This window comes from Choloepus didactylus, chromosome 15 (assembly GCF_015220235.1).
Source record: "Choloepus didactylus isolate mChoDid1 chromosome 15, mChoDid1.pri, whole genome shotgun sequence".
NCBI classification, from domain to species: Eukaryota; Metazoa; Chordata; class Mammalia; order Pilosa; family Megalonychidae; genus Choloepus; species Choloepus didactylus.
The window spans coordinates 1,377,340-1,519,746 of NC_051321.1; the positions used below are offsets into that span (position 1 = coordinate 1,377,340).

General features: G+C 50.4%; 2 protein-coding genes and 1 pseudogene across 3 annotated transcripts; 2 read left to right on the forward strand and 1 right to left on the reverse strand.

Annotated features, from left to right (window-relative positions):
• Positions 1–5,698: 5,698 nt before the first annotated feature.
• BNIP3 (BCL2 interacting protein 3) lies at positions 5,699–18,742 on the forward strand. The gene is made up of 6 exons (XM_037804768.1): positions 5,699–5,920; positions 13,902–14,052; positions 14,587–14,671; positions 16,005–16,111; positions 16,188–16,337; positions 17,969–18,742. Exons 1-6 carry the CDS (start codon positions 5,875–5,877, stop codon positions 18,012–18,014), a joined length of 585 nt encoding a protein of 194 aa, XP_037660696.1. The 5' UTR covers positions 5,699–5,874; the 3' UTR covers positions 18,015–18,742.
• A 5,167-nt stretch (positions 18,743–23,909) lies between these two features.
• On the reverse strand, positions 23,910–73,851 carry PPP2R2D (protein phosphatase 2 regulatory subunit Bdelta). Of its 2 annotated transcripts, none has more exons than XM_037804141.1 (10): positions 73,389–73,851; positions 72,258–72,350; positions 46,015–46,112; positions 39,165–39,330; positions 38,672–38,784; positions 35,243–35,420; positions 31,031–31,195; positions 30,010–30,179; positions 29,843–29,934; positions 23,910–24,471 (listed from the first exon to the last, which is right to left on the reverse strand). In XM_037804141.1, exons 1-10 carry the CDS (start codon positions 73,834–73,836, stop codon positions 24,192–24,194), a joined length of 1,803 nt encoding a protein of 600 aa, XP_037660069.1. In that variant the 5' UTR covers positions 73,837–73,851; the 3' UTR covers positions 23,910–24,191. The 2 variants fall into 2 exon arrangements, with proteins under 2 accessions (XP_037660069.1, XP_037660070.1); XM_037804142.1 differs by lacking the exon at positions 73,389–73,851 and adding an exon at positions 72,434–72,723.
• Positions 47,999–65,837, forward strand: LOC119510128 (annotated as a pseudogene).
• Positions 73,852–142,407: the final 68,556 nt, after the last annotated feature.

Genomic DNA, 142,407 nt, shown 5'->3' on the forward strand with positions numbered 1-142,407 from the left:
TCTTGAACTTCTTAGCTGTGCTTAATGAGATTGCATAAAAGAATATTCTTGTCCATGGGAAAGGTATATGTGAATTATATTGTTTGTTCAAAGATATGTGCAGCTTGCTCTCATATGTTCAGAGGACAGAGCAACAGATGATGGATGATAGACAGGGAGGGAGGGAGAGAGGGAGGGAGGGAAAGAAAGAAACGGTGGTGTGACAGGATGTTAAAGGTGGTGGATCGGGGTATTGGGGGAGGGTGGTCGGGGTATGCTGGAGTTCTATGTATGGGGTTAGTACTGTTTTTGCAACTGTTCCTGTAAGATTGAATTTATTTCAAAATAAAATTTATTAAATTAAATAAAAAGAGTGGGTGGGGAAAAAATAAACAAATAAATAAATAAATGGAAAGGGGGGAAAAAAAGCTAAACATACACATCCCATAAAATCCAGCCATTCCATTCCTGGGTATTTATCTACGAGAAATAAAAGGACACGGCCAGTCAAAGGCTTGCTCACGAATGTTCGTAACAGCATTATTTGTAATAGGTTAACCTCAGAAACATCCTAAATGCCCACCAACCGGCGAGTGGATAAACAAATTGTGGTGTAGCCATACAGCAGAATGCTGTTCAGCAGTAAAAAGGAATAAAACTACTGATGCATGCTGCACTGAGGAAAATCAAGATAATTAGGTTGAGTGCAAGAAGCCAGATGAGGAAACTTTCGTAAGTGATAGATGTGGTCATTATCTTGATTGTAGTGACTGTTCCATGGGTGCACACGTATGTCAAAAGTTATCAGAATATACACTTCAAATATGTGCAGTTTATTGTACATTGATTATATCCCAATAAAGCAGTTTAAAAAAAAAACTGTGTTGAAGGATTCATGAAGCCTGACTCTGCCTCCGTTTTGAACCATCTGAGCTGCTGCATTTTCTGCTCCCTGCTCTCTGGTGACAGGTGTGGTCATTTTGTCTTCCAGCTTGCTAATAACTCCGATCCCCCAAGGACCCAACTCTGGTTCTGCTCTGTGCTGTGGGTTTATTTGCCACTATTTCTTCACTGTCATTTCAATTGGATTTTAAGAGGAAGGCAGAACTAAAAAATATGGTCCATCTGTCATCTTCTTTCTCACTTAGGTTTTCACATATACTGATTTTACCCCTTCATTTATCCTTACAAAAAATTTTTATTGTGAAAAATATCAAACATATATGAGTAGATGGGATAAAATGAACATCCATGTGCTTATCACCCAGCTTCAACAATTCATGGCAAATCTTGTTTTATATTTATACCTCAATCCTCTACTTGTCTCCTGTGCTATTATGAAGCAAACCCCAGACATGACATGGCTTTACATAAATATTTCCCATGTATCTCTAAAAGGTAGTAATTCTTAAAAACACAGCCACAATACCAGTAATTAACAACAACATTTAAAAGTTTTCAAATAACCACTTTGTGTTTAAATTTCTAATTCTCTCTCTCTCTCTCTCTTAAGGTTTAAGTCAGGAAACAAATCCATCTCCTTTTTTTCCTTGCAATTTATTTGCTGAAGAAAATGAGTCCTCTATCCCACAGGTTCCCACAATCTGTATTTTCCAACTGCAGCTCCACGGGGTCTTTTAACGTGCTCCTCTCTTCTCCGTGGCCCTGAGTTTGACAGTTGACTCTAGAGGCTGGATTAGATTCAGGCTTTTTAATTTTTTTTTAAATAAATAAGAGAAGTTGTAGTTTTACAGAAAAATCATGCAAAACCAGGTTCAATTTTTTTTTTTTGGAGGGGGGAAGGAAACAAAACTATTTCACAGGTTGTATTAGGTTCTTCTATAGGGAGAATAGAAGAGAATTTCTGGTTGTCTTTGTGTTATCAGCAGCTGTTTGTGATGGATGACTAGATTCATTCATTTACCAGGGACTGCACAATAGTTCTATTCTAATTCCCACATTTTCTCTTCATTTATTATTTGGACCCCTTCTGTAAAGAGAAACTTTCCTTCATCCAGAAACTGCTTCCTACTAAGTGAACTTTATTTCTAAATTGTCTGCAATTTATTTTGTTTCATTTTTCTTTTACAGAGTAGTTTAGGAGGGTTCCATAATTTGTGATTTGAATGATTTGGGGGTGGGGGGGCTTTCCTTTTGTAGTTAATGTCTGGAATTGTATTTAAAATGCAGCCTTATAATTTCTAGTTTTGAGAATTTCAACTTTTTATAAATGACCCAATACACAGTCCAATTATTAAAAAAAGATCCATAGGTGTGAAATAAAATGTGTATTTTCTGTGTGTTGCTATGGAAGTTCATATAAACACATGAAATCAAGTTTGTTAATGTGTTATTCAAATCTTGCACATCATTGCCATTTCCTATTGGTAGTTTTCTTTCCCTTTTTCCTCTCAAGGTACTTGGAAGCTAAAGGCCTACGTATCTCATCTTCTAGTGATCATCCTTACATTTTAAGAAAATAGTTATGCTTATACTTTTTTTATCAACATAGTTCTTTACATATCAGTAATAGACACCAATACATATAAGAAGTTATATCTATTATAGATACTGATATATACAAATAGTGTGCTGGCTTGGATATGTTATGTCCCCTAAAAGCCATGTTCTTTAATGCAGTCTTGTGGGAGCAGACAGTAATCTTTTGATTGTTTCCATGGAGATGTGACTTAATCAACTGTGGGCAAGACCTTTGATTTAATTATTTCCATGGAGATATGGACCCCACCCTTTCAGGGTGGGTCTTAGTTAGATCGCTGGAGTCCTATAAGAGCTCACAGACAGAAGGAGCCCAGAGCAGCTGAGAGAGATTTTTGGACAGACGCTTGCTGACGCTTTGAGATGCTTGGAGACATTTGGAGACGCTAGTCCAGAGTTTTCTCTGGAGAAGCTAAGAGAGATCCCGATGCTTAGATGCACAGGAGCTGAAGAAGCTAAGAGAGACCCAGAGACATTTTGGAGAAAGCCATTTTGAAACACAACGTGGGAGCAAAAGACCAGCAGAACCCAGCCACGTGCCTTCCCAGCTGAAAGAGGTGTTCCAGACACCATCAGCCATTCTTCAGTGAAGGGATCCTTTTGTTGATGCCTTAGTTTGGACACTTTTATGGCCTTAGGACTGTAAATTTGTACCCGAATAAATCCCCTTTATAAAAGCCAATCCATTTCTGGTATTTTGTGTAAGTGCAGCATTAGCAAACCGGAACAAATAAATACTAGTAGATAATAAGAGGTTACATCTATGGGAGTCATAGATATAAGAGGTTTATAGAAACTTTCCCTTCCTGAAGAAAACAAGACTTCTAAGGCTCACATTTGCAGTCTCCCACCCAACTGTCTAACTGAAATCCTCTCAAATTCCAGTACAAGAATATACATAATTTTAACTTATTCTATTTTCTTAAGAGAAATTTATTAATAACTGCCTTATGTTTCTGAGCCTCATTAGCAACAACTAATTTTAATCTGATGGGAAGGGGCAGAGAGGGGGACTCGTGGCCAGGAGGGCTCTCCTTTAGGGTACACCAGGAGCTTGACTTGTAAATGGAGGAAACCTTCTCCCCTTAAACTCCTCTGTACCTCAAGCCCTCCTGCTGGGTCCAGGATGAAGTTTCTTTTATTGGAGCCTCTGAAGTTGGGGGTGGTGGGAAGCTTTCCCCCTTCCCCTTGAAAGGCAAAGAAACCAGGAGATCAGATAACATTTCCTACCGTCTTCTCTTGGGGAATCCCAGGGCCCTGGGCCTTCCTCTCCCCGCCTGTCCCAGGGCACCTGGTCTCCCCCACCAGCCCCTCCTGGGTCACTCGGCGCCTCCCGGGCTGAGCTCCGCTGCAGCTGGGCCTCTGCTGGCGCCGCGGTCCCATCTGGCTCTCATGGTCCAGTTTTCTTTCTCGCAGCCGCAGCAGACGGCGCGTTACAACCCACCCCCGGAGCGCCTTCTGGGGTTCAGGCCTCCCTCGTCCGCCCCGCACTCGGCCCACACTCCTGCTCCTTCCAGGAGCACCGTCCCAGGCTGGCTCCCTCGGGTCCCCGCGCCGCCGCCCCTTCCCACAGCGTGCCAGGAGCCCACCTCACCTCCAGGGAGACCCAGCCCGGCAGGGCCGAAAGCGCCTCCGGGAGCAAGTCCAGAACCCTCCCGGCCCCGCCGCCGCCCAGAGCGCTCGGCCCATTCCCGGGGTCGCTGCAGTGAGGGGAAGTCCGAAAATTTCCTAAACAAACAACTGCCCCTTGGAGGTGCCGATGGGAAAGGGTGGCCCGAGCGAGGGGACAGGAGCCCACCGGGAGCGCACCAGGGGCGCCCAGGGGGCGGGGGGCGGCGGGGAGGCGCAGCCTGGGGCGGAAGGGGGGCCCTGGGTCTCGGGCTCGGACAGGGGGAGCCCCCCGGCGCCCCGCGCTCCTCGGGGAGGAGCCCCCAGGCGGCTTTCCTGGGGAGAGCGGCGCGGCGCGGCCTTCCGGGAGGCCACAGTTTGCATCTCCGAGCCCACCACGGGTCTCCTGCAGCCAGAGCCCCCCGGGTGTCCTGTTGCCGAGTGAGATCGAGAGCCGGGAGCCCAGGGGCGCAGCCCGCCCCCAGCCGCCGGCCCTGCTCCCGCCCCCCGGGCCTGTCTTTGCGTGCGCGCCGAGTCCCAGGCAGTAAACAGACAAGGGTTCACCCCTGGAAGGGTGGCGGCCGGCCCGCGGCACCCCGGGCCTGCGTCTCACCTGGGAGTCGGGGGCTGGGGGTTCACCCGGGGCCGCGCGGTCACAGGCGACCCTGAGAGGGCCGCAAGCCACGGGCGCAGTTATTTCAGTAGCGAAGCAGCTGCTCGCCCTCCCCATACCTCAGTTTCCCCCGGCCTCGGGACCCCCAGATCCCAGCCTCCAGACCCTCAGACCCCCAGACCCCCGGCCTCCAGAGCCCCAGATCCCGGCCTCCAGACCCCCAGACCCTCGGCCTCCGGACCCCCAGATCCCGGCCTCCAGACCCCCAGACCCCCGGCCTCCGGACCCCCAGATCCTGGCCTCCGGAACCCTAGATCCCGGCCTCCAGACCCCCAGACCCCCAGATCCCGGCCTCCAGACCCGCAGGCCCTTGGCCTCCGGAACCCCAGATCCCGGCCTCCAGACTCCCAGATCCTAGCCTGCGGACCCCCAGACCCTCGGCCTCCGGACCCCCAGATCCCGGCCTCCGGAACCCTAGATCCCGGCCTCCAGACCCCCAGACCCCCAGACCCTCGGCCCCCAGACTCCCAGATCCCAGCCTGCGGACCCCCAGATCCCGGCCTCCAGACCCCCAGACCCTCGGCCTCCGGACCCCCAGATCCCGGCCTCCAGACCCCCAGACCCCCGGCCTCCGGACCCCCAGATCCCGGCCTCCGGAACCCTAGATCCCGGCCTCCAGACCCCCAGACCCCCAGACCCTCGGCCCCCAGACTCCCAGATCCCAGCCTGCGGACCCCCAGACCCCCAGACCCCCAGACCCTCGGCCTCCGGACCCCCAGATCCCAGCCTCCGGACCCCCAGAACCCTGTCCTTGGCAGCACGCGCAGCAGAGCCCCCAGCACCCGGGGAAGCCTGATCAAGGCCCCGCCCCCGCCTGGCCCCGCCCCCGGCCCCGCCCGCTCGGCCCCGCCCACGGCCCTGCCCCGCGCCCGCACCGCACGCGCCGCACGCGCCCCGCGTCCCCGCGCACGCGCACAGGCCCCGCCTGCGGCCAATCGGCGGCGCCGTCGCGGCCCACAAGTGGCGGTCGCGGCTCGCAGCGGTCAGTTGGCGGCGGGGCCGGGCGCTGTGTGTCTGCTCCGGGTTCTCTCCGCGCCCCCGCCCCCGCTCCCGCTCCGAGGCGCCCCGCGGCCTGGCGCGCAGACCCTGAGCGGCCACAGCCTCCCTCCGGAGCAATGGCGCAGAGCGGGGCCCCCGGGCTGCAGGAGGAGAACCTGCAGGGTAAGGCCGGGCGGGGGCCGGGGGGCCGGGGGAGGTCAGGGGTCCGGGGGCGGCAGCAGGGCTCGGGTGGGCCGAGGGGGCTCGAAGGGGCCGGGGGCGGTCGGGGGACCCCTGGGGGGCCAGGGGAGGCCGGGGGGCCGGGGGAGATCAGGGGTCCGGGGGCGGCAGCAGGGCTCGGGTGGGCCGAGGGGGCTCGAAGGGGCCGGGGGCGGTCGGGGGACCCCTGGGAGGCCGGGGGGCCGGGGCGGCAGTGGGGCCGGGGGAGATCAGGGGTCCGGGGGCGGCAGCAGGGCTCGGGTAGGCCGAGGGGGCTCGAAGGGGCCGGGGGCGGTCGGGGGACCCCTGGGAGGCCGGGGGGCCGGGGCGGCAGTGGGGCCGGGGGAGATCAGGGGTCCGGGGGCGGCAGCAGGGCTCGGGTGGGCCGAGGGGGCTCGAAGGGGCCGGGGGCGGTCGGGGGACCCCTGGGAGGCCGGGGGGCCGGGGCGGCAGTGGGGCCGGGGGAGATCAGGGGTCCGGGGGCGGCAGCAGGGCTCGGGTGGGCCGAGGGGGGCCGGGGACGCAGTAGGGCCGGGGGAGGCCGGAGGCGGGAGGCAGCGGGGGCTGGGGCGCCGGGACGCCTGGGAGCGTCGCCCTCGGCGGGGGGCGCGCCGGGACTGGAGCGGCAGTGCTTCCCCCCCGGAGGAGGTCCTGGGCGCGGCCTGCTGTTTGCAAGAATTAAGTTATCCGCAGTTTAAGGGTTAAATTATTTGTACCTCTCCTTTAAGGATTCCATTAGGGGAACCCTGTAAACAAATGTTTTTGTTTTGGGGGTCTCTGAGCAGGGTAGAGATGATTGAAAATCAAGGGGTGCAGTTTCTTCGTGAGGAAATGCTGTCATGCGGTAGTGGACATTGCTAACTTCACATTTTATTGTCGCAATTTAAAAAAAAATCGCATGGGCATAGTTGCTGCTCCTAGGGGGTTGGGGTGGGCTTTGATTGGCTGTGGATCCTTGAAAGACCAATCCGGCCCACCTGTTCAGGAGGATGTGCTTTAGAAAGAGGTGCGTTTTGCCAACCTGTCGTTCCCAGTTACAAACGGTGTAAAAGTCTGTTTTAAAAAGACACCTTCCTTGGTGGAACCACTGCACCCGTGGGCCCTCCACGCTGCAGCCGGTGCAGTGGGCAGCGTGGGGGAGTTGCCCCTCTGACCTGGAAGGCCTGGGTGGCCGGAGTATCTTACCTGGGCGGACAGAACCCCCTCCCCGGTGCTCCTACTGCTTGCTGCCTGCAGAGCCCTTGGGGTGGAAGGTGAGCTGTGGGTGTGGATCTTGCCATTGGACACTGGGTACCACCAAACAAGCCTAAATTCTCCTGTTTAGGCAACTTAAATTCCACAGGAGAGTAAAATTTCCAGGTTTTTCACTTTCTTGTAGTTCAGGTCGATATTGATTTCAGCAAGCAAAAGCTAACGCTGCTGCAGTTAGAATTTTATGGGCTTGAATTTTTAAGCCATTAACATTTGTATCTTAGCGGCCTTTTTTTTTCTTAAAAGAGGAAGGAAGGGGGGTTACTAGTGTAATAGGGTGCAGTGCTGCTTTTTTCAGGAAATGAATTTTAAAAAATGCTAAAGGCATGTAATCAGCTTTTTTTTTTTTCTTTTTAATGTTCATGTTCCATTTCTACTGGAGGATCATTGTGAAACAAAGTTTAAAAGTTGACTTAAGGGTTAAAAAAAGGTAAGCAAAAGGACGCTTGTGACCCAGAGGCTGCAGGACTCCCGGCTCTGGAGCCTGGCCCTGTGCTTGTCTGCTTGGAGCTCAGGGTCACCCTCCCACCCGCAGAAAACCAGCCCCCCACGGCCCAGGAGGGAGGGACTGGGACAGGCCCAGGTGGCTCTCCTTGCCACAGTAAAGCCGGTGCACCGTTGACCTTTTCCTTTTGGCCCTATTGACACGTTGCCCGGGGCCCGGAGGTGGGTGAGGATCCTGGCAGCTGCTGACTTTTGTCCCCTCTGAAGCAAGAGTTCAAGCAGAGTGAGCGTGTGAATAAGCTCAGGGGAGGGCCCATCAGCCCTGGAGAGTGAACCTGTAGTCATCGCTGAGACTCGGCTGTATTAGAAAACTGCTCATTGTGAAACTTAGTCCTCAAAACAAGGCTAAAGGCAAGGTTTAATTAGCCCTGTGTATATTGTATTTGTATATTTAGAAACTACGACTGTGTATTTTAAAATCTTGTCATTCGGGTCTTTTTAAATTTAACATGGACTGATTCCCTGTTTACAATAGAAGACAGGAGGTTTTTCTCTGACTTTTGTCATCGAGTAAGATCCAAGGGATGTTTTATAAGCCTTTGGCCTTAAAATCACCCTTTTCCTAATGATCAAACGCCTTTATTTCAGCATTGCTTATTTTACTTACTGGTTCAGATATTAAGTCTCAAATTTAGTGTCTTTGGAACAGCATTAGGGGTCCTCTGCAGGGGCCCAGTTCCCAGTTAGCTCCTCCTTCCTTGATTCATAAACAAACTGCTGAGTCATTGGCAACGCAAGGCTGCCAGTTCAGGAGCTGAAAGGTTTTTGTTTTTCTGTTTTGCTTCTTCTATAAAAAGATGGTCACATGCAGGGTGGAAAGGCATGCTGCGGGTTCTCCGGCGTCCCCTGGACGTGTGGCCGGCCATCGCTCCCTGCCGGCCCCGCTGGAGCCACCGCGCGCCCCGGGAGTCAGGCTTGTCCACTCTGCTCCCTGCGGATTTGATTATCTCCTGTTACTGCTGAGTGGAACCTGAGGACGCCTCGGTAGCCGGAGCCCACGGGGGTGCAGCAAACTGACCAAACATTTTCCCGGAGGAGACGGCAGGAAGCAGAATTGATTCTATTGCTTTTTTACCCCATGTCCATTCCGGTTAAAGCTGTTGACCGGTGGGATACTTGTATTTGCCTTTGCTTTTCTCCTTAGCTATTTTGCTGCTCAGATTGGCCTCCGTGATACGGGGCCCTGGTAGCACTGGGGTGGGGCGATGCGGGGCGTCCTCCCCACAAGGACCCATTCTCCTCAGGGCAGAGCTCCTGCACGCGCCACTTCAGTGGAGAGCTTGACGGTGTACCCTGGAGAGGGCCCCGGCTCTGCATCTGCTCAGACGGTGCTGGTGTCGTAGGCTCCCCCAAGGGTGTCACTGGGTGAAGAGAAAAATATTTGTATTTTTTTTGAAGGGACATGGTCGCATCACACAGTTTGAGAACGAGAAGAGATTTTAGATGTCTAGATTCTAGCCTGGCCTCTGCATTTTATGGGGTGGTCAAAATGAAGCCCAAAGGCTAAGTGAAAAATAGATTCAGGAAGAAATTGATGAGTAATTAAGGCAGGCGACAACACCGAAGGGGAAGTTGGCTCTGGTGAGTGCCAGTGGGATGCCGGAGCCTGAAGGAGCGAGAGGCCCGCGACGGCCGAGACCCCAGCCCCGGCCCACTCCTGCCGGAAGCTGCCCAGTTGACTTTGCTCATAATCGTGTCAGTTGAGTCTGTTTTGTTCCTCTCCCAACTCAGTGGAGAAGCTCTTAATGTGAAAACCTTGGTTCCCTGAAAGCCTCCCAGAGAGAAAGCGCCAGGGACCTGGGTGGCACCAGCTCCCCCCAGGCCTAGCGGCCCCTCCTGCTCCGGGGGTCCCGTCTGCTGCAGGGGCATCTTGGTGCAGACCCGTACGGTTTATCCCCGTCTGGTAAAGCCCTTGCAGCCCTGGCTGCCCATCTCACCATGAAGCTCTTTCAAAATGGCCTTGCCCGGTCCCCCCGGCATTCTGAACCAGGGCTTTGGCAGTGGCGCTGGCCGGGCGGTTGAAAGCACCGCAGGGGCTCTCCCAGCCCGGGCTGCCCCCTCCTGCCCCCACCGCGGTGGCCTCGAGGGCTGGGGCTCTGGGCACTGCATCAGCCTGTCTGGGCAGCGGGCGGAGAGAGCCTCTTGCCCGGGATTTGGCCCCGCAGCGGCCGTGGTGGAGGTGGGAACTGCGTTGGGTGTTAGGTGAAGCTCGAGGTCAGGTGAGATTTTTATATAAAGCAAATGAGGGAATAAATGGGAACTAAGAAATGGGTTGAGAGCCCAAAAGTGTTGGAATATAGATGTATGTTTTGTCGTGGAAACATATATCTGACACATTCCTCATCTTGCTCATAAGTGTACAGCTCAGTGCTGTCCCTAACAGTGGCGGTGTGTGCCACCGCCCCACCATCCATCCCAGAACCCCCCGTCATCCCGCCCGTTAGGCATCACCCCCACTGGTCTTGCTCTTCCTGTGACTCACCTGACCGTCCCCCGAGGCTGTGCGGGAGTCAGGTCTCCCTTGTTCCCAGTGGATTTAGCTTCGTGGCCTTGTTAACCGTGTAAATTAGAAGTAGGCAAGGGGGAGAAAAGAGAAAACAAGGAGAGGGACATGAAAGGAAACCTGGCAAGAGCCTGGGAAGAGCAACATCGTTATCCGTTTTTTCTGGGGCTGAATTATATACCAGTTACTTGAAATAAATTATGCAGAAGTTTTCTAGAGTTTTTAAGCAACCTTCAGTCCCAATTTTCTTTCTTTAAAAGACGAATGATCTTAATAATTGCAAGATATTAGCAGACTGAGAGCACGCATTTTTTTCATTTTCCAGGAAGCGTACTTTCTGTACACAGAGGTGGCGGGTTAATAATAAAACTCTGGTCCCTGGTAAATCATTCTTCGGAATAGAGCTCTTGGCTGGAGACGGCCCAGCTCGGGCCTTTCCTCTCTCTCCGCGATGCCCAGGGCTCCATGAGGCTGGGCTGCCCCTCAGGCTCTCCCAGGAGGCCTGGACGACCCTTCAGTCAGTTAAACTGAGCCAGGCCCCGAGTGTGAGTAACGCCGAGTGAGCCCGGCAGGGCTCCCGCCACTGGGAGTCTCCGAGCGGGGAGGAGGCTTTGTGAGGTGCCTTCGGCGGTGGGAAGGTGGTGAGGGCGCGTGGACGTCGGGGGGCTGCAGGAATGGCTCGGTGTGGGAACCGCAGCAGGTGGGCCCGGGCAGCTCCAGGCTTCAGAACAGACACCGACCTTCTGTGCGTTTGTGATGTGCCTGTGCAGGTGAAGAAGTCCTGCACGACATGGTGGTTTTGTTAGCGGGTAGCCAGGAGGCTGTTGACATACACTGCAAATCCATGTTGCGTTCCTGCACCTTTGACTTGCTTTTTTTCTGATTGATAACGGCAGATGCCACAGCACGGGGCTTGCTGAGGCCAGGCCAGGCCCCTGGGGAAAAGCCTAGTGTTGGGAACCTGTGCCCACCTGCCTTCGCCTTCCAGCTGACATACAGAGCAAGTAGTCGGCTCCTTTCCCCCTAATTGCATGGTGCAGTACTGTGCCATGTTGGTTTAAGGACAGAATAGCAGCTCAGGATAATTATTATTGTACTTAATAAAATTACAGTAACTACAGAGTTAGTTGATTGTGTTTTTCTAGTACATGAATTCTCGGTCTTTTGCATTCTGCATTCTCCCTCTCTCTTGCCGTCCATCGTCCATACACCACCAGAGTGATCTTTAATCAGATTTGCTGTAGATAAGTAGACCCTGTGACCCAAAATAGAGAAAGTTCTGAGCTCCAAAACAGGCGTATGCACATATGCGTGCTTGATTTATGACAAAGGAGGCGTCCTGGAGCAGAGGGGAAAAGAGTGTTTTCAGTAAATGATGCTGGGGAACTGTATATCCATACAGAGAAACTCAACTTCTGTCTGCAATGACCAGGCAGGTTTTAGAGCTAAAGGTGAAAGTTAAAACAGGATAGCTTTTTGAAAACACAGTAGCGTGTCTTCATGATCTCATTTTAGCAAAAGCCCTTAAATAAAAAGGAACTGATTGATGGGCTTGAACTGAATTAAAATCAGAAGACATTAAGAGTGTGAAAAGGCAGGCTACAGAGTTAGTTACTTGCCACACATTTAATTGTATCTAAAACATAGTGCACAAATCAGTGAGAGAAAGATGACATCTTAGTAGAAGAAATGGTAAGAGATGTGAACAGCCAGTCCACAGAAGACGGTGTCCACGTTGCCGGTAAACATGAGAAGGTGCTTGGCCTCATCGAAATTGGAGAAATGCTAATGTTGAACGTGCAGATGTCACTCTGTGACCCGGTGATCCCCCACCCCCAGCTCCCCAGGTTTGTGTCCATTGGAAACCTGGGCATGTCTGGTAGCCACACCCTGCCCCCGGTATTCCTGTCAAATCCCCAGAACCTATGAATGTGGCCTGATTTGGAGGAAGGGTCTTTGCAGACGTCCAGGATCTGAGATGAGAGGACCCTGAATTATCCAGGGGTCCTAAATGCTGCCACCATGTCCTTATAAGGGGGAGGCCTCAGCCACATGCCGAGAGCAGATGGGGATGTGAGGATGAGGCAGAGGTTAGGGCCACATGGCCACAAGTCCAGGGCCCCTGCAGGCCCCAGGGGCTGGAAGAAGTGAGGAAGGATCCCCCCTAGAGTCCCACTAGAACCCTCAGAGGGGGAGGACCCTGCCCACACCTCGATTTCAGACGTGTGGCCTCCAGACTGAGGGAATGCATATCTGTTGTTTAAAGCCACTCGTCCGTTTGCCTCCATAGGAAACAAATACACACGTGCACAATGCAAGGCCTTGCCAGAATGTGTAGAAACATGATCTGTAGCAGCCCCAAGCAACCTCGGTACCTAACAGTAGATTCAGTAATGCATGGTGCAGTCATACAGTAAAGTTCTGTGCTGTGGTAGACATGAAAAAAAACAGTTATGTGCAGCACCGTGGGGGAATCCCACTAGCTCGGTGGCCCTCTCATCCTGGAGTGAAGTGTACACCCCTTGGACCAGGCGGTTGGGGCCCGGCCCCTCGTGCCCTGTGAGTGCTGAACTCCGGCTTCTGAGCCTTTCACTCTTTGTAGGGCGTGTGTCCTCCCTCTGGGGTACTGCCTGTCCTTTCTCTCCTTGCAAGATTGTTTGCATCTTCCTGCTGTCCTTCACCCTCTGCCCTCCGTGGGCCCAGCCTGCCTCTGCGGGTCATTCTGGAGTCCAGCCTTTAGCACGATTTGTGCAACACAGTTCCCGCCCCAGAATCCGGCTGAATAGGAGTGCACTTATCATCAGATTAACTCGAGTGGGGCTGTGTAAAGCCTCTCTCCTTAAAATAATGGCTTTATTGGCTGGGGTTGGCTTTGGTGTGCTTTATTTTGAAAATTCCTAATCTATAAATCAATCTATGGAATCTTCTGGAATATGTCATAACAGGTATCAGTTTTTAATACAAGTAATAAAGAATTCTGGTCTTACTTGCTGGAAAGACTTGGCTAAGTGGAATGCTTGAGGGACAGACTGCTCTGGTGAGTCAAGTTACCTGATTTCAGGTTAATCAAAAATTACCTCTGTTTTATTCAAAAATATATTAAATAAAGATAGAACAGCATCATAAATGTGCATTTTCTAGGGCTTCAGGGTTGGTATGTGATGCTGGCCCATGAAGTAATACAAATTTCCATTGTAATTATATTTTTAAGATTAGATTTCTTTTCAAATGGGAAGAATCAAATAACTGGATCTTAGACTAATTCACAATAAAATAATTTTACTAAAAAAAAGGAAAGAAAAAAACTGTTTAAGGCCTTTTTTTAACCCTCAAGCTTTTGCTAACATCAGCCTTTCCTAAGGGGAGGTGCAGGAAGACCCTCGGGTTAACAGGATTCCGAGCAGCTCGGGAGATTGATGGAGCATCTGCCTGCTATCAAGGGCAAGAGATGTGCAGATAAATTCTCTCCCTGGAGGGCCTAGCCCGGCACCCGGGACGGGGAGGGCAGGGCGGAGGGTGGCAGGGCCAGCGGCGGCGCAGGGTGTGTTGCGGTGCGTGTGGAGAGCTGGTTCTTGGTGTGTCCTGCCGTGAGGACCTCTTGGGACTGCACGGTGAGCCGGCTGTGTTAGAACCAGACTCCAGTGTGGGCAGAAATCCCAGCTGCGCCTTTGGTTTTGTGCCGCACAGGGTCTTGGGTGGAGCTGCACTTCAGCAGTAACGGGAGTGGGAGCGGCGGCCCAGCCTCGGTGTCTGTTTACAACGGTGACCTGGAGAAGATCCTGCTGGATGCCCAGCACGAATCTGGCCGGAGCAGCTCTAAGAGCTCGCACTGCGACAGGTAGGCTCTCGGGGCTGCTCTCCGCATGCCCAGCGGCCACAGGCCGGGAGCAGGGCAGGTTTCTTCTCGGCCTGGGACTCCTGCAGGTCGCCGTGCACACTCCCCTCCATTCGGAGGAACTGGCCTGGGGATTGGTCTGGAGGGGCCGTGGGGAGCTGGGAAGCAAACGGCAGAGCCAGGCCCCGGTCCCGGCCCGGTCAGCCAGCTCTGTTAGTCGGCCATCGGGAACCCCGAGGCGGGAACCTCGTTCCTGCACCTCGGCTGTGGTTCAGGTTTCTGGTCACGGGAGTGATGTGAACGCGGGGCAGCTACCGGCTGTGACGTGGGCAGTGGGCGGGAAGGCTGGCTGCTGGCAGCTGCACCCGTGCCTGCCCTGCTTCTGGGGCTGAAAAGCCCAGGACTGTGCGGACAGGAGGGGCCAAACCCTGGCTGGAGCCTTCTGTCCTCACTGAGCAGGGCTTCCCTGCGTCTAGTGACAGAAGGACACTAACATGCTCCTCTGTCGCTCTGTTTTCCCTTCTCATCGTTGCCAAGCCCACCTCGCCCACAGACACCCCAAGATGTTAACAGAGCTTCTGAAACAGACACCCAGAGCATTGGGGAGAAGAACAGCTCTCAGGTAAGCTGGAGGAGGCTGCCAGTTGTAGAGGGGGGGGACCTGTTTGTGCAGTAAGTGTTTCCAATGTAATTGGAGAAAAGCCCGGCTTTGTGGGGGGAGGGTGTCTCAATTTTTTTTGACTGTATGGGTGGGGACATGCTGAAAAGATGGATGCCCACTGAGCCGACCAGAGAAGCAAGTGGGGCTCCTTTGCCCCCAGCTGTCATGTGGGGACACAAGGGGCAGGGAGGGTGTGCAACCTGGGGCACGGGGCATCTGGCGATGAGGCAGCAAGGGCATTGCATGTGTGTGAGCCCTCGGGGGCCGCCGTCGTTGCTGCTTGCCAGGAGTCATGCTCTGAGCGTTCCTAGCACCCAGTGCCCGGTGGCTCAGCACTGGCTACTTCGGCTGTTTCTCTAACCTTCGCTCGGCCTCTTACCTGCCGGACACAAGTGCTGTGAAGGCAGTACCTGTGGTTATAGCCTTCACTCCGGGTCTTCACGCCACACCTGTGCTCAGGTGCACCCAGCTAACACACCTCGTGCAACTGAGAGGCCCAGGGACTGTCGTCGTGTGACAGGAGCAGTCGAGCCCCCTGGGGGACAGCCGTTCTTGGTGCCCTCTCAGCCAGGCCCTCCAGGGAGTGGGAAGTCCTTGCCGCCGCAGGTGCTCCGCGGGGACGTCGGGGCCTCACTTAGCCACACCCAGTGCTGCACACCCCGACGGCTGGCTGGCTGTGCTGCTGCGTTCCAGAATGTTTCCAACATTATAAACTCTTTTCTGATTTTAATAGTAATTATGTGCTCGGGTACAGAGTTTTGAAGGTGCGAAGGAGTGGAAAGAAACACCTATTGAACTTGCACTTTCTAAAGTCCCCTTTATTTCATGTGTTAGCTGTTACTCTGTTACATAATTAATTGTTCAGGGCAGCTGGGTCATAGGTATTTATAAATTTCTTTTCCCTCTGACGTAACATGAAAGCATTTTCCCTTGTCAGTGTGTCCGCTGTACGCTATCCGTTTCCTGAGCTGCTTTCCTGGCTGGGGCCATCTGATTTGTCCCCAGGTTAACCAGTCCTGAGTCGGCGTCTTTGCATGGTGATCGTTCCCTTGGTTCAAGTTGCTTCCTTGGGGTAGCGCCAAGTAGTCCTTAGTCCCGCCAGCATCTGACACTGAGCATCTTGGAGGGGCTTCCCTGGGAGCCGTGTGGGGGAGCCCCCACCGAAGCCCCCAGCCCCGCTCGGAGCCCCTGCACCCCGGAGGGCAGCCTGTGGGTGACGGCCTGGGGTGGAGGCAGGTGCACTTTGGTGGGGATGCAGATCATCTGCTTCTAATGAATGTTCACTTTACCTTAGTCTGAGGAAGATTATATTGAGAGAAGGAAAGAAGTCGAAAGCATCTTGAGGAAAAACTCCGATTGGATATGGGATTGGTCGAGTCGGCCAGAAAACATCCCCCCCAAGTGAGTCTGCTCTCAGTCTTCGGGGCTCTCCCGTGGTGCGGGCCCCCTCGCTAAGCGGGCGTTGTTCCTGCCCTAGGGAGTTCCTGTTCAAGCACCCACGGCGCACGGCCACTCTCAGCATGCGGAACACGAGCGTGATGAAGAAGGGGGGCATCTTCTCAGCAGAGTTCTTGAAGGTTTTCCTTCCGTCCCTGCTGCTCTCTCACCTGCTGGCCATAGGGTTGGGGTAAGTGACTCCCGGCATGCCATGCCTTGGGGTGATCCTGGGCCTCAGGAATTTCTTCTGAAAGTTTCCTGAAGTACATGTCGTGACAGCTTGGTGCATTTTCACACCACTGTACCCCTGTAATCACCGTTCAGATAAGAAATAGGAGAAGAATCTTCATGCCCAGAAGCCCCCCACTCATGGCCCCCATTCCTACCCGGCCCCCCCACCAGGTGCCCCTCTATTCCTGAGACCACAGCTTCCTTCGCCTCTTCCTTCTGCTTTCTGTGTTGGGTTGTGGGTCGGGACTCTTGTGTTTGGCTTCTTTCGTCCATACTGCGTGTAGCTGAAGATTCTTCTCATTTCTGAATGGTGTCTGCTGTGGAAATGCCATAAACTGTCCCTGTCTCCTCTGGCTGGACATTCTTTATGGACTTCTGTAGGTCGGGATTGCTTTGGTTTACTCTGAGCAGTGATGGGTCATACGGGGTGGGCAGTGCTCTGGATTTTCTCGGTGAGTAGCTGCAGAAAGCACAGGGAGACGCCAGGCAGCTGAGGCAGGAGAGCCAGGGCCGGGCCCCTCCTGCGCTCGTCCCCAGCTCCCGTCTGGGTGGGTGGTCCCCTCCCTCGTCCTGGGGGTGTGGGCAGTAGCTTGTGGCCACAGCTTACTGGACGGCCTGCAGTGCCAGCGTGGGCTTCTGATTTCAGGGCACCACAGGGCTGCAGTGGTCACACCGGGTGCAGGGGTGAAAGCTCACCCTGGTCACCCTTCTCCCAGGACCCACCGATGTGGCAGACACGAGCCAGTTTAGTTTAGGTTGAAACCAAGGAAGACTGTGGGTCTCCACAGATCATGCCTGGCCCTCTTCCTTTGGTGGGGTCCCCAACCTCGCTGCTGAACCCCAGGGGCTCCACAAAGGAAACGTGTCCAGAGTGGCCCTTGCCCACCCAGCTTCCACGCCCCTCGTTCTGTCACTGGGGGCTTCCTGCACACACCTTCACTGGCTTTACGGGGCTGGTGGTTTCCAGGGTGGGCCCCTCTCCCCAGGACAGGGTCCCGTCCCTGCACTTTCCCCCGCTCTGGCCTGCGTTTCAGGAGGCATCTCTGAGCCACCTGCTCTCCTGTCTCCTCCCTCCTGGAAGCCTGATGGCACTGCTCCCTGCCCTAGACACGGCTGGCCTGTGTGTGTGACACACCTGGTGCATCCTCCCCCACCAGCCCCCCTGCCTTGTCACACGTACGCTGGTCCATGCAGGGACGCCCACGTTCGGCAGCTGGCCCTGGAAGGTGGGTGGTGGTGATGTCACAGGGATGCCAGCCTCCCTGCCAGTGACTTTTTCCAGTAAAGGGAACGCAGAAGGCACTTGATGGGGCAGTAGCGTTCCACATCGGTGAGGCTCCTCCTTTGTGCGGTGTTGAGAGCGCTGGACTGGATGTTTTTTAAGTTGGATTAACATAGATTCCCCAATTAAGTTAATACGGATGAAGGCGGAAACTCTTGATTGTGGTTACTCACCACAGAATTTCTAAAAATAGGCATAACTTAGCCAGTCCCCTTCCGTAAGCTGCAGCCAGTTACCGGCTGCCTCAGCTGTGCGCGGGGACCTGTCACACCAGAGACCACATTAACTGCTGATTACTTTCTCCCAAGGATCTATATCGGAAGGCGCCTGACCACCTCCACCAGCACTTTTTGATGAAGAGTTGGAGTGTGACTTCATTCACGTCCTGGGGATTTGTATCTGAGCTTGTGACCATCTAACTGAAGACAGACCTTCACCCTTGGGTGGCTGCACGATTGGCGTTTGTTTGTTCTGTAAATGCTGCGTTCCTAACTTAGTGAAGTGAAAGGATAGACACTAAACCCATGCTAACCTGCGATCAGACCTCTGGGATTGAGTAAGCAGGGCAGACAGATTATACCGACTGTGATATTTGTGAGTCAGTTTCTTTGGAATTGACAAATATTTAAGTATAAACAACTTTAATACCCTGGTCACGATATGTGTAGTACTTTAACAAAAATCATCTGTATACTTAATTCAGTTAAGACATTTATATTTCAAAAGAATTAATGTTGATATTACATTAAGGGGATACTCCAAAATAAATTTCATGGCCTTATATCCTTCACTATTGTAGAAACATTGTGCTCAATTTAAACGGGTGCGGGTTGTCTCCTAAAACTACACTTACGTGCTCGTAGTTCTCTAAGTCAGGAACGAGAGCCCAGGCGCAGGCAAACCCTGGAGCAGGGTGACCCCAGCCCCGGCAGTCCAGCAGCTGCCTCGGGCCATCCCTTTTCTGTCGGAGGCCCCTTCTCACTGTTTTCCTCTTCATCAGTGTAGACTGCTGGATTTGACTTCTGTGTGTGTGCTCTTAAAAGAATGGGAGTAGAAAAAATAAATCTTTGCTAAAAGTCAAACTTCCTCATAGCATCTTTGGTTACAGCGCCTGCCCCACGGTCAGGGCACATTGTCTGTTGGGCACGTCGTCTGTTGGCCTCGGCACTGTGCCCCACTGCCCTTGTTTACACATTTCCTCCAGTTGTGCTAAAGTGAATCCTTGTTTAGATTTAAGTGAACACTTTGGAAGCAGACATGGCGAGCTCTTGCGTTGGAGACCCCTGGAGGGCAGTGCCAGCTTGCTCCTGGGCGCGATTTGGGCTCAGGAGAAAGACAAGGCACTTGAAGTCGCATTGGATCACACTGCCAGCAACAGCTTGTCTCAAATCAGAACCTAAGGGTTCGTTCCTGGGCTTTTCTGTCTGAATGGTGTCAGGATGATGGGGAGGAAGGTGAGGTGTGATTGGAATTAACATCCATGGGTCGCCGAACCCCCATCACCATGTGCATTGTCACTCAGGTGATGGGCGGCACTTGACAGCCAGTGATGTTTTTCACTTGCTGACAGCATTAGTTGAGCTCCTGGGGAAACTAGCAGCGAGCATTAAGCTCTGTCATTGCTAAAGTGCTTTTTGTGGGGCCAAGATGAATCAAATTCCAGAGGCTTCTTTCATCAGACTGGAATATCAAAGTAGATGTTCTTTTTTTTTTTTTTTTTTTTTAAAGGTGCTTGTATATATACAGACCAGTATCACTCATGAATATTCATTTTAAAATTCAAATTAATTTATAAAAGAAGATAACCTACTCCGCATTAATAAAATGAGATACAATGACCCAAGAAGGATTTCTTTCGGGAATGTAAGGTTAGTTGACTATCAGGAATCTGCTCATATTACACACCACACCACATTAATACACTAAGAAATAATAGAACCAAAGTAACTTTGGAAAACGGTATCTAGGTTGGATACTGAACCTGATCACAAATACTGCACTCGCTTGCAAGTTTTTCCTACAGGCATGAGTTGGCAGTTCTGAAACTGCTCCATGTGTACCAAGATGGAGTGAATGAGACATTGCAGGTCACGAAGGCCCGAGGGCCCGTCAGGGAAAGGAGCCACGGGCTAGGCCAGGAGGGAGGCCGGTGCGACCTGAGGTGGCGGGCTGGAAAGGGGTGTAGAGTGACAGGTGTGTGTGCACACGCACATGCATCCCCTAGCTCGTTCAGCGGGAGTAGTGGGCACACCCAGTGTCCACACCGTGGCTTCTAGAACCATTCTCCAAGAAAAGAAACCAAAGGTCCTCAGAGAAACAATTCTATGGCAGGACAAGCTGGGACATACGTGGTGACAGGAAGTAGGAAATGCTCGAAAAATGAAGACACATTGGGAGGCCCCAGGAGCCGACCTGAAGGACCTCCCCATGGCCACAACGGGGACAAACTGAGGAAAAGGACAGGAGAGGATTACATCCCATAGGATAAAGCAGGGATCCAAGCCTCTGATAGCTGTCAAGTGACTGTCCTGCTTCACATGTTCCCAAGGCAATGGACTCGATGCGGTTCTGCTCTCAGTACCAAGCCCCGGCCCGACCCCGCAGGTTCAGGGCCGCCTCCACATGGCTGCCCTTCAGACCCCAGCCAAGGTCAGGGGCCCAGGCCACATGCACTGCTGACCAACTGGCCACACTCGGGGGTTCCCAGCTCTCGAGTTCAAGACTGCCTCGCAGGCCTTGCTGAAAGCAGTACTACTCTTACAGTTAGCTTTATGACAGTGAGAACATAAAAATAAGCCAAAACAAGAGCAGGCAGGGTGAGGCTGGGGAGGGTCTCGCAGGGAAGCTCCACCCTCCTGACCCCGCGAGGTCTTGATCGACCATGGCCTTCCTTACCGAGGCGTGACCGATGGAACCCGTCCCTGTAACTGAACGGGGGCGGCTGGACCGGTCATCTCATTAGCATAACTACTTGGGCCACCACGAATAACCGAAGACTCCGAGGGTGAGGTGGCCTCTGGGGAACCAAGGACAAAGACCAGCCAAGTTCTCAGTGTACTACACGAGTGTATGTAAATAACCAGCTGAAGAATGGGAAAAGGGGCAGTGCTTTCTTACAGAATTCCGATGAATACATAGGGAAGTAATGATAGGAAAAGATCAGTTAGGGGAACACCACAGTAATGACTGCTGATCCATCAATGGACAATGAACGCTAAAGTGAGTGACAAAATATGATTAAAAAAAAAAACAGGCTATTTTCACATTCTCAAAATATTTCCCCTAGATACTAATCACCAGAAGAAAAGGTACTAACTGGACATTGTGTTGCTCCTGCTTGGCCTGTGCACTGAGGCAGCCACCAAGTCTCTTCCGCGCTGCTCTTGGCCAAAAATGCGTAATCACCTAAACACTAGAAATCCTCAGGTAAACCCAAACTGAGGGAAATTCTACGCAACTGTTGAGCACTCTTGCGAAGCGTCCAGGTCATGAAACGCAGAGGAGCTGTCACCATGGTCGAGTCGGACACGTGACGACTAGGTGCGGTGTGGGTCCCCAACTGGGTTCTGGACAGAGGGAAAAGGCACGAGTGCAACAGCAGGTGACAGTCGGAGGCTGTGCACGCGTGTTCACTCCCGGGCTCTGAGACCTTGCTGGGGATGTGGGATGCCAACACCAGGGCGCTGGGTGAAGCACTACAGGAAAACTCTGCACAAGGTCTGCAATCTTTCCAAGTCCGAAATTATTTCAAAATAAAATGTTAAGAAAAGTAAACTAAGCAGACCTTGTTACTCACGCGTCGCCTGGGGGCCTGTTAGAATGCAGATCCCAGGGCTTGGCCCACTGTGTGGGATTGGAACCTGCATCTCCATGTGCCCGAGGGTCACTCTGCCCAGGGGAGCCCACCGAGCTCTCCGTGCTGGCATGGAGATGGTAAGTCCCAGCGTTCACGGGGCGCAGGGTGCAGGAGTGGCCATGGTCTGCTACGTTCTGTGCCCAAGGGGAGGAAACAGAACAGGGCAATTTATCTGCACTGGTATAGAAAAAAATGGAAGCAATAAACCCAAGAACTAAGTCAAGGTAAACCTCATGTGGGAGGAGCAGAGGTAGGGGTGAGACTGCCATACACCTTGTGAAATGTTTGAAATCTGCAGCTATTACCAATTTGGAAAAAACACTTCTAATGAGACTCATGGAGTTATACTGCATTTAGATGTCAGGTTTTAGAGAACAAATTTTAGTTCTTAGGCTGCAGAGGACATAGGTTTAGGAAGACAAAATGTTCACATGGTGGTCTGAGACCCTTCTCAGGCCCCTTAAGCACAGCCTGACAACCCTCCCACCTAGAAGACCCCGTGGCCAAACACCCCCCTGGCTCAGGCTGGCGGCTTCTAGCCCAAGATGGGTTCCTGGTTTTGAAAACTATTGCTATTTATTTTTGCATAGGAAGAAGGCAACAATTTGTGAACATTTAAAAATAAGACTTTGAGTTTTGCCTTGAAATGGTATAAGATGGCTTATAGCAAGCTCAAGTTTTCTTTAAAAAATGCATTTCCTCATGTGAGTACAAGCTTATTCATACTTATTCATCTAAATCCAGGTGGTTGACCTAGCAAACATTAAAGCTTCATGTAAAATAAGCAGTAAGCAACAACAAAATATTCACAAACATACCTTTCAGAAATGGTTACTTTCCAACTTTAAATGCAAGAAAAACAAAAAAGTTTAGAAAAACAAGAAAAATGACATAGTTCATAAAAAGCTTGCATATAAAATGAGAATCTGCAAACATCAGGCTTTGTACGTTTTCATGAGAGGGTCACATGGAGTCAGAAGTGTAAAAGGGAAAACAAGATGGAGGGCTTCGAAATGCTTTTAGAAGCATGTAATGCTCAGCAGTGCATCTGCTTGTTTTATCAACAAGGGGATTGCCCCCAAGGGCACCCGGGGGAGGCCCACAGTGGCAGGGCCAGCTGCTCGGCGGGCCTGGGCCAGGCACACACCGAGGCCTGTGGCACTCACGCTCTCTCCAGGCCTCTCGGAGACAGAAAATCCTTTTTAGAGGGAAGGCTGTCCAAGTACACAGTGCAGCCCCAGTAAGACATTTAAAATTTATCAAACTTTTTGGTCAAAATATACAATCCCATTTTACTAGAACTTCTTTCTTAAGGACCAGGGTTGACTGAAGAACTCAGTCCCACATTTCAGAATCTGTAACTGTGTCATAGCCAATATGCAGTATAGGAATTAGTTTTAAATTAAAATAAATGTTCTTTAAAAATCTCAATTTCCTAATGTCATGTGAACTAAAGAGGCATTCTATGAGGATTAATTTAGGGTGATGACAGACATTCTGTCATCAAAACACACCTTGATGCCACCATGCCCAGGGCTCCTGTTTTAGATCCCACAGCAACAAGCAACTGCCACTTAGCGTTACACCTCTGTTTTTGTGCTGGGAAATTTTTTTTGATAGCAAACATTTTACTTTAAATATAAACCATAAACATAGCATAGTAATTAAAATTATTTAATTTTTCTGGCTTGAAATGCAGTATGAAATCAAGCATGCATATAATTTTTGCAATATTTAAAAAGTGCATTTCTTCCCCAAAGTACTTTTTAAAATGTTAAGAATGTATGTCTTCAATTGTAGTCAATTTGAGGTATACTTCAGGTATTTTATAGCAGCAATTTCATGACTACTCTTGTAATTTTTGTTCTCAGAGTGGGTCTCAGTTAAGGCTTTTTCCCACATTTGCCTGGTGGACCAGATGTACTGTTTCTACAAAAACAAAATGATGTTACGGCAGTTTTTGGATAGACACATTTAGCTTGAAGTACTGTGCACACTCCACCATTCTGCCAATTAAGGATAAAAGTGTCCCAAACTGTTGCAAAGAGTAATTCTGCAAAATTTATTATATGCAATTAAAGCAAAGAAGAAGATGCTACTGTGCTCAGCTCCAGAGCCCCGTTAAAGGCATGTTACCAGTGGCTGCCCCAGCAGTGGGGACTGCAGGCGTGGGTGAGAGTGAGGGTGAGTGAGCGTGTGCACGGCTGGCTCAGGCCTGTCCAGGCGTGGGAGGGAGCCGGGTGAGGGCGTGGAGAGCTGTGCCATCGACCTGTGAAGGCCAAAACATGACAACAGAAAAAGAAAGAAAAAAGTTGGAGAGAGAAATATGGTATTTGACAACTATTCTCGAACATTAATTTTTTGGTCTACAAACTGGAAAGGAAGGCTCAGACTTAAATAAATACATTTATTTTGAATAATGGCCTTTATTGAGCGGGTCCATCAATTCTGCTTCGAGTGGGCTGTTCCCGTGCACTGTGGCACTCAGGCCCCGCCTCCCTGAAGACAAGCCCCCCCCCGTGGGCACCAACCGAGGCAGCGTCTCCCGGGCCTAGCAGGGGAGGGACGTGCGTCACTGTTCGGAACTGAGAGGAGGACAACGATGCCTTTTCTCTGACGGAGAAACAGCCAGGCTGAATTATGCAAGGTAAGACGTGGTCCTCAAATCAGCCTCGTTAGTTGACTTTGTCCTGGAAAATATACAAGTTATTGGTGGCGGCCACAGCAATGATGTTCTCCAGGGGGTGCCAGGCTGTGTGAAGAATCTTCTTGCTGAAGTCCAGACTGTCAACACTAATCTCGTCTTTCTTTCTCTTACCACCTGTACATACTTTCCGAGGCTTTAAGATGGCTCGAGGTTTGCTGTTCTCTCTTGAAGCTTCCAATGTAATATCCCTCCGTGTATTTCTATCAAACATTCTAAAGAAGTTGTTGTAGGATCCAGTCATAATAGCGCTGTTTAAAAGAAAAGAGAGCAACATTTTCCTAAGTCACTAGGAATTCAACAAAAAAGGGACTCAAATCCTGCACCTCTTCCCCACAGGGCTGCACCCAGCACACCGGGCACGCAGAGTGAATGGCCCTTGCCTCTACAGTGCAAAATTTCAGAAATAATGAATGAAAATTAATAATAGAAAAGAAATGCAACTTTCTTACTGAACTTCATATATATAATCATATCAGTAAAAATACGTATTATAATATAAAAAAGGAAAAAATAATTGATTTATACGTTTAATTACATATTAATGTGTTTTTTGAAGAACATGAGAACTACATATCCATCTGTCTTGATTGTTTGCTTTCAAGCAAACTTGTCAGTGACTTAAGCCAACACTGAACTTCATATATTCTCGTTCAAAAGACTAATTATACAGTCACATCTGCAAATATATCTTTACGTATGGCCAATCTCTAAGAAGCATCAGGCATACAAATATGTAAAAGAAGTCTTAAACACAGTGACTACGATGGGCAGAAAATCAGTACGACCCATTTGCAAGAGACCCCAGAGACGTGACATTCCCACGTTTTTATCTTTGGATCACTTCTGACAGTGTTTGACCACCTCCACAGCTGAAAACCACCAATGAAACACACATCATGCCGTGGTACACTCCTGTTATATTTGGAAGAAACTTAAGTCTTTCTTTCTCTGCAAAACTCAGAGAACACGGCTGAGTGAGAGCCAGCACGCCGCGGCTGCCTCCCTGCTTCACAGTGCGTGCCAGTCTTCCCGAGGACAAAGGTGGCCTAGCGTGGCTGGCCCTTCTGCCCAATTCTGCCATCAACGTAGGACCAGCGTCTCTGGTCATTTTTTTTCCTGCTTCAATATCCACTTCCTGACATGCTTTTACCGCACAGGGAACAGCGTTCTTGACAATTTCCACGCGCATGGGCACCGCCTCAGGGATTCCCTGCACAGTGTGCAAGGCTGACTGGCTGTCTGCAAACACGTTAGTCTGATTAACCTCATCTAAAACTTCACACCAGTGAAAAAGATAAACTCAGAAAAGAACAACTGTGTACACCTAATACTCTTTATTTCCAACGCAGGAATATACAGCACCAGAGGGTGGAGACGTGACCGTGCCTGGGGGGACCAATGGCTCAGGACAAATGTCTGGGGCTGCGCCTGCGCGAGGGGGCCGACTGCCTGGGAGTTCTCCAGATTAATTTCCATGTACAATACAATGACTATTAAAGAAGACATAATTAAAACATGATCAAACGAAGCATATACGTTACTAAAACTTACTCAGAACACAGACCAACACAACATGTTTTCAGGAAGGAGGATTTTATCACTGACATTGATTAGAATTGCTGGTGCATGGCAATAATTAAACGCAGACAGATTTTAATCCAGTTTTATTATTATTTAAAAATTCCTGACACACACTGCCTGCACAGGAGGGGGACTGGACTGCGCTCCTCGGTGCACCCTGGCACCCGTCTCGCTGCTCCACACTTTGTGAAAACAGCTGCCCCAAGCCAGCCTCGGGCCGGGCTGCGCCCCACAGGGCAGGAACGCGTGAAAGGAAGAAGCACAGAGGGATGTGGACTCGCAAGCAAGGGGACCCGACAGCTGGAGCACGAGGCGGCGGTGCCCCACGGCAGCCTGACAGAGAGCACCCACAGCCTCCCTCCCCGCCACCCCTGCCCCCCACGGAAGCTCCCTGCGCAGGAAGGTGAAGCAGCATCTGCAAGAGTGAATGAGCGAAGTTACTTAGGAGTACACATCACTGGGAAAGCGCTTGGGTGTTCTGGGGGATGATGGGTAACTGAAAGGCATTTTCCAGCATCTCAGATGTACAAAAAGGAATAAGGAACACTACAATGAACATCCACGCCCCCACCACCGAGCCAAAGAAAAAAGTTGCCGCCAGCAGGTGAAACCTGCCCTGGGCCCTCTGGAGAGCCGCTTGCTGACGTGGGGGTGCAGTGCTCCTGTACAGTGTATCTTAAATAGTCACGCATTGTTACAAATAAGTGAAGTTGTCTTGCATGTTTCAAATGTCTTCCTTGTTATCACTGTGAGATTCATCCATGAGATGCCTGTAGTTCCAGTTCACTGATCTCTGTTGCTTTTTAGTGTTATCTATCATGAATGGCAACGATCATGTGTGCAGGCACCTGACGACGGCCGTCCGGAGTTTGTGAGCATGCTCGCTGGCCTGTCTGGGCAAGAGGCCTCTAGGGTGGCCCAGGCGGGGACACAGCCCAGAGCACCGTCGGCTTGCTGCTGCAGCCAGTCTCAAGAGAAGAGTGGTTGGTGGCCGAGGCCACCGTCCCTGTGTCCTCCCCTGCCCAACAACTCAGCGCCTTGAGGGTGTGCAATGAACCCTGCTGCTTCAATGTGCTGGTTACGAAGGAGAAGTATTTTTAAAATGTGTTCACTTACTTTTCAATTTCTGTCAATTCACCTTCATGGTTTTTGCTATTTTTTTAGTAGTTGTTTGGCACTTTCTTTTTGATTTGTGATTCTTTACATGTTTTGGATACTTATCCCTTTGTTAGTCATACCTGCTTTTGTGAGTTTTATTTTCGTCATTTTATTCTGCTATAAGAATGTTTAAAATGTTAACGTAGTTGAATTTCATACTGTTTTTTGTTGTTTGGGCTTTGTCACTGTTTTGTGCTTACGAAATTCTTCACTCCCCAGAGTTCAGGAAGAGGCACCCACAGTTTCTTCTGGTCTCTGAACCACCTGGGGCTTATTTCAATGTGTTCTTGCCCCACTTTGCACAGACAAGCAATGGAGCCCAGTCTACAGACTTACACAGATGCTGTGAATTTGGCTTTGCTCACGTCACCACTGCTTGTTTTGCTCTCCTGTCTACCTCATGTATCAGTCCCTCCTTCCAGGCTCAATGGTAAATTCTGCTTTTGATATGAAAATGCCTTCATCAGGCCCTCATTCTTGAATGATCACTTATCTCAGCCCACAATTCTAGGCCGGCAGCTGCTTTCCCTCGGCACACTGACAAGATCACGCACTGCCTTCTGCTCTCCACTACTGCTGCAGAGAAGTCGACTCACCGTCTAAATGTCCAATCCCCAAGGGTCACTTGTCCTTTCCCCCAGCCGCTTTTAGGATCTTCTCTTGGCTGCTGGTGTCCTGCAGCTGCATCATGACATGGTGTGCATGTCAAATCTTATCTTGCTGTGGCTTCCTGTGCTTTGTGTATTCAGGTATTCAGTGTTTCATCAGTTACAGAAATTTCCTGGCCATGATCACTACTTCTCCACAACTCTCTACCTCTGGATATTTCTGTCTACTCAGACGTATATTCTGTCTCATCCTTTCCTCCACATTTCTTGACCTTTCATTCTGCCATCTCCTTGGCTTTCGGGGCTGCATTCTGGGTAATCTCCTCTGCCCTTTCTTCCAGCTCAACCACATGAGATCTTTTCAGCCACGGTGCCTCTGCTGCTAGACCTGCACAGTCATCTCCCACCCCTGCATTTTCATTGCCAGAAGTTCGGTTTGATTCTTTTCCAATCTCCCAGGTCATTTTTAATGGTCTGTGGTTCCTTTGTGAAGTCTGTAAGTGTCTAAAGCGTTCTTACTTCACATTCGGTTATGTACGATTCTACCACCTGAAGCCCATCCTCAGAGGCTGCACTCTGCTGTCTGCTGCTGGTTGGGGGTGGCTGCTTCTACAGGTGCTGAATAGCTGTGAAGTGTGAGCTCATGTTTAACAGATCTTGGTCTGTGGGAATCCTGAGGGGTCTGGGTGTGCAGGGGGGTGCAGTCTACTGCAGGCCCCCAGCGCCCTGGAGTTCTCACTGGGGGTGCCGGGAATGCTTGGCACCCAGGCCATGGCTCAGGGCTGTGACTGCAGTGTGCCGCCTCGAGGAATGCGAGAATGCTGCCCTCTGGACAAGGAGCAGGCTTGTTGGGGCACGCTATAGGAGCAGTGGACTCCCCAAGCTTAGGCTGCCTCAGCTGCAATGTGAACCCCACTGCTCGTGCAGCACCTACCTAGACCCTCCATGTCACTCCTGTCAGACTCGGGGGGCATGGGAGACCGATGCCAACATGCAGCTCACAGAGCTGGCTGTGCCAGGAAGAACAAAGTCCTGTCTTCTCGACCTGAGGCTCTCATCTTCAGCCAACATGCATGACATACCAACACGACAGCGTGCTAGCTTGTTAAGAGGCCCTGGAAATGTGTCTGTTCCTCCAGATGCCCAGACCCTGAAAGCCTGGATGCAGTTCTTGTCTGAGGTTTTCCACACCGGGCAGCTGGTGCAAATACAAATTCCAAACCTCACAGGGGTAGATTGTGGTTACGAATCTCCAGGGATGTGCATCCACCCCAATCCAAGATCTCAGACAGACAGATTTCCCTCTTGATCCCTCTTGCCAATAGATGGATGTTTTCATAACCTGCGTGTCCCAGCTTCAACTGTGTCCCTCACATGGGAGCAAGGTGTTGACTCCCGTGTTGTGTGGTGGCTGTCAATGCTGAGGCAGAAGGACCCTGGTACCAGCGGGTACCTCCCAGGCTAGCTGGGGGCTTCCGGATTCATTTAACACTCGGGCTACAACTCCCGTTTCATTTCCAGCTCCAGTGAACTCCCCAGCCTCGGGAGGTGAAGAGCTGCTTGTTGTATCACATCCAGCGTTTCTGGTGCTATTCAGAAGGGCCTTTCAGAGTGCCCAGCTGCTAGCCTCCTGCCAGCAGCAGTCTTCTGTTTACTTAAGGTGGAACAAATATTCTATTTAAAGGTAATGCAGGATAATCTCTTTCCACCATCTGAAGTACAATTTTTTGTATATTATCAAAGATGTAACTGTCAGCAACACGATCTTTAAAGAACATACAAAAAATACACGATCACAGTATCAGGAACTATCACATGATGAACTAAATCAGCCTTTCAGATCTGTCATCTTCACTTTTGTCCTAGGAAGACAGACCGTGAGCTCTGCAGGGATGTTCCTCTACTCCTCTCCAAAAAGAAAGGCATGATGAACTGTGGCCAGGCTGAGTAAGTAAAAAACACCTCTACTCTCTTCCTTCTCACTTATCTTGGGCATAATGAAAAATAAGAACTGTTATTCATGAAATACTTTTAAAACAGCCCATGTGTACCTAGTACCATGCTGTCTAAATAGTGACATTACAAGCAAGGTGGAAAATTTACTCAGACATCCTATTTTCTCAGGCTTGATACTGTCAACAGAAGGGCAAACCAAAGGCCCGACAACCTTCTTAGTACTCTCTCCCTGCAGCCCTGGACTACACAGAACCTTCGGGCTCTACCAGCCCTCCCCGCACAGGGCCCTCCCCGCTCCTGACCACGCAGACCTTACCTGTCAGAGCCATTCCAGCAACACTCGAACTTGTCAAAGATGCAGTCGTTTTCATACAGAGAACAAAGCTTGCTTCGAAGATACTCGTGAACCTTAATGAAATCACATGGAGGTTAGAAAACATTCCTGTCGAGATGCCCCGTGGCTGTGGCCAACGCCACCCTCACCTGGTGTGTCTCCACCGGCCTGCTCTCCATGTTGAGGTCCCACACTTTCACTGACAGGTAGTCTCTGGTTATCATGTAGCGGCCACTGTGACTAAATTTTACATCAGATATGGAAGAAATTATTTCTGAGAAGAAGGACCTACTGCTGGGATCTTCAGGTTCTTCAAAAACTAGAAAGCAAAATAAAAATTTTTCAGTTTCTGTTCAAAAACTGGAGCCTAGATAATCTGAAAGTCCAAGTAGGATTTAGGACTTTCATGGAGACCCCAGAGGGACTCAGCCTAGAAGACGCACTGCTGAATGTTCAGCCACATTTTAGAGGGAACATCAGCGAATTCAGGAAATGTGTTCCTGATACTCTCTGATGTCCATGGCTAAGGGTTTTAGAGAAGACTCCCTAATGCCACAGCCATTAACAAGGGACAGGCACAGAAAGATATCCCAGCCAGCAGCCTTGGTCCGCAGCCCCACAGGGGTGCCTGGTGGGGACCATGTGGAAGGCTCCTCGGGATGCTGTGTGCACCCTGGCTGGGAACCACTGCCCCCCCAGGAGACCCCGCCCCCAGGGCCCCTAGGCCCCAGCAGATGCCAACCCGCCTGTCACTGGCCGCCACAAGGATATAGAGGGCATTTCGGGTGCTCTGGGGCCTTGAGGAAAGGGGCCTGGTCTCAGGGGGTCAACAGCTACAGAGTTGCTGGAGTGACAGGTCTACCCACCTGTCAAAAGCCAGTGGGAAAAAGGAATCATTAACACTTAATCGTCATAATCTGCTGTAACAAAACTGATGATTTTCAGAAGATTCCAACCACCTCCCTGGTAGTGAAGCCCTTCCTCCTCTGGGTCTGCCTTCTCAGCAGCGACCAGCCCAGCGCCCCACCTGACCCCAAACTGGAGCCCACGGTCCTCCTGCTCAGCCAACTTGAGGCAAGGAGATGCAGGCTTCCCTCCATCCTGGGCACTGCAGGGGCCGGGACACAGGAAGAAGCCTAGTGGCTGGGTCTGAGAAGCGCTGGCCCTTACACTTGGAGTGCCTGTCACACAGGGCGGAGGAGCGCATGTCACAGAGCCTGACGGTGCCCTTGCTGCTGCTGTAGACGAACACATTGCACTGGCGCGGGTGCAGCTCGGCTGCAGTGATCACCTCTGTCAGCTCCTCCATGTTGGCTGGCTTGATGTCCACGATATCTGGGGCATCGTCAAGGCAAAGAGCACCCTGTGCAGTCAGACGCCAGGCGGGAGGCGAGCCGCCAAGCTCAAGGGAGGGGACTGGTATCGGCACCCCCAGGAGACCACGGGCCAGCTGACATGATGCTGCCTGATCTTCCCGCCATGACTAATGCCCCACGGAAGACTTCAGTGACAGAGGTAATGCACACGTAACGGCATGTTAATGACAGACTTAAGAAAAGCAACACGTACCCATCTGTGCAAAAATCCGTACGTCAAATAATAAGTAATTACAAACACAAGAATGCTGTCAAATTCCAAAAGACTTTGTTCAATTACCTGACAGCAAGAGCTCGTTCTGAGTAATCAGAAAGTCACCACAGTAGGCCACCTGACAGAAAGTTCACTACTGATTCCAGATTCTTAACCCAGGAGAGAAGAACAAGCATAGAAATTAGTATAAACAGCAAGGGTGGAATTCTGCTTTGGGCCAAGATGGAATAGTGGGGACCAGATTTACCCTTCTAGCCGAAAAAACTAGCAGACAAACCATATGAAACCAGGGCTCAGGTCACTGGCCATCAGAGATGGCAGGGCCGAAGCTCTGGAGAGGTGGGACACACAGGTGAGCCCCCCCCCCCCACCTCACCTGCTGCCTGGTGGCCTCCAGAGCTGGGTGCCAGGAGAGCTGAGGCTGCCCAGACCCCACCTCAGGGTACCAGAGAAAAGCTTCAGAGAGAGAGAACGTGAGACCTCCCGGTGGACGCAGGTGAAGTCTGTCAACGCTCGCATGGGAGAAAACCATGAGGCTGGGGAAAGACCCTGGAGCAGATCCAGGAGAACCAGGCCCAGGGAGCACACGAACTGCCAAAATGGCCCAGCTGAGGATGGTGCACAGCTAATAAGGGGCTAGTAAGTAGCCCCAGGCATGTCCAGATGGCAGTGATCAGTTGCTGGCAGTCGGCGGAGTGAGGGGGGATGCCACATGCAGCCAGTGGCCGGCCCTGTGCAGGAATGGGTGCAAGGAGCACCACTGAGGCAGGCAGTGCCCACGACGGCACCACTGGGGGTGGCCCTGAGAGGGGCTGTGTCGCCCAGCCTACATTTCCCCTTACCACAGGCCCCCGCCACAGCCCGTCTGCCCTCCACCCCCCCTTGCCCACACCCACCATGGAAGGCAGCCTGCTCTAATCCCCGAGTCATTCCCAAATCTGGCAAATCCAGGGAGACTAAAATCAGATACTGGTCGCCTGTATTTCCTGTGTACCCTCCGCACGGAAGGCCTTTCAGCCTCTCCCTCTAGTGAGCACCGCAGGGCACCTGGAATGCCAACACACATACAGAAGTCACCTGGGAAACAGAAATAGGACCACGGGAAGATACTATTTCACACCCACCAGACTGTCAAACCTCCAGGAGCCTGATACTATCTAGTGCCAATAAGACTTTAAAACGGACCCCTTGTCCACAGATGGTGGTCACCTTGAAGGGGGAAAAATGAGTGGGCTGGAGTACCTACATGGCACAGGTCCTGCCAATGTTCTTTTTCTTAAACCAGATGAGGAGGACATGTTTGTTGGGTTTCTTTTATCTTATATATTGTAAATAACTCTCTTCTACTTTTAAAATACTTATTGTATTAAGAGAATATAAAAATAAGAGGGGTCTGCCTGTCTAGATCTGAAAAGGTGCCAAGGTACTAGAATTAAAAATGTGGTCGGTGATGTAGAATAGCAAATCCAGAAGATCCGTGTTTACAGTGGGACTTAGAATAAAACCAAGGTAGCCTTTCAAATCTAGGATGCATGGAAGGGATTGTCCAACATGTGGCACCGGACAAGTGGCTTCCATTGGGGGAAAAGCACAAGCAGGTCCCATGTCTCACATGCAAGTGGATCAAAGGTATTTGAAGATTTTAATAGTCACAAGTAAATATATGGAAGTGCATGTGTCTCATGATCTTGGTCACTGGGAAGGCCATGTGCAGCATGATCAAAAGGACAAAGTTAAAAATCAAAGGAAAGATAGACTATATTAAAAAAACAGCCCTTTATGTATTGGAGTTCACAAATCATTAAAAAAATGAGCTTCCTGACAGGAAAAAAAAAATGACAAAGGACAGAAAAAAGCAATTTACAAGAATGGACATTAAATTAAAAGATAGTCTAACTCAGCAATAATCAAAGAAATGAGAAGTTTTCTTACTCTGGTCTCGTGAAGAAAGTTTTTTTTTTTCCCTTAGAGTCGAGGCTGTGCTGAAAACTGGGTCCAGGACCGGGCCTGAATATGAGGTGCCCTCCCGCCAGAAAGAGCATGCTGACCTCAAAACACGGGTCCTGGCCTGAAATCCAACGGAGGGCCAAGCAGTCATGCTAACACGCGTGCATGGAGACGTGCAGCACTGCAGGCCCACGGTGATACACTGCAAAGAGCCCACGACTCCACATGGCAGGAAATACACCAAGGGGGCGTGTTTCATGCAGTCATCTAAATGCACAAGTATGACAGAACATTTCTGATAACAGATGGTGACTGTGATTAATGGCACTAAATCTTATATGTGAAAGTGGTTAAAATGCAAAAGGTTAGGTTATAAATATATATATAAAATATATATATAAGTTTTTAAAAGGAATAGACAAGTAAATCATTATTCCTGTGGATGTGGCATGGTATCTTTATAGATTAGGAAAAAAAGAGGCTCTTACTGAGTGCAGGCAGGGGGCTAAGAGAGTCACACCCACTTACCCCCCCTCCTTTTCATAACAGCCCCAGAGGCACATTCCAAGACCTCAATTTTACAGACAGGAAAAAGTTCTGGAGAGACCTGAAGCTGCAGGGCTGGGAGCTCAGCCTCTGGGTGAAGAAGAGGATGCTGTTTTGTGTTTTTAAAATAAATGTGCTTAGATACACTGTAAAAAGCTTTAGAAGGATAAGCACACTCTTTCTAATGGTTATCTCTGGAACGTGGATTAAAAGGGGAAGAAATTCCCTTCCTTGATAGTAGTTGCATTTTTTTCAAAATGGTTATGTATTATCAGAAAGAAGAATTAAGAAAAATAGAGGGGTTTAAGGACAATAAAGAAGAAAGCAGGGGCTGTGGGTATAAACTACTTAATTCAGGGTGTTTTCCAAAATCAGAAGAGACAGAGGGACAGAGATAGGCCGTGTGCTCACCAGCCCTGAGGCTTCCCGGGAATTCCCACAGGATCCCCACGACCTGCCCCCCCTCAGACCTCAACAGCTACGCAGAGAACATGACCAGTGTTTAATTTTCACAAATTAAACAAAAGTACAATAAAAATAGTAAAAATTAAGTGTGAAATGCTAGAATTTAAAGTCATATACACTTACCTTTGTAAGATTTTATGAGAGTAAAATCCTTATGGAATCTTAACAGAGAATGAATCAGTCTAACGTTATTTCCCTACTTTGCCCAATGAGAGGACATTCCAAAATCACGGAAATTTGACCACAGCCATTTGATACGTACATACTATAGGGCTCACTTATCTTCAATCTAAGATTAGCCAGCCATATTCAGATTTTCACCTTAAAAATAACAGTACCACTATCTTAAATATTACAAAAAGATGAATTTTTCTTTGACAATTCCTAAAACATCTCATCTTCTAACATAGTATTTTCACACCATCAGTCACTTCTCAGGCTGGGTAATTAAACACCATTCTAATCTAAACCAATATTGTCTGTTCTATTACCTATTAACAAACTAAGAAAAAAAAAAAAAAAGAGAACATACTAATATTGAGTTTCAAATATATGTCTTTAAAATTGCCTTTAATTCAACCAATTAGGCAACAGAGGGTTTGGACTCTAGGACAGTCACCATTATACAGAGAACTTTCCCCAGAGATATGGAGAAGTTTACATCTTTAGGAACAAACACTTTAAATTGCAGAGAACTTATATCATCTGCCATCATGGAGCAAACCGTATTTGAAAGATGAGAATCTGAATTACAGAAGGGTAAAGGCATGTGCGAATTAACTATCTGAACAAGAATCCTAAGAATAATGCTGATAACCATCCAATAAAGGATACTAAAGCTTCTATCTGTGATTTCTAAATGCCAGAGATTAATTCTCAGATCGTCTGCAGAAAGGTATGTTTCATGATCACTATTTACTGAAATGGAATTTATATGATATGTGTGAGCATTTGCAAAAATCCGACGAGGACTTGCTTCTACCATAAGGTCCATGGGCTTCAATATTGGGACCTAAAAATGGAAGGAAATAGGAATTCAAAACAAAGACCAAAGCAGCATAAAATCAGAGCACTTACAGTAGATATCAAAAAGGAACAAATCTATACTCACAATTAAATAACAGTTTTGTAGAGGCACTCCTCAAAAGAATCAACAGACAGGTTTGTTAATAGACTACCACATGAAATAACACCTACAAATGAAGCCGCCCCCCCTCCCCCACTGCCAAGGCTGACAGGCTTGTAGTGAAGAGAAGATGGGCTGGCACCCCAAGGTCCCCACACATGGCTCTGCTTCTCGTCTGTCCAGGCAGCGGGCCATGACAGACACCAGACAAGGACGTGGAGTTGCCCATCTCCCTCAGCTCCCTGACACTGGCGCCCTCCGGAGCAAGAGCTGTGCACGCCCAGGGGTCACACACTTTCTGGTTACCCTTTAACAGTGGTCTACTTCTCCCTGAAAATACTATGGGAGAGAGAGGAAGGGGGGAACTGGAGTGCAGATGACGTCCTGTTTCCTGACTGGGTGCCGGCTACACGGGTGCATCAGGTGGTGAAAGCTCTCTGCATTTTTTGTATGCATATTATGCTTCAATAAAAATAAACAAATAAATAAATAAAGGGAAAGGCCACCTCCCACACCATGATATGTGCTGCAGTCAGGGGGCCGGCTGGGCACGGGCCAGAGGGAGCTCAAGCCCACCCAGGCGAGAGCGTGTGGCCCTGAAAGGGTTATTTCTCTCAGGTTGACCAGTTAGGAAGAAATGGCCCAATATGAGAATAAAAGGCCTGCATTCCAGTCTAGCAAGAATAAAATATAGCTTTAAAAATAACACACAAACTTAGGTTTTTTTAATCAGAAACCAAAGGAGAAAGCCCAGGAAACCTCTGAACTGAATCTTCTCTAGCTGAAATTCTGTAAAAATGAACTTGGGAGAATGTATACGAAACTCTTCCCTCACTTAAACCATTTAAAGGCTGAGCACCGAGACTTGGATTAGCTTCAGCACACACAGGGTTAGATGCACACACTGTAACTCTTTAACAAGGCTCCAATTCATCAGAAAACATAAGCAATGTAATACGTATAACAGAGAGATTCCTTCTTTTAGTGAAATTCCTTTCCTGGCATTAAAATAATTTGAGAAGGATGAAATGATTAAAAAGCAGCAACATTTCTGACTCTCACCTAGTTAAGTCGACAAGTAGGAGTCTGTTCTGAACTGCTTGAGGTCGGAATGCAAATGTGGCCCCGGCAGCCACGCGGAGGCAGAACGCAGGCAGCTGGCTCTGAGTGCCCACCACACACTCTCATCACACAACGGTTCATGACGGAACTATATGTCTCCTAGGTTTCGCTCTGGCCACCAAATGGACTGCTTTCCTTTTAGGTAAACCTATCAAAGCAGGCTTGACCAAAACCTGAGATGGGGCCCAACAGGATGTAGCTTCCCAGACTAGACAGGTGAGCGAGTCTCATCAGGACCATGGGTGGCAATCCCGTCTCTACCGAAATCTGGACGAGAGCTGGGAGAGGGGTGTGAGAGCTTCAGTCTGCCCCACAGCGCACCCCGTGACTTGTCCATTGCATGACATGTCTGTATTAAAATTAGCGGCTTATGTGTTGATAACTGTAATTAGTGTGACTGTCACCAGAAGTGTTTAATCTCAAAACTTCACCACCCATCCATGGACACAAAAGCTGTAGCATGTATATTCCAGCTTTTGCATCAAAATACTTTGGTTCAAAGTGCAGTTCTATAAACTAGATTTGAGAAAATTACAGTGTTTCTGGGTGCAATAAGCCCACTGGAAAAACGGCCACCACACTGACTTGGGTGGTCCAGGGAGGGTCCTTTTCCACCCTGCACCTCTCCTCGGGGCCATGTGCCCACCACAACCCCCCGAGGGGAGGACTGTCAGCCAGGCTCTCAGCCCCATCTTGGGCACCTGCTGTCTGAGCATAGCCACCAGGCCCCACCCAGGAATGGCCACAAAATGCCATGAAAGCAGACCACTGCTCTCTGGGCCAAGCAAGCGCCCCCAGGTCACCAGCGAGGGCAGTGAGGGTGGCAAGCAGAGGTTCTAAGCAAGTGGCCTTTTTTGCAGCACCTCCATTTTGAAGGTGGAACGCACACTAACCAGCCCTCCCCCAGCAGGCCCTATGTTCTCTGACCTCACGAATCTCATTCACCCTTGCAAGCCATATTTCCTCGAAGCTGAGCATTGCCCAAGGGAAGCCTCTGGAACTGGCAGCACCCCCCTGGCTGCTACTCAGGATTCCTGGGTGTCTCTGGGCCAACTCGAGTTTGTCTGACCTCCTTCTACCATATTTCATCTATTTAAAACACTGTCAACTGTGTGCACCATGAAGCTAATTGTAAGACACTGAGATTTTAAAGTTATACCCAATTTCATAGACGTTAAAAATCTATGTTAAAATGCGAAAAAAATCTAGGTATTAGAACTGACTTAATACAGTCATTTCATTCTGAAGCTGGAGGTACCAAAAAGAAAGTGAAGAATTTAACAATTAAAAAAGAAGCAATGATGCTTATGGACAGACTGACAGGCAAAAAAGATAAAATTTCCAGGAATTTTGAAACCTGAGAATTCACCCTACTTGACTGAGAGAAATTCAAACAAAACACCATAAACCCAGAGCTTACCCTTCAATTCATGATCTGTGATCTTTCGTCTAGGGAAGGGTTTTCAACTCTGTGTGGCCTTCCACCCCACTAACACGCTATTTGTAACTTTAAAAGTGAAAGGTAGTTGATACGTTTGGAAACATTTCTGTCATGGAATTAAATCTCCGTTACTTCCTTGGTATTACTGAATTTTCTGAGGATACTGGGTGGCTTTTTGCTTTTATGAAAATGAGTGCCCTGTTTTTAACACATATATGTAAAAATGATGGTGATTATTACAGATGATTTTCACAAATCAAGACATCTCACACAAGATTTGTACTTCATATTTTCTTAACAGCTGATATGAGCATCATTTATTCTTGATCCATTTCTGAAAATGATGGGGCGTTTTATTTATTTACGTGCAGATAGCTGCTTTATTTTGTTGTTACTATCTCAAGAAGGTTCAATAATTACAACTAATAACTGAATTTATTACCATGTGAAAAGAACTACATCAAATTGACATTTTGGGTAGTACACAGTAACGTTTTTAATTTAGTGACAGCTTTATCTTGTTGTTATTTATTTTTTTGCTGTGGGAATATTTTAAAGAAAATGCAAAGCATACCCGTAGTGCTGTAATTCTGAAGGGATCTCGAAGTCGTCCGTCTTCATCTTTCAAGTTATAACCTTCTGCTCTTTTATCTCGTTCACTTATTTTCCATAATTTAATAGTTTTATCTGCAAATAAAAACCTCAGTATCCATTTTAAAAGAAAGACCCTAACATGTGCCATTATAATTTGATTACTATATTAGCAAACCTTGTGGTTCTATGTTGGTTTATAAGGTAGGGGTCTTTAAACATTGACATTTCAAATTATGGATGAACATTTTGGACAATAAGCGAAGACAGAGAAATGTACATAGAGTACATTTTTCCCCCATACTGTGAGTTTTCAACCCAAATATAATTTGCTTCCTGGTGGATAATTTATCCTCCCACCAAAGTTTAAAGCAGAAATAACTTGTAGAAAGGGTTAAAATAAAGAAGAATGCACACACACAGAAAATTAAAAATAAAATTCTAAATCAAATAGCTACTTTAAAAAAAGTTCTTACCATTTGTAGACAGTAGAAAATGAGCAGCATTCTGTTGAGGTAACCACCTAATTTTATTAATTTTTTCCTCAATTTCTAGACTTTTCAAATAGTCAAACTCTGGTTCATGACTTTGAAAGGTACTGTAAACATTATACTCTCCCCTGGAATGAGGACGGCTTTTATTCTGCAAGAAAACAGGATAGCTGTGTGACGAACAGACTTCAGTGCAGAAAGTCACACTGCTAACTATCTGAATATTAAATGGCCACACGCTTGTCTAAAAGTTAGAAAAATCCTGGGTCAAAAAAGAAAATATTACACAGATGAAACTCAGAATTAATTTAGCTGAAATAACAAATAAAAAGTATTTCCCCACTCTCCCCTTCCACTTCTGATATCCGCTCTAGAGCAGGTCAGCCAAATCCAGTGGCTGCTTGCACCCCGAGCTGTGCCGGGGTGCAGGCCTGCGCAGGGTTCCTGTGCCGTGGGTTACGCGAGGGGCCCCAGGCCAGCTGGGCTGGGGTTCCAGGGAGGGAGTGCAGGGTCCCTCACCTCAGTGCCCCGTGACAGAGGGACTGGGGACCACTCCTGAGCCCACCAGAGCTGGGAGAGGGGTGAGTGACAGGCACATGATGAAGACAACACAGCAATTAAAGTAAATGCATCAGAACTCCACAGAGCAACACAGACAAACCTTATAACGTTGGGTTGGAAGGAGGAGTGGCATAAAGATACCTATAGTAAAATATTTCATGTAAATTTCTAACACACAAAACTGTTTTATAAATTATAGTCAGAGCAGATGTACATGCTTGGGAAGATAAGACATAATCTTCAAAATCATGATCAAAATCATAATAGAGGGAGAATAAAATAAAATTGAGGAGGCAACGTAGAAGAATAAAATGGAGGAATACAAGCTTCATCTATATCTGTAGTACTTGATTTCTGTTTAAAAAGAAATAAAACCTGGGTGGTGGGTTCAAGGGTATATCTTTATTAATCCCTGAAATCTTCTATAGGTCTGAAATGAAATTTTACATGAAATACTAAATGTCACAATTAAAAACCAAAAATATCAGTATTTTGTTTAATTCTTGCTCTATAATGAAGACATAAAATCTTACGTAATTTTATACTTTGCTATGTGTGCCTAAGTATCAGGACAGATATTTTTATATTTCTGAATTAGGATAAAATATTATGAGAAAAACTCCCCCCCAAAACCACCCAAATCTCTTCACTTCATCGTGTCAGCCATGCTCCTTGGACGCAAGCACTGAAACCCAGGCCCTGTGTGAGGTGGTTAGTGGCATGCACACCACTCTCCCTCTGCAATAGCCCCCTCCTCACTATGAAAAGGCAAAGCACACCTACGGGTAGCTCCAACTAATGTGCAAATGAGAAAAAAGAAAAAAAACGTAATTACTTAAAAAGAAAAATCTGTAGAAATAGTTGTTTCCATGCCGGAAGCAGAGGCGACGTTCATCCATGAACAGATGTCCCGCCCGTTTCCTGTTTTCTCCAGAGAACCAGGACACAGGGGATGGGGGGTGGGTTGCTGCCTTGAACTCCCCTACCCCAACCCAAAATCCCAAATTGGCCCCCAGCCCCTCCAAGAACCCCTGCCCTCAGCCCTTCACCCAATACCCCAGAGCTGTCACACCAGCCTCAGGGGAGGGCTCCAGGCCTCTTTAGCAAGAGGGGATGACAGAAAAGCGCAGAAGAGGGGGCTCTGAAGGAGACTCCTGGGAAAGGCAGGACAGTGGGGAGCCAGGGACGGCCGAGGCCTCAAGCCTGAGCTCCAGGAACCAGGGAAGTCGAAGAGTGGAGAGCATGTGCTGGCCCAACAGTGACTTCGTTATTTCGACAGGCTGATTGCTGATGTAACTGGATGGAACATTAAAAAATGATCCTGCGAAGAGGATTGGAACCGCAGGCTAGGGCCCCAACACATGGGTCAGGGGCGGTCTGCAGAGCTGAGCCCGTGGCAGGGAAACTCTCCTGAGTCCCACACTTGGCTTCCCTGTAGACTGAATTTGGACAGAGGATTCTTGTGCAGCGGGAAGACCACACCACTCCCTGCCCTTCCCACCCCCCACTCTGCATGACTGGAACGCCGCCACAGCCCCTTCTCGACCAAGTTTGCTCTCGCACCTGCACCTTCAGTGCTCTGCGGGGCACTGCCCTGGCCCCCAGCGACCCTCCAGGCCTCACTGGCTGAGGCACCACCGCCCCCCACGTTCTGACACTCTGCCTCCTCCACGCAACTCCAGGCTGAGCCGTGGCGTTCAAGCGGCAGCAGCGACAGGAGTCCCTCACTGCCACCCTCTATGGTGCCGCCTCCATCTCCGTGCCAGCGACACTCCCTCTTATGTAGCTGGCAAGGACAGGAAACCTTGCTAATGATAGTTTAAAATCAATAATTTATCAATAATATTTTTAGAATATTGTACAACTATTGCATAATTTTATTATATCCACAAGGGATAAATTAAAGTTCACGGTGAGTACTACACATGGCATCCACTAAAAAAGTTGACCAAAATCTAAATTAAATAAACTCAAAACACAAAATGCCTGTCAGAAGTTACATATTAGATTTGAGAAGAAGGTGGAACCTGAAAGTCTTTCTTACATTATACAAAATATGAAGAAAAAATGGAAAACTAAGATAACCAGGGTTCAACAAGTTGCAGTTAACTAGGTATACCGGTTTGGATGTATCGTGTCCTCCCAAATGCCATGTTCTTTGATGCAATCTTGTGGGGGCAAATGTGTTAGTGTTGATTAGGTTGGAAACCTCTGAGTGAGTGTTTCCATAGAGATGTAACTTCAATCAACCGTGTGTGAGACCTTTGATTGGATAATTTCCATGGAGGTATTACCCGGCCTGTTCAGAGTGGGTCTGAATTAAATCACCGGAGCCATATAAAATGCTGACAAACACAAGGAACTCGGAGCAACTGAGAGTGACATTTTGAAGAGCAGCTGCAGCTAAGAGAGGACAAAATGCCCCAAGAGCAACTCTGGAGAACGCCATTTTGAAACGCAACCTGGGAGCAAGCAGACGCCAGCCATGTGCCTTCCCAGCTAACAGAGGTTTTCTGGATTCCAGTGGCCTTTCTCCAGTGAAGGTACCCTTTGTTGATGCCGTGCCTTGGACACTCTGTGGCCTTAAGACTGTAACTTTGTAACCAAATAAACCCCCTTTATAAAAGCCAATCCATTTCTGGTGTTTTGCAAAAGGGCAGCATTAGCAAACTGGAACACTGGGCTTATCAAATCTGAACAACTTTAGGGACCCCTCTGACACGGACAGGTCACTTCCTGTAACAACTTCACATCGAGGAAAGCATTTAACTGGACAGGTCCCCGGAGCTCTGGGACACCCAGTGTATTATCCAACAAGATGCCTGCCTCTCACAGAGGTCAGTCTCGTACCTGAAGCTAGATCTGGCAGGTTTAAGACAGGGCCTGCTGGTGTGTGTGCTCGGCTGAGGGGCTGAATCCTACCCAGGCGGGCCGATAAGGCAGCACTGGGGGGCCTCGGTCGGCTGGCCCCCCACCATCCCTGCTGTGCGTTCGTGGGGAACCTCGTGCTAAAGCCCTGGCTGGCGACCTGCTTCCCTGTCCGTCTGGAGTGCTGTCCTCTACTGCAAGTTGGCCCTGGACACGGTTTGTAAAAACTAAACATAAAGAAAGAGAGGAAATAAAAAAACAGACATGACCACACAAAGAAAAATTTCATTTTCTAACCTGTGAGGACAAGGGGTGGGAATCCTTCTTAAGGATATCATCAAAAGGCAAAGTTTTTGAAGAAGTAAAGTGAAGTCTTAAATTTAAGACATTTATGATGCTGCAATTTATTAAATAATCCTTCTGCTGAAAGCAATATTTATATTCCACCACCCATTTCTAATTCTCTTGAAAAATGTAAAAAAGTGGCATTTTGTTATACTCTGCACCTGGGATAAGAATGCAAAATTGTACACTTATCCAAGTATCTGTGAAGATTTTGAAAGATTAATGATACATAATTTTCACAAAATAATTTCCCATCATCCCAAATCAAATATGGTTTAAAAAGTTTTTAGTTTACATGGACATAATGAAAGTTGGAAGTTGCACCAGAGATATGCTGATGAGACCTGTCAGCGCCCTGTACATCTCTCAGCGTATAGCCAAGCAATGCCCCCCCCCGCCCCCCCCGCCCTGGGCTCTCCCTCCGGGTGACCCCTGGGAGACTCCCTGCCAGCAGTGGCCTACCTGCTGTGGCAGGAACCACCTGGCAGACAGGAGGGCGACAGGAGAGGGAAGGGCCCTCCAGCTTTTGCACTAAAGTTTTACCAAAAAAATTAGGGACTAGAGGATGAAAAACTAACTGCCCACTAATCTGAGGGAAAGACAAGTGACCCTATTTATGAACATGTTGGGGAAAAGGCAAGACAACACTTGGCAGAGCCACCAGCTGTGCTGCGTGGAACAAATGTCCAACAGATAAGTCCCCTGCTACCTGCATATCCCCTCATTAGGGACTCTGGGGAGGTGCACCGAAACAACAGGGCAGCTGGCAAGGCCTGGCACTGTTTCGTACTTTTTGCATAAGTGAAAAAGTACGTGTCCCCTGTCTCCAATGCCCCCCAGAAAGGAAATGACCTAATGAGCAGTGCTTATGAGTGAGGTCCATCGACAGGCTCCTAGCTCCTCAGAGGCCCCATGTGCCCAAACCTCCCTCCCATCACTGTCAGGTGCCACCCACCCCTCACTTAGGAGGGCCCGGGAACTTATACTCCCTCCACTCCCATCTTAAAGTATAGAAGCTGCTCCTCCAAAACGTGCTGTGCCATCACCCTGTTTGTGCAAAGGGGCTGCTTTGGGAGCTCAGCATCCCCTTGGCCACTGGTCAGCCAGTGTGAGGGACCTGGAGCCTCCAAAGCCCGACCATCAGGTGAGCTCTTGGGACAGTGACAAGAGGAGAAATGCAGACCCTCCCCCAGTTCTCCCTGGATAACACGCCCCAGTTGGATGGGGCTTCACGAGGAAGACAGGAAACCTTTCATGGACTGTATGCTACCACCTAAAAAGATGAAATGTGATGAATCATTTTAAAATTGCCTTTGTGACACTAAGCTTAGTAATTGAAGCTTTTTAACTATTAAGGTTTTAGACTGATTTTCACACATTCTTGACTAATCCCATAGACTGAATCACAAGTACAGAGGGAAAAGGACCATGGTGGGAAACGGCCTTCTAAAGCATGTACTTCATCCGACTCTGGACCCAAGAGGGTTGTCGCCCTGAGATCAAGCAAGAGGACAACCAGGATCTTTTCCTCTTGTCAGATTTTAAACTTTATCTCTGTACCACCAATGGCCAATACACCAAATGGAACACAGATGGCACGCAATGGTTCACTGACAATTTATGAAAACTTAGTTCCCATTATTTTTCTTTAAAATATTACTTCTTCAATAATATTCACTAGTCCTCAAAGTTGTAAGGTACAAAAATTCTTTATTAAAAAGAGTTCAGCTTGTAGAGTGATTCTCAGTCAGATTATTACCAGATGAAAACAAATCAATTCAGAATGCCACCCCCTGCATTCTTTTTTTTAATGCAATTTTATTGAAATATGCCCACACCTATAATCCATCCAAAGTATACAATCAATGGCTCACAGTATCATCATATAGTTGTCATTCACACAAACAATTTTCGAACATTTTCATTACTCCAAAATAAAGAAAAAATATATAAAAAATAAAAAGATAAAAAAGAACACCCAAACCATCCCCCATTCCTTATCCTGCCTATTATGTATATATTTTTGTCAATATTTTATTATTCATCTGCCATACACTGGATATAGGGAATGTCAGTCATCAGGTTTTCACTATTACATGGTCACACGATAAAAGCTGTATAGTTTTACAATTATCATCAAGAATCAAGTCTACTGGATTACCATTCAACAGATTCAGGTATTTCCTTCTAGCTATTCTGATACACTAAAAATTAAAAAGGAATATCTATACAATACATAGGAATAACTTCCAGATTGACCCCTCAACTCTGTTTGAGATTTCTCAGCCACTGAAGCTTTATTTTGTCTCATTTCTTTTCCCCCTTTTGGTCAAGATGGCATTCTTAAACCCAAGATGCCAGGGCCAGGTACATCCCTGGGAGTCCTGTTCCATGTTGCCAGGGAAATTTACACCCCTGGGAGTCATGTCCCATGGAGGGGGGAGGGTAGTGAGTTTATTTGTAGAGTTGGCTGAGAGAAAGAGGCCACATCTGAGCAACAAAAGAGGCTCTCTGGGGATGACTCTCAGGCATAATCATAAGCAGGCTTAGCTTCTCCTTTGCAGGAACAAGTTTCATAAGGGCAAGCCCCAAGACTGAGGGCTTGACTTATTAAATTGGGATTCCCTAATGCTTATGGGAATATCAGGAATTCCCCAGGTGAGGAAGTTTAATATTTCCACATTTTTCCTCAGTTCCTCAAGGAGACTTTGCAAATACTTTTTTATTTTCTGCCCGAAGTACTCTGGGGTACACTGCACCCCCATATTCTTCATTTGGTCCTAGCTGTGACCTGTGCCGTAGGCAGGGCAGATTCTAACCCTGCCCTGGAGATGAAGGCACCAGCCAGACTGTTGCTAAGTAAGCTGACAAGTCAGAACTGAAACATGGATGTCTTTGTTCATTCCTAAGTGATTCTGAAAGAGCATTCTATATGGTGAATGTTATAGAACTGAATCCAAATGAAATTAAACACCGAAAAAATAATTTTGCTCCTTTTCTTACAAGTAATACGAGAAGGGTTACATTACTTCATTTGGTCTGGGGGCTGTAAATCACTGACCTCTTGTTCCCGCTGAAAAATAACGACTCTGCCGCCCTTGTCCCCCGTTGCGAGAAGGTCTCCAGAGTAATTAAATTCCACGGTTGAAATGATGTCAGCTGCCAACAAATACAGAAGCAGTTTACTAGATCATGATTTGGGGAGGAGTCACAATGACTATGAAAAATCAGTAAAAAAAAAAGGACCAAAAAGAAAGATACCCATATACAAAACTTTCCCTCAATAAAGCAAAACTGTCATGGCAAACTTTCAATGACCAGCAGCCACCTCACGGTTCTGCTGTCCGGAACGTACCACCACATGTGGATTAGTGAGTTTTGCTTCATGTTGATGCAATGCCTGGGCTCTGGGAGCACCAGGATTTATCTGGACTGGGATGACTGGACATAAGGATACAGGACAGAACTTTAGAAAATTGACTTTTAAAAGAAAAAAAGAGAAAAAAATTGGTCCTAGAAGAATGTTGCCTAACTTTATAATGCAAGCCTAATGCTAACTTTGACAAATGATCTGATTCCGATGTCAATAGAAATGTTTTCAATGTCATATGCACTAACTTTTGCTGCCTTCTGTAGAAAACAACATCACAGGAGTTACAGTAGCTAGGATAGCTGGCTGAGCCCTGTGGAGGCACTGGGCCCTTGGAGCATGATTGACACTAAGACCGTGGTCCCTGGTCCCTAGAGAGAAGGGGCCCAGGAGAGCAACAAGCTGAGAGTGGGGGGCGCCTTGGGTGCGCCAGGTGACGTCTTTGGCTTACAGGGGATGGATCTGAGTTTGTGACAGACTATTTGAATTGAGAGAAATATCCCAGAAAGAAGATTTTATGTTAAAGAACAGGCTAAATGATGAACTCTAGAGGAAAACTGTGGACTCTGTAGGTTCACGCCATGCATCTGACTGAATGAGGACCCAGGCCTGGGCTGGAGCCCCCAAGGCGCCGGCTTCAGCCTGTTCTGTGACCGCGGACTGGACGCATCCCTCTAGCCAGTGGCCCTGATGTCCAGGGCACCTCTCAGCAACATGGCAGCTCAGCAAGGCACACAGTACATTCACATCAGACGCTTCTAAAAACAAAAACTGTTTAACAGCTCATCTGCTACCAAGGGATGGGCCCAAAAGCTGAAACTATTTGAAGATCTCTCCTAAAAGGCAGCCATGCAATTCTTAAAGGTCTGAGCAAACACTTTAATCAAATAATTGTCAACATATGGTTTTGTGCCAACACCTACAAAACAAGTTCCTGGTGCAATGGTGCTGTTCACTGACTTTTACCATACTGACTTCCATTGCCCAGATTTTTTTTCTTTTTTTTAATCTTCAGGAAGACCTGGGAAAAGGATTAGGCTGCTTCTTGTTAGAAAAGTCATTTAAAATCAAATTACCAAAATAACCTAATTTGTTTAAATGAAACTAAAATATTCTGTATTGGATTTAAAGGGACTAAATCTGTCATTTACAACCAGAGGGTGGTATCCTAGCTATCAGTGACTTCCTAGCTTACTTAAAACATGATGAAGCTTTTAAAAGAGAAAGCCCCACTGACTGCCTGTGCTGAGAAATTATTTTCATTTTGCTATGTAAATATGTATGAACCTAATATGAGAAATAAACTCTGAAGAGCTTCTAAGGGCTCTAAAACCAAACTAAACAAATTAAAACCAACAAAATTATAAAACCAATAAAGTTTAAATTACCAACATCAATTTAATCTGAGGGAAATTGTTTTTTAAAAACTAGACTAGAAGCCTAAGTATGCTACTGCCTTTGGGTACAGTTTGAGCTGTGTATTTCAAACCACCAAACTGCTGACTGAGTCTCCCTCACCTTCTCTGCGGGGTGGCCCAGGGGACATGCACAGCCAGCCTGCATCCCTGGGCCAGCTGGGTGGCAGGGTGCAGCTTGCTCCTGCAGTGCTGGAGCTCTTCTCACAGCCAGGACACGGCCGTGACAACAGCACGGTGTGCAGCGCCTGCACTGGCTGATGGTCATCGAGAAGGTGGAGAACACGCTTACTGAAACGTCGAGACCGTCGTCCGTTAAGAAGTCAAGACGCACCCCAGGAGCCCCTAAGAAGTCCTCAAGGGACTCTTGGTTAAATGTGGTATGTGGTCTGCATGTGTTTCTCTCCTTTCTTTCCCAAAACACTAAATGTCAGGAAATTAGGAAGGCCTTCGTCTACCAGGCAAGAGAAGAGGCCACGGATACCTTGGACGAGGCCGGTGGCAGGCGGAGGGACCTGAGCAGTTGCCGGGGTCTTGGTGGGCCCCTCTCTAGGTGCTGGACATGGAGCAGGTGAGATGCCTGGGATCTGGATCCAGTCTGTGCTGGATCCCCAAACCCCCCTCCCCAATCCTATGTGGTAGGAGCATACAGTTATTCCCATTTCTTATTCCTCAAATATTGGCAGCCAGGAGTTTATCATTCCCACCAGCTCCAGGATTCTTCTTCAAAATCCCAAAAAGCCCCAAAGAAAAAAAGATCTCAATATTCAAACATTCAGGGGCCCTCAGAGAAACGACCAACCCCAGTGACGTCTGCAGCTGAAAAGCCTGCCCTGTTCACAGAACTGCCCACCAGTGTCCAAGTGCCTCACTCGTAACCACAAACCAGCAGCTCGCAGTCAGACACACAGACTCCAGAACAAGGGAGCGGCGACGTGTGCGCAGGGAGTTAGCACCCAAGAGCTGTAGTTACAACAGCCAAGTGTGTTAAGGGGTTGCTGGGTGCCAGGTGCCACCATAAGCACCACCCTGCAGAAGCCTGGTTCAGCCCACATAGGCCCTACAAAACTGGAACTATTGCTGCCCCTATTTCACAGAGAGGAGACAGGGACGAAGCGAGGAAAGCCCAAAGCGGCCTTGGGTAGGAGGTGCTGAGAGGTGGAGGCAGGGGTGTGGCTGGGTGCTGCCTCCGGGGCATGCTTCTCTACTGTACCCGGGGGTCAAGAGAGGAGGAGCAGGACGCCACCACGCTACCTGAAATATAAAAGGTAATGACAGAGATAAACAACTCAAGACCTCTCCTATGGCCGCTGTTAAACAAACAGGAAACCACAGTTGCTGGGGAGGATGTGGAGAAACAGGAGCCCTCATTCACTGCTGGTGGGAAGGAAAATGTTGCAGCCACTGCAGAGGATGGTTTAGCGCGCAATTTGTCAGAAAGATAAGTATAGTGCTGCTTTACTATCTGGCAATTCCGCTGCTTGGTATATACTCAGAAGATCTGAAAGCAGAGACGCAAACAGACACTGCACCCCGACATTCATAGCAGCATTATTCACATTTGCCAAAAGATGGAAACGACCTGGTGTCCATCAACGGATGAGCAGATAAACAAACGTGGTATTATACACACGACAGAACATTATTCAACAGTAAGAAAGAATGATGTTCTGGTTCATGTGACAACATGGATGAACCTTGAGGACATTCTGCCGAGTGAAATAAATCAGACGCAGAAGGACAAATATTGTATGATCTCACCAATACGAACTAATTATAGCATGTAAACTAATAGACATACAACCTAGACTATATTACTAGGGGATAGAATGAGGCTATAGAAAGGAGAGGAGTTGCTTAACATGTGCAGGACGTTTAACTAGGTTGAATATAAACATTTGGAAATGGATAGCGGTGACAGTAGCTCGTTATTGTGACTATAATTAACAGTGCTGAATTGTGAGTGAATGTGGTGGGGAGGGGAAGTTTGTAGTGGAACGGAAAGAGTCATGTGTGCCACCAGAGGCAAGCTGGAGTTTAAATCATGGGAATGTATAACAGTGAATCCTGTGGTGGACAATGTCTGTGATTTAACTATACAAATACTAAAAAGTTCTTTCATGAACTAGAACAAACGTACAACACTATTTCAAGGAGCTAATAATAATAGAGGGGTATATGGGAGAAAATGTACCTATTTCAAACTATGGACTACAATTAACAGTGGTATCTTAACATTCGTTCATCAAAAGTAACAAATGTACCACACCAATACTAGGGGTCAACAATGGGGGGAGGTGAGGGGTATGGGAGGATTTGGGTTTTATATTTTTATCTTATTTTTTGGGGGGAATAATGAAAATGTTCTAAAATTGATCATGGTGAAGATGGCCCAACTATGTGATGATACTGGGAGCCACTGACTGCATACTTTGGATGGACTGTATGGTGTGTGAATTTATCTCAGTAAAATTGTATTCAAGAAAATGTATCATAAAAAAGACCCCTTCTAAAGGGTACACAAAAAGAAAGAGGTGTGAGGGCCCATCGTAACTGGGGAGGACTCACCCCCAAGGTGTGGACTTGCAAAGTTAAAGTGCTCAGGAAGAGAGGGGAACCTATGATGGCGGCTACGTGAGACAGGGCAAAAAAACACCTCCGTGAAAAATACTAGATAAAAACCAGAAAGTGACCCAGAACACCACTTCCAGAGTAGCACCAGCCAGACAAGCTCTGCTAAATCTACAGGGACCATGCATTTGGTGAAACCAGGAGACTGCATTCTGAAACAAGTGGATGAGCCGGCTGAAAGTCCCTTGGCCACGCTGCGGTTTAGGGAAACGGTGGGTTGGCGTTTGGAGATGGACTGGTTCTTCAAAAAAAAAAAAAAAGAAAAAAACCCCAGGAGCAGCTGCACGGCGGAAGTGGGCTGGGCTAATGCTTTGGTGTCTGGCGTGGAAGATACCCTTTCCCACACCCACTGCTGACTGTCTCAGGCCCAGGGGAGCAAAGGAGAGCCAAAGGGAGAAAGGACCACACAACTTGCAGCCATCTCCCTGGTGGGCGGGGGATGCTTTTGCCCAGGGCCGGACCCGCAGCCCAGAGCCGCGCAGGGAAGCCCAGTGTGATGGGGAGTCTTTCCCACAGCACCGCGTACACGCCACAGTGTCAGCCGCGGACAGTGGCCTTTAATATACCCACGGCTGATTGTCCCAGAGCTGGGAGGGCGGTGCTGTGAGGAAAGGTGAACGTTAACGCGTCCCATTCAACGATCTTTGAAGCGGGCTGGGAATGCCCCTGCACAGCCCAGTGACCCAGGGCTTCCCTAGAGGCCGGAGCACACTTGTGATGTGGAGCAGCCCTCCCTCAGCAAAGGTCCTGGAAGAGCACAGCTGGGAAGGGGGAACCACTTGGAGATCCCAGGGAACCTACGCCAATACTAAGGACTTGAGCGTCAGCGGCAGAGAGCAGCCTTAAATCTCCGGGAATACCTGGGAGGTTTGATTATTAAAGCTGCCCTTCCTCCCTAACCGCTCAGACACACGCCCTTCATTCAGGGCTGACAGCACCGACAACACACCCAAATTAAGTGCACCAATTGGACCCCACAAGAGTCAGATCCCCAGACACCAAAAAGACAAAGTTGGGGAGAACTGACTTGAGGGGAATAGGTGACTCACGGATGCCATCTGCTGGTTAGATAGATAAAGTGTACACCACCAAGCTGCAGTTCTGACACATTAGAGATCAAGTAAAGCAAATGCCAAGAGGCCAAAAACAACATAAAATCTTAAAGCATATTATAAAACCAGATGCTATGGAGAACCCAAACCCAAACACCCAAATCAAAAGATCAGAAGACACATAGTACATGGCGCAATTAATCAAAGAACTACAGACAGGCAATGAGAGCATGGCACAGGATATAAAGGACATGAAGAAGAGCATGGCACAGGATATAAAAGACATAAAGAAGACCCTAGAAGACCATAAAGAAGAAATTGCAAGAGTAAATAAAAAAAAGAAGACCTTATGGAAATGAAAGAAACTGTAGACCAAATTAAAAAGACCCTGGATACTCATAATACAAGACTAAAGGAAGCTGAACAACAACTCAGCCTCCTCGAGGACCAGAGAACAGAAAATGAAAGAACAAAACAAAGAATGGGGAAAAATATTGAAAAAATCAAAATGGATCTCAGGAATATGACAGATAAATAAAACATCCAAATTTAAGACTCACTGGTGTCCCAGAAGGGGAAGAGAAGGGTAAAGTTCTAGAAAGAGTATTCAAAGAAATTGTTGGGGAAAACTTCCCAAACCTTCTACACGATATAAATACACAAAGCATAAATGCCCAGCGAACTCCAAATAGAATAAATCCAAATAAACCCACTCCAAGACATATTCTGATCAGACTCTTAAATACTGAAGAGAAAGAGCAAGTTCTGAAAGCAACAAGAGAAAAGGAATTCACCACAAAGGAAACAACATAAGACTAAGTAGTGTGACTACTCAGCGGCCACCATGGAGGCGAGAAGGCAGTGGCATGACATATTTAAAATTCTGAGAGAGAAAAATTTCCAACCAAGAATACTTTATCCAGCAAAACTCTCCTTCAAATTTGAGAGAGAGCTTCAATTTTTTATAGACAAACAAATGCTGAGAGATTTTGCTAGTAAAAGACCTGCCCTACTTCAGATACTAAAGTGAGCCCTACCGACAGAGAAACAAAGAAAGGAGAGAGAGATAGAAAGAATTTTAACAGACATATATAGAATATTACATCCCAGGTCACTGGGACACACATTCTTCTCTAGTGATCACGGATCTTTCTCCAGAATGGACCGTATGCTGGGACACAAAAACAAGCCTCAATAAAAAAAAAAAAAAATGAATTTGTTCAAAGCACATTCTCTCACCACAATGGAATACAAATAGAAGTCAATAACCATCAGAGACTTGGAGAATTCACAAACACCTGGAGGATAAAAATGAAGGGGAGATGAAAACATTTCCAGACAATCAAAAGCTGAGGGTCTTCATCACCAGTAATCAGTCCTATAAGAAATGATAAAGGGAGTTGAGCAGGCTGAAAGGAAGGGACACTAAACAATTGACTGAAACTACATGAAGAAATAAAGATTTCCAGTAAAGATCACACGCTAAATATAAATACCAATACTACTGTATTTTTGATTTGTAACTCCACTATTTACTTCCTACAGGATCTAAAATACATAAACTGTAATGATAAATCAGTGGTTTTGGACTCAATGTAAAATATGTAATTTTTGACAAGAACTACATAAAGGTGGGGGAATGAGGGAGTATAGGAACATAGTTTATGTGTCCTATTGAAGTTAAGTTGGTATCAAAGAAAAACAAGATTGTTATAGATTTAAGATGTTAAATTTAAGCCCCACGGTAAACACAAAGAAAGTATCAGAGAATATGATCATAGAGATGAAAAGTAGAGTAGGGGTTCTGAGAGTGGGAGAAGGGGCAATGGGGAGTTAAGAAATGAGAGTAGGGTATCTGTTTGGGGTGAAGGGAAACTTCTAGAAATGGCTGGTGGGAAGGTGATAGCATTGCAACATTCTAAATGTGATTAATCCCACTAATGGAAGGCTAGGAAGGGGGTGGAATGGGAAGATTTAGACTATATATATGTTTCCACAATTGAATAAAAAAAAAAAGTCTAAATAGAAGACAAATAAATGCCAAGGATGATCCTGGATGGGATCTGAGGATGGAGGAGAGGAGGCTCAAAGGGACACAGATGGGACACACACACAAAAAAAGGAAATACAGAATGTAACCTTTGTATCAATGTTGAATTTCTTCAACTTCTTAGCTGTGCTTAATGAGATTGCATAAAAGAATGTTCTTGTCCATGGGAAAGGTATATGTGAATTATATTGTTTGTTCAAAGATATGTGCAGCTTGCTCTCATATGTTCAGAGGACAGAGCAACAGATGATGGATGATAGACAGGGAGGGAGGGAGACAGAAAAGCATCAGGCAGGATGCGAGAAAATGGCAGCATGTCAGTGAAGTTAAAAAGTCTGAGGGAAACATTTCAGCTTAGATTCTGTACCTAGCCAGATTTTCTGTAAGTTTGAGGAAGGGGTAAAAAGTTGTATTCAAACATGCAAAGAGCAAAGAAAAACAAACTTGCCTTCCACACATCCTTTCTCAGGAAACTAGTGGAAGACATACTCCAGCAAAACAAGAGACCACACCAAGAGAGAGGGGGGATCAGGGATTTGATATCCACCCAATGGTGACGTCCCAAAAAGAGCCACATGGCCTCAAGGGGTCAGCTCCTGAGTGAAGAAGAGCTGAGAGATGACTTGACGTGCTCAGGAGAAATTATTGCTAAGTATTTCTGACAGGGCTGAAGGGTTTGTTAAAAAAAATAAAAAATAAAAGCAAGAAAGAAAGCTAAGCATACGAAAAATTAGGCAATCATTATTATATCTAGGAAATATAAAAACTTGTATGAAAAAGAAATGTGTAACAGTTCAGCAATGAACAGTATTTAGGGTCAGCATGATACTGATGTATCATAATAGAATTCACACAACTTTTTTTTTTTTGGTAGGGGGAGTACATGTTTGGTTGCGGGAATATGAGTAAAAAAGCTAAATCATCAATGATCATAATGGAAAGTTCACACTTGTCCAAAGTCAGCAGTATAAGCATATTATTTATAAAGAGGGAAGTAAATTCCGGAACAGCTAAACAAGCTTTGTAATGTGAACAAGTCGTGGAACTAAGAGTGCCGAAAAGTTAAACAGGCAATGATGGCTGATAGAAGATTTTTAGTATTATTTTTCTTTTAAACTACATGCATGTGTCACTGGTTTAAAAAACAAAAAGAGAAAGGACTGAAGCTGAGCGGGGGAGAGGTGTGCATCACTGGCAGTTTGTACAGGTTACACAGTCCTTACTGGGGGCCTGGGAAGAGAAGGCCGCAGGTGCACACAGGTGCAGGCAGGTGTGCTCAGGCCCACAAAGGCCAGGCCGCGCACAGTTCATGGGTGGGCAGGCAGCAGAGTGCGGGACCACCAACAGATGGGGCTCTGGAGGCGTCGGGTTATTTCTAAGGCCACCTCAGAACGTTATCACAGCCCTTTTCCTAATTCAGCCAAAGTGACTTAAATTGCCCTCAGTGAGTGGTTCCGTGGGGGTCAGCCTGCCTCAGCCCCTTGTGGCCTCTAATCTGCCCCTAAGCCTGTCACAGGCCTGAAGGATGGTGGGTATGAGTGCCCTTCCAGTGGTTTCCACTTGCAGAACCTCTAAAGGCACAGATGTGCTTTTTGTGAAATAATGTAAAACACCAACATACTGCATTTGCACGTGAAGAAGGCACACTTTTACTACCAGAAAACATGGCTAGTAATATTTTTGAATTATAAAAATCATTAGAGATGTACCCTTTTAAAACAGTCAAACTTTGTATGGTCTGAGAGTTTTTCAGGTAAGGTTTGCTGAGCATCTATGTCCCATTTGCTGTCTGCTAACTGGAGACACGATGCCCCAGGCACCAAGATTTAGGCACATTTATGGGGAAAATGCGTATTAAAGTGATTTAGCAGCAGCACGTCCAGGAGTGGCCACCCAATGTGTCACTGACTTTCAATTTCCTGAATCCCAACAAGTGGGAGCAGCAGGCCTCTCCCAGGTTCGAGGGCCGATACAGGGAGGGGCAGGTGAGGCACCCCCAGGCACAGCCTGCCACCCTGCGACTCGAAGCTGGACTGAGGAGCTAAAAGCCAGCCTGGACAGTACACAGACAGTCATTTTTGTTTAAAAATGGGAAATCCCTATCCATTTTCCCATTCTCCTCTGACAGCCACAAATCTTAACCTGCTGATTGGACAACGTGCAACTGAATGGAAGCCGTGTGACCAGCCTTCCAGGGCCATGAAAGTATGGAGAGTGTGGGGCAGGGGTGCTCCTGCTCTGCAGGCTGCTCTGCGGCCTGCACACCTCTCAGCTTCACTGGATGCCACCATCTGCCATCCTGAACTCTGCCCTCCCTGCCACCCTAACTGTGGCCCCCATTCGCCTCACTTATCAAGATCTTGGCTTAAATGTCACTTGCCAGGAGCCTTCCTCCAGCAGCCTGCAACTTTCCCTAGTCCTGAGTCCTGACTTCTTCATGGCACTTATCATAGCTGTTCTGGTTTGCTAATGCTGCTGTTAAGCAAAATGTAAGAAATGGATTGGCTTTTATAAAGGGGGTTTATTTGGCTACACAGTTACAGTCTTAAGGCCATGAAGTATCCAAGGTAAGTCATCAACAATAGGGTATCTTCACCTGAAGGATGGCCATTGGCATCCGGAAAACCTGTTTGTTCGGAAGGCATGTGGCTGGTGTCCGCTTGCTCCTAGGGTGCGTTTCAAAAATGGTCTTCTCCAAAATGTTGCTCTAGGGGTGTTTTGTCCTCTCTTAGATGCAGCTCCTCTTCAAAATGTCACTCTCAGTTTCTCTGAGGTCCTTCTGTCTGTGAATTCCTTTATATGACTCCAGCGATCCGATTAATACCCACCCTGAATGGGCCGGGTAATACTTCCATGGAAACTATCCAATCAAACATTTCACTCACAGTTGACTGAGTCACATCTCCACGGAAACACTCGAGGGATTCCAATCTAATCAACATTAAAACATCTACCCCCACAAGACTGCATCAAAGAATATGGCTTTTTCTGGGGGACATAATATATACAAACCAGCACATTCCACCCCCTGGACCCCAGAAAAACATATTCTTTCCAAATACAAAACAGATTCATCCCATCACAATATCAAAAAATCTTAAATAATTTCAGTAACAATAGGTAAGTACAAGATCCCATCAAAATCAGCTACAGGCATGGTCTGTCCTAAAGCAAAATTCCCCTCTGGCTGTAGACCTGTGAATCTTAGAACAAGTTATCTGCTTCCAATATACAAAGGAGGGACAGTCATAGGATAAACATTCCCACTGCCATGAGGAGAAACTGAAAGGAAAACAGGGTTCACAGGACCAAAACAGTTCCTAAAACCTGCAGGGCAAACTCCATTAGATTTCAAAGTCTGAGAGTCATTTACCGAACAACGTTCTATCCTCGAGGCTTCAGAGAGCAGCAGTCCCACACTTTCCAAACGCTTACACAGTAGCCCCTTTCTCTCCAAATGCTGGGGTGAGTGCTCCAACATATCCACATGTTGGGGAGATCACCTTTTTCTCGGTCTCCCCCTCATCAAACATCGGGGTGCCACCCAGATTTTGTCTCTCTGGGGCAAAAGCTTTCCCCTCTCCGAACAGTGGGGTGGCAGCCAGACTCTCCCCAATCCCCAGGGAACGTGCTCCACCCTCTCTGGGGCCTGGGGTGGCAGCACTCTTCCTGAGCATCGAGGCAGAAGGCCTACCCTCCGCCTCCAGGGCGAACGCACCCTTTCCATGTGTGTGGGCCACTCCATTCTCCTGCCCGAGACCTCTTGACTCCAGACCTCAACCTCCATGGTTCCATCTTCGTAGAAATTTTTCCTTCAATTTTTTCCTTCATCATTTCTTCCAGTCCAGACTGGCAATGGCTCTGTCTATACAGATGTCACAAAAATCTTGTTGGCTTGGCATGAAGCACATGGGTTGAAACTGCCAGACAACAGGACTTTCCACAAATCCTTTCTGGATAACTCCATCTCCAATCTTGGTTTGTACTGAAATAGCGGTCAGGTTCTATGCTTGGTTAAATCCTCACGTGGGGCTGTAGCTTCTGGGGTCTCACTTTTTAGAAGCCCGGACTTTTCCAAACCAGTTTCTGATTTGTTTAAACTCAAGAGTTCAATTCTCAGTCTATCTCTGTTCTGTTGCATTTTACTACAAGCTGCAAGGAGAGGCCAGGCCACATTTTCGATATTTAATGTTAAAATCTCTTCAGCCAAGTATCCCAGCTCATTGTTTTCAAGTTCTGCCTTCCATCTAACACCAGGACTCAATTTTGCCAAATTCTCTGCCACTTAAAAATAAGGATAGCCTTTCTTCCAGTTTGCAATGACACTTTCAACATTTCTGCTCAAGGCCTCATCAGAGCTATCTTTAGAGCCCATATTTCTAACAAAAGTCTTTTCAAAGCAATTTAGGCCTTTTCTATCAAGCTCCACACAATTCTTCTAGAATCTTCCCCTTATCCATTTAAAAAGCCGTTCCAACATGTTTGGTCTTTGCAAACTCAGCAGCACCCCACTTCTCTGGGACCAAAATCTGTTCTGGTTTGCTAATGCTGTCATTAACCAAAATATCAGAAATGGATTGGCCTTTATAAAGGGGGTTTACACAGTTTATTTGGTTACACAGTTACATAAAGTGTCCAAGGTAAGGCATCAATAGAGTACCTTCCCTGGAGGAGGGCCAATGGTGTCTGGAAAACCTCTGTTAGCTCGGAAGGCACGTGGCTGGTGTCCGCTTGCTCCTAGGTTGTGTTTCAACATGGTCTTCTCCAAAATGTTGCTCTAAGGGCATTTAGTCTCTCTCAGCTGCAGCTCCTCCTCCAAATGTCACTCTCAGTTGCTCTGAGGTCCTTCTGTCTGTGAATTCCTTTATATGACTCCAGTGATCTAATTAACACCCACCCTGAATGGGCGGGGTAATACTTCCATGGAAATTATCCAATCAAACGTTTCACTCACAGTCGATTGAGTCACATTTCCATGGAAACACTCTAATCAACACTAAAACATCTGCCCACACAAGACTGCAGCAAAGAATATGGCTTTTTCTGGGGGACATAATATATACAAACCAGCACAACAGTTGATTTGAAAAGAAAAGCAAACACTGTTTCGCTCAAAGTTGTCCTTTCCTCCTCTAGAATGCACACTGCTTTCTTGGCCACTGGACTGGGCAGCCTGGACACCCTTGGTGACCTTAAAAAGAGTAGTGTCAACAGAATGGCCAGAGGGGGCAGGCCAGTAGGGGCAGTTTATCCACTGCCTGGGCTGCTTATGACCCACCAGCAGCCTCTCCTCCTCAGCTCCTCTCTCCTTTGCACAACTGCACAATAACAAAAGCCATGATTCCTCTGTGGTTTCAGCCTCAGTCTACGAGCAAGGGGGACAGGGACAAGGATTTCCATCAGCAACACGGAAAAGGTGTTGTACCTCTGAGAGACTGGTACCAGACGGGGAAGGACTGATCTCCAAATCTGGGAATCAATCTTTAAATCCCATCTATCCTACCAGCAAAAGGAGGCTGACAGTGCTCCTCTCCAGAGGGCACGTGCAGAACCTTAGGCTAAATGAATGCAGTAAGTGTATTTCAACACTCATGGGAGAGCACAGACTTCTAAGAGAGAGAAATCCTAACACAGCTGAGATTATCAAGCAAATGATAGATTTATCAATAAATAACAACATAAATTATCAAACATCGAGCAGGCAATAATTACCCCAAATTTGCAAATACTGACTTTGGAGAAAAATTAATCTACTTTTGACTATTAAGTTCATTCAATGCACATACATAACTCAATTTCCAAACAGCTTTCAGAATACTGTTTGAGAGTAAAAATTTTTAAAATACATTTAATGACAAAAAGCAACATAAACAACAAAAAAAAGGAGGTTAGAAACATATGGTTTCCTACTTCAGAAAGTCACCATCAACACCAGACTGTTACATTTTCTCTGTAGATCAAATGAGAAGCAGCAAAAACATTAACAAGCCATCAAAATAAAGAGACCCTACACTCAGGAAGCAAGTCCTAAAGGTGAGCCCAAGAGCCCAGAGGAAACCGACAGCACTCTGGTTTCTGTAACCCCCAGAGGTCGACTTCCCAGGGATCCCAAAGTGACAGCCCAGGACTACGACTATTCTACCTAGCGATACTTCTGACCCTGAACAGTATTTTAAAGAGCACAGAGAAAGTGCTAACCAGGTAATTTCAAAATTGAACTGCATTATTCCTTTTACTACTTGAATTGGGCTGTTCTTTAATGAACCTTAAATTAACTGAGAGTAGTTAAAATAAACTTGGTCATTCTCTATGTTTCTTATTAAGATCACTATTATATAACTAACTTAAACCAGGGTTTTATGTTTTAAGGCAGGGGAAATTAATTATTTTGCTTAGTACTACTAGAAGGAGTCTCTCTGATATTTCAGATGACTTTAACAACTGATAGCTGTTTATGGTCCCATGAACAATTCAGAAGACAAAGTCAAAATCCAGGAACTGCGACCTCTGACATTCGTCAGGGTCTGACAAGAAAGCTGGAACATGGCAGCACTGGGAGCAGGAAGCACAACCATGCTAATCTTTGCTTGATGAAAGACTTTTGAAAAGGCAATCTGTACCTCTATTTTGATAAAAATTCAAAAACACAGAGAGCTGTATACCCAACTCACAGTGGAAGGTGCTGCTGGTGAGGGAAGGAGGGGAGGGAAGGAGGGAACTGGGGAGGTAAAAAGGAGGACTTCAGCTTTAATTGTAACTTTTTACTTCTCAAACAAACTGAAGCAAATAAGACCAAATGTCAGCAGTTGTTGGGTGATGAGAACATGTGTATTATTCTTTGCATTTCTGATACATAAGAAACTGCCAAGAATAATAATGTTAGTATTGATATTGTTACTATGTACACATACATTTAACTATTTAAAAGGTAACCTATAGTTTATCACAATGTAAGGTAGCAAATGGTTGAGACTTAAAATTTAAGCCATTTATCCTATATGTAAAAAAGAACTATCAAGATAAATAACAAAACGATGACAGTTTTTTAGAATATGTTGGTACACAGGTTACTACAAACAGCAGAAAGCAAAGCCGAGCAGCAGCCCCAATACTCAGTAAAATCAGTTGCACACACAAATGCCCCAATGCACGTGGGTCACTGAACCCTCCCCATCCTTTCAATCATAATTATTAGCTGGGGTTCTGTTTTGCTTAGTTTTAAACTGAATTGCGGTACTAGAGCTTTTGTAATAGGGAAATAAGCATTTATGAATATGAATATCTTGTCACTCCAGATACCCAGAATAGAACAATAAAAATTAACAACAAAAAAGCTTAAGGTCTTTTCAAACATGACTAAGTGGCAGCCAACAAACTGTTCAAACTGAAGAAAAACAGAGCCCACAGAAGGCACGTGAGTCCTTACAAGGTTTATCATGTAAGTAGCAGCAAGGGAAGCTTTCCTCCACTGAGTAGTATAAAGCCAACCTTTTCTTAACAGGCCTTTTCCTTCTCATTACTACAAACACACTGCACCCTCCATGTGAACATTTACACAATACAGAGCAGTGGGGAAAGGACGGGGAAGTCCCTCTTCGGTGCAAACCCTGCAATGGCATGACCTGCCTGCTGTCTCAGCGTCCACAGCCACTCTCGCTTTCACCTGGGATCCCAGTTCTGCAAGTTGCTTTCTGTCACCTGATGTGGCCCAGACCACTTTCCAACAGGCATAGAACGCATCAGTCCTGTGAATGGCTGCAGAATAATCTACAATTTTGGTGTACCATGATGTATCTAATTGCTCTGTTACTTTGGGGCAATTAGGTTTCTCCAGATGTTCTACTGCTGCAATGCACAGTTCTGTAAATACATCTTTGAGAAATCCTGGCATACTCCTGTAGAATTCCTAGCAGTGGGATCATGGGGTCCCTACAGAGCTTGCTCAAAGTGTGACGGGTAACTGCCCAAAGGCCCTCCAGAGCGTGTAAGATGTTCTTTCCAGAAAGGAAAAAATAAAAAATGAAAAATAAAATTTCATTACTGCCTTACTTAAACTTTCTTTGCTTATTAATGCCATTTCTCTGATAATTTCTGTTAACTCTTTTAGTCACTCCTTTTTAAAAATGAATAATAAGCCTATGGCTATGGTTACAAATTAGGATCTATAATTGGGTTTTTACCCAAATTTTCCCCATTGTCCAGGAACTTGCTACCTTTAGGGCAGGCGTGATGACTCGCTGAGCGTCCAGAATCCGTTAAAACCACTCCTACATGCAAAGCACTGTGTCAGGTGTGTACAGGACAGGAAGGAGGTAAATGCACCCTAGTCTTCGCACAACTGCCTTCCTTACTTTAGCTCCCTTGAGATCTAGGTAAACTAGGCTCACAGTCCGTTCCCACTCTGAGTAACCTGGAGGTCTCACCAGGGTCTGTGGTTCTCCAGTATCTCCCATCCTCAGGCTGCCCCCGCTCCAAGCTCTGAACTCCTGCTCTGTTGAAGTTCAATTGAGGGATCCCCCTCCTTCCACACCATCACAAGACCTCAGCTTTTTTAAAAAAAATTTTCACACCAGGAACAATAGCAACAAAAAACCCACTTATTATAAAAGACAGATGCCTAATACACTTAATAGAATGCCAGAATGGAGAGTGTGGAAAGAGGCAAAAGAATTAAAATTCAAGTTAATAAAAAGAATACTGAGAGATTAATATTCATAAAACATACAGCCTGTGTAACAGATGCCCTGATCCCAGAGACGTCAGAATGAGCATCGGAACGTGAGCAGTGCAGCTGTTGATGCAGCATGCCTGCGCCCAGGGGTCTGGTGCAAATACAGCCGCACATGTGCACAGATAGGCAAGACTCTTCACTGAGAGCAAATACAGAAACCTCCCATGGGGGACTGGCTACACACATGAAGTAACCCAGAAAGCGAACAGCTATGCAGCCATTAACAAGGGTCCAGCAGAGCCACACGAGAAGGCAGTGCGACTAAAACTACTGAAGCGTGGGCTCTGGCCTCAGCACACAGGGATTGCAACTCTGACTTCAGCACCTGCTAGCTCTGCGGCCCTGGGCAAGTCACTTCATCTTTTGAGATTGTTTCCTCATTTGTAAAATGAAGGCAACAGTAGCACTTCTATCTCGAGGGGTTGTATGAGGGTCAAATGAATTAAAGCATATAAACAGCTAAAGCCTGGTTCACTAGAAGATCTCCAATTCCAAACTAGTAATGCAAAAAAGCAAGCTAGAAAACATTATTTGCAATTTTTGTAAAGAATAAAAAACCAAACCAAACAACCAAACAAACAAAAAAAAAACTACTGCTTATATACAAACTAAATTTGAAAATAAAAATACATAGGTAAATGCATAGAAAATGGTCTAAAAAGATATGAAAACCGTTAAGAGCAGTTATGTCTGGGGAGAAGGATCTGCAGATAGCAGTGGAATGACAGGGAACTTTCACGTGTACTCTTTCTTTATACATCTGCATAATTTGGTTTTCTTTAAATAAGGAACACTCTGCTTTTGTATTTTAAGACAAAAACAATAAAATCCAGTAAAGACAGGAGGGGGTTTAGTCTTGAAATCTATCCTGCTGTCTTCATTCCTTTGCTAACAGATAGCTTTAAAGCAGATCTCAAAAAGGGATCCAAGGATCCCTGGGGGTCCCCAAGAACTTTCCAGAGGGTCTCTGAGGTCAAAACCATTTTCATAATAATACAAGACATTATTTGCTATTGTCATTGTGTTGACATTTGCACAGAAGTACAAAAACAATGGAGGGGAAACTGCTGGCCCCTGGGCAGGAGTCAGGGTAGTGGCACCACACCGGACTAGTTGACATTGTATTCTTTCTGCCAGCACATGCAAGGAAAAAAAGGAAAAAAGAAAAAGAAAGCCAGTTTTACTTAAAAACACCCCTGAAGGACAGTAAAAATTTTTAAAATCTCAAAACTTTAATGTCAGTCTTTGTAGTCTGTGTGGCAGAGCGGGCAGTGTGAATAAAGTACTTCTGCTGCACCCCCAAAGACAATGATGGGCTCAAGGAAAAGCACGTGTGCGGCTCTTTGTGATGCAAACTAAACTAGCCATTTTTTTCCAAGAATGCCATTTTTCTTTCAAAGAACTACTGACCAACCATGGTTATTCAGTCTTTGGTACTCGGCACTAAATTGTGAAAATGAACAAAGTGAGTCTCTCACCTCACAGAAAACAACTGACAGTATCTGTTACCAACAATAAAATCCAAGCTTTCAAAGAAAATTATAATTTTGGAAAACTTGTATCTACCACTGTGAACTTGACAGCTTTCTACTTCAAGACTTTTTTGATGAGCTCAGCGATGGTATTAATGAAGGTAACTTTCTTTGACCTTGTATAATGAAATGTGTCAAAATTTAGAAGATCTGTATAACTGAGTGGACCAATATTTCCAAATGAGCAATGCGTGATATCACCCAATCACACAAAAAGATCCATTCAAAGAGCAAGAGAGAATTATGATTTTAACATAACACTATAAAAAGGTCATGGATATGATTTCCCAAGTGCAACTAAACTTGAAGAAACTACTGCTTCTCAAGTTTTGGTGTAGCATCAAAAAATAACATCCACAATTATACGAAAAGGCTATCAAATTACTCCTCCATTTTCTAACTACAGATCAGTGTGAGGCTGGATTTTTTCCATCTATTCAACAAAAACAATATATTGTGACAGAATGAATGCATAAGAGATACGAGAACCCAGCTGTCTTCTATAAAGCCAGATACCTAAAGGGTTTGCAAAAGTATAAAATAATGCCACTCTTCTCACTAAACATTTTTTGCTTTGGAAGTTTTTCTCATTAAAAATGCTATTATGTTAACCTGTAATAAGTTGTTATTATTTTAAAGTGAAATAACAAACATTTAAGTTGTTCTGATTTAATTTCAAATATTGTAAATATTTATAGATAGAACTCACACAAACAAAAGCTCTTTGGTGTCTTCAATAATAATTAAGAGTGTAAAAGGATCCTGTGACCAACAGGCTTGAGAATCAGTGGTTTAGAGCAGGGGTCGGCAAACTAATACTCAAAGGGGAAATCTGGCCCATTACCTGTTTTTGGTAAATAAAGTTTTATTGGCACAAAGCCACACCCACTCAATTCCATATTGCCCATGGCTGCTTTCCTGCTACATAGGAGGAATTGAATTCAAGAGTTGCCATGGAGACCATGTGGCCAGCAAAGTCTAAAATAGTTACTGTTCAGCTCTTTCCCAAAAAAACATCTGCCTACCACTGATGCAGAGAAAACCTGCCTTTCTAGCCTTTATTACTGCATCACTTCCTAAATGGCATTTCTGCCTCCATTCTCACCTCACACCTATCCATTGTCCAAAGGCCAGTGACCTTTCTAAAAACATAAAGCTGATGTCATTCCTGCTGGAAACTGAAGGCTTGGGATCACCTTCAGAACCCAACTCAGTCTCCTCAGCACAGCACCCAGGCCCTTCCCCACCATCGCCCAGCTCCTGCCACCTGGAGCCTCACCACGGACCACTCAGCTTGCTCCACAACCATGCCAAGGGCTCCCTCCGTTCTCCACTCCGAGCCCCTCTACCTGGAACACTCTTCTCCCCTTCCCTTCCCCCTCTGCATACGGCCGCTGAGAAGGCTTCCTAATTTCCTCCCCTGCACACCCCACCCAAGCCCCTGAACTACGCTTTCTTCCTATCACGTTTCCTTCCCAAGGCTCCATGGGACCAGCTGCACTGTCAGTTCCTATTTGCTTGTCTGTCTCTGTCCGAATGGAGGGCATCTCGAGGGCAGAAACTGTTTCTCCTTTTCCAACATACAGCACTAGCAGCCCTTCAGTACATTTTCATGAATTGACTAACTGAACTAAACTGAAAGCTAGCCTTCCCAAAACAAGAGAATCGCTGCCAGGGCCTTCCACCCAAGTCTCCCATCATCACCCCAACCCTTTAACAGCCACAGGCAGCTCCTGGTGCTGCTCGTGTGCTACTGTGGTGTGGACCTGGTCCTCTTTTGCAAACCCTTTAAGTATCTGGCTTAACAGAGAGACTCTGGCTCTCCACGGCCGACAAAAAAACCCAAGGAAGGCATTAAGACTGAGAACAATCATATGAACTTGAAGACAGGATGGTTCTGTGGTGCAGCTTAAGATAAGGAGGCATACATCACTCAATAAACTAATGGAAGCCTTTTATGAACGACAGGGTTTGTCAATGAGGCAGATCAGATTCCCATTTGACGGGCAGCCAACCAATGAAACAGACACACAGGCACAGGTGGAAACGGAGGCTGAAGATACAACTGACATGCTCAAGCAGCAGGCAGGAGGTGTCTATTAAAAAGGGAGCCTGCTACTCTACCCCAGACCTCTGCTCCTACAGACCAAGATAACGTTCTCAATTAGAAAAACCGCAATTTGGTTCCACCGCATCCTGACTACTACAATATAGTTTTCTCTATTCTTTCGTTTCACCCTTCCCCATTCCTATATTGTATCTAAAGTAACTGGTGTATGTGCACAAGCATATTGCCTTTATTTTTATTTTTATTTTTTAACTAAAAGGCCATCAAATTGAGATAGGATGGCGAACAATTCTGGTTCTGTGAAAATACCCCCTTTTCTCCATTAGTGGCTGCTCATTCAACTCTTATCTTTATATTCCTATAAGTTATTTTGCTCACACTGTTTAACAAAAACCAACAACATAAAAAACCCTTGCATACCTTGTTGGATTGAAGAATTTTAATGTTTTTCATTTATCATTGTAAAACCAAAGACAATTTTATAACTTTTTGGACATAGCTGTTACATGTAGGGCAATCTGTCTTTAAGTAGGGATAAATGACCCTAAAAGAAATGAATCCCTTTAAAATGAAGGGAAAAACAAAAACAAAAACAAGAACAGCCATAGGCAACAGTATCCCCACTTTACCCCACTTTACAAAGGAGGAAACAGGAGGCAAGTAACCTGTCAAGTTAATACAAAACTAACAAGAGGGGAGAAATGGGATTTGCACCAAAACTCATTTGGTTTCAAATCCCATATTGTAGCGTATTGCAGTGTTGTTCCACTCACCATGACTCTCCTTACCCTGATTAACATCACCTTGAAGAGACAAGCCTGATACATGACAGCACGGGGCAAAGGCAAGATACAGCCCACTGCCCAGTGGCACCGCATGGGAGTGAAAGCAGAGCCCAGCTGCTAGGAGAGAACCCCAAAGGGGAACGGTGGCAGGAACAGTGATTCATAAAACGTGGACTTTGAGATGGATTTTGAGGTATCAGCAGGGTATGGAGAATAGACAGGAAAACAAGAATATTATAGTTGGGAGAAATACTTGAACAGAGATCAAGGGATGGGAGCAATCACTGAACAATAATGGAAAAACCATGAGGCCAGGCTGTGGTGAATGGAGAGATGAGGGGGGAGGCCAGGAAACTACTAGAAACTGCTATTTTTGTGCTTAAATATAGCTAAAACTAAACCCATATTCCTTAAAATATCTAAGAATTAATTAACACTTGAACAGCACTTCACAGATTTTAAGAGCACCACACACTGTATATAACCCTAACAAAAATCTTATGCTGTAACAAGTTTTCCCGAGTTCTAGATAAGCAAGCTGAAGTTCAGAAACATCCAGGCATGAAATGAACCCAGGATTTTCCAGCAAACAACAGACTTTTTAAAATCAATGACTAAAAATAAAGTCCTGACTAAGAAAGATGAGAATGAAAATCAACATTATTTAATACAACCATAAATCTTGTAAATTTACATCTCATTTAGAACTCTAATTAGTTCCACTTCTTGAACATACATCCTGCTTTTAAAGACATTAAAACGTATATGGTGCTCAATACGTTTGTTCAGAGAGCTGATCTCAAGAAAGGTACAGAAAGTTGATTCCCTAATGACAGTCTCCCCGTGAAGCGTTCCTGTAAGTTAAACTGTAAAAGATTACAAGATTGTTTCATGGCTTTCCCAGATGATGTCTCTTAAAGGTCTTTTTCAATGGCACAGCTATAATATTAAGTAAAAATCAGACTGGGAATATCTCAAATAACCAGACCCTCACCCAACTGCGACTTAAAAAAAGAAGGAATGATGATAAATACTGAGTGTACAATTTTCTATACCCAGAAGAAATTAATCATAATATTCTATGATAATGACTATGATTGAAAGTTTTACATTCACATAAACTGTATTTCATTGATTTTAAGCACATTTTCCTTTGAAATCAGCTTACATTCAATGAAATACTGTAACATATACTATGCGGGTATTGATGCCCACATTTTTGTTACCTTTCCCAACTTAAAATGTGTCTTTCTTTCATAGTATCTACATAACCCCTCGAGAGGAGCCTTGACCTATGGATGACCAGGATATCCACATTATTTACACAACTCCCAGATTCAAGCTTGCAATAGTAGTTTTATTATTTCTTTAGAAAAAAAGAAAAGTCCAATTTAAAGCAATAATCAGATGAGAGATTAAAAAGCTGATTAAAACAAATCATTAAATAAAAAGTCAAGGCACTTAAAACTACAAATTTGGAGACAAGAGGAACCGGTGGTTATCATCCTATACAAAGTTATATAAAACCAGGCAAGGGAAGTTCAACAAGTCCTTCCTCAAGCCCCTCCCCACAGTCTCCAGAAAAGAATTAATACAAAGACAGCAAAATCCAAAGCTTCGCTGAAAGCAAGCAAATTGCTTTTGTGTCCAAAGTGACTTTGCAGGGGAAGTGGCCAGCAGGTGTTTTAGCTCTTCGGCCCCTCTGAAGGATATCTACTCTTCAAACACTCGGAGAACTGTTCTGAAAACCAGGCCATTCTTGAAGCGTTTACTCATCTATCATTTTAATAGGCATTTCCCTTACAGGCATCTCATTTTCATGTCTCCAAAAGCCTTTTCCATACAATTACTGGAGATCCCAACTCAGCACTAGCAAGACAGAGGACCCCAAGGCTGGGCAGCCACACCCCACAGTGGGGGCTTTATCCCAACTGGCTGCAGCCACTCCTTGAAGCAGTCACAGTGCTGCCTGCCTCCAAACCCTGGCTCTCTGTCCAGTGGCTAGGCAAGTTAATTACCCTGCCTCTGGGTTTCTGCATTTAAAACAGGGAGGAGCAACAGTGCCTCTCCCTCCTGGGGTCGTGTGAGGATGAAAGTGATGGGAAGGCACCTGGAGCAATCTTGGGACTTCAAATGCACTCAATACCTGCTAGCTGCCAGGACCTCCAGCTCATTCCATACAGGTTGGGGGGTGGGGTGGGTAAACACCACTCTTTCCAACCTAAGGAGCTTGAAGCCTTTTAAAGACCAGCAAGCAAAGGAGCATAAGAATGTGCGCTACCTGTAACAGTGGTCCATCCAGTGGTAGTTCTGCTCAAGGAAGAGCAGTGCTGAGTGAAGGTGAGGAGAGCTCACCAAGCAGAGACTGCATACCTATTTAACACCTTCCAAAATGTAGTCACTATCGAGAGCACAAGCAAACAGGTTCTCTTCTCAGTTACTTCTGGAAGCCTTCCTGGTTCTAATGTTTTGGCTCTTACTCATCTAGGCACAAAAGCTCACTTATCCCACCTTCCAGGCAGCCTGATGACTGATGACCAGAGCTGTAGGGGAGAAGAGGCCTGTCACCACTGTCACTCAACATGCTTGGTGACAGCAGGACAGTTACTGATCTCCTTTAAGCCCGGATCTCCTCTTAATTACAGAGAGATAGAGAAGGGAAATCAAGATCACACACACAGAATTACTGACCCTTAGCACTATGGCTGACCACAGCAAAACCCAAATCTTAAAAAACAAACAAACCAAAAAACACCACATTTTACACAGTCCAATACTTTCATCAGAAGTTATGATTAAAGACCCTAGAAACTATTAGTTTTAGAAATAAAAAGGAAACCAAAACCAAAGCCACTTCCATTTTTATTCATTCCACAACCTCTGAAGTCAGTCAAGAGTGCCTACTTTTAACTCCCACCCCCATCCTCTCTAGGAGCTGCCCTTATCAAAAGCAGAGGACCCAAGCCTCCATATCCTGAGGACCTTCTTCTTCTTATCGCCCATCGCAGGAGAATGGAGAAAGACACTCTACAGTCTAAGTTGTAAGATTAAGGTACAACTCTAGGGAGTAGAGCTTGAACCAGAACAAAACCTTCAAGAACAAACTGCTTCACAAACCACAAACTTAGATAAATTTTACCACACCTCCGAGTGTTCAGTGAAAGCATAAGTTACAATCTCTCCTGAATTACTTATCTCCTATTAATTTTCTCCAAAGTTTCCTTTGATTCAAGGTTGAGTTTGAGTCACAAATTCAGCAAATCATGTCACCCAGTTTCTTTATTCTTGTTGCCTAAGAATAGATAACTGCTATTGATTGCATTTTCCTTCTTTATCATCAACTTCTATGGTAATAATGCAATTCAAACTAGTAATATCACAACTATTTGTCAAATTGATACACTTATAAATGTTAACCTCAAGGAATTACTGAAATCAAACATACACGGATTAAAATAGAAAGCTTTGTACACATATACTAATAATAAAGTAGGCAATTACCACAAGCAATATGAGAAAAAAGGTGACAACTTGAAATATCACACTTTTAGATGAATTCAAAATTTTACTTTAAATAAAAGTTTAAAATTGCATAAAACTTTCGATCAGTTTAATTTAGAAAACAAAACATTTTTGCCATGATTTTTAAAGAGACAGATTGCCATTTTTGAAGTGTAAAGTCACATTTAAATTTAATTCATTCAGTTTGCTGATAAAAACTTCCAAAAGAGAAAGAAATGGGAACTTGAGCCAGGCATGAAGCCGCCCCACTCCTTATTCCCCAACAAACATGTTCTGTTTCACTCCTGATAGAAGTCACTACTTCATTTGAATAAGGCTGAACTCTCACCCACTTGGCACATGCAGAATGAAACAAATAAAAAGAACAATTACCTCCAATCAATATAAAAGAAACAGAATCTTTAATAAACTAGTTACGTTTTTATATAAAATCCCCTAGTTTCAACCTCAAATCATATACATCTTTACAAACTTCTCAGAGTGCAGTTTTACTTGCTTAATAACCAGGGCACTGTTGTCTCATGGGGCCAAGGATCTCCAGATGTCCTCAGGGCCATGTGTCAAAATAAATCCTGCCAGGTAGAGACACAGGGTGGAGGAGGAGCTAAAGGTTACCGGAATGGCCAGGTGGGGGAAAACTGACAAGGCATCTGACCAGTTTCTTGGGGTAGGGAAGATGTATTTGGAGCAAAGCATTAGCCAAAGTTAAGTCACTTTTAAGGGAAGGCTAAAGGTTCACAATGTTCAGCAAGATAGTTGAACGATAACAACAAAAATCACTCAGCTTCTAAACCTGAAATAAATTCTGAATCTCTAAAATTCACTTGTACATTCAATCATGCTTAAGTATATATACATATTTGTATCTTTTAGTTTACAAGGACATGGGGTTTTCTAGGAAGCCAAGTGAGGCAGGAGAGACTCTCCAAGTTCCACACCCACCACCCGAAAACTTTGAGCCTAAGCCCCTTTAATGCCATGGTTAAGGAAAACAGCAGCCAACCTAAGGTAATATCCTAAGGTTCAAGATTAAAATCTATAGTAGGAACACTCGGCAAATCGCAAGAATTTTAGAACCTTAGAAAGGACCTGAAGGCTCCAGCAGTTCAGCTCTCTTCTTAAAAGACTTAGAAACTGAGGTAAGCGCCTGGCCTAGGATCCCACCGGATTAGCAACAGAGCTTGGGCCCAGGACGGAGGCCCCCTGAGCCAGTCCCTCGCGCCGCCCCAGGCCCCACCGCTGCTCTGCACCTGCCCGCCAGCACGGCGACCCCGTTCCTGCTCTTCAGTTCCCGCGGCGATTGCCTCGGCATCACCGCACGCAGCAGGCAGCCACTGATCCTGGAGACCCGGCTTCTTGTCCAGCTCCACCCCTCCCTGGCTCGGTGACCTTGGTCACTTACATAAGCCCTCCGACCAGCTTCCCCCACTAGGGAAAAGGGATTAGCCTCCCCCCAGGCCGCCGAGAAGGACAGGACCGCGACCGCGCTCAGAAGCCATCGCGGGCAAACCGTGCGCCGCCCCGCGGCACCTTCACCCTAGGGCAGGCTCCCCCTCCGCGAGTGCACGTGGTCCTGGGAGGGCCCGAGGGGGACACTTCTCAGCCCGGGCAGCCGTCCCTTCCCACCCTCCCAACGGGAGCCCCGAGAGGACAGCGAGGGGCGCCCGGGGACCCTGCCCCGCGCCGGGGCCTCCCTCGGGTCTGTAAGTGCAGCCTGGCCGACCCGAGACGCGCAGGGACGCCGAGCAGACGGCGCGAAGGTGGAGCGGGACCCAGGTCGCGCTCGTGACACCGCCTGTCCGGCCACGAGGCGGGGCGGCTTCCGCAGCCGTCCGCGCGCGCAGAGCGCCAGCTCCGGGTCCCGGCGGGGGCAGGAGGGTCCCGGCGCGGTGAGGAGGAGCCCGGCGCGGTGAGGAGGGTCCCGGCGCGGTCAGGAGGATCCCGGCGCGGTCAGGAGGGGCCCGGGGCACGGGTCCCAGCGCGGTGAGGAGGGTCCCGGCGCGGTCAGGAGGGTCCCGGCGGGGTCAGGAGGGTCCCAGCGCGGTGAGGAGGGTGCCGGCGCGGTGAGGAGGGGCCCGGGGCGCGGGTCCCGGCGAGGGCAGGAGGGTCCCGGAGCGCTGAGGAGGGTCCCGGGGCGCGGGCGCCTACCTTCCGCTACGTCCTCGTCGATGGCCCCCTTGACCTGCGAGAAGCACCACTGGAAGTCGTTGCCGCCTGCGGGGCAGCCGCCGCCTCCGGCTCCTGCAAACACACAACCCGGCGCATCAGGCCGGCCGCGGCCCCCGCCCCGGGCTCGCCCCCCGGCCGCGGCGCGGGCCTCTCACCTGCCATGGCCGGCGGGCGGCGGGCGCGCGAGGCGGCGGCGGGGGCGGCGGGCGCGCCGACTGCAGCTGACGGGAGGAGGCGGCCGCCGCGCTGCTGCCGCCCTAGAATCTCAGCCCTTGCCGCCGCCTCCGCCGCCGCCGCGCCGCCGCCGGGGAATGATTTTTTTTTCCCTTTTCAAAATGGCGCCCAATGCCCGTCGCCCCGCTCGATGACGTCATCTCGCCTCCGCCTCCTCCGAGCGCGCCGCGGGCAGAGGGCGGGGCTGGCCGGGGAGGGCGCCCCCGGCGCGGGGGCGGGGCCGGAGCGGCCGCGGGGACTGTCGGGGGCGCGCCGCGCGCCGACCGCGCCTGCGCACAACCCGCTGAGCGCCGCAAACCGTACCCCGCCTCCTGACGTCGGGCTACTGCGCTGGTCAAGGGACTGCTCAGTGCCGCGGGCGAAGAGCCAGGGCTAGTGGGCGCGGGCCAGCGTCTCGCCCCTCGAGTTTGTTGGTGTCCGGGGTGACCTCATGCTTGGGACTCAGTGACCGGCGCTACCAGGAAGACCATAGGCAGGGCCGCCGCTGGCCGCCCGGCTCTCTCGGTGGAATCTAAGACGGCTCGAAGCTGTGCCGCCAAGGACTCGGCAGACTCGCCTCGGCGGCGCGACACCAACCCCTAGGTTTCCCCGCAGGGCGCGTCCGACTTACCGCGTCTCCGCCCGGGCCCCACCCTTGCCGGGCCTCGGCCAATGGAAGTGCGGTCCTTCCGCGAGCCCCGCCCAGTCCCGTTCTGCGCTTTCCGGGCCTCGGCCAATAGGAGCGCGGCCCTTCCGCGAGCCCCGGCCAGTCCCGTTCTGCCCTTTCCTGGCCTCGGCCAATAGGAGCGCGGCCCTTCCGCGAGCCCCGCCCAGGTGCAGGCAAAGTCCGGCCCACGCTGTTCTGACCCCCTTGGGCTGACCCCTCCCTGGGCTGACCTCTTCCGGGGCGATCCGCACTGTGCCGACCCCGCTGCCGGCGCCGCGAGTCCCTGCCGTGTGCGCGGGCGGAGGTGACTCTCCTGGGGCGGCGGCCCCTGCGCGGGCCTCGCGCTGTCCGCTCAGTCGGCGGCTCCGCGCTCGTGGAGCTCGCCGCCGCCAGCTGGGAGGAAACGGCGCTGAGAGCCCCCGTGGCCGGCCTGTCCTCCCTTTGCGGCCTTGTTTTCCTGTGACGCACGGAGCGCCCACTTCTCTCGGGGAGGCTGTGGGTCGCACTGCCTGCCGGCCCCTCGACCCCCGTGTCCCGAGCGGCGCGGCCGCGGGCAGAGCCGACCGGAACTCCCGCCCTCGGAGCCCGCGGGTGAAGGGGAGAGCAGGGTGTGGAAGCCAGGCCGCGCCGGGGAGAAGACGGCGGGAAGGGGTGTGCGCAGGGAAACGCGGCGTGCATCAGCGTGTGTGTCCCCGCCTGGGGCTGTCTAGGCGGGGAGAACAGTTCGCGGCCTCGCGCTCTGGAGGCCGGAGGTCCGGGAGCAGTGTGGCACGGCCCGGGGCCGCCTGGTGGAGAGCGACCTCACCCGGGCTTGAGCGCGTCTGCAGACACTGACTTCCAAGTGCGGGCGCGTGGCGGGTCCCGGGTGGGCGTGGGCTTGGGGAGACGCTGCTCGGCGCGCTGCAGGCTGAGTGTGGAGGCCTTGCCCGCAGCGGTTAACTCTCAGGTGTCCTTAAGTGTAATTGGTCTTAGCTATGGAAAAGATAAATCTTTGGAAAGGATGCTAAGATAATGAGCTTTAGTGTAGATTGTGTTTTTTGTTTTTAATTAGCTTCTGTTAATTTAAAATTTAAAAACAAGATGTAGCCCACAAAAACAGCAATTCCTGAAGCTGACCTTTGTCCTGTCTTGCTGATCAGCAAGAAGTTTCCAACTACTTTTATACACCGCAAGGGAACTTGGAATATCTCGGTGAGATACTCTGGGTTCTAATTGGGGTTTTCAGGAACCTGGGTGTGGAGGCCGTTTTCTTCTATTGTTGTTTGTAGGTATCAGCTGACTTGTGAAATGCCTGCTGTGTATCACCATCTAGCCCAGAGTTCCTCCAAGGGGACACCGCTCAGAAATAAAAAGGAGCCACTGCTGATCTGAACAGCAGAGGAGCGAGGCCCCAAAGAGTCGGTGCTGTGTGTGTCCATTCAGGTGAAGCTCTAAACTGGCAAAACTAAAGTGCTGGGGGATCATGGCTGCACGGCCGGCAGGGATAGGCCAGACAACAGCAAGAGAACTTCCTGGGGTGTTGGAAGGTTCTAGACCTTCATCTGAGCTGTGGTTACACGGGTGTCCGTACACACCTGGCGAAACTCATGAAACTATACCCTTAATATGGGTACATTTTATTGCATCTGCATTGTACCTCAATTGCGGGACACTGATTACGTGCTTCAACTTGGCGGGCCTGGGCTGGGGGACCTGATCAGCCCCTGGGGAGGGTGGTGGGCACGGGCGACAGCGCCCTCCACAGCCCCCCGGGCCTGGGAAAGTGAGGCCGGAGGCAGGCCCCATTTCCTCACCCAAAATACCACTGTTAGGGGAGGCTTGCCGGAGGGAACCGCCTTTTCCCCACCCCCTTATCTTGCCCGGACACTCCCCGTTGCCAGTGCAACTCCCATCACCACCAGTGCGCATACATTGTTGCCAGACACCGTTACCGGAGCAACTCTCGCCCCTTTTCAATCAACCTCCGCGCCCTCTCAGAACCAATCCAAGCCTTTAACCTTTACAGCTACCCCGCCCTCTAAACGCCCGATATAAGCTTGTACTCTCCCCTAATAAACTCTCTTGGTTTCTTCACCCTAAAAAGAAACGTGTCCCGCCTGTTCCTTTCTCGCCGCCCTCCATACTTTGCACGCCACCCCCGCCGGGGACCTGGCCAAGTCCCCCGCCTCGCCCTCGCCTCCGGGAAAGAGCCCCCGCCGCCGGTACCCTCCAAGCAATCCTGAGAGCCTAGGATTTAGCAACCGGCCGCCACCCCCCCCCCCGACGAATCAACTGCGACCGCACTCAATAAAATTGATTTTAAAAAATTCTAACTTACTGTTTATCTAATTTTTCACCAAGCCTGATAAATTTGAACAAAATCATAGAAGGGCATGTCCTATTAATTTTTTTTCCCCACATACTTTTATTTTTTTAAATTTCTTTTGCGGTCGCAGTTGATTCGTTGGGGGGGGGTGGCGGCCGGTTGTTAAATCTTAGGCTTTCAGGATTGCTTGGAGGGTACCGGCGGCGGGGGCTCTTTTCCGGAGGCGAGGGCGAGGCGGGGGATTTGGCCAGGTCCCCGGCGGGGTGGCGTGCAAAGTATGGAGGGCGGCGAGAAAGGAACAGGTGGGACACGTTTTTTTTTAGGGTGAGGAAACCAAGAGAGAGTTTATTAGGGGAGAGTACAAGCTTATATCGGGCGTTTAGAGGGCGGGGTAGCTGTAGAGGTTAAAGGCTTGGATTGGTTCTGAGAGGGCGCGGAGGTTGATTGAAAAGGGGCGAGAGTTGCTCCGGTAACGGTGTCTGGTAACAATGTATGCTCACTGGTGGTAATGGGCGTTGCACTGGCAACGGGGAGTGTTCGGGCAAGATAAGGGGGTGGGGAAAAGGCGGTTCCCTCCGGCAAGCCTCCCCTAACAGTGTTATTTTGGGTGAGGAAATGGGGCCTGCCTCCGGCCTCACTTTCCCAGGCCCGGGGGGCTGTGGAGGGCGCTGTCGCCCGTGCCCACCACCCTCCCCAGGGGCTGATCAGGTCCCCCAGCCCAGGCCCGCCAAGTTGAAGCACGTAATCAGTGTCTCGCATTTCTCCCTTCTTTTCTAATTAAAGGAAGAAGCTTACCGGAGAGGCCCGCTAAGGGATGAGGGAAGGGGGAGGCCGGGGAGGGGAAAAAGGGGTTGACGGTGGCTCAGCGAGGCTGGAGCTCGGCGTTGGTGTGGCGCCCGGGCGCTTGACAGGGGCCTTGCTGCTTGCGGGATGGACGAGGGTGGGGGGTTTAAAGTTGGAGGTTTAGAGAAGTTGGAGCTCGAGGTTGGTGCGATGTTCAGACGATTGAGAAGGGCCTCGCGGTCGGCGGGTTGACCGGTGGCGGTGAGGTCGCGGAGGGTTGGTTGTCATTTTGGAGTAGGGAGCGTCAGAGGTGGCGAGTTGCTGGTACTGGACTTGCACGAACGAGGAGAAAATAGTATCCGTTTGTTTCCTTACAAGCTGGACAATTCTGTGGATAATGCAGGGTCCTAAGGTGAGAGCTAGAATAATTATTAGTAGGGGGCCGAGGAGAGGGAGGAGGTAAGGGAGGAGGGGGGTAAAGATGTGGGACCAATAGCTGGTGGCTTCACGGTTTCTTTTGCGTTGTTCCAGTTCCTCTCGGACTTTTTTTAGGCTGTTCTCGGCGAGACCTGTGGAATTGGCATATACACAGCACTTTTTTTCTAGGGCGGTGCAAAGGCCGCCTTCTTTGAGGAGGAGAAGGTCGAGACCTCGGCGGTTTTGGAGCATTACCTCAGAGAGGGAATTGACAGAATTTTTAAGATGGGAAATAGCGTCTTGTAGGTGACGAATGTCCTCGTCAACAGCCGCCCGGAGGTGAGTTAGGGCGGAGCCTTGACTGGCTAGTGCAGCGATTCCGGTGCTAGCACTTGCAAGACCTAGGAGGGAGGCAATCGTGAGGACGGTGATGGGTTTTTGCTTTTGCAGAGTGGCAGGAACTGTAGTTCTTTTCAGGCGGCGGAAGAAGTCTTCCTCGCTGTGGTATAGGACCCTAGGGATAAGGACAATTAGGAGGCAAGTTTTATTAGTTGTATTGAGGGTTTGCACGTTAAGGCAGGGGGTAAGCCTTGTAGAGGAGCAGAGCCATTGGGAGGAGTTATGAGGAATGAGAAATTTTGCAGAGCTGCTGGGAGATGAGTAGTCGGCGCAAGCTGTGAGGTTGGGAGAGTTACTTGAGCGAGGGCGGATGCACTTTCCTGTAAAGGAGACTGAATGAAAGGTTAGGGGGACGGCAGAGGTATTCCAATTGCATTCCGAGGGGCTGTCCTTTGTGTTTTCTGAAAAGGAGAGGTTGGAGGCAACTGGCTCATACAGGGGGGAGGAAGTGGAGAGGCAAAGCCAACAAGAGGAGGTAAGATTGGGGTTGGAGGAATTTACTGAGGTGAAGGCTGCTTGGATAAGGCCGAGGAGGGGAGAAGAGTAGCGAGAGGAGTAGCGAGAGGGGGGTAGAGGAGGTCGGGGTGGTGGGGTTGGCGATGCGTTGTTTGCAGCTGAGGTACGGTTTTCGGGTGTGCTGCTTGTACTCGAGGTGCGGCTGGGGGGCTGTGGAAAAAGGGGGTTAATGACTTTATTGGGACTAATGGCAGGGGGGGTTTTTTTTGTAATCGCGCGCCTAGTGATAGCCACGCTGGCAGCGTGGGCAAGGAGTGGGAGGGGGGCGCTTATTGCGCTGCATGAAAGGCGGGCGGTTGACTTCTGCATTGGGGCACTTCCGGGCAAAATGACCGCTTTGCCCGCACTTAAAACAACCGGTGGTGGCGGCTAAGGCGGCAGTGACAGCGCCAGAGACAGCCTGGGCTAGGGACGCGGCAGCTGGGTCAAAGGCGCTGCAGGCGAGAACCCAGTTATTTAGACTTTTTTCCCGCAAGGGGAGAATGGCTTGCTTACAGGGGGGGTTAGCCCCTTCTAGAATGAGTTCCCGGGTGAGAGCTAGCTGGGCTTGGGGGTTGTTAACTTTTTTAGCGCAGGTTTCCTCGACCCTGGATACGAAGGTGGCGAAAGGTTCGTTTGGCTCCTGGAGGAGCTTGGTAAAGTTGTCAGGTCGATGGGCAGAGCAGTTGGCAAACGCGCATAAGGCGATGCCTCTGAGGATAGTCCAGAAGGTGGCAGGGACATTAATATAAGCAGACGCATTTATAAACGCTCCTGTGCTTAAATAGGCTTCGGGGTGATGATACACTCCAGTGGCTGCGTTTTGCTCACTTTGCTTAGCTGCTTCCGCCTGGAAGTGAGCACGCCAATCAACAAACTGGCCGGGGTTAAGAATGGAACGGGCAAGCGAGGCCCAGTCTTGGGGGATGCAAAAGTTTATGCCGAGATCCTGCAGTATTTGGGAAGCGTATGGGCTACCTAACCCGTCCTCCTTGACGGCCCTGCGAAGCTGCTTGATAGTATCAGAGTCAATGGGATACCAGTCATACGGTTTCTGTGGTGTGGGGGTAAGGTTAAGAGGAAAGCAGCGAAAAGCACGAGAGAAAGGAGGACGCGCTTGCAGAGGGCTTGGCGCGGGAGTGGGGGTAGGGGGAGCGTTGCCCCAAGGGTTGCCTTGAGGTGTAGAAGGCAGCCAGGGGTTGTTAGTCGGCAGGGTGGGAGGAGCGGCGGCAGCTGCCGGTAGCGGCTCCGAGGGGGAGCTCGCCGGAGGGGGAGGCGGAAGTGGGAGGCCCCAAGCGTCGCAAGACGGCGGCGCGGTGGGAGTGGCTAAGGCATAAGATGGTGGACTAGCTCCGCCCTGTGAAAGGGCGGGGTAAAGCGCTTGCGGTTTCCGGCTCAGCTTAGGGCTGACGTCATCGCCGGAGCACTTCCTCCCCTCGATGGAAGAAGAAGGAGGAGGAGGAAGTTCGCCATCTTGGCGAGGCTCAGTGTTATTTTGTTTTTTGGGAGTCACTTCGAGCGCGTTGTTAATCTGCTCGACTAAGGACTCTGTGTCCGAATCGTGGTCTACATTAGTATTGCTGTCTGAATCTGTTGACTGGGTTGATAGGGCCTCCTTGGATTTAATGGGGCCTCGATCAGGGGGGAGGGAGCCTTGAAGGCAGGAGTGGACGGTTATTAAGGTTCGGAGCAAGCCGGGAGGGAAGCGCTTGCTCTCATGTTCCATGGCGTTGGTGACCCGATCAATAAGGCGATCATAAGTAACAGGGTCCCAAAGATGGCAAGTGGTGAGCCATGGGTTAAAGGGCAGCAGGAGGTCCCAGTATACTTGCAGCTGCCGGACAGACACCTTACAGCGATGTGTGTCTAGGAGACCAGCCAGAGCACGAACTTGGGGTGCTTGGCGTGCAGATAGACGATTACCCATAGCGGAGTGAGAAAAGAAAAAGGGGGGTTGATTATTGAGTAAAGAAAATGAGGTAAACCGTGGTCGCGAGGCCGAAGGAGACGGCGAGAATAGAAGGCAGGAGCCTCTAGTAGCGAGAGCAGTTTGGGGGGGGCGGTCGCAAAGAGGCACACCGCGCGAAACAAAGAAACAAAGACACAAAGGACCACAGCAAAGTAATGGAGGGGAAGAGGGAAAGCTACTGGAGGAAGAGTGTTAGGAGGAATGGGGGGACATAGGAAGAGAAGACGAAAGGTAGTCGGGGGTAAGAGTTAGGTTAACGCGGGAAAGGAAGAGCGGCCCGGGCGCGGAGCGGCGTGGGAGAGGCGGCTCCGGACATGGAGCGGCAAGGGAGAGGCGGCTCCGCGGGGCGGCGAGGGAGAGGCGGCTCCGCGGGGCGGCGAGGGAGAGGCGGCCCTTACTTTGCAGGCGAGGAGAAGGGGAGCTGGAGAGGCGTCCGGGCGAGCGGGTGGTTTCACTGGACCGCTGCGTGGAGAGGACTTTTAATTTCAGGGGCCCCACATTGGGCGCCAGTTGCGGTCGCAGTTGATTCGTCGGGGGGGGGGTGGCGGCCGGTTGCTAAATCCTAGGCTCTCAGGATTTCTTGGAGGGTACCGGTGGCGGGGGCTCTTTCCCGGAGGCGAGGGCGAGGCGGGGGACTTGGCCAGGTCCCCGGCGGGGTGGCGTGCAAAGTATGGAGGGCAGCGAGAAAGGAACAGGTGGGACACGTTTCTTTTTAGGGTGAGGAAACCAAGAGAGAGTTTATTAGGGGAGAGTACAAGCTTATATCGGGCGTTTAGAGGGCGGGGTAGCTGTAGAGGTTAAAGGCTTGGATTGGTTCTGAGAGGGCGCAGAGGTTGATTGAAAAGGGGTGAGAGTTGCTCCGGTAACGGTGTCTGGCAACAATGTATGCGCACTGGTGGTAATGGGAGTTGCACTGGCAACGGGGAGTGTCCGGGCAAGATAAGGGGGTGGGGAAAAGGCGGTTCCCTCCGGCAAGCCTCCCCTAACAGTGTTATTTTGGGTGAGGAAATGGGGCCTGCCTCCGGCCTCACTTTCCCAGGCCCGGGGGGCTGCGGAGGGCGCTGTTGCCCGTGCCCACCACCCTCCCCAGGGGCTGATCAGGTCCCCCAGCCCAGGCCCGCCAAGTTGAAGCACGTAATCAGTGTCCCGCATCTTTGATTTGTTTAAATCTCTGCTGCTAAATAGCATTTAAAATACCCAATATGGATCATTTTTAAGGTAAGATTTAGTAGCAAGATCAGAGATCTATAGAAGCACTATATAGGTAGCTCATGCAGTCTTCCCATTTAAAATAAACCAGATTTAGAAACTTGTTCTAGCAAGGGGCATCCTGATCAGCACCTCCCGTGAGTTGGTGCACGTGGGAATTCTGTGGATAAAAAACTTGTAAACTCTGCTTCTACTTCAACATGCATATAGGCAGAAGACTGCCTTTGTCTAAACTCTTATCGAAGACAATAGTAATGTCTTGCTTTCCTACGCTATGTTCTTGCATGTAGTACATTACACTCCCAAGGCCAAGCTTATCTGTTGTCTCCTTGCCTGTTGATAACTTTGAGTCATAAAGGTCAAAACATCCTGCCTCCCTAAACAGCCTTGAGTGCCGGCACATCTCCCTACCCTGAAAATCTCAGTAAAAACCTAGATGAAAATTGCTAGGGAGGACACTCTCCTTTGAGTTGTTCTCACTCTCACCTTTCTTGATTTTTGTCTCAAGTAATTCATTGCGTTACTGTAAATACTGCTAAACACAAAACCACAGAAACATGCTGCAGCCCAGTGCCCCTGGGTTCCACGGGCCACTCATCCCCAGCCGGCATCCTCAAACCTCACATGTGGCTGGGCCAGCAATTGGGTGGCAGCTGCCCGCAAATTGTCCCTGACTGTTTACAACTCTCTGCTTCTCTACTGCTTGAGCTCAACAAGGCATCACACTTCATTCCATCTTTTTTCTTTACTGCTGCCAAAAAGGATCGGATCCTAGTATTTTTCTCCAGCTAATGAAGGAAGAAAGGAAAGGAGGGGAGAAGGGAGGGAAGAAGGAAGTGTTAAGTAACTTTAAAGGATCAAGTTAAGGCACCCCCTGGTATTAGTGTGGCTCAAACACTTCAACAGACACACCTATTATTCCCTGGCCCAGGGCCTTGGTTTAAAGGAATATGGGGGTAAACTAGTATGCTTTAAATTTATGTTTTTAATTGTGATTATCAGTCTATGTTTTTTTTTTATTGTACAGTGTTTCATGATTCTGTTCAAATTCTTTGTCACTCTTAAGACAGATGGTTGCTCTTCAGATAGCTAATCAAAAGGAAAAGGAGATAGAAATGGAACTATCTCTAGTGGACCGAGACTCAAAAATAATAGACACGTGACTTGGAGAGAGGGCTGTACCCGTAATCTACTCAACTGGGGAGTGTCACGACCCAAGAGGGCTTTTATAACCAAAGGGCTAAAGAAAGCACCAGACATGTTCTGAGACATTAGCTTTTATTATAGGGCTTACCTACAGGGTGGGGAAGTTGAGCCACGTTGCCCTGAAATCAGGAGCTTGTCTGAATGGATTCAGGAGCTGCACTTTGGGGGGCTGAATAAGCTGCTTATAAGGGCTCAATGTTCCAAAGGGTATGAGAGCATAAGGCTGGGAGCCAGGTCGTGCAATGTAGGGAGGGGTTGATTATAGAGATAACAATATCTCAGGGAGTCCCAGGGAGGAGGTAGTTTGGGGTATAGATTACAGTTAGCATCTGATATTACAAGAAGAATAAGTCAAACCTCAGCTGTTCTAGGTCAAGCAAACTGCTGTGTGCAGTTTTCAAGACACTTGAAAACAGTGAGTAACCCACACTGAGGGTCTTAAATGTAATCCAACAGCTGTCCAACAAACCTCACTGAAATCAAGAAAGGAAACAAATGTGAAAAATGCAAAGGAAAAGTGGGAAAAAAACGGCTGACCGAGCCCACTCCACTGCCCCACAAAAAAGAAATCAATGCCGGTAACTAGAGTGTTCTGTCATGTTTCCAATGAGATCACTGGGAAAATGACCGAAAGGGGACACTGCTAATTAAATAAAATGGCTGCCTGCTTTGGGCGTGGCCAGGAGGGGCCCTTTTCCGAGAAGGGATTTTCCAGAAGACTGAAACGGTTGACCAGTGGCTTTCTGAGCCACCTATAACAGATAAGCAACACCTGGTTATAAAAATAATTCTGGTCCAGTAGAGAGAGTGCATCAGAACGGACAAACGTACCCATGCTAATCAGTGTAGGTCTGCTCCCCCATGTTCCCTGGGAGCTCCACGTCAGCCAGTCAGAGCATTTCCTCCCTGCTTCCGCCTTCTGAGCTGCCCTCCTTCCACCCCCTGGGGAGCTCCCTTCTGCTTTCTGAAAGGGAGCTGCCTGATTCATGAACTGTTTAATAAAGGTGTGAGATCCTAAATTGCAGGAGAATTTTTCTTTTATCAGAAGGAAGGGAAGAGGAAGGGGGAAGGAGATGGAAGGAAGGAGAGAAGGGAAGAAGGAGAAGAAAGGAAAGGGAGGGAGGGGTCACTGGCGTGGCTCTGTCCCACTGGATTTTGGGGGCCGAGGACCCGCAGGATGCCTGCCCAGGACTCTGGCATCCCTCTCGGTTCTGGGGGTGCCTGGCTGCCACCCACCCCCATTCTTCGAACACCTTTTCCTTCTGCACTGAGTGCGGTGCGGAGCATCGGGTTCTGGGGACGCCTGTGTGGTCTGCAGAATAATGGCCCCCAAGCGCCCGTGCCCGAGTCCCCAGGAGCCTGTGGCTATGTTACCTTATGTGGCAAAGGGGGCTTTGTTAACGTTAACTCCACAGACCTCGAAATAGGGAGCTTATCCTGGGTGTTCTGGGTGGGCTCAGGGCAGTGGGAAGAGCCCTTAGACACTGTGCGCTTCCCCCAGCAGGGGTTAATGGGCCGCAGCGATGCTGCCGAAAGAGTCAGGGACACGGGAGGGGTCGAGAAGGGGTTCGGCCCACCCTGGGTGGCCTGGTCACACGGAGAAGGAAGGCAGGCCGCCTCGGAGCAAGGAAACCTCAGTCCACAGCCTGCAGGGAGGCACTGAGTTCTGCCACCTGCCGGCAAGAGCTTGGAGGCAGATGCATCCTGGAGCCTCCGGAGGGGACCCCAGCCCAGCCCAGGCAACCCCTTGATTTTGCCCTGTGGGGCTCTCAGCGGGGCACCAGCCACGCCACACTGCCCCCTACTTCTGGCCCACAGACCACACGATAACAGACGGGTGTTGTTTCACACCATAGAGCTTGGGGTCATTTGTTTCAGCAGCAAGAGGAAACAAATAGAGGTGTGTGTGCAGAAGTGGATGACAAGTGTGTGCCAGCTCATCCTGCTGGCATTGCCATCTCGAGGCAGGTGAGTAGAGCCTCTGTTGGGGGCCACGGTGCAGGTGGCAAGGAGGGCCCCCTCTGCTCCCTGGAGCCGCAGGTACTCCCTGTGCGTCAGGAGCAGCACAAGTGCTTTGCCTGCATGTCACCCACTGCTCAGAGACCCCAGCAGCAGGGGTGTCACCCCATTTTTCAGATGAGGAAACCGAGGCTGGGGGAGAGTGAGTGACCTGCCCAAGGCTTCACGACCATTGAGAATCACAGCCCAGGTCTAACCTCAAGGCGGAGACTCTGGACGTCGAGTCCAGACGTCTCTACAACATGGCCAAGTCGCAGGGAGAACGCAGCACGTGTGCTGCCCAAGCGCATCTGCCCGGCCAGGTCACCCTGGTTGCCGCCTCCCGGGCTCAGCGTGTGCAGGAGGAGCGGGGAGAGGCCCATCATCCTTCACTTGGCTCTCCAGAGTTTTCCTGGGATCCTGTGGATGCCCTCAGGGTGCATCCTGCTTGTTTGCTGAATCCCTCCTGCCCAAATTTGTTTCTCCATGTCCCCCACCCTCTCCCTGGCCCCTCGGAGCAGCCTCCCAACGGTGTCCACCAGTGCTTCTTCCCGCCGATTTCCAGGCCCACCCCGGCTGGAGGGAATCCTGCCTCCCCAAATTTTGGTGTTCCCTTCCTCTACTGAGAAAATCAGACCCGAAATGTCCAGTAGCATTGCTCTTGAAGCATCCATTCAAAGGCAAACACGGAGTGAGGTCTTCTCACCTGTAGCCAGGTGATGGTAAGGTTGCCACGTGGAAACTCCCGGCTCCTGTTTCTCCCCGGATGCTCTCCCACTGGGCGGGTCCTCCTTTTCCCCAAGGGGTAGCCCGCACGTTAGGACCAGACAGCTAACTACCCAAGTCTTGACCTTTGGGTTCGAAGCTAAAGTGACACAGCACAGGCGTAAGAGAAAAATGGGGAGGCTACTTGCTGAGGCACGTCTCCCCCATCTCCCCAGACCCAAGAGGACAGTGGCAGCCGGGGCAAGTCGGGGCCTCCAGCCCTCCCGGCTGCCCGCAGCCTGCCCACGGCCCCAAGAATGTCCGCAGCCCAATTCCCAGGACCGGTGAATGTCACCGTATGTGGGAAATAAAAGGGGCTTTGCAGGCAGGATTAAGTGAAGGATCTCGAGATGGGGAGATGATCTTAGCTCTCGGGGTGAGCCTGATGGAATCACAGGGGTCCTTGTAAGAGGGAGGCCAGTGATGAGAGAGGACAAAGAAGACGTGACAGTGGAAACAGTTTGGAGGGACACAGCCGGGAGCCAAGGGGCTCAGGCAGCCTCTGGAAGCTGCAAGAGGCAGGGAAGGGAGCTCCTGGAGCCTCCAGGGGAAAGAAACCTGCTGACAACTTGATTTTAGCCCAGTAAGACTAGTTCTGGACTTCAGAACCCCAGAACTGTGTTATTTGGAGCCACTATGTTTGTGGTAATTTGATACAGAGACAATAGGAATGAATATACACTCCCAGGTAAATTTGGGGATGCCAGAGGAGGGGCGCCAGGCACTTTTCCTTCTGTAGCCTCAGGTGGCAGTAGCCTCGGCTGAGGTCCTGGGCCCTCACCTCTGGGGGAGGCAGAGGCTAAGGGCTGCGGGGGTGCCAGACCCAGGGAGGGCCCGAGGCAGCTCCCAGAGTGTACCTGGCCCTGAGGGGGTGTGGGACAGCATGCTAGTGCTTCTCCGCATGGGTGTGGGTGTTAACTGTGTGTGTGTGCAGAGATCTGTGCATGTGTGCATTGTTTGTAGGTGTGTGCAGTAGATATACGTGTGTGTGCACATGCATTGTTTGTAGGTGCATGTGTGTGGAAGATGTGCATGTGTGGTTGTGTGCGTGTGCATGTGACTTGTAGGTGTGCGTGTGAGGTAGATGTGTCTGTGTGCATGTGCATTGTTCATTGGTGTGTGTGTGTGTAGCAGATGTGTGTGTCCATGTACATTGTAGGTGTTTGTGTGCAGTAGGTGTGCATGTGTTTGTGTGCATGTGCATTGTTTGTAGGTGTGCATGTGTGCAGTAGATGTGCGTGTGTGCATGTTCATTGCAGGGGTGTGTGTGTGTAGTAGGTGTGCATGTGCATTGTAGATGCGTGTGTATGCAGTAGATGTGTGTGCATGTATATTGTAGGTGCAGTTGTGTGGTAGGTGTGCATGTGTGAGTGTGTGCATGTGTGCGTGTGCATTGTTTGTAGATGTGCATGTGTACAGTAGATGTGCATGAGTGTGTGCATGTGCACTGTTTATAGGCACACATGTGTGTGATAGATGTGCATGTGTGTGTGCATGTGCATTGTAGGTGTGCATGTGTGGTAGATGTCTGCATGTGTGTGCATTGCAAGCATGTGCAGTAAGTGTGTGTGCGTGTGCATGTGCATTGTTTGTAGGTGCGTGTGTGCACAGTAGATGTGCATGTGTGTGTGTGTGCATGTACTTTGTAGGTGTGCGTCGGTGCAGTAGGTATGCATGTGTGTGTGTGTGCATTGTTTGTAGGTGCACCTGTGTGCAGTAGATATGTGTGAGTGTGTGTGTGTACATTTTCATAGGGTTGTGTGTGTGGTCAATGTTTGCATGTGTGTGCATCTGTGGTGTGCATGTGTGCGAGTGTAGTGTTCCAAGGGGTTCTGGTTGCCACAAGGGGTCCCACCAGTGGTGGGGAGGAGGGTCCCTGGCTGAGACTGGGAGGGAGGTCGCTGGTCTCAGAGAGGCTGGTGTGGATCAAAGACCCTTCTGCTCAGATCTCAGCGGGGTCACGAGGAACAGAGCAGATTGGACAGAGTGCAGGCTTGAAATCACCGCTAAATGGAGCTGTGAAGTTAACAGTATGCTTTCGGCACCTGCTGTTTCAGGATTGAGACACGCACACCATGGGGTTTGTGTCCATATGTACACACCACTTGGTTGGATGGGCAAGGCCACGTTAGCCTCTGCTCTCCAAGGTCTCCCCAAGTGTCTGGGGCCTGGTGGGGACCCCCAGAGCGAGACAGGGGCTCAAGGAGAGCTCGGGGGACCCAGGAAGGAGTTGGGGAGACCTGTACCACCCTGCCTCCACACACGCATTAGCCTCACTTTGGAGATTTATTTACTTCACTTCGAACAAGGGAGCAGGCAGGGGTCACTTCTGTTTGGCTGGTGCTTCCCAGAGATGGAGCCTGACCGAGGGGAAGATGCTTCTAGGTGTTGGAAACTCATCGTGTAACTTGAGGAATTGTGAAAATGCCAGTATAAATCCAGGGCAGATTTTCTTGAATTGATTTGTTAACCAGTACAATTCTCTAATTGCTTTAAAAAAAATGAATAGATTTTATTTTTTAGAGCATTTTTAGGTTTAAAGAAAAATTAAGCAGAAAGTACAGAGTTCCCCTGTGTCCCCCACCCAGTTTTTCCTATGATTAACATCTTGCATTTGAGAATTCTGAGATAGACCCCCAATCTATGGTTGACTGATCTTTGATAAGGCTCCCCGAACCACTGAGCTGGGGTATAACAGTCTCTTCAACAAATGGGGCTGGGAGAGCTGGATTTCCATATCCAAAAGAATGAAAGAGGACCCCTACCTCACACCCTACACAAAAATTAACTCAAAGTGGATCAAAGACCTCAATATAAGAGACAGTACCATAAAACTCCTAGAAGATAATGCAGGGAAACGTCTTCAAGACCTTGTATTAGGAGATCACTTCTTAGACCTTACACACAAAGCATAAGCAATGAAAGAAAACATAGATAAATGGGAACTCCTCAAAATAAAAACTTCTGTACCTCAAAGGAATTTGTCAAAAAAGTGAAGAGGCAGCCAACTCAATGGGAAAAAATATTTGGAAATCATGCATCTGACAAAAGACTGATATCTTGCAAATATAAAGAAATCCTACAACTCAACAACAATAGTAAAAATAGCCCAAGTATAAAATGGGCAAAAGATAATGAGAAGACATTTCTCTGAAGAGGAAATACAAATGGCTAAAAAACACATAAAAAAAAAATGTTCATCTTCACTGACTGTTAGGGAGATGCAAATAAAGACCATAATGAGATGTCATCTCACACTACTTAGAATGGCTGCCATTAAACAAACAGAAAACTGCAAATGCTGGAGAGGATGTGTGCGGTCGCAGTTAAATCGTCTGGGGGGATGGCGGCCGGTTGCTGAACCCTCGGTGCGGGGACTGAGCTTGTACCTCGGCTTGCCAGGCCTGGGCCAGGGGACCTGATCACCCCCTGGGGAGGGTAGTAGGTACGGGCGTGAGTGCCCTCTGCAGCCCCCCCGAGCCTGAGGAGCGAGGTCAAGGCAGCTCCCTTTTCCTCACCCAAAATGCCACTGGCAGGGGAGGCTTGCCGGAGGAAACCGCCTTTCTCCCAACTGCCCTTTCCCCACTTCCTTATCTTACCCACATACTCCCTTGTGCCAAGGCCACTTCTGCCACCGCCAGTGCGCATGCACCGTGGCCCAAAGAACCCCCGCCCGTTGCAACGGCTCCTGCGTCCTCTCAGAACCAATCCTAGCCCCTCTCCCTTCAATATTGCCATTTTAGGCTACTTCACCTCCTTTCCAGCCCTGCCCCTCTTACCAGCCTATATAACCTGTAATCACCCCTGAATAAATCTCTTTGGCGCATACCCCTACTGGATGAAGAGTGTTTCTGTCCTTATCGCCGCCCTCCTTGCACGCCTCTCGCCGAGGACTTTAGCCACGTCCTCCGCCTCGCCCTCGCCTCCGGGAAAGAGCCCCCGCCGCCGGTACCCTTTAAGCAGCCCCGAGAGCTGAGGGCTCGGCTACCGGCCGCCACTCCCCCTAGAAGCAGTAACCCCGACCGCAACTGGTGCCCCGTGTGAGGAACGTCTCCACACGACAGTTTGGCAGGTCACCCGCTCGCCCGGACGCCCCTCCAGCTTCCCATTTCCTCGCCTGCAAGGTAAGGGCCGCCTCTCCCTCGCCGCTTCCGGAGCCGTGGGAGGTTCCTTGCTCCGAAGCCGCTCCTCCCTTCCCCCACGCTCTCTTCATCCAGTAGGAACTCCTCCCTTCCCCCACGCTCTCTTCGTCCTCTTGTATGCGCACTTCTATGACCCCCGTTCCTCCTAACACTCTCCCACTTCCCCTCCATTACTTTGCTGTAGTTCTTTGTATCTTTATTTCCTCATTTGGTGCCGTGTGCCTCTTTGCAACCGCCCCCCCCTGACTGCTCTCGTTGCCAAAGGGCACTGCTTTCTGCTCTCGCCGTCTCCTTCGGCCTTGCAGCCACAGTTTATCTCATTCTCTCTGCTCAGTAAACTACTCCTCCTTCTCCTCCCCGCCAGCCGGCCGGCCCGGCTCGGGAACAACTCCCCCTCCTCTCCCCTCAGCTATGGGTAATCGTATATCTACATGTCAGGCACCTCAAGTTCGTGCTCTAGCGGGTCTCCTAGACACGCATCGCTGTAAAGTGTCTGTCCGGCAGCTGCAGATATACTGGGATCTCCTGCTGCCCTTTAACCCATGGCTCACCACTTGCCATCTTTGGGACCCTGTTACTTATGATCGCCTTATTGATCGAGTCACTAACGCCATGGAACATGAGAGCAAGTGTTTCCCTCCCGGCTTGCTCCCCACCTTGATAACCATCCGCTCCTGCCTTCAGGGCTCCCTCCCCCCTGATCGAGGCCCCGTTAAATCCAAGGAGGCCCTATCAACCCAGCCAACAGATTCAGATAGCGATACTAATTCAAATCATGACTCGGACACGGAGTCCTTAGTCGAGCAGATTAACAACGCGCTCGAGGTGACTCCCAAAAAGCAAAATAACACTGCGTCACGCCAAGATGGCGAACTTCCTCCTTCTTCTTCCATCGAGGGGAGGAAATGCTCCGGCGATGACATCAGCCCTAAGCTGGACCGGAAACCGCATGCGCTTTACCCCGCCCTTCCACAGGGCGGAGCTAGTCCACCATCTTATGCCTTGAACCCCGCCCTTTCACAGGGCGGGGCTGATCCACCATCTTGTGTCTTAGCCACGCCCACCGCGCCGCCATCTTGCGACGCTTGGGGCCTCCCACTCCCGCCTCTCCCTCCGGCGAGCTCCCCTTCGGAGCCGCTACCGGCAGCTGCCGCCGCTCCTCCCACCCTGCCGACTAACAACCCCTGGCTGCCTTCTGCACCTCAAGGCAACCCTTGGGGCAACGCTCCCCCTACCCCCACTCCCGCGCCAAGCCCTCTGCAAGCGTGTCCTCCTTTCTCTCGTGCTTTTCGCTGTTTTCCTCTTAACCTTGCCCCCACCCCACAGAGGTCGCGGAGGGTTGGCTGTCATCTTGGAGTGGGGGGCGTCAGAGGTGGCGAGTCGCTGATACTGGATTTGCACGAACGAGGAAAAAATGGCGTCTGTTTGTTTTCTTACAAGCTGGACAATTTTGCGTATGATGCAGGGTCCTAAGATGAGAGCTAGAATAATTATTAATAGGGGGCCAAGAAAAGGAAGGATGTATGGGAGGATGGGAGTGAAAAAACTGGACCAATAATTGGTGGCTTCACGATCTCTTTTACGCTTTTCCAGTCCTTCTTGGACCCTTTTCAGGCTGTCCTCGACGAGACCTGTGGAATTGGCATAAACACAGCACTCTTCTCCTAGGGTGGCGCAGAGGCCTCCTTCTTTGAGGAGGAGTAGGTCAAGACCTCGGCGGTTTTGGAGCACTACCTCAGAGAGGGAATTGACAGAATTTTTTAGATGGTAAATAGCGTTTTGTAAGTGACGAATGTCCTCGTCAACAGCCGCCCTGAGGTGAGTTAGGGCGGAGCCTTGACTGGCTAGTGCAGCAATTCCGGTGCCAGCGCCGGCAAGACCTAGGAGGGAGGCAATTGTGAGGACGGTGATGGGCTCTCGCTTTTGCAGAAGGGCAGGAGTTGCAGTTCTTTCCAGACGGAGGAAGAAGTCTTCTTCGCTGTGGTATAAGACCCTAGGGATAAGGACAATTAGGAGGCAAGTTTCTTTATATTCACTGATGATATTCGTGCTGAGACAGGGGGTAAGTCCTGTAGAGGAGCAGAGCCATTGGGAGGAGTTATGAGGAATGAGAAATTTTGCCGAGCTGCTGGGAGATGAGTAGCTGGCACAGGCAGTGAGGTCGGGAGAGTTACTGGAGCGAGGACGGACGCACTTTCCCGTATAGGAGACTGAATGAAAGGTTAGGGGGACGGCAGAGGTATTCCAAACGCATTCCGAGGGGCTGTCTTCTGTGCTTTCTGAAAAGGAGAGGTTGGAGGCAACGGGCTCGTACAGTGAGGAAGAGGTGGAGAGGCAGAGCCAGCAGGAGGAGGTAAAATTGGGGTTGGAGGAGTTCACTGAGGCAAAGGCGGCTTGGATGAGGCTGAGGAGGGGAGAGGAATAACGAGAAGGGGGCAGAGGAAGCTGGGGTGGTGGGGTTTGAGATGTAGTTGAAGTGCGTTTAGTTGGAACTAAGGTGCGGCTGGAGAGCTGTGGAAAAAGGGGGTTAATGACTTGGTTGGAACCTATGCTAGAGGGTGTTTTTAATGCAGTATTTTGGTATGGTTGGCTTATAGCCTCCTTTTTTATTAGAATAAGTGATCTTCGGTCGGCTCCTTTCTCATAGATTCTGAAGCCCCAAGTTTGACCGAGTAACCAGGAGGGATTAGTGGGGAGCTGCACTGTAAGATTAAGATGTGTGCAGGATCTTTCACTTTTTTGGCCGAGCCAGTTAACAGTAGGGAGTTTGCACCCTGTAGGGGCCCACTTTAAGGTAAGGTAATGATTAGGAACAGGAGGCTTCCAATTAGTGGTTAGTGTTTCACACCCCCAGTATGCACAGTAGTACTCGTTGGGGGAATTACAGTACGATTTTCTAGGATTTGAGGATGGGCACATGTAATATTGGGCCTGGGGATCACTTACCTTTTGAGTGCAGGTTTCTTCGACTCTGGAGACAAAGGTGGCGAAAGGCTTATTCGGCTCCTGGAAGAGCTTGGTGAATTTATTAGGCCGACAGGCAGAGCAGTTGGCAAATGCTCGTAAGGCGATTTCCCAAAGGATAGGCCAAAAGGTGGCAGGTACATTAATATAAGCAGACGCACTAGAAACACTCCAGTGCCCATATAGGCTTCGGGGGGATGATAGACTCCAATGGCTGCATCTTGCTCACTTTGCTTAGCTGCTTCTGCCTGGAAGTGAGCACGCCAGTCAACAAACTGACCGGGGTTAAAAATTGAACGGGCAAGCGAGGCCCAGTCTTGGGGGAGGCAATAGTTCATGGCGAGATCCTGTAGTATTTGGGAAGCATATGGGCTACCTAACCCGTCCTCCCTGACGGCCTTGCGAAGCTGCTTGATAGTATCTAAGTCAATGGGATACCAGTCATGCGGCCTCTGTGGGGTGGGGGCAAGGTTAAGAGGAAAGCAGCGAAAAGCACGAGAGAAAGGAGGACGCGCCTGCAGAGGGCTTGGCGCGGGAGTGGGGGTAGGGGGAGCGTTGCCCCAAGGGTTGCCTTGAGGTGTAGAAGGCAGCCAGGGGTTGTTAGTCGGCAGGGTGGGAGGAGCGGCGGCAGCTGCCGGTAGCGGCTCCGAGGGGGAGCTCGCCGGAGGGAGAGGTGGAAGTGGGAGGCCCCAAGCGTCGCAAGATGGCGGCGCGGTAGGCGTGGCTAAGACACAAGATGGTGGATCAGTCCCGCCCTGTGAAAGGGTGGGGTTCAAGGCATAAGATGGTGGACTAGCTCCGCCCTGTGAAAGGGCGGGGTAAAGCATAGGCGGTTTCCGGCCCAGCTTAGGGCTGATGTCATCACTGGAGCATTTCCTCCCCTCGATGGAAGAAGAAGGAGGAAGTTCGCCATCTTGGCGTGGCGCAGTGTTATTTTGCTTTTTGGGAGTCACCTCGAGCGCGTTGTTAATCTGCTCGACTAAGGACTCCGTGTCCGAGTCATGATTTGAATTAGTATCGCTATCTGAGTCTGTTGGCTGGGTTGATAGTGCCTCCTTGGATTTAACGGGGCCTCTATCAGGGGGGAGGGAGCCTTGAAGGCAGGAGCGGATGGTTATTAAGGTGGGGAGCAAGCCGGGAGGGAAACGCTTGCTCTCATGTTCCATGACGTTAGTGACTCGATCAATAAGGCGATCATAAATAACAGGGTCCCAAAGATGGCAAGTGGTGAGCCATGGGTTAAAGGGCAGCAGGAGATCCCAGTATATCTGCAGCTGCCGGACAGACACTTTACAGCGATGCGTGTCTAGGAGACCCGCTAGAGCACGAACTTGAGGTGCCTGACATGTAGATATACGATTACCCATAGCTGAGGGGAGAGGAGGGGGAGTTGTTCCCGAGCCGGGCCGGCCCGGCTGGCGGGGAGGAGGAGGAGGAGTTGTTTACCGAGCAGAGAGAATGAGATAAACTGTGGCTGCAAGGTTGAAGGAGACGGCGAGAGCAGAAAGCAGTGCCCTTTGGCAACGGAGCAGTGAGGGGGGGCAGTTGCAAAGAGGCACACGGCACCAAATGAGGAAATAAAGATACAAAGAACTACAGCAAAGTAATGGAGGGGAAGAGGGAAAGTGTTAGGAGGAACGGGGGTCATAGAAGTGCGCATACAAGAGGATGAAGAGAGCGTGGGGGAAGGGAGGAGTTCCTACTGGATGAAGAGAGCGTGGGGGAAGGGAGGAGCGGCTTCGGAGCAAGGAACCTCCCACGGCTCCAGAAGCGGCGAGGGAGAGGCGGCCCTTACCTTGCAGGCGAGGAAATGGGAAGCTGGAGAGGCGTCTGGGCGAGCGGGTGACCTGCCAAACTGTTGTGTGGAGACGTTCCTCACACGGGGCACCAGTTGCGGTCGGGGTTACTGCTTCTAGGGGGAGTGGCGGCCGGTAGCCGAGCCCTCAGCTCTCGGGGCTGCTTAAAGGGTACCGGCGGCGGGGGCTCTTTCCCGGAGGCGAGGGCGAGGCGGAGGACGTGGCCAGGGTCCTCGGCGAGAGGCGTGCAAGGTATGGAGGGCGGCGATAAGGACAAAAACACTCTTCATCCAGTAGGGGTATGCGCCAAAGAGATTTATTCAGGGGTGATTACAGGTTATATAGGCTGGTAAGAGGGGCAGGGCTGGAAAGGAGGTGAAGTAGCCTAAAATGGCAATATTGAAGGGAGAGGGGCTAGGATTGGTTCTGAGAGGATTCAGGAGCCGTTGCAGCGGGCGGGGGTTGTTCTGGCCACGGTGCATGCGCGCTGGCGGTGGCAGGAGTGGCCTTGGCACCAGGGAGTGAGTGGGTAAGATAAGGTAGTGGGGAAAGGGCAGTTGGGAGAAAGGCGGTTTCCTCCGGCAAGCCTCCCCTGCCAGTGGCATTTTGGGTGAGGAAAAGGGAGCTGCCTTGACCTCGCTCCTCAGGCTCGGGGGGGCTGCAGAGGGCACTCACGCCCGTACCTACTACCCTCCCCAGGGGGTGATCAGGTCCCCTGGCCCAGGCCTGGCAAGCCGAGGTACAAGCTCAGACACCCGCAGATATCTGCACACCAATGTTCATAGCAGCAATATTCACAATTGCCAAGAGATGGAAACAACCCAAATGTCCTTCAGCAGATAAGTGGATAAATAAAATGTGGTATATACACGATGGAATACTACGCGGCAGTAAGAAGGAACAAGGTCATGAAACATATGACAACATGGATGAAACTTGAAGACATAATGCTGAGTGAAATAAGCCAGACACAGAAAGAGAGATATTGTATGTTACCACTAATGTAACTTCTGTGAAAAATGTAAAATAAATAATTTATATTGTAGAATGTAGGGAGCTTAGCGATAGATAGCCACTAGTGAAGGGGGAATGATAATCTAATAAGAACAGATAAGCTATTGAGGGTAATCTCGATGTTATGAGAATGCTCAGGAGTGATCTGCAAACTTTCTTGGGTATGGTAGGAACGTGTTGGAAGCAATGTAGTTATTTTAGGTTGCGGTCGCAGCTAGGGGCGGGCACCCACGGAAACCTCTGCGCTCAGCGTTGCTTGAGGGGTACCGGCGGCAGCTCTTCCCGGAGGCGAAGGTGAGGCGGGGGACTTGGCCGAGTCCCCGGCGGAGGCGTGCAAGGTGTGGAGGGCGGCGAGAGAGAGACGCGAAACACTCTCCTTTAGAGGTGGTAGAACAAAAGCTTTTATTCAGGGGTGAGCACAAGTTATATAGGGTGGCATAGAGGGCGGGGTTGGTGTTAGGGGTGTGGGGTCCTTACATGGCAATGCTGAGGGGATAAAGGCTAGGATTGGTTCTGAGAGGGCGCGGAGGTCGTTTGAGAAGGGCGGGAGTTGCTCTGGCAACGGTGTATGCGCACTGGCGGTGGCGGGAGTTGCTCTGGCAACGGGGAGTGTGCGGGCAAGATAAGGGGGGCGGTTTTCTCCGGCAAGCTTCCTCTAACGGTTGTATTTTGGGTGAGGGAGGTGGGGCCTGTAGCCGGCTCCACTTTCTCAGGCCCGGGGGGCTGTGGAGGGTATTACTGCCCATGCCCACTACCCTCTCCAGGGGCTGGCCAGGTTCCCTGGGGGGGGGCTGTGGAGGGCGCTACTGCTCATGCTCATCGCCTCCCCCAGGGGCTGACCAGGTCCCCTGGCCCCGGCCCGCCAAGTCGGAACTCAGCACCAGCAACCCGCATTAGGTTATTTGTTTTTCTTATTCCTTTGTTTTGTCAGGGTTTGTTAATTTTCGTGGGGTATGGTAGGGACCTGTTGGAAACAATACAGTTATTCTAGGTTATTTGTTTTTCTTAATCCTTTGTTTTGTTTTGTTTGAATTGTTTTATTTAATTTTTTGATAAAGTAAAAAAAACTATTGCATTGAAAATTAGCTTCAATTAGTTATTTTAGGTTATCTGGTTTTTCTTATACCTTTATTTGATAATGGTTTGTTAATTTTCTTGGGGTATGGTAGGAACATGTTGGAAGCAATGTAGTTATTTTTGATTATTTGTTTTTCTCATTCCTTTGTTTGGATATGGTTTATTAATTTTCTTGGGGTATAGTAGGAACATGTTAGAAGTGAAGTAGTTATTTTAGGTTGTTTTTCTTAATCCTTTGTTTTGTTTGAAATGGTTTTTTTTTTTTTTTTTTTGGTTGTTTGTTTTAATTTTTTGATAAATAAAGTTTTAAAAAAATGAATAAGCTTTATTTTTTAGAGGACTTTTAGGTTTAAAGGAAAATTGAGCAAAAAGTACAGAGTTCCCCTATGTCCCCCAATCAGTTTTTTCCTACAATTAACATCTTGCATTAGATAGTACATTTGTTACAATTGATGAACCAACATTGATACATTATTAGTAACTGAAGCCCATACTTTACATTAGGGTTCACTCTTGGTGGTGTGCAGCAATGTGGGATTTGACAAATGCATCATGTCCTGTATCCACCATCACAGCATCATACAGAATAGTTTCTCTGCCCTACAAAGTGCCCCATGCTCCAACTACTTACCCCACCCCCACCGGCACCACTGCTCTTTTTACTGTTCCTGTAGTTTTGCCCTTTCTAGAATGTCACTGAGTTGGAATCACACAATGTTGTAGCCTCTTCAGATTGGCTTCTTCCCATAAGCAATATGCACTGAAGGTTCCTCCATGGCTTTCTGTTGCTTGATGGCTCATTTCTTTTCATTGCTGAACAATATTCCATTTTATGGATGTATCAGTTTATTTATACATTCACCTTTTGAAGGGCATCTTGGTTACTTCCCGTTTTTGGAAATTATGAATAAGGCTGCTACAAACTATCATGTGCAGGGTTTTTGTGTGTGGATACAAGTTTTCAAATCATTTGAGTAAATACCTAGGAGCACAATTGCTGGATCATATGGTAGGACTGTGTTTAGCTTGCTAAGAAACTGCCAAACTGTCTTCCAAAGTTGCTGCACCATTTTGCCTTCCCACCATGAGTGAGTGAGAGCTCCTGTGGCTCCACATCCTTGTCAGCATTTGGTGTTGTGAGGTTTTTAGATTTTAGCCATTCTCATGGTATTAATGGTATTTCACTGTTGTTTACATTTGTTATTGCCTAATGACATAAGATGCTGGGCATCTTTTCATGTGCCCATTTGCCAGCTGTGTAACTTCTTTGAGGAGGTATTTGCTAAAACTTTTTGTACATTTTAAAATTGGGTTGTTTGTTTCTTAATGTTGCATTTTAAGAGTTCTTCGTTTATTTTGGATACAAGTCTTTTGTCAGATATGTGTTTCGCACAAATTTTCTCCAGATTTGTGGTTTGTCTTTTCATTCTCTTAAAAGTGTCTTTTGCAGAGCAGAAGTTTTAAATTTTAATGAAATCCAACTTACCAATTTTTTCTTTCATGGATCCTGCTTTTGGTATTGTATCTAAAAATTCATCACCAAACCAAGGTCACCTAGATTTTCTCCTATGTATCTTCTAGAAGTTTCATAATTTTGCATTTTACATTTATGTCTGTGACCCATTTTGAGTTAATTTTTTTGCATCTGAATGTCCAGTTGTTCCAGCACTATTTGTTGAAAAGACTATCTTTTCTCCACTGAATTGCTTTTTGCTCCTTCGTCAATGATCAGTTGACTGTTTGTGTGGGTCCACTTCTGGTCTCTCTCTTCTGTTCCATTGATCTAGTTGCCCATTCTTTCACCAGTACCATACTGTCTTGATCACTGTAGCTTTACAGGAAGTCTTGGAGTTGGGTCTGTCAGTCCTCTGCTTTTGTTCCACTGTGTTGGCTCTTCTGGGCCTTTTACTTTTCCATGGAATGTCAGAATCAGTTTGTTACTATTCATAAAGTAACTTGCTACAATTTTGATTGAGTGCATTAAATCTACAGATCAAGTTGGAAAGAACTGACATCTTAACATCGAGTCTTCCTATCCATGAACATGGACTATCTCTCCAGTATTCAGCTCTTCCTTGAGTTCTTTTTTCAGAGTTTTGTAGCTTTCCTCATATAGATCTGTACATATTTTGTTAGATTCATTTCTAAGTACTTCATTTTTTGAATGCTAATGTAAATGGCATTGTGTTTCTAATTTCAAATTCCAACTATTCATTGCTGGTATATAGGAAAACAATCGACTTTTGTATATTAACCTTGTCTCTTGCAACTTTTCTATAATCACTTACTAGTTCCAGGAGATTTTTGGCTATGCCTTTGGATTTTCTACATAGATAATCATGTCACCTGTGAGCACAGACAGCTTTATTTCTCCCTTCCCAATCTTTGTGTATTTCCTCTTCTTGTCTTATTGCAGAAGCCATGACTGTCAGTTTGGTGTTGAATACGAGTGCTGAGGGGGATGTCCTGGCGTTGCCCCTGACTTAGCTGTAGGTGGTTTCTTTTCTTTTCTTTTCTTTCTTTTCTTTTCTTTTCTTTTCTTTTCTTTTATTTTCTTTCTTTCTTTTTTTTTTTTTTGGTAAATGTTCTTTATCAAGTTGAGGAAGTTCTCCTCTATTCCTAGTTGATAAGAGTTTTTATCATGAATGGGGTATTGGATATTGTCAAATGCTTTTTATTCATCTATTAATATGATCCTCTGATTTTTCTTCTTTAGCTTGCTGATGTGATGGATTGCATTAATTGAATCTTGAATGTTGAACCAGCTTTGCATATTTGGAATAAATCCATTTGGGCATGATATATTATTATTTTTATACATTGTTGGATTTGATTTGCTGATATTTTTTGAAAATTTTTACATCTATATTCATGAGAAATATTGGTCTGTAGTTTTCTTTTAGATACAGTTGATTGATGGTGCTGTTCAGTTCAACCAAATCCTTCCTAATTTTCTGCCTGTTGGTTCAGTCCAGTACTGCTAGAGGGTTGTTGAAGTCTCCATGATAGGGGGTTTGTCTATTTCTCCTTGCAGTTCTATCAGTTCTGGCCTCATGTATTAGACTCTGCATTGTTAGGTGCATACATTTTGGATTGTTATGCCTTCTTGGAGAATTGACCCCTTTATCATTATTCAATGCCCCTCTATATCCCTGGTGGTTTTCCTTGCTTGGAAATCTGCTTTGATGAAATCAGTACAGGTACTCCAGCTTTCTTTTAGAGTAGTATGTTTTTCTCCATCCCTTGTGTGTGTGTGTGCTTTTTAGAGAAGTTTTGGGTTTACAGAAAAATCATGCAGAAAATACAGAGTTCTCATAAACAACCCCTGCCATGCACAAAAGTTTTCCCTATTATTAGCACTTTGCATTAGTGTGGTGCCTTTGTTACAACTGATAAAACAATATTATTGTAGTTATATTATTAACTGTAGCCCATAGTTTACATTAGGTTTACTATTTGTATTGTATAGTCTTATGGCTTATTTAAAAATTTTTATTCTAGTAACATATATGCAACCTAAAATTTTCCATTTTATCCATATTCAGATATATAACACTGTGTTGATAATCACATGTTAATCACATCCACAGTGTTTGCTGCCATCACCACCATCCCTTACCAGAAGTTCCCATCACCCCAAATGGAATCTCTGGTCCAGTTAAGCACTAACTGTCCCTTCTCTCCCCCACTCCAGCCCCTGGTAACCTTATTCTATTTTCTGACTCTATGAATTTGCTTATTCTAATTATTTCATGTCAGTGAGATCATACAATAATTGTTCTTTTGTGTCTGGCTTGTTTCATTCAATATAATGCCTTCAAAGCTCATGTTGTAGCATGTGTGAGAACGTCATTTCTTTTTATGGCTGAATAATGTTCCATTGTCTGTATGCACTACATCTTGTTTACCCATTTATTGGTTGATTGTCCTCCCCCTTCTCCATATTTTGGCATCTGTGACTAATGCCACTATGGACACTGGTGTGCAAATATCTGTTCTAGTGGGATTGCTGGGTCCTATGGTAATTCTTTACTTCATTCCTTTACTGTTGGTCTATGTCTTTATATTTCAAGTGGGTTCCTTATAGACAACGTTTAGGTTTGTCTTGTTTTCTTATCTATTCTATAGTCTTTGTCTTTTAATAAGTATATTTAGACCATTCACATTTAAAGTGATTATTGATAGTTGGATTAATATCTAGTGTATTTGTAACTGCTTTCTAGTCATTGCCCTTTTTTCTTGGTTTCTCTCTGTGTGTGCGTGTGTGTGTTCCACTCTTTCTCTTCCTTCTTGGTTTTAATTGAATATTTTATACTGTTCCATTTTCTCTTCTCAGCATATCAATCATACTTATTTTTCAAAAGTTTTGGTAGTGGCCTTAGTCTGTAGCATACATTTACAATGACCCGAAATCCACTTTGAAATAACCCAGCACTGTCCACAGGCAGTGGAGCTGTGTAACTGCAGGTGATTCCCAGTTCCTCCTTCCCACCCCACACCTCTGCAGTCGTTCACTTCTTTGTCCATTAGCTGGGATCGCCCAGCACCTCGTGGCTGTAATCTTGAACCTGTTACCTGTTAGATCACTTAAGAGAAAGAAAAATACAAGCTTTTGTTTTATCTTCATTCGTTCCTTCTTCAACACTTGTCCTTTTGCAGGTCTACTGGCAACAGATTCCCTCAGTTTTTGAGGAAGTCTTTCTTTCTCTTTCACTTTTGATGGATAATTCCACTGGACACAGAATTCTAGTTGGTGTTTTTGTTCCTGTTGGTGCTTTAAATCTCTCCCTCCACTCCCCTCCTGCCTGCGTGGCTTGTGCAGCAGGGTGCGATGTAACCCTCATAATGTTCCCCTTCTGACTGCTTTTTTGCCTCTCGAGACTCTGCTGTGCTTCGCTCCCTGCAGTTTGCATCAATGAACAGCAGGTGCACTGAACATGCCACTGCAGACTCCGCTCCTGCCCACCGTTCCGATGTTGCCGCCCTGAGGATCACCTGGCCGTGGAGGGGAGGCGCCGTGGGAACAAGACTAGGGGGGCTGGACCCACGGGGGTCCCAGTGCTGCCGTGGCCGTCGGGGGTGGGGAAGGGTTCAACTTACTCTGTCCCCATTGCACAGATGAGGAAGGAAGTCAGGTGTTACTAAATGTTGGGGCGGACATTCACCTGAGGCCATTCTTCCCACATTCTCACCACCTGGAATGTGCCGCATTGTCCCGTCTGCCCAGCACCTGCTCCTGGTTATCGTTCCACGACTGAGTAACCCATGCCCTGGGGCTCTCACGCCTGGGTGGCCCCTGACAAAGCCCTTTCCGGCCCTGCAGGGCCGCACCTGGCGAACAATGGGGCCACCTCCCCCGCAGCGCAGCCTGTGCTCCCCCAACCCGGGGACACACGGCCCTTTCCCGGGGGGCACGTTTCCTGCATGTCCCCCCGAGCCCAGGGGGCCGGATGGGGCATTAGGATCGACCCACGTGCTTTATCAGCTAAGAAGCATCAGGAGCTCAGATCGAGGACCCAGAAACTAAGACAGGAACCCTGAGTCTATTGCATCTGCCCTGCGTCCTGACAAAGTTTTGTTCATGTCTCGTGCCCTGAAAACCGTGGCCTTCCTCTCCAGGCTGGAAGAATGGTGTGTGTGTCCTACAAGCCCCATGCGGGGAGAAAGTGAGCCCGCGGGTCGGGGGGCCCCTGTGCTCGGCAGGGGCTTCCTTGGCGCTAGCCGTCTTTCCCTGCGTCTTTCCCTGATCCCTTCGGGGACCTCCTCAGAGTGGCAACGAAGAAGCTTTTTGTTCCCATCTTGGATTTCAACCTTCCTTTACTTGTCTCGTCCCAGGGCCCTTGGGATGCTCACAGATTTGAAAGATACATTGTTGTTTTACTTTTTATAAGGTCATTCTAAAAGAAAAAGGAATACCTCTCAATGTTATATTATAGGTTTGTCTAAGATGGAAGTAATTTGCAGTCTTTATTGTTTCCCTTTGATCAGCTTTCTGTCACCCACTCGTTGACGAGACCCCGAGGCCATCAGGTTTCCCGGCAGCGAGAGCTGCTGGCTTCTCCCTCCTTTCTCCGGGGTCCTCACCGTCGGCAAGGACCGGGTGGTCTCCTGGCTGCCCCGTCCCTCCCTCCCGATCCTGTGTCCCGCCGGCCCCTCCCAGGCACTGCCCGCGTCCCCCTCTCCAGCTGAGGGCTCGGCCCTGGGTCCGAGCAGAGCGCAAGCCTCGGCCCACCTGGCAGGTGCCTGGGACCTGAAGGTGGGTCCCCGGGGCAGCAGCCATGATCTCTCTAGAACTTTCTGTGGACGCAAGCTTAGTTACATCGTCGGAGGTGATGTGCACCTTGTGAATTCTTTCGTGAGTTGTCGGTTGGGAGGAACGGAGGAAGGACGAGGCCGTGGTCGTGGAGTGGGAAGGTGCAGCTCACTGGCAGCGGGGCCGGATGCCTCTGCGGAGGGTGACTGCCCCCTCTGGACCTCTGGCCTCCCAAACTGTGGGACCGTAAATTGCTGAGGTGAAAGCCGACTGATGGGTGGTGTTTGTCGCAGGGGCCTGGTACCCTCAGACCCCCAGTGCAGGCCACCCGCCACCCTCTCTTCTCTGCATCTCATGCCTGCCCCCGCTGCTGTCCATCGGCTCCCCTCTGCTGACAGTGGACAGCTGGGCCTGGGGGGCCCTGTTCTTGGCTGCGCAGCTCCACCTGGTAACAAGGGTGGCAGGCTGGGGTGGGACGCCGGCCAGGCTCTGGGCTGGTCGCTGGAACTTGGCCATCTCATGTCCCCTGTGCTTTACGGAAGCTGGCTCTGCCACGTCCACCTGGAAGCTCTTAGACAACAACGCCAAGCAGGCTGAGCCGTGGCCTCCGTCCAGGGCACCCGCCTGGCCTCAGCAGGGCAGACACTCCCCAGCTGCCCACCTAGCTCTGAGGGACCTTTGACCCCTGCCAGGCTGCCTCGTGGGTGTTGAGTGCTGGGCTGGCCCAGAGGAGCATGGCTGTGGGGCCCGTGGGAAGCCCCAGGCCCTCCTGTGGATGGGGTCTGGGGGACCCTGGCTCGTCCGGGCACCTCTTGGGTTTCATATTCTTTGTCTGCAGATCAGCAGCTTGAGTGACCGTTTTGGGAAGTCCAGGCACAAGATTCAGGGATTGTCACATCTGTCAGGAGAGGCTGAGTTGCCAACTCCTTACCTCCGCACTTCTGCCTGTCAGTCACCAAGTGTACAAAGAAGGTGGCACACCTGGCAGGTGGTATTCCGGAAGGCCCCGCCCTGTGGGTGGAGGGGTTGCCTGAGCTGCGGGTGCCAATGGCACAGGGGGCCATGTAGGGTCCTGTCATGCCTCCAGACAATTAGCGGGGAGTAGAGGGGTCCTGCACCCCAGGAACAGAAACATGGGGAGGTGCCTGGCCACTGAACCCTGGGGGCGTGGACTGGGTGGAGGCTCCCGGGAGGACGTGCGCTTAGGCCCGGCGCGGGGCCAGCCTGCTGGGCATCTTGGCCAGCAAGCGAAGCAGGTGGAGCCAGGTGGACCACATGCCTTTTACAGAGGATCAGAGAAGTTAGGTGACTCGTGTCTGGTCACACAGCTCGGGAGTGCCACAGGCGGGGCTGGCACGGATTCTCTGAGCACAGGCTGCCGCCAGCTCTGCCCCCTACGCTGCCTCTTTCCTGGCCTCAGCCCTTACCTGAACCACTGGTCAGACTCACCTGGAGCTTAAGAAACTGATTCCGGAGCCCTATTCCCAGATACTCTGACTCAGGGCTTGGGGTGTGGCCATCTCTAGTTTTAAGCTTTCCAGGTGATTTTAACCCAGGCATGGAGGCCAGCATCTGGGGATTAGGGATGGAGTGTTCCAGCAGGGAAGGGGAGTGTGGGGGAGCAGCCTGCAAGGCACGCCGAGCTCCTCCCAGCCTCTGCTGCTGCGGATGTCAGGTTTTCGTTTGCCTTTTGGTGTCCCGGGAAAGATTCCTTGAACAGTTCTGTCTCTTGGCCAAGCTTATGGGCAGAGTGAATTTCCAGTCCCTCGGCACGGAAAGCAGAGCCCCAGGGGGGTCCCGGGAAGGTGGGGGCGGGTGCCCCGGCCCTGCAGGGCGGCTGGAACGGCCGAGACGCAGGGTGCCTTCCCCTGGGGCTGCCCTCTGTCCTCCTCGGGAGCTTCGGGTGACGGGGCAGCAGCCCGCGGGCCAGCACGGAGGAGGCGGCTCTTAGGGGAGCAGTGGGAGCTCCCAGGAGATCTGGGGCCTGGGGCTGCGGTGGGGCTGGGCCACCGGAGCTGGTCCGGACTGCGGCTCCGGGATCCCCAGACACAGGAAGCTCTTTGTTGGTTTGTTTTCTTTTAAAGACCCTTTTAAATGATAAAATAGAGCACAGATAAATGCACAAAACAAAGATGTATTTTACTGCATTTTAAAAAGGCAGACCCTCTTCCAGCCAGCACCTGGTGTCCAGCCTCCCCGAAGCCCCTCCACGGCCCCTGACCCGGAGTCAGCTGCTGCGTTGCTGGGCTCTGGTTTCTTTTAGTGGAAAATGCTGGTTCAAGTTCAAGGCCTGGGAGCCAAGGATGCTCCTTGCTTCTGCGTTGGCCGTGGTTTCTCGGCCTTTCTGATGGACAGAGACAGGACACACGTATACACATTTAAGATAAATTCCCAGCGCTGATGCTTCCAACTCAAACAAAGCTCAGCGGGGTTCTCGTGTGTGTTCCATCTCTATCCGTTTCTTCCACACCAAAATCTTGGTTCTCAGGGACCCAGGGGGTGGTGGCATTAGACGCCCCCATAATTGCACGCTCACTTCATCCCCTGTCACAAGCATACATGTCAGTACAGGCGCTGGCACTGTCAGAGTTGTTCCTGGTGAGGGACGCTCGTGTGCACGTGCTCTGCCTACTTCCCCCGACGTTCCAGGAGTTGTGCAGTTTCGACGTCGTCTGTTCTGAGAGCCATGTCCTACGCCCTCTCCTTTCAAACCCCAGGAGTCTAGTTCTAGGAGCACTGCCGCTCTGGCTGCTCACCTCGAGTCCTGAGGTTGAAGTCCTTCGCTCATCCGGGTGTCTGAGGCTTGTTCCCTGGTGGATTTCCCAGAGGGGCTCAGGCAGCGAGACTCCTTGAGCTCTGGCCTGGGAGCCCGCGGGTGCCTGTTCGACCTTCTGCACCTGGGCTGTGACCAGCGAGCTGCTCCCGCCTCGGTCCCCACGGCGACTGCGAGCCACCCATGAAGTAAATGCTGAGCTGAGCGCCGGGTTTATGACGGGGAGCAGAGGGGACGGCCCTGTCCACACGGGGCTCCCAGGCTAACGCAGAGACGGTGGTTCTCAGACCACCCCGAGTGTGCCGAGCATCAGGGGCCAGCCGAGGGAGGAGGGGCGCCCAGCACTCGTGGGGGTGGTGTCAGATGCCGAGGAGCCAACTTGGGGACCAGTGGGGACAAGGAAAGGTGGACATCCAAGCTGGGGGAGAGAGGATTTGGTGGACGATGATGAGGGGGCGGGTTGCAGAGGGAGTGGGGAGATGGGAAGGGACGGGAGAAAGCAGCTCTGAAGGCAGAGAAGGGCAGGCAGGGACCTGGGGGGGGCAGTGTTTCCAGTGGGGGGAGCAGCCTGGACAAATGGGAGAGGGGGCAGCCAGGTGGGCCCCAGGGAGTGGCTGGCCCCCAGCACTGGGCAGCAAGGAGGGAAGGGTGACACTCTGAGACCCCAGAACCTCCCTCACCTGGTGACCCCTGGGCTGAGCCCACCTCGGGGGGCCTGGTATTGGTGGAGGGCCTCCTGCAGTTAATGTTTCCTGGGGCTGCTGTAACAAAGGACTAGAAACGAGTCACCCAGGAGGCCGGGACACTTGCTCCTTGCCTGGGCACACTGTGCCCTTCCCACCACCTGCTGCAGGGTTGGGACGTTTGCTGGGGTAGGGTGTGGGCGTGGGTGGGGGGAGCCCACAGCCTGGGGGTCCATCTCCTCAGATGCAGCACGACGTGCCCAATGTGGCTGCTCGGCAGGGAGATGGACAGTGGCGACAGGCGCTTGCCCCGAGAGTTCTCTTCTCAGGACCCTCTCAAAGCTCCTTCCTCAGATGAGCTCCTGGCAGGCAGCGGGGGCACCAGAGGGGCCTGCAGGGCTCTTCTCTGGGGGAGGCAGGCACTGAAGAAGGGCTGTCTTCCCCCGAGGCCAGCCCATACCCCCAGGGCCCTATATGCATCTCTGGCCGCAGGAGCCTTTGGCACCACGAGGTCGCTGGCTTTGGCATCCAGTGGGGTCCTTGGAAACCACGATTAGCCACACACAAGGGAGGGCAGCCTGCCAGGTGCACAGCGAATCCTCCCGGTCCCAAGTGGTCCCCAGGCCCCACCCACCCGGCCTTGTCCCGCGACGTTCCCCCTGCCTAGAAAGTTCTGCCCCCTGGGACCCGGCTCTCCCAGAACCACTGCCTCTCCAGGTGGGCTGCGGTACCTGGGCCTGCCCCCCAGGATGTCTGCCCTGTCTGTGCCCACACCAGCTCATCAGATGGCATGCCCGCCCCCGGTCTCTCCTTGGCATCTGTTCTGGTTTGCTGAAGCTGCCGTTATGCAAAATACCAGAAATGGATTGGCTTTTATAAAGGGGATTTATTAGGTTACAGATTGACAGTTCTAAGGCCATAAAAGTGTGTCCAAACTAAGGCATCAGCAAGAGGATATGAAGAAAGGCCTATGGCGTCTGGAACACCTCTGTGAGCTGGGAGGCACGTGGCTGGTGTCTGCTGGCCCTTTTCTGGGTTCTGGTTTCAAAATGCCTTTCTCCAAAATGTCTCGGCACTGTTCTCTTAGCTTCTCTCTCTCAGCTCCCGTGCATCTGTGCTTGTTCTCCCAGGACATTTCTCTCTAAGCGTCTGGGGGTCCACTTGTAGCAAACTCTGGGCCTCATCTCTTAGCTTAGCATCTCCAAACATTTTCTGTCCATATCTCCAAGCATCTGGGTCTGTGTTGGCTCTGAGCTTTTCACCAAAATGTCTCTCTCAGCTTCTCTGAGCTCCTTCTCCCTGTGAGTTCTCTTAAAGGACTCTAGTGATCTAACTAAGACCCACCTGGAATGAGTGGGGTCACACCTCCATGGAAATGATCTAATCAGGAGGTCTCACCCACAGTTGGGTGGGTCACATCTCCATGGAAACAACCTTATCAAAAATCCCACCCTAATCAAAAGGCTAATAAGTCTGCCTCCACAAGATTACATTAATGAACATGGCTTTTGTGGGGGACATAATAGATTGAAACCAGCCCAGCATCCAACCAAGATGTGAGAGGTGTGGTGTCCCTGGCTTGGCTCTTTCTGGCGGAAGGGCCCGGCTGCCCTGGGGCTACGGAGGAGATACCTGGCTCTCAGGGGAAGGTGGTTACTGAGGTGCACTGGGAGGGGGCTGGAGGAATCTTCCCAGACAGTTCAGAGGGGGCTGGGAGTTGGAGTCTTCACAGCTAAAGGAAAGGGGAAGGGGTCAGAAGCTAAGTCACGGCCGCATGATTCACTCTCGCGAGGTCAGCGATGACGCTGGAGCTCTGTGAGGAGGGCAGGGCACATTTCTCCATCCTGTGCTCGCTGCCTTGAGCGCATCTTGCTCCAGCTACGGTGATTAGCTGTAGATATTGACGTGCAGGCTCCGACGTGCTGGGTCGTCATGACCTTTCCCAGGCTGACCGCTCAGGAATGTCAGCCTCTTGTCTTCTGAGGAGGAAGTCGTGGATTCCCTGGGCACAGGGTGTTCTGGGCGCTGTTCTTTTGTCTTACTCGTATTTTCCAGTGATCACAGTCGGCCTTCCGTCCCCATGGGGATACCACATGCAGAGCTCTGGGCCGCACCAAGTCCAGCCGAGGGGCCAGAGTCTGAGCTCGGGCTCCTGTCTGAGGATAAAAGTGAGTTCCACTGCACCCTAACGCACCCTCTAAGGAGCCGGGCCCGTTCTGTCCCCTCTGTGTCCACCGTGTAGCTGCCATCAGCCAAGTGGGGATCTTCGTGTTTGTAACAGCCTCCAGGGCCTGGGGTGACCTGATACCCTCAGGGGGCTCAGAGGGCCTGGCAAGGGCTCAGGGTGCTGCCACATCTCTGTGCCCACCCCGAACCAACCACGTGTGGCCCCAGGAGACCATCTCCTGGCCGGGGCGGCAAGCTCACTGCTACCCAGAGTGAGCTACAGTTTGAGCTGATTGTGTCATCTCTCCACAGGGGCGGGTGGTTGGGAAACGTTTTTGGGGGGCCTCCAAGTAGGTGTTTGCGTCACTCGAGAGGCAGCTCTGCCCTCGCTGTTTGAAGGGACTTGCCTCACCACATATTTCTCTGGGAGCTCACTCGTGTCGGGGAGCTCACCGCCCGCAGCCTGATTGTCCGCGGGTGCCGGGCCTGTGGTCTTGGCTTCTTGTAAACGCACAGTGGAGCCTGTCGCTGGGCTTCAACCCTGGGCGTGGCCGGGTGGATGTCTGGGGTGGCGTCCTGCTGTGCCCAGGTGCCGTGAGGGGTGCATTTTATTTAGGGAGCGGTGCCTTCCGGGGAGACACATGTCGCCAATAGAGGGACAGGCAGCCATGGCTCCGGGGGTGTGTGGGCAGGACGATGACAGTGAAGAGGACGGTCTGGGCCCAGGGTGCGGGCAGCAGGCAGTGGGCAGCGGCACAGGGCAGGTCAGAGAACACGTCCACTGGGACTTCCCGGCGGGTCAAAGGTGACCGAAGAGCCCGAGGCTCCCCTGCTCTGACCCTCTGCCCCGCCACCCCGCGGCGCCCTGCCCGGGAGTCAGGGAGCAAGTGCTCTCATCTGCTGTGTCTGCAACTCTCTGTACACGGTTCTCAGTAACCCAGAGTATCTCAGGGCCCCAGGGCTGCCCCGGGGCCCCCCCGCCGCCCCTGCAGGATTTGTTGTGCACTCTCCGTGTTGCCCCAGCTTCCAACTGACTGCAGCGCCCCTTCATTTCCGATGAGGAAACAGAGGTCGAGGCCGAGGGTGGGTGGCAGGGCCGCAGACGACAGCGCTCAGGGGCCCCCACGCCAACAGCACGGGGCCCAGCGAGCAGGTGCCCAGGTCCTCAGGCCCCCCACCAGGGTCGTGCACGGAAGTAGTCGGGTTCCTCTTGACTCCTTTGCATTTTTGGAGCAACGAGGGGTGGAGTGAGGTTGCAGGGCCCCAAATGGTCAACTTCCCCCTCTTTGTGGGCCCAGGAACAACCAGGGGCTGTAAGCAGTCTGCACGATCCGTGGGAAAATCTCCCCTCTCAATTTAGTCTTCACTCGCACCTGTGCGTTTCTCCGTGTTTTTAACATTGTCAGCGGCTTGATGTTTCTTATTTTAATTCAGTTATCTAAAAATGTGAAAAGCACTTGCTCATTTTAAATGATTTTTTAAAGAAATAATTCACAGATGAGGGTAATTTCATTTAAAAAATAAATATATTAGCTTCACAATCTTCCACAATGTTTTTTTTCTCTAAATTATGAAAACGAAGGCAGACCTAAAGCATCTAGAACCCTGGTGTCAGCTCAGGGGCAGAACTGAAGGCACACATGTGGTTTAGAATATCTTGTAATTTTCCTTCACTGTGAGCCTATTTGAATTTAAATTATGTGCAATAAATGTCACATCTTCCCCCATTTATCTTAGTAACTTAAGAATCCTGAATATTGAAAAAAGATTTTTGAACAAGTTTCCTTGACAATAGGAACCAACTTATCTTCTCGTGGGAGAGAGTGTCATTTTGACTGATAAGATGGTTTTTAAAATGCTGCAGCGACCACCTGCTGCGGAGGAAAGGGCTGCCCCAGATGACGCTCGGCGGTGTCCCCACTTCCGTCTCCTCCTGCCCCGAGTGCAGATCCGTGCAGATCCTCAGCGCCCTCCTTGGGAAGGGTTGCGGTCGCGATGTGCCCTCTTACTGTTAACCCCTTGCTCTCCGCCCCGGAGACAGACTCCGCCTCAGAGCTGCAAACGCCATCTAAGGTTCGAATGCCACGGACAGAGCGATGGGTTTTCGGGGTGGCTACTGCGCCTCGTGGGAATCTGTTCCAACAGAGCCTGAAGCAAAGCTCGCGACAGTGGGCAGGAATGGGTCCGGGCCCCGGGGGGCACAAGGAAGGGCTCCTGGACATCTGAACTCTGGGGCGGAACGTGCGGCCAGGAGCTGGGGTCAGGACTGCCGCTGTGTTCTCAGTGTTACCCTAAAAGGGGGTGCACGGGGAGGGGTCTGTGCCCCAGACGGGTCCCTCCTCGGGCTCAGAAATCGGAATGGTAGCCCCTGAGCTGCAGGTGCACAGACACGTCCCTCCTGGGCTACGGGGATATGGAGGCATGGGGTTCGGGGGGTGCAGGGGTCCTGGGGCACAGGGTATGAGGGTCCTGGGGGCGCAGGGTATAGGGGTCCTAGGGGCAAGGGATAAAGGGGGTTCAAGGGGGTGCAGGGGTCTGGGGGGCACAGGGTACGGGGGTCCTGGGGGCATGGGGTAAAGTGGGTACAAGGGGCAGGGGTCCTGGGGGCACAGAGTACAGGGGTACAGGAGGTAGGTGGGGGGCGCCCTCGGCCTCGGGGTCACAGGTTTCCCAGGCCTGCCTGAGCCCTTCTCTCCATCCCTGATTGACAAGCTGAGGCTGGCGGCGTGGCCCCTGGGAGGGCCTGGGCGGTCGACTGGAAAACGGCCCGGAGGCCTCGACGTCTGCTGGAGGTCGCCTGACCGCGGACCGCCCCATCACCGAGCACGGAGAGGCGGGACCCCGCCTGACGCCCCAGCCCGGCTGCCCAAGGACGGTGGCAGCAGGACCCCTCCTGCCTGGCCAGCTCCGGGCCGTGCTCCGGGCGCTGCTGGCCTCTGCTGGCCTCTGCTGGCCATGCGGGGAAGCAGCTGGAGCCGACCCGGGGCGGAGGGAGGGGGCAGGGGTCCCCCCAATACCTCCAACAGCATGCGGGGCCCCGTGTGTTGGCGTGGTAGCCCCCCCGCTGGCCCAGGACTCTCGGGCAGGAGTGCATGGGGGGCCAGTGCTTGCTGGAGAAGGGGGGCCCCTGGTTCCATCAGCACCTCCAAACTCAGAAATCCATCTGGATGGGAGGAGGGACCACCAGGACGTGTCTACCAAAGGCTCATCTTGGTGCCCAGCTGCAGCCTGCGGCCCTCGGCCCAGCCCGTTGGGGTGATGACCAGGCTGGCTGGGAGTGGGGTGCATGGGGCCCCGGCATGCGGGTGGAGGTCTGCAAGGCCGGGGCTCTTCGCCGTGTCTGGGGTCCGGACCCAAGGGAGGAGAAGCGGGTGCTCGTGTCCCTGGCTGGCCCCATGGCCAGGCGCATTGCCAGGTGTTTGAGTTGAAGTTTCTGATAAGTGTGACACATCTCCCTTTCATTTATTGCTACTTTCATTTTTGTCTCAACCCAAAGAGGCAAAGAGCACAGCTGCCCCTGCCCCCTGCGAAGCTGGGCCTGGGCTGGGCCGGCCCCGTGTCTCGGCAGGTAGCTGTGCCTTCCATGAGTGGCCTGGGACATCCAGAGCAGGGCCCCAGGTGTGGCTCGGCCCTCACCCCCGGCTACTTCTCTCCAGGAAGCCGGTGATGCTGGCTGAGCCCCTCAGGCTGGGCCCACCAGCCCCGCTTCTGTGCACCTGCCGGAGGGCTGCCCTGCACCTGCGTCCAGCGCGGGCCATCCCGAGGGACCCAGCAAGCAGGTCCGGCCAATGAAAATAGGACCAAGGTTCTCAGTGGGAGAGAAAGGGATACGGTTCTACAAGCAAAGAGGTGGAGAGGAAACCGTGTAAGTTAGATTCGGGTGGAAGAAGCAGCACAGCACACCTGCACACCCACTCACTCTCATACCCAAATGCACACACGCTGTGACTCGCAGGAAGGAGGGACTGGGGAGAGGGGAGAGAAGAGGAAGGAGAGAGGCCGAGGAGGGGTCTTGCCCAGGAGCCTGTTTGCTCCACATGGCACTGCTGTCCCCTGCAGGGAGGTGGGACACTGCTGAAGCCCCTGGGTTTCTGGGCAGGGAGAGCTGAGGGCACCTGTGGGTCGGGAGCGGGGCCTCCCTTCCAGGACCCTTGCCACCTGGAACTGTCCCTAGGCCAGCCACCCCCGTCCTCCCCATCCTGTAAGGAGGACCACATCTCAGCCTTGTGCCCACCTTCTGGTGCTGGAACTAGGGGTGCATTGCTGCTGGGTGGGCATGTGCAGAGAGCCCAGCTCAGGACCCCCAGGCCCCATGGCCCTGCCTTCTGTGCTTCGGCCTCCCTACCTGGGCCAGCCCTGGGTGCTGGCTGTGTCCTCCCTGGGCCCTGACTGTGGCCCTCTGGGTCCTGGCTGTGTCCCTGCAGCCCAGCGTGTGGCTCAACCCCTCCTCCCTGCCTCCTCCTCATCTTTCTTTCACTTTAAATGAAGGTTTTCCAGTACACCCTCATGCCTCAAGACATTGACTGAAGCTCCACATTGCATTTAGGAAAAATGCAGACGACACCCCAAAGGAAGAGCATGCAGTTACGAATCCCTACAGCCACTGCCCAGAGAGCGCCGAGGCCGAGGGGAACCACGGTGCATGGGGAGCAGCGACACGCTGCTAAGGTCTTCTCCTCTTTCTGCAGCATCTCCCCCGTTAGGCCTGTGTCTTTCTCCTAAACTTTATCCAAACCCTCAGACTCGGCCAGAGCAGGTGCGGTCCCCCTGCACCTCCCCGACCACCCCCTCTGCCCCGGGGTTTCTGGATCCATCTTTTTGCCTCCAGGCAAACCCTTTCTTACGTTGTGGAGGCTAATAATGGCTTCAAGAGATGCCCCAGTCGACATCCTAATCCCAGGGACTTGCGAGCGTGACTTTACTTGGAAGCTGAGTGTTTCGCTTTGCCAAAGCTGCCGGAATGCAATAGACCAGACATGGACTGGCTCTGACAATGGGGATTTATGAGCTTACAATTTACACTTCTAAGGCCATGAACATGTCCAACCCGGGCATCCACAGGGCTATACCTGGACCCGGAAGACAGGCTGCCGGCATCCGGAACTCCTGGGTCACATGGGAAGGCACCTGGCAGCGTCTGCTGGGCCTTCTCTCCTGGGTTTTGTTGCTGCTCTCAGCGCCTGGCTTCAGGGGCCTCCTCTCTGTTTTCCGTGGGCTCTCTCTCACCTTCTCTGGAGGCTTCTATTTTTTGTGAGCTTCTCTGAATTCCATCTCTGTGTCTTATCCTCTCATAAAGGGCTCCAGCAAGAGGATTCAGACCCACCGTGAGTGAGGTGGGTCCTATCTCGCCTGTAAGAACCTAACCAGAAGGCCCCACGCCCACAGCTCTGCCCCCTCGGGGTGGATTAGAAGATCCTGATCCCTCCTGGGCGCACATGGTCCCCAGACGGCCGCCCAAAGCAAGGACCTTGAGCTGCGACCGTCCGGATCATTTGCCACAAGGGTCCTCAGGCGAGCGGGCTGGGAGACGGGGTGCAGGCCGCAGAGGAAGGGCTCCGTGAGCGCCGGGCAGATGGGAGGGACGCAGCAGCCCCCAGACGCTGGCAGAGCCCGGGCAGGACTCTCCCCCACCCCAAGCCTTCGAGGGGAGCGCGGCCCTGACCCCTGGCCTTCGGACCCTGGGCTTCCGGGACTGCCAGAGAATAAAGGCTGCTGCTTTAAGCCGCCGGGTCTGCGGTGCCCCATCCCACCCACCAGGGGGACCTGGAGGCTGGGGTCGGCCCAGTGGCCCCACTGATGGCCTGGGGGGGGGGGGTCTGCCTCTGTCGTTGGGCCTGGGCCTGCCTATGCCCCCCCATAATAAACAGAGACTCAAGCGGACGGCAGCCCACCCGGTCAGGGCAGCAGTGGCCGTGGGTACTGGAGGGGCAGTGGCCTCTGGTCGGTTTCCTAAGACCCACTTGGAGGGCGATGACCCCGGTGCCCCCACTTTGGGGAAGGAAGGGGGGACAGGGGTGGGCCGTGCAGAGCAGCTCTGAGCAGTTTGGACCCCTGATGCCTTCCGAGGACACCCCCTTCCTCTCTGCTTGCTGCCACGGGAGGAAAATCAGCGGCAGAAGAGAGCCCCTCACTGGGCGGAAACCCGTTCCCCGCGGCTGGAGCACGTCCCCGTGCTCGCCGAGCCGGCTGCCTGCGGGCTCGGGGTGGGCTCAGGACGGGCTCAGGACCCCTGGGCCGGCTCACCTGCGCTAGGTGCCAGGACTGCAGGGGGCATGGCCGGGCCAGGGCTCCCTGTCCACACCCGCAGTGGGGGAGACTGGCCACGGGGTGGCACACTCGCACCAAGTTTTAGCGTGCTCAAGCCAATTTCCCCTTCTGTTGGATTTCCAGTCTTTCTGCAAAACGAGAACAGGGAGCGTCTGCACGGGGCAGGGCAGCGTGGAGCCCCCGGGGGCTTCTGGGCTCCGTTTTCCGAGTCTATCTTCCTCTGCCGCCTCCACCTTTAAGCCTTTGTTGCTTCAGAGGCGAGGACCGCGGTGCTTGCTGTCCATCGAAAGGCAGAAAGGCGAGAGGAGAGCCCCCTTTTCCCGTCCAGCAGCTCACGCTTCCCCGGGGCCGGGGCCGGGGCCGAGGCTCTGGGTCTGGAGGAAACGCCTCGGAGCTCCCCGCGGTGCCCCCTTCGTTGATCAAGGCCCCGGCTCCGCCTGCTTCCGAGGATGTGGGAGTGGGGTCCTGGCATCCGAGTCCCGGGCTGGGCTGCGGGGAACTAGACGTTTTCTCCCACGTGGACGGCATCAAGCACGACCTGCTGGACGGAGGGCAAGATGTGGGTTGGCGGGTCATGGCATCACTGGGACGCGACCCCAGCCCGTGGCCCGGGCACCCTGTTATGTTCAGGGTGCTCGGCATCGTGGCAGAACGGGGCTCGCTGGGTGAGGGCACCCGTGAGCCTGGGGTCCCGGGGGAACATATCTCAGCCTTTTCCCGGGGAGGGTGGCGATGGGCGCGTTTCCTTAGATGCCCCTCACAGAGGGGAGCGATGCGAGGAGCCCAGGTGCGGGGGGCCGGGCTCTTCCTTTGGGGCAGGAGGTGGTTGGGGCTCTAGTGCCTGTTCTAGCCCCGCTGAGTTCAGGGCCTCCGCGCTCTGCCCACCCCCGGCACCGGGCCCGGATGGGACACTGTGCCCTCAGCCCGCCGTGCCAGTCCCCTTGGACCTCTCCCTGAGCTCCGGGCTCCGAGGGGCTCCGAGCCTGGGTGCAGCCTCCCCTCCGTCTGTGGGCCCTGAGCCTGGACATCCTCCGACCTCAGAGGGAGCCCTCATGGCACCCCGTCCCACAGGGATCTCGGGCAGCCTGGGTGCAGTGGGGAGGGCTGGGGGATGCAGTCCCAGGAGAAGGAGTCCCAGTCTCACGCTGCTTCTCCCAGTGTCCCCGGACCCAGTGTGACGGGCCTCCTGGACGGTGTGGGACAAAGCCGCGCAGACCCTGCTCAGACCCCACTCGGGTGCCGCTCAGACGCCACTGCCCAGGGCCACTCGGTCTCGCCATCCGAGAACCCCTTCCCGCTCAGCCTGGCGCCCTGGTGGGCTCCCCAGACGCGAGCCACTTCAGGGTGGCCCTCCGTGTGCGAGCTTACGATTTGGGGTGCACCTGCCCTCGTTTCCTGCTGGCCCCTGTGCTGAGTGAGGGTCTCACTCCCTGTCTGGTTGACCAAGAGGGTTTGGCCCTGAGCTGGTGACAGTGGTCCTGGCTGGTGTACGTGTGGGGGGCTTACTCATATGGGGCTTCACTGTCTGCTCAGAACCCCAGGGGGGTGGGCTGGGGCTCTCTCGGGCGTCCTGGGGCTGCACATCAGGCAGGGGAGAGGCCAGTGCTATCCTCCGTGACCACACGTGGACTGGGAAGGCCTGTGGAGCCCTTTTGGAGAAGGTCCGGAGTTGCCAGCCAGAAGGGGCCTCCCTGCTAAGGAGCCTCCCTGCTCAATGGCCTCCCCGTGAGAGGGGCCTCCCCAAGCTCTGAGCCCACCCGGCTCTGGACGCCTGCTGGCCCTGCCCTGGGCTCTTGGCCTGGCTCCACCTGGGCAAAGTGCCCCCTGTTTGCCCCTCGGAGGGACCCTCTCATCCTCCTGGCAGCTGGGAGTTCCTGTTGGGTTCTCTGATGCCTGTGGCCAGTGGTGGCAGTGAGGACACTTCCCTGGCCCAGCTCAGCTGCCCACCATGCAGCACGGATGCCAGCTCTTCTGCGTGTGCCAGCTGAGTGTCAGCCCCAACCACAGCCGGAGGCATCTTAGCTCACACAGGGTCAAATCAAAGGGGGGCACTGACCGCTGGGGCCTGCAGTGTCTCCGCTCATGGGGCCGGGGTCTCCTGGTCTCTCCCTGGTGTTGGTGCCGCCCCCGGGGAGCTGGGGAAGGTTCTGGCTGCTCCTGGGCTCTCAGCTGGGCGGCGCTGGTGTGGGTGTCCTGCCTTCCGACCGCAGGCCTCGTCCCTCTGCACAGCCTTGGCCGTCCCTGGAGGCAGAGCCGATGTTCCCGTCGCCGTGTTTCCACTTGGGGGCCAAGCTGCGGAACTTCTCTGAGCTCTGGCTCCTTGTGGATGAATTGGGGGGAAACGAACCCCAGCCTCCAGGGTCATGAGAGGGTTTGGCAATGTTTAACTCCAGCCAGGCCCTGCAGGCCCGGAGAACAGGGAAGGTTGAGAAACCCCCCCATCCTCGTGTTCTGGACTCGGCTCCCTGCTAAGAGACCCCTTCCCCGAATGGCTCCACTGAGACTCAGGGACTCCCACGCCCTCCAGGACAGGGGACACAGACCCCCGCGTTCCCGGCCTCTGCCCTGTAAGTGATCAGCTGGACGGCCGCCCCCACTGCTCAGTTGGACAAAACGCTTGTTTTCGACCAAACGTTGGTTGCACCCCTTGCTTTCCTCCAGGCCCTGCACCCTGAGGGCGCCTCCTGGAAAACGGGAACCTTCAGTGAAGAGCGCTCTCAGATCCACTGTCCGAACATGCTGCCTCTCGCCCCCCACCCCACCCGCCTCTCTCCTCTCTTTAGCCCGACCCTGGAGAGGCTCGCGGACCCCGGGGTCCCCTCCCTGGCAGCAGTGGCCCCTGCCCCCCTTGTGGCAATGCTGTGAAGATGGCCACTGCTCCCCGAGTCCGCTGACAGAGGGAAGGCCGGCAGGACCGGGCTGGTCCTCGGTGACCTCGTGGCCTTGGCTCGGTCACTGGGCCGGCGTCGCGGTTCTGAGACATCTGGTGCAGCCTGGGAGGCCCCTCTGCCTGGGAGACTGTGAGGGGCCCCTCCGGGCCTGAGCCGAGCTGCCTTCCCACACCTCTTGGGACCCAGGCGGACCCCATATTTGTGTAAAGGCCCAGGAGCCTCTAGGGGTGTGGTGGAGGGACTGGGGTCCAGTTCCCAGGATCCTTTCCTCCTGAGGGTCAATGTCAGGGGCTTCTCTGATGGATCTGGAGGGGCCCAGTCTAGAGAGAGCCCAGGGTCCTCCAAGGGTCCTTGTGGGGAGGGAGAGTCCGGACGTCTGGCTGGTGGGCAGGGATGGGTCCCAGCACAGCGTGGAGGACCCAGGAAAGTGCTTTGGGGGCCAAGGCCGATGGTGCTATAACCCTGAGTCCTGGGGGGTGGGGGGGGGTTGTCTCAGTACCCTGGTGATGATGGGCAGCCCTGCAGCTGCCGAGGATCCCTGAGGGCTAGAGGAACCTGGGTCAGGACCCCTGGGCAGGAAGGAGCAGGAGTGATGGACTTGGAAACCACCGACCCTCGGGTTGCCAATGGTTCTGGACAATTCTAGGGTGGGGGTGGGACACCCCCAAGATGGAGATGCTGGACTCCCCAGGAAGTGACCGTGATTATATTCTGAGACTCAGCACAGAGCCTTGTGCTCTCTTCCCACCAGGGAAGACTTCTCTTGTCTCCTCTGGAGGCTCTTGGTGGGTTCATGGAGATGCTCTTTGTGACAGTCAGGTGGGGACCAGCAGGGACCCGGAGCTCACCTGAGGATTTGCCACCGATGCTGTGGCCCTGGAAGCACCAGGCCCAGTAGTCACTGAATTCCTGTTTGTTGGATAAAAGAACGGATGTCTTGCTCTTAATTCTACAACTCAAAAGGCTTCAGACCACTGCCCCGTCGTTCTTTCTGCTCTCCCCTGTCATGATGAGACCCCGCTGGTCTGAACCAACCAGGATTTCTGACTTTTCTGGTTATGGATTGGTTGACTCAGCTCAGACCCTGTCCTTGGGGAGACTTTCCAGAAGTCAAGTACTGCTGGGGTGTGAAGGTCAGTTCACTGCTCACCCCCAGCTCCAAGCTGGGAAGTCTCCCCAATTCCCAGCACACAGTAGGTGGTCAGGAAACATTTGCTGGACGCTTGAGCAGAACCTTGGAGTGAGCCTCCCTGCCCCGTGACTGAGCTTTGGTGACATCTGTCGGGTGTCACCAGCCGGCCCATCCGATCATCTTGCCGTGGGGAGTTTTAAAACCTGCAGCTGAAAACAGTGAGTGCCATGTCTTGCGAACAATGCTTGAGTACTTTACTCTCGCCGTAGTTTCTGGGACAAAGACTACTCTAAGGAAAATGAAGCAGTGAGTCATTAAATTCCACTACATGTCTCTAACATCCCTCAGTTATCTAAGTGCACACATTTCAAATAGGTTTCTGGAAATTTCTATGGCTAGATTTGAAGATTCATTTCTCTTCAATTTGCGACTCATTTTGAGTGCAGTATTTTAATCCTTGTCATTTCAACCCAATATATCAGAGTTGTGGGAAAAGTAATCTGGGAAAATGAGACACCACAAATAATGTAATAATAAAAAAACGAGTTGTTTGGGTGCAGTTGCAGCATCCAGATCTATGGGTTCGCTTTTCTCATCACTAGTTGGTAGCAGAAGACGTGGTTACATGGGTGGGCGGCAGTGGATGTGCAAGGTGGTGGGCTGCACCCTGGGACTTGGGCACACGTGTCCAGCAGGGGCCTGTGCCCGAGGGTGAAGTGAGGCCTGCGTGGGGGAGGCGTCCTCAGGTCGGAAGCTGTTCCTGTCTCACCCCCAGTGGTATGATAAGGAGCAAGAATGGGGAAGCCCCAGTGCATCTCCGGCTAAGCCTCTGCCTGTTGGCATAACCAAAGCCTGTGCTTCTCAGAAGGGGTGCTTGCCTCTATTTCGGGGTACACCCAAGCACAGAATATCAGGGTGTAGGGGCTGCCCTCTTCCTGGAGCACCCCCACCCTACTCCTTGGTAACTCATTTTAAGCATTATTTTTATATTAAAACAAACAATTATAGTGAGATAGAAGGAAATATTGGCATGCTTTTAAAAACAATGACTAAATCCGAGCCCTGGAGCAAGAAGCTCACTGGCTTCCGAATTTGAGGTCAGTTCCGGCAGCCCTGGGTTGGTGCTCCCCATTTACCACCTGGGTGGTCTCGGGCAGGTTGCTTAACACCCAAGAGCCTCTGTTTCTGGGGCTGTCAGTTGGGGGTGCTGGCGACCTGGCCCAGCTGGGGTGACCCCCACAGGCCTCCGGAGGTGCCGGCTGCTCCCGGCTGGGCCTGCCGGGCCGTCTCCTTCCTCCCACCAGGCTGGAGAGAGGCCTGAGATTTGGCTGCTCCGGGACTTTTAATCTAAACCAACTTCTGCTGTTTATTCAGGATGTGACAGGCTGAGCATTCTGAGGCTTTTGTCTGGGAAGTGATGTGAATTTAAGTCTTAGGGCTCAGTTTTGCCTTTTCAAGATGCTTGTCCTTGTCAAGATTGCTGAGGACGAGCCCGGGGGGCCCGAGGTGCCTACAGAGCTCACCAGCATAAACAACTTCTGTGCCTGAGCTCCTTAGAGAGAGGGGTGCTTTCACAGGGGTGGGGCTCGGAGGAGTTCCTGGGTGTAAACAAGGAAGGGATGGGATGGATGTGACAGACAGGTGAGGATGTAAGCTCCCAGCAGCCTGGCCCTGGCAAAGTCATTTTTTTAACATCATAAATACATAAAAATCTTTCTTACTTTGATATCAACTTAACATCAATAGTCTACACAAACTATGTTCCTATACCCTTTTGTTCCCCCAGCTTTATGCAGTTCTTGTCACTACTTACATGATTACACATTATGAGACCCAAACCACTGATTTCTCGTTACATATTATGCATTTGCCTTTTAGATCCTGTAGGAAGTAAAAAGTGGAATTACCAACCAAAAAATGCAATAGCACTGGCATTTGTATTTATCCTTGTCATTACCCTTGCTGGAGATCATTATCTCTTTGTACAGTTTCAATCTATTGTCTATTGTCCTTTCCTTTCAACCTGCAGAGCTCCCTGTAGCATCTCCTGTAGGCCGGTCTAGTGCTGACAAACTCCCTCAGCTTTTGCTTTTCTGGGAATGTCTTAATCCCATTCTCATTTTTGAAAGACAGTTTTGCCAGATATAGAATTCTTGGTTGGCAATTTTTTGCTTTCAGCACTTTAAATATGTTATCTCACTGTCTTCTTGCCTCTGTGGTTTCAGATGAGAAATCAGCACTTAGTCTTATTGAGGCTCCTTTGTATGAGAGACTTTGCTTCTCTCTTGTGGCTTCAGAATTCTCTTTTTCTTTGACATTTGACAGTTTGATTATAGTATTCTGCGGCTTGGGTTAATTTGGATTTATCCTGTTTGGAGTTCATTGATCATCTTGGACATGTATATTCATGTCTTTCTTTTAATTTGGGAAATTTCAGTCATTATTTCTGCCCCTTTCTTTTTTCTCCTTCTGGGACTCCCATGTGTGTATATCAGTGCTTGATGGTGTCCACAGGCTCCTCAGGCTCTGCTCACTTCTCTTCATTCCTTCTTTCTGCTCCTCAGTCTGGGTAATTTCAATAGTCTTATCTTCAAGTTCAGTGATTCTTTCTTCTGCCAGCTCTAATCTGTTATTGAACCCCTCTAGGGAATTTTTAATTTCTTTTACCTTGGTTTTTAGCTCTGTTTAGTTACTTTTCATAATTTCTGACTCTATCAATATTCTCTTTGTGTTGATCTATATTTTTCCTGGTTTCTTTTAATTCTTTGTCCATGTTTCCCTTTAGCATTTTGGCCACATTTAGGACCATGTTTTTTTATTTTTATTTTTATTTTTTTTTGTTTTTTTTAAACTCAATTTTATTGAGATTGTTCATATACCATACACTCATCTGAACTGCACAATCAGTTGCCCATGGTGCCATCATACAGCTGTGCATCCATCACCACAATTAATTTTTTTCAATTTTTACAACATTTTCATTATTCCAGAAAAGAAATAAAAACAAAAAAGAAAACTCAAATCCTCCCATACCCCTAACCATCCACCCTCCATTACTGACCCATAGTTTTGCTATAGTACATTTGTTACCGTTGAGGAAAGAGCAGTAACGGAGCAAAAGTCAGCTTTCAACAGCCGTCTTCAAAATGTCTCTCTAAGTTGCAGCTCTCAGCTGCTCTGAGGTCCCTCCGTCTGTGCATTCTTTTGAAAGTACTCCAGTGGCCCAATAAAAAACACTGTCTTACACCATGTTCCGGTTTGCTAATGCTGCTGTTTTGCAAAACACCAGAAACGAATTGGCTTTTATAAAGGGGGTTTATTCAGTTACAAAGTTACAGTCTTAAGGCCATTAAGTGTCCAAGGTAAGGCATCAACAATCAGGTACCTTCATCGAAGGAAGGCCAGTGGTGTCCAGGAAAACCTCTGTAAGCTGGGAAGGCATGTGGCTGGCATCTGCTGATCCCAGGTTCAGTTTGTGCTCCTCTCTCAGTTCCAGCGAATTCTTCAAAATATTGCTCTTGGGGTTCTTGTCCTCTGTTAGCTTCTCCGGAGCAAAAGTTAGCTTTCAACAGCCGTCTTCAAATTGTCTCTCTAAGTTGCAGCTCTCAGCTGCTCTGAGGTCCCTCTGTCTGTGCTTTCTTTTAAAAGTACTCCAGTGGCCCAATAAAGATCCACCCTGAATGGGTGGGGCAATGCGGGACACTGTTATCGAGTTCCAACTTGGCGGGCCTGGGCCAGGGGAATTGATCAGCCCCTAGGAAAGGTAGTGGGGCACGGGTGGTAGCGCCCTCCACGGCCCCCCGGGCCTGAGAAAGTGGAGCCGAATGCAGGCCCCATTTCCTCACCCCAAAGTACAATCGTTGGGGAGGGCTTGCCGGAGAAAACCCCACCCCCGTGCCTTACCCGCGCCCTCCACCCTCTTCGTTACCGGAGCAACTCCCGCACCTTTTCAATCAACCTCCACGCCCTCTCAGAACCAATCCAAGCCTTTAACCCCTACAGCTACCCCGCCCTCTAAACCGCCCGATATAAGCTTGTACTCTCCCCTAATAAACTCTCTTGGCTTCTTCACCCTAAAAGAACCGTGTCCCGCCTGTTCCTTTCTCGCCGCCCTCCATACTTTGCACGCCTCCGCCGGGGACCGGGCCCAGTCCCCTGCCTCGCCCTCGCCTCCGGGAAAGAGCCCCCGCCGCCGGTACCCTCCGAGCAATCCCGAGAGCCTAGGATTTAGCAACCGGCCGCCACCCCCCCCAGACGAATCAACTGCGACCGCAACTGGCGCCCAACGTGGGGCAGGTCCTCTCCACGCAGCGGTCCAGTAAACCACCCACTCGCCCGGACGCCTCTCCAACTCCCCTTCTCCTCGCCTGCAAGGTAAGGGCCGCCTCTCCCTCGCCGCCCCGCGGAGCCGCCTCTCCCTCGCCGCTCCACGTCCGGAGCCGCCTCTCCCTCGCCGCTCCACGCCCGGGCCGCTCCTCCTTTCCCGTATTAACCCGGCTATTGCCCCCGACTACCTTTCGTCTTCTCTTCCTATGTCCCCCATTCCTCCTGACACTCTTCCTCCAGTAGCTCTCCCTCTTCCCCTCCATTACTTTGCTGTAGTCCTTTGTGTCTTTGTTTCTTTGTTTGGCGCCGTGTGCCTCTTTGCAACCGCCCCCCCAGACTGCTCCAAAATGGCGAACTTCCTCCTTCTTCTTCTTCTACTGAGGGGAGGAAGTGCTCTAGTGATGATGTCAGCCCTAAGCCGGGCGGAAACCGCATGCGCTTTACCCCGCCCTTTCACAGGGCGGAGCTAGTCCACCATCTTATGCCTTAGACCCCGCCCTTTCACAGGGCGGAGCTAGTCCGCCATCTTACACCTTAGGCCCCGCCCTTTCACAGGGCGGAGCTAGTCCGCCATCTTATGCCTTAGGCCCCGCCCCTTCACAGGGCGGAGCTAGTCCACCATCTTGTGTCTTAGCCACGCCTACCACGCTTCCATCTTGCGACGCTTGGGGCCTCCCACTTCTGCCTCCCCCTTCGACAAGCTTCCCCTCGGAGCCGCTACCGGCAGCTGCCGCCGCTCCTCCCACCCTGCCGACTAACAACCCCTGGCTGCCTTCTGCACCTCAAGGCAACCCTTGGGGCAACGCTCCCCCTACCCCCACTCCCGCGCCAAGCCCTCTGCAAGCGCGTCCTCCTTTCTCTCGTGCTTTTCGCTGCTTTCCTCTTAACCTTCTCCCCACCCCACAGAAACCGTATGACTGGTATCCCATTGACTCTGATACTATCAAGCAGCTTCGCAGGGCCGTCAAGGAGGACGGGTTAGGTAGCCCATACGCTTCCCAAATACTGCAGGATCTCGCCATGGACTTTTGCCTCCCCCAAGACTGGGCCTCGCTTGCCCGTTCCATTCTTAACCCCGGCCAGTTTGTTGATTGGCGTGCTCACTTCCAGGCGGAAGCAGCTAAGCAAAGCGAGCAAGACGCAGCCACTGGAGTCTATCATCACCCCGAAGCCTATCTAGGCACGGAGCGTTTATAAATGCATCTGCTTATATTAATGTACCTGCCACCTTTTGGCCTATCCTTCGGGTAATCGCCTTGCGAGCATTTGCCAACTGTTCCGCCTGTCGGCCTACCAAATTCACCAAGCTCCTCCAGGAGCCAAATGAGCCTTTTGCCACCTTTGTCTCCAGGGTTGAAGAAACCTGCGCCAGGAAGGTTAGTGATCCCCAGGCCCAACTGGCTCTCACTCGAGAACTCATTCTCGAGGGAGCCAATCCCCCTTGCAAGCAAGCTATTCTTCCCTTGCGGGAGAAAAGCCTATACGATTGGGTTCTCGCCTGCAGCGCCTTTGACCCAGCTGCCGCGTCCCTAGCCCAGGCTGTCTCTGGCGCTGTCACTGCCGCCTTAGCCGCCACCACCGGTTGCTTTAAGTGCGGGCAGAGCGGTCATTTTGCCCGGGAGTGCCCCAATGCAGAAGTCAACCGCCCGCCTTTCATGCAGTGCAATGGGCGCCCCCCTCCCACTCCTTGCCCACGCTGCCAGCGTGGCTATCACTGGGCGCGCGATTGCAAAAATAACCCCAAAACCCTCTGCCACTGCCCTGGTGTCAATCAGCGCCAAAATGCTGAGCAAGCTTTAAACTCCAAGCGGGGCAAGCCTCAGCCCCGCCCCTAAGAGGCAGCGTGCCGGCCGGTTCTAATAAAACTAATCACTTCACCGGCAGTAAAACGCTTCTCTGGACAGTCCCTATCACTCCAGAAAAGCCTACTTGTAAGTTAAGAATAGGGGGGCAATGGTACACGGGCACGCTCGATTCAGGGGCAGAAGTCTCTTGCATGCCCGCTCAGTATGCCACCATGTGCATGGTTCTCGATGGTCCCTCGGTAGTGGGAGCCACTGGTACCTCCACCTCTCTTCAGGCCATAGGGCCCATTAAGTGGGAGGATGAAGAGGGCCACTCAGGCACCTTCCGCCCGTTATTTCTACACACCATAGACCAAATTTTATGGGGCCGTGACATCCTCGCCGCCTCTGGGGCAGTGCTTACCACGCAGCCCCCCCAATAATGTGCGCCACTGCTCGTTTAACACCTCCAGCGCCCGTTCCTCTGCAGTGGGATACTGAGGAACCTATATGGGTGGAGCAGTGGCCCCTTCCCACGCATAAATTAGTGGCACTCCAAGCCCTTGTCCAAGAACAATTGGACACATAGAACCTTCTACTAGTCCCTATAATTCGCCAGTGTTTGTTATTCATAAAAAAGCCACAGGGAAATTTAGGCTCCTCAATGATCTGCGGGAAATCAATAAGCATATTCTTCCCATGGGTTCCCCGCAGCCTGGCCTCCCTCATCCGGTGGCCATCCCGGCCCATTGTCATGTAGCCACCATTGACATCAAAGACTGTTTCTTTTCCATCCCGCTACATAAGCGAGACCGCCCGCGCTTTGCCTTTACAGTTCCCGTCCCCAATCACGCGGGCGCGGCTAGCAGGTACCAATGGAAAGTCCTCCCTCAAGGGATGCGTAACAGTCCGGCCATCTGCCAAATGTATGTTAATCACGCAGTGGCCCCCCTGCGAAAGCGGGCCATGCTCATCCATTACATGGATGACATCTTGGTGGCCTCTGAGGACGCCGAGGCGCTTCCTCTAATCCTCAAAGACCTCACCACTAATTTAGCTGACCTCGGCCTTACGGTTCAGCCCGATAAAGTTCAGATTGTGCCACCATTAGCCTTCTTAGGGTTTAGTATTGATAGAACCATTGCCCCGTCCGCTCCCCAGCTGGACATACCGGATCGGGTCACTATCACTGAGCTTCAACAGCTCTGCGGTCAGATCAATTGGCTCCGCTCTGCGTTGCCGATCACCACCGCACAGCTACAACCACTCTTTATGCTGCTGAGTGTCCCTGAAGCCCCGCCGCTAGCAATCTCCCGGCGCATTAAGCTCACCCAGGAGGCAAAGGAAGCCATTGCCGCAATTAACAAGGCACTCGCCGCCTGCTGTCTCAACAGGTTCAGCACTAAAGAGGGCAATCTTATAGCACTCATCCTTCCTACGCCAGGCACACCCATGGGCTGCCTGTGGCAGGAAGGCCCTCTACTTTGGGTGCACCCTGCTAAAAGCCGGCTTAGGAAAATTTGCCCCGCAGTGCGGCTCTGGATTAGCCTAGGTTCAGATCTAGTCACCCTGGCTGTTCATGTATTCGGAGAGCCGCCGGAAAAAATTGTTTGGCCCCTGGACGCAGGCCAAACCCGCCTGCTTATACGTGATAACCCGGACATGCAAATCCTCTTAGAAGGATTTCAGGGGGAATTCAGCTGCCATTATCCTAGCCATCGACTGTTACAGGGGCTCACCAAGCTTCCCTTCCGCAGCCCCTTCCATCCTTTCCCCTCCTCTGCACCCATCCCGGGTGCCACTACCGTCTTCACTGACGCCTCCAAAACCCGTTTCGCCTTCCTCTCTTATTCCCAGGACCACCCGGAACCCCGCCTATTCAGTTATGTCAACCTTCATTCAGTCCAAGTGGAGGAAATTCTGGCGGTATCATACGCGATAAACGCCCACTGCAACCACCCAGTAAACCTTTTCACAGACAGCCTCTACACGTATCAGGTCTGCCGAATCCTCGCGTTTTCCACCTTTTTCCCGGGAGACTCGGCCATTGATAAAGCACTTTCTGACCTCAGAAGCATCCTGGAGCATCGACAAGATCCTTGGTTCATTAGCCACATTCGTAGTCACTCAGGCCTTCCGGGGCCCCTGGCTAATGGCAATAGTATAGTAGACCAAGCGGTCTCAGCTCAGAATACCCAAGCTATGCTAACCCACACGGCAGCCCCTCCGGGGGATGCTGTTAACCAGGCCAAGTTATTGCATTCCAGGTTTCACTTTTCGGCTACGTCGTTACATCATTTATGTGGCCTCCCCCTAGATACCTGTAAACATCTTGTCCGCAATTGTGCAACTTGTGCGCTCTTTGCGCCGCTTGGCCCCCTGCAACCTCAGGGAGTCAACCCACGAGGCCTAAAACCCAATTCTAGATGGCAAATGGATGTAACTCATGTTCCGTCCTTTGGGCGCCTCAAGTATGTACATGTAATGATTGACACCTTCTCGGCCATGTGTTATGCAGTCCCCCTCGCCGGGGAAACGGCCAAACACTGTATCAAGGCCCTGAGACAAGGAATTCTCTTCATGGGAGTCCCCTGGAACCTAAAAACGGACAATGGGCCTGCCTATCGCAGTGCCTCCTTTGCAGCCTTTCTTCAGTTATATAACATCACCCATCATTTCGGCATCCCCTGTAATCCACAGGGACAAGCCATTGTGGAAGCCGTCCATCGCCGCTTAAAAACACAAATTGAAAAAGAAAGGGCAATGCTCCCCCAGGCAACTCCAGGGGACCTTATCATAGCAGCCCTCATTCACCTTAATCTACTCACATTCAATAAAGAAGGGCTTTCGCCCCTACATAAACATTGGGGGCCCTCGTATAGGCCCACCCAGGCCCCGATGGTTTACTGGAAGGACCCAGAGAATAATGCCTGGAAGGGTCCCTCCCCACTCCTCGCCCAGGGGCGCGGGTTTGCTTGTGTTTTCCCAGATAATGCAGCACAACCAATCTGGATCCCAGGAAGGGCAATCCGGCCCGCCACCAGCAGCCATGCGTCTGACGAGACGAGAACGCCGTCGTCTCCGCAACCTGGTGCACCAGATGACAACAGTACACCTGGGCCTGGACCCCAGTCCGAGTGAACCCCCTTTTTCCACAGCCCTCCAGCCGCACCTCAGCTCCAACCAGCCGCACCTCAGCTGCAAACAATGCATCGCCAACCCCACCACCCCGACCTCCTCTACCCCCCTCTCGCTACTCCTCTCGCTACTCCTCTCCCCTCCTCGGCCTTATCCAAGCGGCCTTCACCTCAGTGAATTCCTCCAACCCCAATCTTACCTCCTCTTGTTGGCTTTGCCTCTCCACTTCCTCCCCCCTGTATGAGCCAGTTGCCTCCAACCTCTCCTTTTCAGAAAACACAGAGGACAGCCCCTCGAAATGCAATTGGAATACCTCTGCCGTCCCCCTAACCTTTCATTCAGTCTCCTTTACAGGAAAGTGCATCCGCCCTCGCTTAAGTAACTCTCCCAACCTCACAGCTTGTGCCAACTACTCATCTCCCAGCAGCTCTGCCAAATTTCTCATTCCTCATAACTCCTCCCAATGGCTCTGCTCCTCTACAGGACTTACCCCCTGCCTTAACGTGCAAACCATCAATATAACTAAAGAAACTTGCCTCCTAATTGTCCTTATCCCTAGGGTCCTGTACCACAGCGAGGAAGACTTCTTCCTCCGCCTGGAAAGAACTGCAGTTCCTGCCACTCTGCAAAAGCGAGAACCCATCACCGCCCTCACAATTGCCTCCCTCTTAGGTCTTGCAGGCGCTGGCACCGGAATCGCTGCATTAGCCAGTCAAGGCTCCGCCCTAACTCACCTCAGGGCGGCTGTTGACGAGGACATTCGTCACCTACAAGACGCTATTTCCCATCTTAAAAATTCTGTCAATTCCCTCTCTGAGGTAGTGCTCCAAAACCGCCGAGGTCTCGACCTTCTCCTCCTCAAAGAAGGAGGCCTTTGCGCCGCCCTAGGAGAAGAATGCTGTGTTTATGCCAATTCCACAGGTCTCGCCGAAGACAGCCTAAAGAAGGTCCGAGAGGGACTAGAACAACGCAAAAGAAACCGTGAAACCACCAACTATTGGTCCCACATCTTTACCCCCCTCCTCCCATACCTCCTCCCTCTCCTCGGCCCCCTACTAATGATTGTTCTAGCTCTCACCCTAGGGCCCTGCATTATCCGCAGAATTGTCCAGCTTGCTAAGAACCAAGCCAATGCTGTCTTTTCATCATTTGTGCAAGTCCAGTATCAACAACTTGCCTCCGCTGAAGAAGCTGACCCTCCGCAGCGTCGCCACCCTCGTCCATCCCGCAAGCAGCGAGGCGCCTCTCGAACGCCCGGGCGCCACACCAACGTCGAGCTCCAGCCTCTCTAACTACCATCTACCCCTATCCCTTCCCCCACCTCCCCTTTCCCTCATCCCTTGGCGGATCTCTCCGGTAAGCTTCTTCCTCTAATTAGAAAAGAAGGGGGAAATGCGGGACACTGTTATCGAGTTCCGACTTGGCGGGCCTGGGCCAGGGGAACTGATCAGCCCCTAGGAAAGGTAGTGGGCACGGGTGGTAGCGCCCTCCACGGCCCCCCGGGCCTGAGAAAGTGGAGCCGAATGCAGGCCCCATTTCCTCACCCGAAAGTACAATCGTTGGGGAGGGCTTGCCGGAGAAAACCTCCCCCCCCGTGCCTTACCCGCACCCTCCACCCTCTTCGTTACCGGAGCAACTCCCACCCCTTTTCAAACAACCTCCGCGCCCTCTCAGAACCAATCCAAGCCTTTAACCCCTACAGCTACCCCGCCCTCTAAATGCCCGATATAAGCTTGTACTCTCCCCTAATAAACTCTCTTGGCTTCTTCACCCTAAAAGAACCGTGTCCCGCCTGTTCCTTTCTCGCCGCCCTCCTTGCACGCCTCCCCGCCGGGGACCTGGCCAAGTCCCCCGCCTCGCCCTCGCCTCCGGGAAAGAGCCCCCGCCGCCGGTACCCTCCGAGCAATCCTGGGAGCCTAGGATTTAGCAACCGGCCGCCACCCCCCCCCCCCAGACGAATCAACTGCGACCGCAGGGCAATACCTCCATAGATATAATCCAATGAAAGTTCTCACTCACAGTTGATTGGGTCACATCTCCATGGAAACACTGAACCAATAGGTTCCAACCTAATCAACACTAATACATCTGCCCCCACAAGATTGCATCAAGCAACATGGCATTTAGGGGGACATAATACACCCAAACAGGCACACATAGTTTGCAATAGGTATATTTTTTCCCTATATACCCCTCTGTTATTAACTTCTAGTTACAGTGTCAGACATTTGTTCTAGTTCATGAGAGAGATTTCTAATATTTGTACAGTTAATCATGAATATTGACCACCACAAGATTCACTGTTTTATACATTCCCAGATTTTAACCTCCAAATTTCCTTCTGGTTAGGACCATGTTTTAAAAGTCTTTGTCTGGCATGTCCCTGGTGTTATCCTCCTCAAAGATGGTTTCTAATGCTTTAATCTTCCCCTTTGCCTGGGCCGTCACTCCCTGTTTCTTTGTATGTTTTGTGACCTTTTGTTGCAACCTGGATACTTGATATTTTAATGTGTTGTTGCTGAAATTTCAGCTTTGAGGCATCTGTTCCTTAAGCATGTGTCCATCTAGTGTCATGACGGAGCTTTCCTTGACTGCCAGGAGCTAACAACAATGATGATAAAGCAGAAGAAGGAAAAAAAGAAAACACCTTTCCCAGGCTTTGCAGATTGACCTGTGTCAGTGCTCTCCTTCAGGGCACATCCACTCAGGGAGTCTATTGAACAGCCCCAGGCCAGAGTGCCGGGGCCTCTCTGGTGCTGCTGGCCTGTGTCTTGTCTCGGGCATGAGCTCGTGGCCCTAGGAAACTCCCCCGTTTAATGGCTATGACTGCGCCTCTCCCCTAGGAGACAGTTTCCTTACGGTCCCAAGTACTGCCCCGTGTGTCCTCCAGGCAACAGTCCCTTGCCCCAGGCAGCCCGACTTGCCTGCTGTCCCTCGGGGAGCCGCCTGCCACGTGTTCTGGAATGTTCTGGAAAACAGGGCATTCCTCAACCACCACCAGACAGATGGGGACAGATGTACCTGCTCCCGGGATGTGTACAGGCTAACTCCACTCCCTCCAGAACCGGGATCTGTGTCCTGCACTGGGGTGTCGGCGTCCAGCGGGACAGGAGTGGGGAGGGGCCAGTGGGGATGCCGGGAGGCCCCACCGCTCTCAAGCAGCCCTTGCCCTGTCACTGCAGTCCTTTAACTGTTTTCTGGGGATTTGAGAGAGATGTTTCTGCCAGTTCTTGCTGGTTGTTCAAATCTTCTGGAGGGGATGGAGCCCTGGAGCGTCTCACTCTGCCATCAAGATGGGCCCAGGAAATTCACTTTTGTTGCCTCGCCCTGCAGCCCACCCACCCTCCTGCCTGTCCCCCAGCTCTAGCACGAGCCCACCTGCCAGGACCCTCCTCTTCAGCACCAGGAAGGTGCATGAAATGGGGCTCACATGTTTATCGCTGTGAATTAAATATACTTACTTTAGACAACATTAAAATGTTCATTGGCTCTGACTTCTAAAACACTGGTTAAGTAGCAGCAGCTCAATTGTTTCCCCTTGAGCGGACTAAGAGCTGGAGTCGATTTTATTTAGCTCAAATCATTGCAAGGCAAGTTCTTAAACACAGCTTATTAACACCTTCATAAGGCACAAAAAAAGAAATTTTCAGCTGAGGGAAAATTCTGGCATTATGATAAAAGCAATTATGACGGCCTTAGGAGGTGAAAAGTCTGCTCCGGGCCTCAGAGGGTGCTGCTGGGGGTTTGATTTGTGTAGTGGATTTGCGTGACCTGAGGTAGCCTGCAGGCTCCGGTGGCGGGATGACCGTTGTCTCGATAACCGTCGTCTCCAAGACGCCCTCCATTTTTCTGGGTGACCAGTGTGGCCACTGCGTAACTCACTGCTTCCAGGTGGGAACAGCCAGGAAATGCCTCCGAGCGTCTGGGTTGAGGGGGTCCCCCAAGTCCCTCCTGTCTGCTGGAGTTGGTGCTCCAGGGCCACGGAGTTGCCGTGACACACCTGGGCCGAGAGACGGTCCGCCACCCAGAGGGGCAGAATGTGGCCCTAAGGTCAGATGTGAGCTTTACCTCTGGGGAAGCTGTGTGCTGGAGCCTTCTGCCCCCCTTGGAGATGTTCTGGGTCTGCGCTGTCCGACGTGGTAGCCGCTAGCCACGGAGGGCTACTGGGCATGTGTGATGGGTGCTGATGACAGCCATTCTTGTGGCTCCATGTAGCCGTGTACCCTCCAAAGCCTTAGAGAGGTGTCAGTGTCTGGATCCTAACACTTCTGCTAGGAGCCCACCTCTGCCTTGGGAGCTACATGTCAAGGCTGTCCTGATGGATATTTAGGGTCTGAGGACTGAAGCTGGGGTTTGAGGGGCTGGAGATGATAAAGGGCTCTCTCTTGGCAGCCTAGGCAGGGAGAGACAGGGCATGCGGCTAGTGGAAAAATCCTTGGGGTGGACATGAGCTGAGAGTTCAAATTGGGGCCCCTCAGGCAGGTGCCAAGGCCCAGTGGCTGGGAAAACAGTCCTGGGATTGGATAGGGAAGGGTCAGAGGAAGAGCAGGCCAGGACAAAGGGGGGCGTGCATGCTGGGAGCATCCCAGGATCAGGAGAGGGCTCCAGGCCACTGCTGGCTATGCTGGGAGCATCCCCAGACAGAAGAGTGGTCCAGGGCACCACTGGGCATGCTGAGAGCATCCCAGGATCAGGAAAGGACTCCAGGCCACTGCTGGGAATTCTGGGAGCATCCCCAATCAGGAGAGGGCTCCAGGCCACCGCTGGCCATGCTGGGAGTATCCCCAATCAGGAGAGTGGTCCAGGGCACGCTGGGCATGCTGGGAGCATCCCCAATCAGGAGAAGGCTCCAGGCCACCACTGGGCATGCTGGGAGGATCTCCAATCAGGATAGTGGTCCAGGCACCACTCGGCATGCTGGGAGGATCTCCAATCAGGAGAGGGCTTCAGGCCTCTGCTGGCCATGCTGGGAGCATCCCCAGACAGGAGAGTGGTCCAGGGCACCACTGGGCATTCTGGGAGCATCCCCAATCAGGAGAGTGGTCCAGGGCATGCTGGGCATGCTGGGAGCATCCCAGGATCAGGAGAGGACTCCAGGCCACTGCTGGCCATGCTGGGAGCATCCCCAATCAGAAGAGGGCTCTGGGACACTACTGTTGGCAAGGCTTTCTGTTGGCGTCAGTCTATTTTTCATGATAAAGGTCTTTAATTGAAGAGTCCAAACAGGTTTTCTCTGTCCTTTTTGGGTACACAGCACTCAACACTCTCAGATCTACCACTTAGAAGAGGACCACAAACCACCCTGCTCTACCCTTGTACAAAGAGCAGAGATGGGCTGGCCTCTGGGCTCTGACAAAATCTATTTTGCTGTCAGCTCAACATGCGTAGGGTTATATGACTACGAGGAAGTTCTGACACAATCAAGTTGAAATTTTAGTTTATTATTTGAGAAAATAGATAAAATCAAATGGTGTTACTAGGGCTAAAGAGATTTAAAATGGAGTCAGGAGGCTGTTCAGGAAGTTTCTCTCCTGCACGTCTCAGCAATATCACACGCTGCCAAGGTCTGCAGAACCAGGGCGACGATGTTCCCAAGGCCAGCTGGACGTCACGAACTGACTGCAAGAGGGAGAAATCCATAAACTGTCCAACATGAGAGACATTTGGAAAGCCCCAAACATCCACCAATCATGATTCTTTACAAACAATTTGTGTAATCTTTTTCTGTAAAAACCCTTGCTTGGAACCCCTGAGACAGGACACAGTGTGGGTGACTCCTGAACCTGTGCTCCCCAAATTGCATTTCTAAGACCCCCAATAAATGCTTTTGTTGCCTTGCAGCTCAGTCTGTAATTTCTGGGTGGACAACTGTTAGAAAGTAATATTCATGTTTTGTTGTGGTCACGCTGTAAAGTCACTTCTGCTGCCAGGGACACAGAGTGGGGTCTCTCAAGCCCCTCCTGGGGCCGTTTCTTCCCCACTTGCCCCAGGATGTTTTCAAGGATGCAGATGCCTTGGGCTGCCCCGTCCTGTCCACTCTCTGTCCCAGTTGGCTTCAGGCTGCGACACCAGCTCCTGGCTCCAGTTTCCTGCCCTCCCCGCCTCCCAGGACTTGAGGGGTTCTTTATCCAACATGCCAGAGGCCCTGGCCAGCTGCCCGGAGTTGGCTCGAGCAGCCTCTGAAGGGAGCTGAGCCTGGGTGCCAGCTTTCAGGTGGCTTTGGGCATGGATGACGATGCCACGCTGTGGGCGCCGTCTCTTCCCAAGGTCCCAGAACTGGGCGCCCGGCCCCTCACAGTCTCCTGAGACCAGAGGCTCCACGTGTCCTCAAATGACCTGTCTCCGTTCAAGGGGCCCTCCTAGAACTGGGAGCCACCCTAAAACCAACCCTCAGTGCCCCGGCCTGCCGGCCCTGGGGATCAGCATTCCTAGTTGAAGCCCCCGGGCACCTTCCGGGAGCATCTGGTTGCGCAGGGCAGGCCCGAAGCCCCCTGAAAACGGCCCCCGCTGCTGTCAGGAGGTAAAGGCCCTGGGCCGCCCCCGGTGTCAAGACAAGAATTTGGCAGATAGACTGGGAATCAGTACTTTCCTCTCACTGCAGGGAAGATCAAACCCCAACCTCATTATTTGTAAGAGTGAATGTCCTCCCCGCCCCGGAACATCGCAAGCTTTTAATGATTGACACGAGAGACACACTCAGTCCCCACAAATGGGGGGGGGGGTGCGCTGGTTTAGCGATGCCAGAGCTGGGGCGCCTGGGGCTGGCAGAGTAGAGGAAATGGGGAACATGGAGTGAGTGATCCCAGGTCATTATTTAATCGGGAGAGAAGGAGGCACTAATCATGGCTCCAGGAACAGGGTGTAACGAGGAGAGAAAAGGCGAGAAGGAGTGCAGAGGTCAGCAAAACGAGGCGGTGCTCGGAATTCTTAATGACTGCTGGAGTCTGGATCTGCTTCTGCTCGGAAGCACTTTGCAATTATGGAACATGGATGGTTCATTTGATGAGAAATAATAATAATCACTCAATATTTATTCAGTTCTTGGCAATTTGCAAAGCCCTTTCGTGTTTAGGATGTCTGACACTTTCCAAGGCCCTGAGGGTGGCTGCAGCAGGCCCCCTGGCCCAGAGACCACCAGGAACCCCTGTGTGGCCCCCAGCTCCCCTCCTCCAGGGACCCCCGTGTGGCTCCCCAGCTCCCCTCCACCAGGCACCCCCGTGTGGCCCCTCAGCTCCCCTCCACCAGGGACCCCCGTGTGGCCCCCCAGCTCCCCTCCACCAGGGACCCCCGTGTGGCCCCCCAGCTCCCCTCCATCACATGCCCCCTCCTCGAGGCTTAACTAAGTTGCACTTTTTGCTCAGGGCCACCATGGAGCATGGGCAGAGCTGTGGCCTCTTTGTAGGCTGGCCATCACCTGCACCCATTGGTGACCTGTGAGTGACTGGTTGGATTTGCCTGGCAGCATTTCCAAGTCCTTGTCAGGGGTCACAGAGATTGGCCAAGTGAAAAGGGGGCCCAGAGACGGCCAGGGGCCAGCAGAGGCCTTCCCAGTGGGTGGGATCCGGCCCACTCGGCGTCTGGGACAGCAGTGACTCCTCCCCCAGCAGGCAGCTCAGCCTCAGGAGCCCAGCCTGGTGTCGATGCGAAGCCAGCTCACCTAAGCTTTCCCCAAGGCACGGGCTCCCTTCACCCTGCAGACCCCCACCCTGGGAGGTCCTGGCTGGCAGGCAGGGCTCTGAGAAGCTCAGGCAGGTGGGGTGACCCCTCCAAAGGGGACTTTCCTGGGGCCAGGGGTTTGGACGCTGGGCCAGCTGTGGGTTTCATGCCCTCTGCAGAGGGTCAGCACAATTGCAGGAGTAGAGAACAAGCCCCTGGCACGAGGAAGGCTTTTGTTCCTCCAGAGCAGGCAGCTCCTCTCATCTGGGGCGGGCAGGGGCTGTCCTGGCTCCTGGGTGTGGACAGCAGTGGGTCTGGCCTGTGCCCGACTCTAGTGCCCAGCTCAGCATCACCATGGAGGCAGCTGAACTAAGTCCTTGGTTTTAAACTTGCAACTAACCTATGCATGGTGTGTTTTCTTCCCATGTTTGGAGAGCAGTATACATCTCTTCTTGAGCGTGGTCTCTGATTTGGGATTTCTGCTGGGTCTCGGCTTCTGGAAGGCTGCCAGGCACAAGGGCCATCGCCAGCAGAGGTGCAGGATGATTGGCCAAACCTCATGTCCTTGGGGATGTCCTGTCGCAAAATGTCACCCAGAATCATTCTGAATCCGGCAAGTCCCTTTTCTCGGAGAGGGTGTCCTGACAAACCCTGGGTCCGCTCTAGACAGGATGATGTTTCTGCAGGATGTCCACTTCCAGGTGTTAACTCCACCCCTGAATGGAACCCATGCATCAGCGGGCATCATATGGGCAGCACCCAGGGCGTGGCCGTGGTGGGGAATCAACACAGCTGCAGAGCCGTTCCTGGTGAGGGACCTGTGGCCCCTCTCCCTGCAGAGCACAGGATAGGGCCCATGGGGGACGGGACACAGGGCCAGGATCCGGAGAGCCTGGGGGGCGTGGAAAGCTGCAGTGCCCGGCACAGAGCAGGGTGAGAGGCTGCCCCGGCCCCCTGGGGGCTGGTGACAACAATGTGCTGGGCTTGCCTGGGCCCTGCCAGGCCTCCTGGAGAACTCTCCCAACAGTGACTTCTTTGAAAGCTGGAACTTCAGCCGAGGATGTAAGATGTGAGCAGAGACAAGTGTTTTGTACAATTGGTAATGGGGAGCAGAGGGGGGCCACGGTCCCCACGCAGCCAGCAAGGATCCGGAGCCCAGTGAGGCCCCCAGAAGGCTGACGGCGGACCCAGAAGGCTCCAGAGCGGTCTGTGGAGAGCCCGCCGTGCCCACGGAGGGGCTGGGAGGTGAGGCCACCCGGCCGAGGGTGCTGCTGGCCGAGGCCGGGTAAAATCACTGGGGTTTGGTTATGTCCCAGAGCCCCTTCCTGTCCTGTCCTGCCTGAGGCCATCCCCTGCCGGCAGATCCCACGCCAGCCCACTTCTGTTTCCTGGTGATGGACATTGGCTCGGGGACTGTGGCCCCCGCAGGCCCTGGTAGCCGTTCTGGTGACTTCTGTCCCTGGAGCGCTCTGGAGTGTCCCCTGGACAGGACAGGGTTGTGCTGGAGACGGTGCCAAAGCATCACAGAGCTGTGGGGCAGAAGGGACTCGCTAAAGTCAGAATGATTCCAGGTGACATTTTGCGACAGGGATGCCCTGACGTCCTGTCTTCCCTGCCCTTTGGGACGTGCCCCCTTTGCCTGGACAAGCCCGAGGGTGCTGGGCACGAAGGCCGGGGAGTGTGGGGCGAGGCACCAGCATTCGCTGCTGGACCCCGACGGGGCAGGGGCCCCAGGGGAGATCGGCATTGCCTCCCGCTGGGGGCCGTCACCCCTCCCAGGCTGGGAGCTCACAAAAGACCGCACAGGTGACTGCTCCTTGGCAGGTGCAGGTGGCACCAAATGCCAGGCACCCTGCTGTGCTTTTGTGACATCTCCACTTGGCGTGGAGCTCACGGCCCACGAGATAGTCCCGAGAACCTCGTCCTCTGCCCGGGCCAGGGGCGGGGGGGAGCCCACCTTTCCCGGAACTGCAGGTTCTCCAGGTGTGCTGATGTGGTCGAGGCGAGCTCCGAAAGGCCAGACAGGCGGAGGATGACGCTGGCAGGCACTGGCAGAATTCCTGCTTTCCACCGTCCGCTGCGGACTGCGCAGGCCACGCGACGTCCTCGGCTGGGACAGGAGGGCGGGCGATGCGTCTGCACCGGAGAGCTGTCTTCAGGGTCTCGCTTCTTCCTCCGACTGGAGTCCCACGCACCTCGGCAGGAGCCTAGCACGGGTCTCTCTAAGGGCCTGGAAGAAGACAAATCCCTCCTGGTTTCTTTTCTATAAAGCGGGAGGCAAATTTCCACGGTGTTTCTGTCTTGTGAGCCGTTTTTCCTTAGCCACCTTCTCAAGAACGTTTGCAGAGCACACGCCTCAGAAGCCTCGGAGGGAGGCTGGCTTGTTTCTTGACCAGAATGATCAAGCTAGTACCAGGGGGACAGCTTTGCTGCAGCCCTGTGGGAGATTGGGGCTTCCTCGGCTGCACCCCTACCCCGCTGTGTGCAGCGGCCACCGGGACACCGCCCATGGCCCTGTGTGGACCTGACGTCCACCCACCTGCCGTGCCGAGAGGAGCGGTGTGTCCTCTGGCTCCCTCCCGGCCCCGCATCTCCTGCCCGCCTCTGGGACGTGGGCGCAGCTCACCGGTGAACTGCAGATGGGGTAAAAGCGCAGACCCCGACGGCCCCTGACATGGCGAGGGAGGACTTCCCCGCGTAGGGTTGAGGTTTCTCTCCTCACTGTCCATTCCCTGGCACTCTGAGGGCGGTGAAAATCCAATCCGCCTGGACTTTTTCCTTTTTAAATTTTTATGAGACCCCTGGGTCTTGGGCTCTTTCTCCTCACCTTTCTTCCTGTGCTTTATTTCGTCTCCTGACCCAGTGCCTTAACTCAGCAAAAGAGAGCAAACATGTTAACAATTATTTCCTTATTTATCAATCAGTTTATGTTTGTTGATTTTAATTGAGAACAAAACAAACCTCCACCATGGCAAGGAACAATACTTCTATCAACAATTTTAAAAAAGCTTTCAGGGCAATTCATTTTTTCCCCATGATTCATCAAAAGAAAGTTCTCCAATTGCACAGGTAAAGGCAAGAGATAGTTTTCAAAGTAACTTAAATTGACTGAGGAATGTTTGTCAGCAGCTGAGCTACGTGTTTAACACGGATCCTATTTAACCCTCCCGTATGGTTCCTTCCCTAACAGATGAGGAGACAGAAGCTCAGAGAGGTTCACACAGTCAACACCTGGGGTGGGGGTGGGGGACAGCCAAGGGTCGTAATCCCACTCCCTGGGCTTCGTTTAACGCTGAGCTCTCCTACCCCCTGGACAGTGACCACCGACCACCCAGGCTGTCCGGGCCCGAGGTGGGGCAGAAGTCAGCTGGCCCACAGGACACATCGGTCAAAAGGGGTCCATACATCTGCTGGACGTTTTTGTATTGTGCAGACGTGATATAGTTTATTGAGTAAACCAAGATATAAGGTGTTTCTACTTTTAAAACATAAACAGCGTCACCCTCTACCTAGACGAGACACACACACACACACACACACACACACACACACACACACTGACACACCACAACCGCTGTGGAGTCTGGAGAACTGTGGGAAAGCAACACACCCAGTCCTTCGTCCTGGCTCCCTGGGGCAGGTGAGAGCCGAGGCGGGGACAGGAGTGGAGGAGGAAAAGGCCGAGTGGGAGGAAGTGACACAAAATGAAGCAAAGTAAGAGGCCGCCCACTTCATAAACAGCATACGATAAAGCCTTAGAGTCGCATAAGCTCTGTTTGGTCTTGAAGAATATTTTTATGACATATACATGCATTTATGCACAACTTTATCACAGATGCATAATTTTGATCATATATATGCATACAGTTTAAAAATATTTATTTATGTTTTTTCAACCACTTCCCCTTCCTACCTCTCCCCACCCCTCTAGAAATCTCTAATCCTTTTTCTCTCTGTGAGTTTGCAATTATTTGTCATCCCTTATAAGTGATATCATACAATTTTTGTCCTATGTGTCTTGCTTATTTCATTGAGATAATGTTTTCAAGGTTCTTCCATGTTGCAGCAGGTCTCAAACTTCATTTTTTCTTATGGTTGAGTAATATTCCATTGTGCGGATAGACCACACTTTGATTATTCTTTCTTTTGTTGATGAACACTTGGGTTGTTTCCAGCTTTTGGCTATTGTGACTAACGCTGCGATGAACATCGATGTACAAGTATCTCTTTGAAACTCTGCTTTCACTGTCTTTGGGTCTATACCTAGAAGTGAAATTGCTGAGTCATATGGTAATTCTATATTTAACTTTTTGAGAAACCACCATATTGCTTTCCACAGTGGCTGCACCATTTTACACCCTCACCAACAGTGCACTAGACTTCCAATTTCTCTGCATCCTCGCCAACACTTGTTGTTTTCCATTTTTGCAAGTAGTAGCCATTTTTGTGGTGTGAAGTGGTGTCATTTTGGTTTTGATTCGCGTTTCCCTAATGGCTAATGATGTTGAGCATCTTTTCATGTGTTTATTGGCCATTTGTATATCTTTGCAGAAATGTCTATTCAAGTCCTTTGTCCATTTTTAAATTGGATTATCTTCTTAATATTGCACTCTAAAAGTTCTTTATATATTCTGGATATTAAGTCCTTATCCGATATATGGTTTGAAAATATTTTCTTCTTTCCTGTAGGTTGAATCTGTTTTAAATTCATCTGAGTTTATTAAACGTTTAACAAAAGTACACAAAATAAGATTGGATAATTGGATTGTTTTTCCCAGTTGGTTGGCTCTCTGGCCACCTCAATGCTGATGTTTTTCAAATTTCAGGGCTTCCATGCAGAAAAAAAATTTAAAGTATTTTTTTAATTAAAAATATTTTAGGAATAGTTTTAGATTTACAGAAAAATTGTGAAGATAGTGCAGAGGGTTCTGATATAGCCCACACGCAGTGTCCCTGATTATTACCATCTTACATGAATATGGCAGGTACATTGTCATAACTAATGAACCAACATTGATACGCTATTATTAGCTCAAGTCCACAGTTTATTCAGAGTTCCTTTGTTTTTACTTAACATAATTTTCTGTTCCAACATCCTGTCCAGAATCCCACGTGACATTTAGTCGTCACATCTCCTTAAGCTTTTCTTGGCCATGATACTTTCTCAGACTTGTTTTTCTTTATTTTAACTTTTTATTTTGAAATACTTTCAAACTTATAGGACAGTTACAAACATAATACAAACCCCACACAGAAAACTCAAACAAGCCCCCGTGCTCCCAGATCCACAGATCCACCTATTTTAACATTTTGCCACATTTGCTATTTCTGTCTCTCTTTCTTTCTCTCTCTCCCTTGCTCTCTCCCTCCCTCCCTCCCTCCCTCCCTTCCTTCCTTCTAATTATCTGTCTAATCATCTACCTATCCATCCATCCATTTTCTTAATACTTCAGGGTACACATCATGTTCCTTGACATATTTATACTGCCATCTACATTTCCTAAGAACAAGGATATTCTCTTATGTAACAACATAACATGCAGTTATTATGTTCAAGAAATTTAATATTGGTATAAAGCTTACAGTTCTATATTCAAATTTTTGTATATGTCCCAATAATGTCCCTTTGAGCCTTTGCTCCTCCCTGACAAGATTCCATCCGGGATCATGCATTCATTTAATGTCATTATCCCTTTAGTTGCTCTTTCTTCTTCTTTTTTAATTGTGGGAGCGTACATGCCGCATAAACACTCCCATCTCAACCACTCCCACGCACACTATTCAATGGGATTAATCACATTCAGAATATTGTGGCACCTTCACCACCTTCCAGTACTAAAATTTTCCATCTCTGGCGCAAAAACCCCACACTTCTTATGCATTAAGTCTCCATTCCCCCACCCCACCCCGGCAACCAGTACTCTAATTTCTGTCTCTAAGAGTTTGCATATTCTCCAATATTTTCTTTGTAGTTACCATGGGGCTTAAATTTAACACCCTAAATCTATAACAGTCTTGCTTGTTTCAATACCAACTTAATTCAATAGTATTCATAGACTGTGTTCCTATACCCCTCCATCTCCCTACCTTTGTATAGTTCCTGTCACAAATTACATATTTATGCATCATGAGTGCAAAACATTTGCATTTGCATTTTAGATCCTGTAGGAAGTAAAAAGTGGAGCTACAAACCCAAAATACAATAGTACTGGCATTCATAGTTACCCCTGTCATTACTCTCACTGGAGAGATTTACTTTTTCGTGGGGCTTTGATCTATTGTCTAGTGTCCTCTCCTTTCAACTTGAAGAACCCTCTTAAGCATCTCTTGTAGGGTTGGTCTAGTGGTAACAAACTTCCTCAGCTTTTGTGTGTGTGTGTGTGTGTGTGTGCATGTTTATCTGGTGATATCTTAATCTCTCCCACATTTTTGAAAGATAGTTTTTCTGAATATAGAATTCTTAGTTGGAATAATTTTGCTTTCAGCACTTTAAATGTCACCCCACTGCCTTCTCGCATCCATGGCTTCCAATGAGAAATCAGCACTTTACTCTTATTGAGGCTCCCTTGTTTGGGAAACTTTACTTCTCTCTTGTGGCTGTCAGGATTCTCTCTTTGTTTTTGCTTATAATATGCCATTGTGTGAGTCTATGTGGGTTTAACCTGTTTGGAGTTCGTTGAGCATGTCAGATGTGTATATTCATGACTTTCTTTTAATTTGGGAGGTTTTCAGTCATTATTTCTTTGAATATTTTCTCTGCCCTTTCTTTTCCTTCTGAGACTCTCACAATGCATAAATTGATACACTTGATGGTGTCCCACAGGTTCCTCAGGCTCTGTTCACTTTTCTTCATTCTTCCTTTTTCTTCAACTCAGACTGGATGCTTTTATGTGTTTTATCTTCCAGCTCACTGAGTTCTTCTGCCAGCTCCTATTTCCCTTGAGTCCCTCTAGGGAATGTCTGGTTTCTGTTAACTGTAGTCCTCAACCCTGTTTCATTCCTTTTCATAATTTCCATATCTCTGTTGCTACTATATTTGTGCTCATCTACCATTTTTCTGACTTCCTTTACTTCTTTGTCCATGTTTTCTTTTAACTCTTTGAATCTAGGACCATGCTTTTTAAAGTCGTTGTCTGTTGTGTTCTGGGTCTGATCCTCCTCGTTGATGGTTTCTAATGCTTCACTATCCTTTGCCTGGGCCATTACTTCCTGTTTCTTTGTTTTATAACCTTTTGTTGAAACCTGGACATTTTGATATTTTAATGTGTCATTTCTGGAATTTCAACTCTGAGGCATCTATTCCTTAAGCTTGCATACAGATAATGTTATTACAGAGCTTTCCTTGATTGCCAGGAGCTAACAAAACAAAACAAAACCTCTCCCAGTCTTTGCAGATTGACCCGTGGGAGTGTCCTCCCCCAGGGCTTATCCATGAATGAGTTTAGAGAATGGCTCCAGGCTGAAGTGTAGGGTCTCCCTGATCCTTTTTCCATCTGCCCCTTGTCTTGAGCCTGTGTGTGTGGCACTGCACTGTATGCCCTACGGCCAGCCATCCATATTAGAAATCAGGCAAAAGGCTTGAGCAGACATCTCACCATAGAGGATATACAAATGGCCAGAAAGCGCATGAAAAGATGCTCA

Bases quoted from the DNA above. Each gene is read 5' to 3' on its own strand.
- PPP2R2D (XM_037804141.1), bottom strand. From the start codon at position 73,836: ATGCACGCCGCGTTTCCCTGCGCACACCCCTTCCCGCCGTCTTCTCCC. The intron at 31,196-35,242 runs GTATCCTTTATT...ACGATGCCCCAG, and splicing joins AATCACAGATAGAAGCTTTA to ATATCGTGGACATCAAGCCA. The intron at 30,180-31,030 runs GTAAGGGCCAGC...TTTGCTTTCTAG, and splicing joins GTGTGACAGGCACTCCAAGT to TTTTTGAAGAACCTGAAGAT.
- BNIP3 (XM_037804768.1), top strand. From the start codon at position 5,875: ATGGCGCAGAGCGGGGCCCCCGGGCTGCAGGAGGAGAACCTGCAGG. The intron at 14,053-14,586 runs GTAGGCTCTCGG...ATCGTTGCCAAG, and splicing joins AAGAGCTCGCACTGCGACAG to CCCACCTCGCCCACAGACAC. The intron at 14,672-16,004 runs GTAAGCTGGAGG...ACTTTACCTTAG, and splicing joins GGGAGAAGAACAGCTCTCAG to TCTGAGGAAGATTATATTGA.